The sequence below is a fragment of the Bombina bombina genome, chromosome 8 (assembly GCF_027579735.1).
Source record: "Bombina bombina isolate aBomBom1 chromosome 8, aBomBom1.pri, whole genome shotgun sequence".
NCBI classification, from domain to species: domain Eukaryota; kingdom Metazoa; phylum Chordata; class Amphibia; order Anura; family Bombinatoridae; genus Bombina; species Bombina bombina.
Window position 1 is genome coordinate 28,645,655 of NC_069506.1, and position 144,179 is coordinate 28,789,833.

The window sequence follows — 144,179 nt, forward strand, 5'->3', positions numbered from 1 at the left end:
AACCATGACAGAGAGTGCCAATCACAGAGATGAACCTCTCACTTTAACCGGTAGCGTTCCAGCCGTCCACAATCCTGACCCCAGTGTGTCTTCAGCATTACCACAATAAAAGTCTGGGTATGGGAAGCGATTCCTCTGCTGCTAACGTCAAAACACAACCCAATGAGAATCTCAAGCAACCGCGTCTGCTCAGCCCTTCTCTAGATTTAAAGGGATATTAAACACTAAATAAATCATTGCTTGAATGATGTATTCAGAGCAAAGATTAGGCTGAAAATAATTTGAACATGTATGTTTAAAAATTATATTAGCTGTTTAAATATTGAAAAAATAAGGGTAAAGTTAATCTCCATAAAGCAGTGGGTGCCGCCATATTATAACTTAGGTTACATTTTCTGCTTAGGCCAATTAGGAATGGTTATAAATGCCTTATACTAGAGTGTGCAACCAATGACTGTGTAGAATATAGATGTGTCTGTGCTTCCATGTTTAACTTGAATTGGAAAGTCCGCAATATTCAGAATTAAATAACAGAAAAGGAGAACAAAATAAATACTGTATATTACAAAGTTGTTTTACTAAATGTAATTAAATAATTTATATTAATATCTCAATGTTTGTAATGTCCCTTTAAAGATACAGCACTTAATTAAAATGTATAAAAATGTATTGGAAAAAAATAATAAAAACAGGCACAAAAAGGGGTGAAGAGGGGACACAGTTACTCTGTGCATCTTGTGTGACTCCCTGACACTTGTTCACTGCATAAAGAATCAAAGGTTCTATCTCAGAGATGAATAGTCTGCCAAGGGGATTAGCAGAATATTTGTGCATTTTAAGCAGATGATAAAAGACTGATATCCCAGGGCAGAGGTTCCAGTAAAAAATCCAGGATGGCCAAACATTTAGGTCTGTAATTTGATACAGTATTGTTTAGTAGGATCCGTATCTAGAATGACATTGATACTTTTATCATTAAGTAAGCAAAAAGATTCCTTGAGATAATCACCCCAATTCTGTACAACTACACCTCCCCCTTTATCAGCAGCCGTGATCACTATATCAGTTAATTAGATAGAGACTAAAGTGGTTCCCATTCCTCTCTGGATAAATTATCATTATATTTGTTGACATATTTCTCAAAGGGTCAATCTAATTCCTCACAAACAAGCTTGCATATTAACCGGAAAAAAGGAAGATTTCTTCTTGAAATTGGTATGATATATAAAGGGTTCCTCACCAGATGTAGTTAAATTGACATCTGGATCACTAGTTCCCTGTTCAAGATTTATAGGATCATCACATTCCAATTCCCTACGTTTCTATATCTTTGTTCTCTATAATCACACTATTGTATTGATTAAAGGGACGCTATACACCAATTTTCATATAACTGCAAGTAATAGACACTACAATAAAAAGAATATGCACAGATACTGATCTAAAAATCCAGTATAAACCTTTTAAAAACGTACTTAGAAGCTCCAAGTTTAGCACTATTGCTGAGGTTAGGCTGGGGCACCCATTGAAATGGGCTGAGAAAGCAGGAATAGCAGAACCTCCCCTGCATATGAAAAAAAACATTTCACAAACAGGAGAAAGCAGGAGTCTGTAGACTTGAGTCTACATCTGATACTTTGGGGCTTTGTTCAGAGTTTGAAAATCAGCAAAATGTTTTTAAAAAATGAGCAAAACTATACATTGTTATAAAAACACTCCCATATAGGTTATATAAATGGATGATTTTGAAAACATTTATGCAAAGAAAAATCTAGTGTACAATGTCCCTTTAACAGTAGGCTGATTTTTTAAAATAATGTATAGCTTAAAGGGACATTAGCTGAGTGCAGGGTTACAACTCATTATGGTATTGTTTTCTCTACTGTACCTGCAGCTGTCTTTAGAGCCGTTCTCTTATTTTTACTCATTAGTGAATCCAGCTGGTAAAGTTCTGCATTTTGTACTGGGCGCCACCATCTTGTAGCTTGCGTATTGCTACGTCATGTGACAGAAGCAGAGCACTGTCTTGTTACTGGCTTTTTTACAGCTGTACCTTGTACTTCAGTTTAGCTCACATAATAGAGAGCAGAGGAGTTACATTTTTGCTCAGTTTAAAAGTTACATAACAAATATAAGCTCCAAGATTTTAAAATAAGACAATAACTTTGAAGGGAACTGTAGTTGTATTCCGCAGTTTAATGTCCCTTTAAGGGTAAGTTTCCTCATATACATCTGTATGTCAACATAAACCTGAAATATTTTGGTAAATTATTTCGAAGCATAATTCAAACCTTTGCCTAATAGGCAAATGTCACTACTAGTAAGTGAGTGATCTGATAAATTGATTAAAGGGACAGAAAACCCCATTTTTATCTTTCATGATTCAGAAAGCGCATACAATTTTGAAAAACGTTCCAATTTACTTCTATTAGCTAGTTTGATTCATTCTCTTGAGATCCTTTGTTAAAAGGCATATCTAAATATGCTTATTAGCTGCTGATTGGTGGCTACACATAGATGCTTCATGTGATTATCTCACCCATTTGCATTGCTATTTCTATAACAAAGGATATCTAAAGAATGAATAAAATTAGATAATAGAAGTAAATTGGAATGTTTAAAATTGTATTCTTTATCTGAATCATGAAAGAAAAAATTTGGGTTTCATGTCCCTTTAAATTTAAATTAATTCTCCCTATTCCTCTGTGTTGCTGTTTGTATTCGATCCCTTCTCTCATTCCACTTCTAGTTCTAAAATTCTCTTCCTGTCCCTTGCTTCTCATCGCTCCTCTCTACATTCTCGTGTACCCTCTCTTATGATCTTGCTCTGGTTTGCACTAAAAAAACAAACTTCTGTCTGGGGGGGGAGGGGCTTTTGGTTTGGCCTTTGCCCCCTGTTTGATCCATAAATGTTCATCTAAATTCAGATCCACAGTTTGTAACACATAACTTCTGTTTGTATAAACGGATCATTCTTATTACTTGTCTCTTATTACTATCTCTTTTCTATATTTTTAGTTCCCTCATTATTATTCTTATGGTTGAAATGAGGAGTTTTCTTATATTTCAAAATGCCTTTTTGCTCATTAGCAGTAAATTGATGATTGTTATTATTGTTAAAGGGATACTACACCATTTTTTTTTTCTTTCATGATTCAGATAGAGCAGCAATTTTAAGTAACTTTCTAATTTACTCCTATTATCAATTTGTATTTGTTCTCTTTCTATCTTTATTTAAAAAGCAGGAATGTAAAGCTTAGAAGCCAGCCCATTTTAGGTTCAGAAACCTGGATAGCATTTGATTATTGGTGGCTACATTTAGCCACAAATAAGCAAGTGTAACCCATGATCTGAACCAAAAATTGTCTGGCTCCTAAGCTTTACATTCCTGCATTTTAAAGCATAACAAAGTACTCTAAGTAGGTTCCAAATGTTTTGGGTTATATATTAAAGGGACATAAAACCCAAAACATTTCTTCCATGAATCAGATAGAGCATGTCATTTCAAACAACTTTCCAATATACTTCTATCCTTCTTGAAAAGCATAAGTAGGTAGGCCCAGGAGCAGCAATGCATTACTGGGAGCTAGCTGCTGATTAGTGGCTGCACATATATGCCTCATGTCATAGGTTCACTTAATGTGTTCAGCTAGCTCACGGTAGTGCATTGCTGCTCCTTTAACCAAATATAATGAAGTCAATTTAAAAATAGAAGTAAATTGGAAAGTTCTTTAAAAATGCATGGTCTATTTCAATACTGAAAAAATAAAAAATGAGCTACATATCCCTTTACTGCTGAAGTCCTTAGTCTCACACCCTTCTACTGAAACCCTGCTAGACCTTTTTCTTTTTTTGTCTGGTAAATGTCTAGACTCTCTTTAAAGGGACACTTAACACATTTCATGCACCTCCCTCTAATCATGGGTGCTGCCATCTTGTAACCTAGGTTACACTGCATGTATCTGATAAAGAGTTTTACTGCACATGTGCAAACAGGTCAGCACTGGAATGTAGTGAAAGGTAGATGTCAACATGGCGGCAACCAAGACTAGAGGGAGGTGAGGCTAATACTATGCTGATAAATGTATTAAGTGTTTAATGGCCCTTTTATAAGTTCGGTGTTGTAAAATCTGGGCCCTTCTAGATCTGCCCCAGTCAGCTGTAAGTCTTATTATTGTGAAGTCAAAGCATTTAGTTTGGGTGGTCAGTGTCACAGCGGTAGACCACCCAAACTCATAGAGCGGGGGACCGGGGTGCCTTATGCTGAAGCATGTAAACATTGTCTGATGCATCAATCACTACAGAGTTCCAAACCGCCTCTTAACGCAACATCAGCACAAGAACGGTGTAGGGAGAGCTTACAGTCAAATCCAAAATTAACTTTCATGATTCAGATAGGGCATGTTATTTTAAACAATTTCCAATTTACTTTTATCACCAATTTTGCTTTGTTCTCTTGGTATTCTTAGTTGAAAGCTAAACCTAGGTAGGCTCATATGCTATTTTCTTAGACCTTGAAAGCCGCCTCTTATCTGAATGCATTTTGACAGTTTTCACCACTAGAGGGTGTTAGTTCATGTGTGTCATGTAGATAACATTGAGCTCCCGCACGTGAAGTTACCTAGGAGTCAGCACTGATTGGCTAAAATACAAGTCAGTCAAAAGAACTGAAATAATGGGGCAGTTTGCAGAGGCTTAGATACAAGGTAATTAGAGAGGTAAAAAGTATATTAATATAACCGTGCTGGTTATGCAAAACTGGGGAATGGGTAATAAAGGGATTATCTATTTTTTTAAACAACAAAAATTCTGGTGTTGACTGTCCCTTTAATGAAATGGATTTTCATGGCCAAGCAGCTGTACACAATTCTCACATAAACGCGCCCGGGGTTGGCTGAGGCGGTGTAAAACACATCGCCACTGGACTCTAGAGTAATAAAACATGTTCTCTGGACTGATAAATCACGCTTCACTACCTGCCAGTTAGATTGAAGAATGTGGGTGTGTTGGATTTCAGGAGAATGCTACCTACCAGAATGCATAGTTCCTACTGTATAGGAACACCCTTTTAAATGAGCTTGGCACTCTCTCTCTTCCACCATTGGGAGGTTGATTTCTAATGCTGCCTCTTGTTTACTCTACTGAGAATAATGCAGTATTAATTTCAGTGTAGGTGATAGTTTCAAAAGGCAACATTTGCTATTACAAATATAAAAAAGAGGTATAGGAGCTTTATGTAAACACTCTAGAGGATTAAAAGGGATTATTGGCAACATAAAGGGAAGTACATTTTACGTGCAATGTCCCTTTAAGCACTACATTACAATAGGTTTCATGTAAAAGCATTGTGTTAGCAACAATGGAACTGGGTATGTTTATCTTATCTGTTCTGCTGTGACCAATAAGGGCAGATATTAACGAGGACATGCATTGATCAAGTAATCACTTTTATTTTATTTTAGTTTTCACTTTAAAATCCCTTTCATAGTAAAATGTTCTAGGAAAACTTGCCTCCTGGTGTTAATCTTTGATGTTAAAGGGACATTACATTTTTTTTAGATTATAATATAACATGAACTGTGAAAGGGACACTAAGTCAAAATTAAACTTTCAAAATTCAGGTAGTGCATGTCATTTTAAACAACTTTTAAATTTAGTTCCTTTATCAAAATGTGCACAAGCTTATTATATGCACACTTTCTGAGGCACCAGCCCCTACTGAGCATGTGCAAAAATTCACAGTATATACACACATGCGTTTGTGATTGGTGGATTGCTGACACATGATAAAGAGGGAGGGGAAATATACATAACTGAAATTTGTAAAAAAATAAATAAATAAAAAAAATCCATTACTCATTTGAAGTTCAGGCTAAGTGATTTTGCATTGTCTTTTTATCATGCATTTGTTTATTATGCAAATCGTAAGCTCTGTTAAATAGTTACTTTAGCATTGCTAAATTCCAAACAGCCATTGTTTGCCTACTTTATCTGTCCCTGATTATTCTCTGGAAAAGAGATTAGCTAAGGGAAACTTAGGTTTCAACTATCATAGAAACAAAAATACTTTGTAGAGACTAAACCTTTAGACATATTCAATATTGAAACAACTAATATTTTAACTAAAATACATCTGTATAAATACATTTTGCATTGAATATGTAATTATATCTAACATTTATTTAAGGTTTAAGGTCCCTTTAAGATACGCAGAATTGAGGCAGGGGTTGACAAGTTAGATTATGAGAATTAGCAGAAATGATTTTAGAAGTAATAGCTCAGGAGGCTAAAGGAATGTTCTTTTGTGATTCAGACAGAGCATACCATTTTTAAAACTTCTATAATCAAATCTGCTTTGTTCCCATGATATCCTTTGTTGAAGAGATATCTAGGTAGCATCTGAAGCACTACATGGCAGGAAATAGTCCTGCCATCTAGTGCTCTTGCAAAAAGATAACATTCTTGCAAAACTGCTGCTATATAGTGCTCCAGACACATGCACGATCCTGAGCTACAACTCTGCTTTTCAACAAAAGATACCAAAGGAATATAGAAAATTGAAGTAAATTAGAAAGATGTTTAAAATGATATGCTCTATCTGAATCATGAAAGAAAAAAATAGGGTTTCATATCCCTTAAAGGGACAGTCAAATCAAAATTAAACTTTCATGATTCAGATAGGGCATGCAATTTTAAAAAACTTTCCAATTTACTTTTATCATCAAATTTGCTTTGTTCTCTATGTATTCTTTTTTGAAAGCTAAACCTAAGTAGTCTCAAACTGATTTCTAAACCATTGAAAACCGCCTCTTTTCTCAGTGCATTTTAACAGTTTTATTTCACAGTTATAAAGTGCTAGTTCATGTGAGTCATATAGATAACATTGTGCTCACTCCCGTGGAGTTATTTATGAGTCAGCACTAATTGGCTACAGTGCAAGTCTATCAAAACAACTGTGATAAGGGGCAGTCTGCAGAGAATTAGATACAGGGTAATCACAGAGGTAAAAAGTTTATTAATGCAAAAAAATTAGTTGCAAAACTGAGGAATGGGTAATAATGAAGGGATTATCTATCTTTTAAAACAATACCAGTTTTCAAGTAGACTGTCCCTTTAAGTATTGAGCTCATGGACAATTTTTAGTTTGGTTTCCTTTGCTTGTCTAGTAGAGGACATTTGTCATTGTCACTTGAGTTGTCAGTTTTACAAGTTGAAATAAAAGGATTGACGTCTGTGGATTGGTAATGTAAATGCTAAAGTGAGACATTACAACAAATAGTTACATAAAACAATGAGGTTCTCTATCTATCTTGGGTAACAGATTGAGACAATAAATAGGTTTTATTTTGTTACCAGGATCTAGTAATGCATTGCATGACACACACTGTTCATCTGCTCTACTGATATTGTCTGTAAATATCCTGCACACACAGTGGAGAATGGAGCTGACTGCACAGCTATGATGCAAATGTGTTTCAGGCAGGTAAAGCAGCTACTTCCTGGAGCAGCTAAGGAACTCCCTGCTAGGCATACACCTTTTATGGTAAGAGAGGGCTGAGGGGAAGGGTTGGGAAGGAGGGAGGCAGGGAAGGAAGGGGCTGTGTGATGTCACCAGGAGGCTCAGCCTCACTCCCTGACCCCTGCACAATGCTCAGCAGGGCTGGATCACAGACAGAAGCCTCAGACAGCTTAGCTATTGTTCTGTGAGAAGAGACACAAACAGACACTATTACAGGCACTTACACAGCCACACACACTATCACACCCACAGGCAGGATCACTGAGGGACGCACTGCCAGGATCACAGGCACCACTGGACCAGCCAGGTAAGGGGAACTTGCTCACTGTATTTACATCCTGCTCTCCTCTATATGAAATGGGCTTTCTGACCTCTGAAATGGGAATGCTGCAGCTGGGATGCAGTTATATCTCTATGGCAACTGTAGTAGACTGTAAGCTCTGTGGGTCAGTGGGCATGTGAGATTTTTTTTTCTGTAATAAGATGTAATATGAATGAATATTATTATAAATGATGCCTGTTGTAACTTTCCACTGGATTGAGCAAAGTCAAGAATCACGTGCAAAGTAAAAGTGTATATACTATGGTAAATGTGTAACCTTGGGTGGGGTAGTGCTGTTTTATCCTCTTACGTTAGTGAAAGCCAGGAATGTTCATTTATAACATACTGTGCCCATGTCATACAGTTATACTGTGCCCATGTCATACATTTATAACATACTGTGCCCATGTCATACAGTTATAACATACTGTGCCCATGTCATACATTTATAACATACTGTGCCCATGTCATACATTTATAACATACTGTGCCCATGTCATACAGTTATAACATACTGTGCCCATGTCATACAGTTATAACATACTGTGCCCATGTCATACATTTATAACATACTGTGCCCATGTCATACAGTTATAACATACTGTGCCCATGTCATACAGTTATACTGTGCCCATGTCATACATTTATAACATACTGTGCCCATGTCATACAGTTATAACATACTGTGCCCATGTCATACAGTTATAACATACTGTGCCCATGTCATACAGTTATAACATACTGTGCCCATGTCATACAGTTATACTGTGCCCATGTCATATATTTATAACATACTGTGCCCATGTCATACAGTTATCCTTTTTGTATATTGCTGAGTATCTTTTTTCTTTCCCATTTTATTGAGCCTGGGGGCCAGATACAGGGGTCTCAGTTCCATCTCATTATTCCTTCATGTAGAACTGCAGGGTCATGGGTTGTGACTATGCTATAGTATATGCAGGCACTAAAATATTTGTTAACTTATAATGCATCAATAAGAAAGCTGTTCTTTTTTTATAAGGAATCTTCATTTTCCCCCCACATTTTAGCCATTAAAGATTTCTAGCAATTCAAATGATTAGGCTTCTGAAGGGTCTCAGCTGCAGAGCAAGATTAAATCACAGCCCCCCAGCTTGCAGCTGTATTTTTACTGTTCACATCCATCAGCTCAGACAAAGCCCTGAGACTTATTAGATCCCTAGGCTACTAATGAATGGGACCTGGAGCCGACAACTGCACCTGAGTCCAGCAATAGTCAGAATTATAATGTGCACAGCACTCATATGGTTTTTGAATAAAATCATTATTGCAGTATACTTGTATTAGTAAATCTATTAAAGTACAAGCTAGCACTGTTTCAGTATCATACATACATATGCTGCTCATGCCCGAGGCAGTATATTGTGTCACAGATGGCTTCATTTGCATGCATTTAAAGGGACATGAAACCCAAATGTTTTCCTTCATGATTCAGATACACCATACAAATTAAAACAACTTTCAAATTTATTTCTATTATCTAATTAGTTTTTTTCTCTTGGCATCTTTTGTTGAAAATCATACCTAGGTAGACTCAGCAGCTGGGAGCTAGCTGCTAATTGTTGGCTGCCCATATTTGTCTCTTGTCATTGGCTTACCGATGTTTTCAGCTAGTTCCCAGTGGTGCGTTGCTGCTCTTTCAATAAAGGATACTAAGAGAATGAAGCAAAATTGATAACCCAAGTATATTGAAATGTGGTTATAAATGTATGTTCTGTCTGAATCATGGGAAAAAAATGTTAATTTTACATGTAACAGCTGACTCATTGAACAGGCGTTTTGTTTGAATGCTGGTGCACGGGGTACGCATGGCATATGTATATATGCCACTGAAAGAGTTATAAGAATTTTTGCTGATATCAATACATTGTAAAATGCTTCTATTAACATTAAAATGCACTTATGCACATTACACTTCTCACCCTGATGTCCCTTTAATGACATGACATATGTTTTTCATACAAGTGTCAGAATAGTGAGAAGGGAGATCTAGGGAAGAGGTGATCATTGGGTTATCCCTTTGTTTCATAGAGATGGTGATGCAGAGGTTGGTACGGGGCACTGTACCAACCACACTGTGCTCTGTTTCTGAGCTGCAGATTAAAGCCTGATACATATTGTCCCCTGCTCCCCCCATGAGGGATTCATTTCCTAAAATTGATTTCCATTGCTGTGTTATTTTAACCTCCTACGTAACAGGAGAAAAGCATTACGTTACATGTGGTTAGGATAATTACAGTAGATGTGGACAGGATAATTACAGCATCTGTAATTAACGTTCCTTCCTGTTATGGAGAGGATGGAATTCTGTCTAGAGCTTCATAGTATCAGTGTATGGGATGCACATGTATCATATTTGCTATAAATGAATGAGATAAAAGAGTGGTGCAATATTCATATAAAGGGTGCACAAGCAAAATCCAGCATATGACATATATTAGCAGCACTTAATACATTGCGTCAATGTATGGAATGCAAATATCACTGTACAGAATGAGTCACACAGTAAAAGAATATATGTGTATGTCAGGCTTGTATGCATAACCACTGGGTTGGTAGGTGGGGCAGTGACCCAGATCAGAACCCCTCTCAGCCATATTGCCACATCAGACCTAAGGTTACACCCCTGACCCTGCAGCCCCTCTCAGCCATATTGCCACATCAGACCTCAGCTCAAACCCCTGACCCTGCAGCCCCTCTCAGCCATATTGCCACATCAGACCTCAGCTCAAACCCCTGACCCTGCAGCCCCTCTCAGCCATATTGCCACATCAGACCTCAGCTCAAACCCCTGACCCTGTAGCCCCTCTCAGCCATATTTCCACATCAGACCTAAGGTTACACCCCTGACCCTGCAGCCCCTCTCAGCCATATTTCCACATTAGACCTCAGCTTAGACCCCTGACCCTGCAGCCCCTCTCAGCCATATTTCCACATCAGACCTAAGGTTACACCCCTGACCCTGCAGCCCCTCTCAGCCATATTTCCACATCAGACCTCAGCTCAGACCCCTGACCCTGCAGCCCTCCCAGCCATATTGCCACATTAGACGTCCTCTTAGTCCCATGGCCCTGCAGCCCCTCCCAGCCATATTGCAACATCAGACGTCCTCTTAGTCCCATGGCCCTGCAGCCCCTCCCAGCCATAGACCCCTGACCCTGCAGCCCTCTCAGCCATATTGCCACATCAGACCTCAGCTCAGACCCCTGACCCTGCAGCCCTCCCAGCCATATTGCCACATTAGACGTCCTCTTAGTCCCATGGCCCTGCAGCCCCTCCCAGCCATATTGCCACATCAGACGTCCTCTTATTCCCATGACCCTGCAGCCCCTCCCAGCCATATTGCCACATCCGATGACCTCTTAGGCCCATGGTCCTGCAGCCCATTTCCCCCATATTCCCACATCAGATGTCAGCTCAGACCCCTGACCCTGCAGCCTCTCTGAGCCATATTGCCACATCAGACCTAAGGTTACACCCCTGGCCCTGAAGCCCCTCTCAGCCTTATTGCCACAGACCTCAGCTTAGGCCCATGCCCCCCTTCCAGCCCCTCTCAGCTATATTGCCACACCAGACTTCAGCTCAGGCCCCTTCCCTGCAGCCCCTCTCAGCCATATTGCTGCATCAGACTCATAGCCCTGCCGCCCCTTTCAGCCATATTGCTGCATCAGACTCATAGCCCTGCCACTCTTCTCAACCATATTGCTGCATCAGACTCATGGCCCTGCCACTCTTCTTAACCATATTGCTGCATCAGACTCATGGCCCTGCCACCTTTCTCAACCATATTGCCACACCAGACTTCAACTCAGGCCCCTTCCCTGCAGCCCCTCTCAACCATATTGCTGCACCAGACCCATGGCCCTGCCGCCCCTTTCAGCCATATTGCTGCATCAGACTCATAGCCCTGCCGCCCCTTTCAGCCATATTGCTGCATCAGACTCATAGCCCTGCCGCCCCTTTTAGCCATATTGCTGCATCAGACTCATAGCCCTGCCGCCCCTTTCAGCCATATTGCTGCATCAGACTCATAGCCCTGCCGCCCCTTTCAGCCATATTGCTGCACCAGACCCATGGCCCTGCCGCCCCTTTCAGCCATATTGCTGCATCAGACCCATGGCCCTGCAGCTAGGGTTGCCACCTCGGCCATGTTTTCCTTGACACTTATGAGTTACACATGCTGAAGGGTGTATAGGGAGGAACATGAATAGTGCTGTCCAGGGTCACTATTTGTGTGCTGTCCAGAGGAGCAATACATGTTCCCCTCTGCACACCCTGCAACATGTGTAACTCATAAGTGTCCAGGAAAACAGGGCTGTGGTGGCAGCCCCTCTCAGCTATATTGTTGTTCCAGACCTCAGATTAAACCCATGGCACTGAAACAACTTACCTTGATCTCCTCAGTCTGGGGACTCTGTGTGGTGTCAGGTTCCCTCTGTGCCCTGGGCATTTCTCTGTATAAAATTGTTTCAAAGCACAGACATGAAACTGCACAATAAGCGTCACTGTATTCTAGGGGACCTTTGCATCTGCTACAGGCATCTAGAAGGACCATCTTTATGTATGGGCTAATTAAAACCAGGTCATGGATGCAAACCAATGGAGGAGCAGCAGATAATGTCCCTGGGCTTTTCATAAAGTATAAGTTAACCAATAGAAGCATCAGTAAGAGATAAAGAGTAGAAAAAGTGTGATGAACAAGGCATTAGATTGGGCTTAAAGGGACAGTTTACTTGAAAATGTTTATTGTTTAAAAAGATAGATAATCCCTTTATTACCCATCCCCCAGTTTTGCATAACCTACAGAGGCTTTGAAACAGGCAGAGATATAACAATGTTGGTTGTGCAAAGCTGGGGAATGAGTAGATCTATCTTTTTAACCCTTTAAGGACACAGCTTTCAGTTTGCTCAATTGTTTTATGACGGAAAAATTCCGTCATATGTCCTTAAGAGGTTAAACAACAACAACAACAAAATCAAGTAGACTGTTCCTTTAAGGGCTAAATGGCCATTAAAGGGTTAAACAACTTTCCAATTTACTTCTATTATCAAATTTGCTTCATTCTGTTGGTATACTTTGTTGAAGAAGCAGCACTGCACCACTGGGAGCTAGCTAAACACATCAGTAAGCCAATGATAAGAGGTATTTATGTGCTGCCACCAATCGGCAATTAGCACCCAGCACCTGCACCTACCTATATATGCTTTTAACAAAGGATACCATGATAACAAAGCAAATTAGATAATAGAAGAAAACTGAAAGTTGATTAAAACTTTATGATCTATCTGAATCACGAAAGAAAATGTTTGTGTTTCATGCCCCTTTAAGACAGCCATCTTTAGTGGTCACAGTAATATTCTAATATTTAAATGAGAAGAGATCTCTGCACTCTTGAAAGTTGATTCAATTAAACATCTTAATTTATACACTGGTACATTTAAGAAACATCAAAGGCATTTTTAATTTATGCATCAGAAAGTAATCACTGAATTATAAATATCTGCAAACAAAATAAATGTCTTAAATGCATTAAAAACTGTCAGTTTGTTGACAAACGTTGCATTGTTTTGCAGTCCAGGGACACACTTTTTGAAACGAAATGGTTTACCAAATAACATTTTACTATTACAATAGATAGTTTATTTAAAAGAACAGTAAACACTTTCAGATTGTAATACAAAATAATTATGCACAGTGAAACAACTTTACAATGTACTTTCATAATTTACTTTGCCCCCTTTTCCTGTAATTTGAAAATTTAGAAAAATTTTATTTGTGTGAAACTCCAGATCTTTGTCTTACTCTTTCACAAGAATAAATCCAAAGGCCAATTTGTTTATATAAACCAATGCACATGTCTACTTCAGACACTCCCGTCATATTCTCTAGATATGTTACACCTGCAGGACTCGCTGTTTTCTTTCTTGCAGAATGTAAGCTGACAGGTTTGTTTCAAAATATGCAATGCACTGATTGTACATATAGAAAATATGATATGTGATCCCAAGGTAAAGTACACTGAAAACAGTGTTATCTGATTTGTATGTGCTTAAAAAAAATATCATGAGCGCCAGGTGTGCCCTGTAACATTCCCTATTTTGTGAAATTCTAGAGAGCTTCATTACTTCATTCCAGGTATTCATGTGAAGGCAGCTTGCCACTCTCTGAGAATTCCAGGTTCATCCCCTTTTTTTAGATAATCATTTGCCCATGTGAGGGTTAGTGTGATATTTCTCTATAAACTGGCGAGTTATGGTGAGCATGGTGCCCCAAGGCTTTGTTTGTTCTGGTAACTCCAAACACACTTGTTCCAGATACCCATTGTGGGCAGGTATAGCTCCTTACATGAGTATTGCTGGGGGTCATTCTGCTTCAGTGATTGCCCAAGTGCTGTACTGTGTACCAGCCTGTAACACTGTCATGTTCCTACAGGCTCAAACGAGATGCAAAAGAATAAACAGTAACAAGTGCAAACATCTGCCCTATGCTGTACTCGTGCAGCAAGCACGTACACCCAGACACACCTGCAGTCTGCCAACACAAACTGCTTTTGTTAAAACGCATGTGGCATCTCCACCACAGATGATGCCAACATACATAAAACAGGGCATTTGTATTACAGACATTGCCATCCAACAGGGCACAGAAAATCTGTACCACAGGCAGTGCAAACCCACATAACATATGAGTTTTCTACTTATAGCAGGGCTATCCCACATAATGCAATCTGTATAAAAAGTTATGCCAACCTACAGAACATAGGCCATATGAATCAACATGCAAGTCCAAACCACAGAACATAGGTATTATTTACCAACAGACAGTACTGAACCACATAACATAGGTAATCTGTACCAACAGGCAGTACTGACCCACATAACATAGGTAATCTGTACCAACAGGGAGTACTGACCCACAGAACATATGTAATATGTACCAACAGACAGTACTGACCCACGGAACATAGGTAATCTGTACCAATAGGCAGTACTGACCCACAGAACAAATGTAATATGTACCAACAGGCAGTGGTGACCCACAGAACATATGTAATCTGTACCAAAAGACAGTACTGACCCACAGAACATATGTAATCTGTACCAACAGGCAGTACTGACCTACAGAGCATAGGTAATCTGTACCAACAGGCAGTACTGAACCACGGAACATAGGTAATCTGTACCAACAGGCAGTACTGACCTACAGAACATAGGTAATCTGTACCAACAGGCAGTACTGACCTACAGAACATAGGTAATCTGTACCAACAGGCAGTACTGACCCACGGAACATAGGTAATCTGTACCAACAGGCAGTACTGACCTACAGAACATAGGTAATCTGTACCAACAGGCAGTACTGACCTACAGAACATAGGTAATCTGTACCAACAGGCAGTACTGACCTACAGAACATAGGTAATCTGTACCAACAGGCAGTACTGACCCACGGAACATATGTAATCTGTACCAACAGGCAGTACTGGCCCACGGAACATATGTAATCTGTACCAACAGGCAGTACTGACCCACGGAACATAGGTAATCTGTACCAACAGGCAGTACTGACCCACAGAACATAGGTAATCTGTACCAACAGGCAGTACTGACCCACAGAACATAGGTAATCTGTACCAACAGGCAGTACTGACCCACGGAACATAGGTAATCTGTACCAACAGGCAGTACTGACCCACGGAACATAGGTAATCCATACCAAAAGGCAGTACTGACCCACAGAACATAGGTAGGGTCAACATACACACCATCTATATCATACATATCAGACATCAGTACAAAAGGCAGTTCTAACCAACATAAATAAGGGCACCACAGGCAATGCTAACCTGTCACAGAACATTGGAAACTCCTCCTGTGACAAAGTAGTTGTTATTGTTTAAAATGCATTTGTATTCTTCCTATATACTGTGTACAACATCCAACTGCAGCAGGTAGGAAGCTGTCTTATTATTAAATAGACATGATTGCTTTTTCTCCCTGGCAGGATATGTCTGGGAAGAGGATGGTATCTTCTGTGCAGATCACACTTTCTCCTCCCTGGAGAGCAGAAACGTCTCATAGGACCCAGCAGGCAGACCCTGTACTTAATACACAAGAACAGCGCACAGAGTCTCTGAAGAGACAGTCAAACCCTCTTCCACCAATGCCACCCCCACCATCTGACGACACCTGGCCAAAGAACCCTGAGTTTCTCAATGGAGGTAAATCTTGTTAATACAGCAAAATACATCAATATCTATGTACAATGTATAATGTATATTGCTCTGTATCCATCGATCCTCTCACTCTGCTTCTCTCTGTATAAGGTTTCCAACTGTCTTACACTCTTCCTTACTCTGTATAAGGTGCCTGTCTCTCTCTCTCTCTCTCTCTCTCTCTCTCTCTCCTTTTACTCTGCCCCTCTATATATATAAGATACACCACTATGTCTCACTATGCCCCTCTCTGTATAAGATACACAGCTAGCTTTTGATCTGCCCCTCTCTGTATATATGAAACACCACTATGTCTCACTATACACCTCTCTGTATATATGATAAAACACTATGTCTCGCTATGCCCCTCTCTGTATACAGCTACTGTACCTCTCATTATGCTGCTCTCTATATACCATGACGTGCAGCCTCTAATTGACTCTTCTCTGACTCAGCTACTTGCCCTCCCTATAGTGCATGCAGTATGTTGCCTTGCCCAGGCAGAGATGGGTTACACAGATTACAGGCACCTGTATAAAGACTTTACACCTGAGATAACGCAGCTGCACTAGGGTGTGACAAGCGCTCACTCTGCTCTGTGTCTGAATCATTGTTCAGTGTTTAATACACAGGAAGGAATAAGGAATGTGCTAGTCATGTTGCTTTGTGGGATTGTGCAGGAATTCCCCCCTCCCACCATCCCTGGCACAGGAATGCGCTCCCCTGTGATAGGAGACCAACTCTGGGCAAAGCATCTAGCTCAAATAAAAATGCTTCAAATTCTTCTTCTTTGTTCCTTATATGCAAATTGTGTTGTAATGTGCAGTTTGCTATAGGGGCCATAAAGAAACATTATTATTAGTTATTTGTAGAGCGCCAACAGATTCTACAGAAATAGTAAACTTAAGCTGTAATTGCCCATCAAATGTTTAATTACACATAGTAAAAAAAAGGAATATATTTATGTATTATATTATTTCCTTACCCAGTTGTAAATACTTCAGTAGAACTGGCATAAGCGTCTTGCATGCCTTCCCATTCTAAGAATCTCTTTTAACATTTCTAATGGACATTAACCGCTGCAGCAGTGTTAGAAATGGTAACCCTTTGTCTGCCAGACAGCAGTACTTTGCAGCCTTTTTACGCCTAGTATATATCAGCAATTAAAGAAACATGAAAGTCCAGTGTCGTCACTAGGGTTCTCTGAGATCGTGGTAAGGATTCTAGCAATTTCGCTCAACTTGTAATATGAGCGCAATTTAAACATAGCGCAAACGATTGCGAAAAAACCATAGTGAATTTGTTTGCGCTCCACTTGTAATATAGCTCTTTATTATTACAATATTTACCCCATTTAGCACATTACAGCATTTTGTTGTACATTTTTATTCCTCTTTGCATTTTTCACAAAAAGAGCAACAACAGAACAAGGGGTTATTTTAGCAATTTTCAGGGTAGAAGGTTCAGGAGTCATTTACAGAAGTGCTTCTTTACAGAAAGGGTAGTTAATTAATGTGAGAGGTTTCTAATAGAACTTAGTAAGCGCTGGAGAGTATTCGTTCTGTCGCTGGAGAGTATTCCTTCTGTCGCTGGAGAGTATTCGTTCTGTCGCTGGAGAGTATTCCTTCTGTCGCTGGAGAGTATTCCTTCTGTCTGTCTTTGGAGAATATTCCTTCTGTCACTAGAGAGTATTCCTTCTGTCGCTAGAGAGTGTTCTTTCTGTCAATAGAGAGTATTCCATCTGTCGCTGGAGAGTATTCCTTCTAACGCTGGAGAGTATTCCTTCTGTCGCTGGAGAGTATTACTTCTGTCTGTCACTAGAGAATATTCCTTCAGTCATTCGCTGGAGGGTATTCCTTCAGTCGTTTGCTGGAGAGTATTCTTTCAGTCGTTCTCTGGAGAGTATTCCTTCAGTCGTTCTCTGGAGAGTATTCCTTCAGTCCTTCGCTGGAGAGTATTCCTTCAGTCGTTTGATGGAGAGTATTTCTTCTGTCTGTCACAGGAGAGTATTCCTTCTGTCTGTTGCTGGAGAGTATTCCTTCACTCGTTTGCTGGAGAGTATTCCTTCAGTCGTTTGCTGGAAAATATTTCTTCTGTCTGTCACAGGAGAGTATTTCTTCTGTATGTTGCTGGAGAGTATTCCTTCTGTCTATCGCTGGAGAGTATTCCTTCAGTCATTCACTGGAGAGTATTTCTTCTGTCTGTCGTTGGAGATTATTCCTTCTGTCTGTCATTGGAGAGTATTGCTTCTGTTTGTCATTGGAGAGTATTCCTTCTGTCGCTAGAGAGTATCCCTTCTGTCTGTGACTAGAGAGTTTTCCTTCTGTGGCTGGAGAGTATTCCTTCTGTGGCTGGAGAGTATTCCTTCTGTCTGTCGCTGGAGAGCATTCCTTCTGTCTGTCATTGGAGAGTATTGCTTCTGTTTGTCATTGGAGAGTATTCCTTCTGTCGCTGGAGAGTATCCCTTCTGTCTGTCACTAGAGAGTATTCCTTCTGTTGCTGGAGAGTATTCCTTCTGTGGCTGGAGAGTATTTCTTCTGTCTGTCATTGAAGAGTATTCCATCTGTCATTGGAGAGTATTGCTTCTGTTTGTCATTGGCGAGTATTCCTTCTGTTGCTGGAGAGTATCCCTTCTGTCCTTCTGTGGCTGGAGAGTATTCCTTCTGTGGCTAGAGAGTATTCCTTCTGTCTGTCCCTGGAGAGTATTCTTTCTGTCTGTCACTGGAGAGTATTCCTTCTGTCTGTCACTGGCGAGTATTCCTTCTGTCTGTCACTGGAGAGTATTCCTTCTGTCTGTCGCTGGAGAGTATTCCTTCTGTCTGTCGCTGGAGACTATTCCTTCTGTCTGTCGCTGGAGACTATTCCTTCTGTCGTTGGAGAGTATTCATTCTGTCTGTCGCTGGAGAGTATTCCTTCTGTCTGTCGTTGGAGAGTATTCCTTCTGTCTGTCGCTGGAGAGAATCCCTTCTGTCTGTAGCTGGAGAGTATCCCTTCTGTCTGTCGCTGGAGATTATTCCTTCTGTCTGTCACTGGAGAGTATCCCTTCTGTCTGTCGCTGGAGAGTATTCCTTCTGTCTGTCACTGGAGAGTATCCCTTCTGTCTGTCCCTGGAGAGTATTCCTTCTGTCTGTCACTGGAGAGTATCCCTTCTGTCTGTCGCTGGAGAGTATTCCTTCTGTCTGTCACTGGAGAGTATCCCTTCTGTCTGTCCCTGGAGAGTATTCCTTCTGTCTGTTGCTGGAGAGTATTCCTTCTGTCTGTCGTTGGAGAGTATTCCTTCTGTCTGTCACTGGAGAGTATCCCTTCTGTCTGTAGCTGGAGAGTACTCCTGTCTGTCGCTGGAGATTATTCCTTCTGTCTGTCGTTGCAGAGTATTTCTTCTGTCGCTGGAGAGTATCCCTTCTGTCTGTCACTGGAGAGTATCCCTTCTGTCTGTCACTGGAGAGTATTTCTTCTGTCTGTATATGGAGAGTATTCCTTCTGTCTGTAGCTGGAGAGCATTCCTTCTGTCTGTTGCTGGAGAGCATTCCTTCTGTCTGTTTGCTGGAAAGTATTCCTTCTGTCGCTGGAGAGTATTCCTTCGGTCGCTGGAGAGTATTCCTTCTGTCTGTCGTTGGAGAGTATTCCTTCTGTCGCTGGAGAGTATCCCTTCTGTCTGTCACTAGACAGTATTCCTTCTGTCTGTAGCTGGACAGCATTCCTTCTATCTGTAGCTGGAGAGTTTTCCTTTTGTCTGTAGCTGTAGAGTATTCCTCCTGTCTGTTGCTGGAGAGTATTCGTTCTGTCGCTGGAGAGTATTCCTTCTGTAGCTGGAGAGTATTCCTTCTGTCTGTCTTTGGAGAATATTCCTTCTGTCACTAGAGAGTATTCCTTCTGTCGCTAGAGAGTGTTCTTTCTGTCAATAGAGAGTATTCCATCTGTCGCTGGAGAGTATTCCTTCTAACGCTGGAGAGTATTCCTTCTGTCGCTGGAGAGTATTACTTCTGTCTGTCACTAGAGAATATTCCTTCAGTCATTCGCTGGAGGGTATTCCTTCAGTCGTTTGCTGGAGAGTATTCCTTCAGTCGTTCTCTGGAGAGTATTCCTTCAGTCGTTCTCTGGAGAGTATTCCTTCAGTCGTTCGCTGGAGAGTATTCCTTCAGTCGTTTGATGGAGAGTATTTCTTCTGTCTGTCACAGGAGAGTATTCCTTCTGTCTGTTGCTGGAGAGTATTCCTTCACTCGTTTGCTGGAGAGTATTCCTTCAGTTGTTTGCTGGAAAATATTTCTTCTGTCTGTCACAGGAGAGTATTTCTTCTGTATGTTGCTGGAGAGTATTCCTTCTGTCTATCGCTGGAGAGTATTCCTTCAGTCATTCACTGGAGAGTATTTCTTCTATCTGTCGTTGGAGATTATTCCTTCTGTCTGTCATTGGAGAGTATTGCTTCTGTTTGTCATTGGAGAGTATTCCTTCTGTCGCTAGAGAGTATCCCTTCTGTCTGTCACTAGAGAGTTTTCCTTCTGTGGCTGGAGAGTATTCCTTCTGTGGCTGGAGAGTATTCCTTCTGTCTGTCGCTGGAGAGCATTCCTTCTGTCTGTCATTGGAGAGTATTGCTTCTGTTTGTCATTGGAGAGTATTCCTTCTGTCGCTGGAGAGTATCCCTTCTGTCTGTCACTAGAGAGTATTCCTTCTGTTGCTGGAGAGTATTCCTTCTGTGGCTGGAGAGTATTTCTTCTGTCTGTCATTGAAGAGTATTCCATCTGTCATTGGAGAGTATTGCTTCTGTTTGTCATTGGCGAGTATTCCTTCTGTTGCTGGAGAGTATCCCTTCTGTCCTTCTGTGGCTGGAGAGTATTCCTTCTGTGGCTAGAGAGTATTCCTTCTGTCTGTCCCTGGAGAGTATTCTTTCTGTCTGTCACTGGAGAGTATTCCTTCTGTCTGTCACTGGCGAGTATTCCTTCTGTCTGTCACTGGAGAGTATTCCTTCTGTCTGTCGTTGGAGAGTATTCCTTCTGTCTGTCGCTGGAGACTATTCCTTCTGTCTGTCGCTGGAGACTATTCCTTCTGTCGTTGGAGAGTATTCATTCTGTCTGTCGCTGGAGAGTATTCCTTCTGTCTGTCGTTGGAGAGTATTCCTTCTGTCTGTCGCTGGAGAGAATCCCTTCTGTCTGTAGCTGGAGAGTATCCCTTCTGTCTGTCGCTGGAGATTATTCCTTCTGTCTGTCACTGGAGAGTATCCCTTCTGTCTGTCGCTGGAGAGTATTCCTTCTGTCTGTCACTGGAGAGTATCCCTTCTGTCTGTCCCTGGAGAGTATTCCTTCTGTCTGTCACTGGAGAGTATCCCTTCTGTCTGTCGCTGGAGAGTATTCCTTCTGTCTGTCACTGGAGAGTATCCCTTCTGTCTGTCCCTGGAGAGTATTCCTTCTGTCTGTTGCTGGAGAGTATTCCTTCTGTCTGTCGTTGGAGAGTATTCCTTCTGTCTGTCACTGGAGAGTATCCCTTCTGTCTGTAGCTGGAGAGTACTCCTGTCTGTCGCTGGAGATTATTCCTTCTGTCTGTCGTTGCAGAGTATTTCTTCTGTCGCTGGAGAGTATCCCTTCTGTCTGTCACTGGAGAGTATCCCTTCTGTCTGTCACTGGAGAGTATTTCTTCTGTCTGTATATGGAGAGTATTCCTTCTGTCTGTAGCTGGAGAGCATTCCTTCTGTCTGTTGCTGGAGAGCATTCCTTCTGTCTGTTTGCTGGAAAGTATTCCTTCTGTCGCTGGAGAGTATTCCTTCGGTCGCTGGAGAGTATTCCTTCTGTCTGTCGTTGGAGAGTATTCCTTCTGTCGCTGGAGAGTATCCCTTCTGTCTGTCACTAGACAGTATTCCTTCTGTCTGTAGCTGGACAGCATTCCTTCTATCTGTAGCTGGAGAGTTTTCCTTTTGTCTGTAGCTGTAGAGTATTCCTCCTGTCTGTTGCTGGAGAGTATTCCTTCTGTCCCTGGAGAGTATTCATTCTGTCTGTTGTTGGAGAGTATTCCTTCTGTCTGTCGATGGAGAGTATTCCTTCTGTCTGTTGCTGGAGAGAATTCCTTCTGTCTGTTGCTGGAGAGTATTCCTTCTGTCTGTTGCTGGAGAGTATTCCTTCTGTCTGTCGTTGGAGAGTATTCCTTCTGTCGCTAGAGAGTATCCCTTCTGTCTGTCACTGGAGAGTATTCCTTCTGTCTGTCACTGGAGAGTATTCCTTCTGTCTGTTGCTGGAGAGTATTCCTTCTGTCTGTTGCTGGAGAGTATTCCTTCTGTCTGTCGTTGGAGAGTATTCCTTCTGTCTGTCGCTGGAGAGTATTTCTACTGTCTGTTGCTGGAGAGTATCCCTTCTGTCTGTCGCTGGAGTGTATTCCTTCTGTATGTCGCTGGAGAGTATTCCTTCTGTCTGTAGCTGGAGAGTATCCCTTCTGTCTGTCACTGGAGAGTATTCCTTCTGTCTGTCACTGGAGAGTATACCTTCTGTCTGTCGCTGGAGAGTATACCTTCTGTCTGTAGCTGGAGAGTATTCCTTATGTCGCTGGAGAGTATCCCTTCTGTCTGTCACTAGAGAGTATTCCTTCTGTGGCTGGAGAGTATTCCTTCTGTGGCTGGAGAGTATTTCTTCTGTCTGTCGTTGGAGAGTATTCCTTCTGTCTGTCATTGGAGAGTATTGCTTCTGTTTGTCATTGGTGAGTATTCCTTCTGTCGCTGGAGAGTATCCCTTCTGTCTGTCACTAGAGAGTATTCCATCTGTGGCTGGAGAGTATTCCTTCTGTCTGTCGCTGGAGAGTATTCCTTCTGTCTGTCACTGGAGAGTATTCCTTCTGTCTGTTGCTGGAGAGTATTCCTTCTGTCTGTAGCTGGAGAGTATTCCTTCTGTCTGTCGCTGGAGAGTATTCCTTCTGTCGTTGGAGAGTATTCATTCTGTCTGTCGCTGGAGATTATTCCTTCTGTCTGTCGTTGGAGAGTATTCCTTCTGTCTGTCGCTGGAGAGAATCCCACCTGTCTGTAGCTGGAGAGTATCCCTTCTGTCTGTCACTGGAGAGTATTCCTTCTGTCTGTCACTGGAGAGTATCCCTTCTGTCTGTCGCTGGAGAGTATTCCTTCTGTCTGTCATTGGAGAGTATTCCTTCTGTCTGTCACTGGAGAGTATCCCTTCTGTCTGTCGCTGGAGAGTACTCCTTCTGTCTGTCGCTGGAGAGTATTCCTTCTGTCTGTCGCTGGAGAGAATCCCTTCTGTCTGTCGCTGGAGAGTATTCCTTCTGTATGTCGCTGGAGAGTATTCCTTCTGTCTGTCGCTGGAGAGTATTCCTTCTGTCTGTCGTTGGAGAGTATTCCTTCTGTCTGTCACTGGAGAGTATCCCTTCTGTCTGTCACTGAAGAGTATTCCTTCTGTCTGTAGCTGGAGAGTACTCCTTCTGTCTGTCGCTGGAGATTATTCCTTCAGTCTGTCGTTGGAGAGTATTCCTTCTGTCTGTCGCTGGAGAGTATTCCTTCTGTCGCTGGAGAGTATCCCTTCTGTCTGTCACTGGAGAGTATCCCTTCTGTCTGTCACTGGAGAGTATTCCTTCTGTCTGTAGCTGGAGAGTATTCCTTCTGTCTGTAGCTGGAGAGTATTCCTTCTGTCTGTAGCTGGAGAGCATTCCTTCTGTCTGTTGCTGGAGAGTATTCCTTCTGTCGCTGGAGAGTATTCCTTTGGTCGCTGGAGAGTATTCCTTCTGTCTGTCGTTGGAGAGTATTCCTTCTGTCGCTGGAGAGTATCCCTTCTGTCTGTCACTAGAGAGTATCCTTTCTGTCTGTCACTGGAGAGTATTCCTTCTGTCTGTAGCTGGAGAGTATTCCTTCTGTCTGTAGCTGGAGAGTATTCCTTTTGTTTGTAGCTGGAGAGTATTCCTTCTGTCTGTTGCTGGAGAGTATTCCTTCTGTCTGTTGCTGGAGAGTATTCCTTCTGTCTGTAGCTGGAGAGTATCCCTTCTGTCTGTAGCTGGAGAGTATTCCTTTTGTTTGTAGCTGGAGAGTATTCCTTCTGTCTGTTGCTGGAGAGTATTCCTTCTGTCTGTTGCTGGAGAGTATTCCTTCTGTCTGTAGCTGGAGAGTATCCCTTCTGTCTGTCACTGGAGAGTATTCCTTCTGTCTGTTGCTGGAGAGTATACCTTCTGTCTGTAGCTGGAGAGTATTCCTTCTGTCGCTGAAGAGTATCCCTTCTGTCTGTCACTAGAGAGTATTCCTTCTGTGGCTGGAGAGTATTCCTTCTGTGGCTGGAGAGTATTTCTTCTGTCTGTCGTTGGAGAGTATTCCTTCTGTCTGTCATTGGAGAGTATTGCTTCTGTTTGTCATTGGTGAGTATTCCTTCTGTCGCTGGAGAGTATCCCTTCTGTCTGTCACTAGAGAGTATTCCTTCTGTGGCTGGAGAGTATTCCTTCTGTCTGTCGCTGGAGAGTATTCCTTCTGTCTGTCACTGGAGAGTATTACTTCTGTCTGTCACTGGAGAGTATTCCTTCTGTCTGTCGCTGGAGAGTATTCCTTCTGTCTGTCGCTGGACAGTATTCCTTCTTTCTGTTGTTGGAGAGTATTCCTTCTGTCTGTCGCTGGAGAGAATCCCACCTGTCTTTAGCTGGAGAGTATCCCTTCTGTCTGTCACTGGAGAGTATTCCTTCTGTCTGTCATTGGAGAGTATCCCTTCTGTCTGTTGCTGGAGAGTATTCCTTCTGTCTGTCGTTGGAGAGTATTCCTTCTGTCTGTCACTGGAGAGTATCCCTTCTGTCTGTAGCTGGAGAGTACTCCTTCTGTCTGTCGCTGGAGAGTATTCCTTCTGTCTGTCGCTGGAGAGAATCCCTTCTGTCTGTAGCTGGAGAGTATCCCTTCTGTCTGTCGCTGGAGAGTATTCCTTCTGTATGTCGCTGGAGAGTATTCCTTCTGTCTGTCGCTGGAGAGTATTCCTTCTGTCTGTCGTTGGAGAGTATTCCTTCTGTCTGTCACTGGAGAGTATCCCTTCTGTCTGTAGCTGGAGAGTACTCCTTCTGTCTGTCGCTGGAGATTATTCCTTCTGTCTGTCGTTGGAGAGTATGCCTTCTGTCTGTCACTGGAGAGTATTCCTTCTGTCGCTGGAGAGCATCCCTTCTGTCTGTCACTGGAGAGTATCCCTTCTGTCTGTCACTGGAGAGTATTCATTCTGTCTGTAGCTGGAGAGTATTCCTTCTGTCTGTAGCTGGAGAGTATTCCTTATGTCTGTAGCTGGAGAGCATTCCTTCTGCCTGTTGCTGGAGAGTATTCCTTCTGTCGCTGGAGAGTATTCCTTCAGTCGCTGGAGAGTATTCCTTCTGTCTGTCGTTGGAGAGTATTCCTTCTGTCGCTGGAGAGTATCCCTTCTGTCTGTCACTAGAGAGTATCCCTTCTGTCTGTCACTGGAGAGTATTCCTTCTGTCTGTAGCTGGAGAGTATTCCTTTTGTCTGTAGCTGGAGATTATTCCTTCTGTCTGTTGCTGGAGAGTATTCCTTCTGTCTGTTGCTGGAGAGTATTTCTTCTGTCTGTCGTTGGAGAGTATTCCTTCTGTCTGTTGCTGGAGAGAATTCCTTCTGTCTGTTGCTGGAGAGTATTCCTTCTGTCGCTGGAGAGTATTCCTTCTGTCTGTCGTTGGAGAGTATTCCTTCTGTCGCTAGAGAGTATCCCTTCTGTCTGTCACTGGAGAGTATTCCTTCTGTCTGTCACTGGAGAGTATTCCTTCTGTCTGTTGCTGGAGAGAATTCCTTCTGTCTGTTGCTGGAGAGTATTCCTTCTGTCACTGGAGAGTATTCCTTCTGTCTGTCGTTGGAGAGTATTCCTTCTGTCGCTAGAGAGTATCCCTTCTGTCTGTCACTGGAGAGTATTCCTTCTGTCTGTCACTGGAGAGTATTCCTTCTGTCTGTCACTGGAGAGTATTCCTTCTGTCTGTTGCTGGAGAGTATTCCTTCTGTCTGTCCCTGGAGAGTATTCCTTCTGTCTGTCGCTGGAGAGTATTTCTACTGTCTGTTGCTGGAGAGTATCCCTTCTGTCTGTCACTGGAGAGTATTCCTTCTGTCTGTTACTGGAGAGTATTCCTTCTGTCTGTAGCTGGAGAGTATCCCTTCTGTCTGTCACTGGAGAGTATTCCTTCTGTCTGTCACTGGAGAGTATTTCTAATGTCTGTTGCTGGAGTGTATCCCTTCTGTCTGTCGCTGGAGAGTATTCCTTTTGTCTGTCGCTGGAGAGTATTCCATCTGTCTGTAGCTGGAGAGTATTCCTTCTGTCTGTCACTGGAGATTATTCCTTCTGTCTGTAGCTGGAGAGTATTCCTTCTGTCTGTCACTGGAGAGTATTCCTTCTGTCTTTCACTGGAGAGTATTCCTTCTGTCTGTAGCTGGAGAGTATTCCTTCTGTCTGTCACTGGAGAGTATTCCTTCTGTCTGTAGCTGGAGAGTATTCCTTCTGTCTGTTGCTGGAGAGTATTCCTTCTGTCACTGGAGAGTATTACTTCTGTCTGTCACTGGAGAGTATTCCTTCTGTCTGTCGCTGGAGAGTATTCCTTCTGTCTGTCGCTGGAGAGTATTCCTTCTTTCTGTTGTTGGAGAGTATTCCTTCTGTCTGTCGCTGGAGAGAATCCCACCTGTCTTTAGCTGGAGAGTATCCCTTCTGTCTGTCACTGGAGAGTATTCCTTCTGTCTGTCACTGGAGAGTATCCCTTCTGTCTGTTGCTGGAGAGTATTCCTTCTGTCTGTCGTTGGAGAGTATTCCTTCTGTCTGTCACTGGAGAGTATCCCTTCTGTCTGTAGCTGGAGAGTACTCCTTCTGTCTGTCGCTGGAGAGTATTCCTTCTGTCTGTCGCTGGAGAGAATCCCTTCTGTCTGTAGCTGGAGAGTATCCCTTCTGTCTGTCGCTGGAGAGTATTCCTTCTGTATGTCGCTGGAGAGTATTCCTTCTGTCTGTCGCTGGAGAGTATTCCTTCTGTCTGTCGTTGGAGAGTATTCCTTCTGTCTGTCACTGGAGAGTATCCCTTCTGTCTGTAGCTGGAGAGTACTCCTTCTGTATGTCGCTGGAGATTATTCCTTCTGTCTGTCGTTGGAGAGTATGCCTTCTGTCTGTCGCTGGAGAGTATTCCTTCTGTCGCTGGAGAGCATCCCTTCTGTCTGTCACTGGAGAGTATCCCTTCTGTCTGTCACTGGAGAGTATTCCTTCTGTCTGTAGCTGGAGAGTATTCCTTCTGTCTGTAGCTGGAGAGTATTCCTTATGTCTGTAGCTGGAGAGCATTCCTTCTGCCTGTTGCTGGAGAGTATTCCTTCTGTCGCTGGAGAGTATTCCTTCAGTCGCTGGAGAGTATTCCTTCTGTCTGTCGTTGGAGAGTATTCCTTCTGTCACTGGAGAGTATCCCTTCTGTCTGTCACTAGAGAGTATCCCTTCTGTCTGTCACTGGAGAGTATTCCTTCTGTCTGTAGCTGGAGAGTATTCCTTCTGTCTGTAGCTGGAGAGTATTCCTTTTGTCTGTAGCTGGAGAGTATTCTTTCTGCCTGTTGCTGGAGAGTATTCCTTCTGTCGCTGGAGAGTATTTCTTCTGTCTGTCGTTGGAGAGTATTCCTTCTGTCTGTTGCTGGAGAGTATTCCTTCTGTCTGTCGTTGGAGAGTATTCCTTCTGTCGCTAGAGAGTATCCCTTCTGTCTGTCACTGGAGAGTATTCCTTCTGTCTGTTGCTGGAGAGAATTCCTTCTGTCTGTTGCTGGAGAGTATTCCTTCTGTCACTGGAGAGTATTCCTTCTGTCTGTCGTTGGAGAGTATTCCTTCTGTCGCTAGAGAGTATCCCTTCTGTCTGTCACTGGAGAGTATTCCTTCTGTCTGTCACTGGAGAGTATTCCTTCTGTCTGTCACTGGAGAGTATTCCTTCTGTCTGTTGCTGGAGAGTATTCCTTCTGTCTGTCGCTGGAGAGTATTCCTTCTGTCTGTCGCTGGAGAGTATTTCTACTGTCTGTTGCTGGAGAGTATCCCTTCTGTCTGTCACTGGAGAGTATTCCTTCTGTCTGTCACTGGAGAGTATTCCTTCTGTCTGTAGCTGGAGGGTATACCTTCTGTCTGTCACTGGAGAGTATTCCTTCTGTCTGTCACTGGAGAGTATTTCTACTGTCTGTTGCTGGAGTGTATCCCTTCTGTCTGTCGCTGGAGAGTATTCCTTTTGTCTGTCGCTGGAGAGTATTCCTTCTGTCTGTAGCTGGAGAGTATTCCTTCTGTCTGTCACTGGAGAGTATTCCTTCTGTCTTTCACTGGAGAGTATTCCTTCTGTCTGTAGATGGAGAGTATTCCTTCTGTCTGTCACTGGAGAGTATTCCTTCTGTCTGTAGCTGGAGAGTATTCCTTCTGTCTGTTGCTGGAGAGTATTCCTTCTGTCACTGGAGAGTATTCCTTCTGTCTGTCACTGGAGAGTATTCCTTCTGTCTGTAGCTGGAGAGTATTCCTTCTGTCTGTAGCTGGAGAGTAGTCTTTCTGTCTGTAGCTGGAGAGTATTCCTTCTGTCTGTTGCTGGAGAGTATTCCTTCTGTCTGTTGCTGGAGAGTATTCCTTCTGTCACTGGAGAGTATTCCTTCTGTCTGTCGCTGGAGAGTATTCCTTCTGTCTGTAGCTGGAGAGTATTCCTTCTGTCTGTCGCTGGAGAGTATTCCTTCTGTCTGTAGCTGGAGAGTATTCCTACTGTCTGTCGCTGGAGCGTATTCCTTCTGTCACTGGAGAGTATTCCTTCTGTCTGTAGCTGGAGAGTATTCCTTCTGTCTGTCGCTGGAGCGTATTCCTTCTGTCACTGGAGAGTATTCCTTCTGTCTGTTGCTGGAGAGTATTCCTTCTGTTTGTTGCTGGAGAGTATTCCTTCTGTCTGTTGCTGGAGAGAATTCCTTCTGTCGCTGGAGAGTATCCCTTCTGTCTGTCGCTGGAGAGTATTCCTTCTGTCTGTTGCTGGAGAGTATTCCTTCTGTCTGTCGCTGGAGAGTATTCCTTCTGTCTGTCACTGGAGAGTATTCCTTCTGTCTGTCGCTGGAGAGTATTCATTCTGTCTGTCGCTGGAGAGTATCCCTTCTGTCTGTTGCTGGAGAGTATTCCTTCTGTCTGTAGCTGGAGAGTATTCCTTCTGTCTGTCGCTGGAGAGTATTCCTTCTGTCTGTCGCTGGAGAGTATTCCTTCTGTCTGTCGCTGGAGAGTATTCCTTCTGTCTGTAGCTGGAGAGTATTCCTTCTGTCTGTTGCTGGAGAGTATTCCTTCTGTCTGTCGCTGGAGAGTATTTCTTCTGTCTGTCACTGGAGAGTATTCCTTCTGTTTGTTGCTGGAGAGTATTCCTTCTGTTTGTTGCTGGAGAGTATTCCTTCTGTCTGTTGCTGGAGAGTATTCCTTCTGTCTGTCACTGGAGAGTATTCCTTCTGTCTGTTGCTGGAGAGTATTCCTTCTGTCTGTTGCTGGAGAGTATTCCTTCTGTCGCTGGAGAGTATCCCTTCTGTCTGTCGCTGGAGAGTATTCCTTCTGTCGCTGGAGAGTTTCCTACTTTCCCAGTTTGCCTTCCCTGTATTTATTTATTGCATCCCCTATATAGCACTACAGAATCTGTTGACACATTACAACTTAAAGGAATATGAAACCCAATTTTTTTTCTTTCATGATTTAGATACAGCAGCAATTTTAAACAACTTTTTAATTTACTCCTACTATCAATTGTCTTTGTTCTCTTGATATATTTTGTTGAAAAGCATGGCGTATGCTTAGTAGCCGGCCCATTTCTGGAGCACTATATGGCATCAGTTTTGCAAGAATGTTATCCATTTGCAAGAGCACTAGATGGCAGCACTATTTCCTGCCATTTAGTGCTCCAAATGCTACCTAGGTATCTCTTCAACACAGAATATCATGCAAATAAAGCAAATTTGATAATAGAAGTAAATTGGAAACTTTTTTTAAATGGGTTGCTCTGTCTGAATCACAAAAGAACATTTTTGGGTTTCATATCCCTTTTATTTAAAGGGTCTTTGCAACAAAAGTGAAAGAGATGTAAACTAAAATATTTTTTGTTTAAGCTGTTTTAAATTTAAAATAAAAACTAATATTGCAATATCGGTTGTCTACTGCCGGCAAATTCTTATTGGCTGATAAGGACAACAATAACAACACTATTGGTGTAGAGGGACAAGCCTCTGTAATCCTGACAAGAAAAATATTGGTTTATTCTAGGCAGAAATTTATTGTTTTGCAAAACAGCAAAACAAAACCTGCAATACATTGGAAAACGCCCTCTTTCAGATAAAACAAAATCTTGACTACAAATATGGTTAGACCAGATGAACCTACTGGTTATTATCTTGTCAAAAGCTTTGTTGTTGTTACTCCGAATTACCGAATCCTGTGAATATTCCTGCACTCTGTTTTTATTATGGAAAACTGTTATCACACATAGCTGTATCTAGTAAATGTTGTTATGGGATAACCGTACCTACAGGGCGAGAATGACCCTATTATCAACATTCTATCTATTGTTCTCTCCCGAGTCTTCGTGTAGAGATAATCTCTTCTAATAGCCAGGTAACCACATACACAACAATCCCAGAGGAATTCCAGGAGTTCAGGTCACAGATCACAGATCTAATTGTATAGCTCCAGCCACAGCTGGATACAAATGACAATGAACAACATATGCTGGTCACAAACTAATCTAGTTTTAGTCACCACAGACTGTGACTACTTTTTTTCATATATAAAAAGTAGAAAACTTCAGAGCAGTTTTAGGGTTCACACTTGACATATCTGGAAATTGAACTCCAAGGAATATCAAACGATAACAGAGTTACAAAGAGAAGACGATAATAAATGAGTGATTTTTGCAGGGTAAGTGACGATTTTTAGAAAAATATGCAAATCTTGATTTTATTTATCTGCATTCAGAAACAACTTATTCCTAAGCGTGTAATACCAGAAATGCATAACTATCAAATAACAGAAACAAATTTAGGCTTAGGTCAAATTAAATGAGTACAAATTTAAAGTAATTTTACTTTATGAAATGTTTTAGCTGATTTGAATCCATCTCATAGCGCTGCGGAATCTGTTGGCGCTCTACAAATAACCGACAATAATAATAATCTCATATTGTTCATTCCCTGATTTTTCTTACACATCTGATTATTTTTCAGATACCAGGTCATTCACACACTCCTTCTTGGATGACATCCCTACCGAGGAGGATTTATTGAGCCCAGATATTCTTCCACCACCCCCACCGCCTCCAGTTTTGATGAAGACACCTAAACATACGCTGCCCCCTCCTCCCCCTGAGCCCCCTCTGGACTCACTCAGTTTAGAGCTGGAGAAACTGGACTTGGTCCATAATTCCATAAAACAGGTAATAGGCTCACAGATTTGTTAAAGGGACAGTGCACTGTAAACTTTTTCCCACAAATGATACAAAAAGAATTAAAGGGACACTGAACCCAATTTTTTTCTTTTGTGATTCAGATAGAGCATGCAATTTTAAGCAACTTTCTAATTTGCTCCTATTATCAATTTTTCTTCATTCTCTTGCTATCTTTATTTGAAAAATAAGGCATCTAAGCTTTTTTTGGTTTCAGTACTCTGAACAGCACTTTTTTATTGGTGGATGAATTTATCCACCATTCAGCAAGGACAACCCAGGTTGTTCACCAAAAGTGGGCCGGAACCTAAACTTACATTTGTGCATTTCAAATAAAGATACCAAGAGAATGAAGAAAATTTGATAATAGGAGTAAATTAGAAAGTTGCTTAAAATTTCATGCTCAATCTGAATCACGAAAGAAAAAATTTGGGTACAGTGTCCCTTTAAGCAAATTAGACAATAGAAGTATATGGAAACGTTTTCTTAAATTATATGTTATATCTAAATTACAAAAGAAAATTTTTGGGTTTTATTTCCCTTTAAACATATTAAAAATATTTCCTGCATGAGAGAGTTTGCTACCATGACAACTACACAGCATTTATACAGAGATGAGGATGTGTCCTATACTGTAGGTCTGCAAGTCTCCTGGAGTTGTTATATTGTGCATTTGTCTGGTCTCTTGTTACCTATTAGCTTCCTGCTCCAATGTCTGTTGTGGTTCAGTGAAATGGGCACGAGACTTCCTGGGACTGACATTCTAGACCACCAGGCTGCACATGTGTTAACAATATGGTGACAAAATGGAGGTTGTTCACATTCATAATCTAACCACCACCACTATGTATTTAACCCTTTTAAAGGGGTTAAACCTTTAGTTTAAGTCACAATAAAGGGACGTGAAACCCAATGTTTTTCTTTCATGATTCAGATAAAGCATGCCATTTTAAACAACATTCTAATTTATTTCTATTATCACATTTCCTGTTCTGTTGGTATCTTTTGTTGAAAAGCAGGACTGTAAGATCATGTGCTTGCATGTGTCTGGAGCACTATATTGCAGCAGTTTTGCAAGAATGTTATTCATATGTAAGAACACTAGAGGGCAGCACTATTTACTCCCATCTAGTGTTCCAGACCACTACCTAGGTATCTCTTCAACAAAGAACACCATGGGAACGGGGCAAATTTGATAATAGAAGAAAACTTGTAACTCTTTTTACAATTGCATGCGCTGTCTGAATCCATGAAGGATTTGTTTGGGTTTCATATCCCTTTAAGGAGCTGCAACACATTGCAGCAACTGAGCAAGACGTAGCCGGTGAGGCTGTTAGTAACAGCATATGCAAGTAGCGGCCAATCAACAGCTATTTCCTGCTCAAGAGCTCCCATGTATTTTTAAACTATATAAACTCCATAACCCTGTCCACCTGCTCTGAGCAGGTGGACAGACATCGCCGGAATTCAACCCGATCAAGTACGATCAGGTTGATTGACATCCCCCTGCTGACGGCCGATTGGCAATGCTGAATCCGGAGAGCGTATTGCTCTCCGCATTCAGCGATGTCTGTTGGACCTGATCCGCACTGTCGGATCAGGTCAGACAGACATTTGATAATTCGGCCTCAAAATCTGATTAAAAGCTCTACCTTGGCTGCGGGATGGATAGATGCTCAACTAGAATTATACAGACTATATCTCCCTGGCCAGATTATCTAATTGGAAGAAAGATTTTGTTCCTCTATGTAATAAATGTTCGGTAACCCAAGCGGATTTTATACCTTGTGTTTGGCTATGTCCAAAAATTAAAAAGTTCTGGGCCCAAATCTCGTATTTACTTTTCAAATTTGACTACAAATTTCCATTAAAAAATTGAAGACATTATTTTTTTTGCTAACATAAATGTACCTAAAGGAATTAGAAAAATCTAGTATTATATTGATTATAGCATTAGCCAGTAAGACTGGTTAAAACCTATACATAGTTCTCCAAGTATAAGGCAATTGAAGATTGAAATCTAGGGTCAAATAGTGAGAGAGGTTTAGGACACTAAAACAGATCCTAACAATAGATTAGAGAGACTTTTTAATTGCTGGGGGCCATATAAAAAAACATTACATATGGAGAGCCAAGGTTTTATTATTAAAAAAATAAAAACACTAAAGTACATAAAGGAAGAACAATCTGGAAGGAATTGGATGATTTATCAGTAAATGTTTTACTATTACTGGGGTTAAGATAAAGGGCTAGGTTTATCAAGCCCTTTTCTCCACTTTGACTGCAGGATCGCACAAGAGAACCTGCAGTCACGAATTATCAAGCAGCGGTCATTAGACTACTGCTTCCCTACCCTGTTTACCAACTCTCAGGTGGAGAATTTCAATCTCGCTGGTCTCTTCCGACCGAGGAGATTGACAGCTCCTGTACGCATTCAATTGGCTGTGTGCAGGCAGGGGGTGGGGTTGCACCCAAGCGCAAAATATCGCTTGTGTGCAATGTTAAATGTGGACAGGGGATTGCTGCCCACCAGAGGAGAGCTCGGGCAGACAGGGGTGACTATACGCCCCTGTCTGCCATGGATTGATTTATTTGAGCTTAAAGTGAAATGGTAGAAAAACGTTATGAATAGAAGGAGAAGAAAGTATGAGGAGTTTTTACTTTTTTTTCTCCTCTTTATGACGTTATGTCAGATTGAATTCTATGGGGCCGATTTTTCAAGGGCCAAATGGCCCCTGATGACCCTGTTTCTGTGTGAGCCTTTAGGCTAGCTGGAAACAGCAGTTATGAAGCAGCGCTGCTCCTTAACTGGTCAGCCTACTCTGAGGCTGCGGACATCAATCCGCCCGATCTCATACGATCGGGCTGATTGACACCCCCTGGTAGCAGCTGATTGGCTGCGAATCTGTAGGGGGTGGCATTGCACAAGCAGTTCACAAGAACTGCTTGTGCAATGATAAATGCCCACAGCGTATGCTGTCCGCATTCATCGATGTGCAGCAGACATGAAACGCTGAGCGGACCATGTCGGACAGACTGATGATAAATCGGCCCCTATATGTTCCATTTTTTGTTTTTTTAAAGAGTCAAATTGGACTCCGTAACTCACACTTTTTTACCCTACACCGGTACACGTCTTTTTCCCACTGTATCGAAAGTCTTATTTCCTTTAGTAATATAAAAATTGCTCTTTGTTGTCACTATTTATGTTTAGAGTTATAATATTTTGCCTTCTAAAATATCAAAGCTTTCTATGTATTGTTACTTGCAATGTGTATTTGATTGTTACAAACTGTAATGTGTTTGTTCTCAATAAATGTTTAACTTATTTTTGTGAAGGGGGTTTAAAGACATAATTACTCCAAGGGGCACTAATGTACACATTACATGAATGCAAGCATTTATTTTTTGTATTAGAATGCAACTTTAATAGAGAAGAGCAATGTCTGTGCACATCTCACTAGAGTAGATCATTGGCTGTTAATGATATCTCTGATAGATTACTATTGGTAAGCAGGATAACTCCTCCATAAGCGTTATAGTATTATAGTTTCATTTTAAGGCAAAACATAACATGTCACTTGCAGAGGCTTTTTGTGCCACTGATGTTTTAATAACAAACTATTTTTTTCTCTGTTTGTTTTAAGAAAACATAACCACCAATATTCTGTTCCTTTCTGACTGTTTCTGTTTTGTTTGTTTCCTTTATAGAAGACAAAATCTGTGCCACCAACAGCACCAAGTTCACTCAAAAACTCTACTAATCTCTCCAGCCAGCAGAGAAGGGAGGACCAAGTAGGCCCCAAACAGAGCCTGAATGGGATTAGCGGGAAGCACAGCCAATCAGGTATGAGAGTAAGCACAGCCAATCACGTATATTTAAACAAAGAATATGTCAGTCCAGAAGTTGACTTAGGAACAGAGAAGCAATTAGTATAGATTGACCAGAATCCCTGGGGATGTGACCCACTGGGTAGATTTGGAGAGAGGAGGCTTCATAGCAGATGGTAGAGCGTATCAGCAAGGTATCTAGAGCATTGTTTCTCAATAAAAATCATTAGGGCATACTAAAATGCCAGATATTCAATATATCTAAACTAGAGCACAGGTGAACTATTCAGCTGATCAGTAACCATGGTTATTAACCTGCTCTCAACTGAGGTACTCCTGAAAATCTGATCTGTTAGTGTGTCCTGATTACTGCAACTGAGAAATACTGACCTAGAGAGTATTTAGTTATAGGCCAAGGGTCATGACTCATATGCCTAGATCAGCCAACTGGAGAACAGGACAGTTAGACAGTTGCAAGGTCAGGTTCAGGCCAAGGGTCGGGTACCAAGAGAGATCAATACAATACAATGGGCATAAGACGACTCAAAACGAGCATTTTACAACAAAAGGGCCATTCAGGCAGATTTAGATTCCAGCTGGTAGGTCAAAAAACAAGCAAGGTCAGCCACATGCATGTGAATATATGAGTGAGCCCCCAGAAATACACTACAAGAAAGTCCTATACAAGGCCAAGTCCACTCAACTGCAAATACAGGAAAGATGTTTTTTATCTCCCTTGTTCACTGACATTTCTAAGTTTTTCTGGAGCTAGTGGAAATATATAAACGCATATAGGTCACAGAGGAAGACAAGAGACTCTCAGCATCTGGTTTTAATGAGAATTCCACAAGATGTGGGTAAAGAGTTGTAAATTAGGAATGTTTATAGAGGAATGGAGGAGAAGATGCAAACTGTTGACTAAAAGTGTAATTGACATATAATATATAATGAAGCTTGGTCACTTTGTTTGTGTCCTGTTCCAGATATATGTGCCTTTTGTCACAAAGCCATATTACCCAATGTCCCCACCATCGAAGCAATGAAGAAACAATATCATGCAGACTGCTTCACATGCAGAAAGTGTCACCGCCTGCTGGCCGGACAGCTGTACTACCAGAAGGACAATCAGCCTATCTGTGAGCATTGTTACAAGGTAAATATGCAGCAAGTAAAACCGACCATTCAATTATAGATGTGTGTGTTATTACTGTAGATTAGATTATACTTTAGATAATAGATGTGTGTGTTATTACTGTAGATTAGATTATACATTAGATAATAGATGTGTGTGTTATTACTGTAGATTAGATTATACATTAGATAATAGATGTGTGTGTTATTACTGTAGATTAGATTATACATTAGATAATAGATGTGTGTATTATTACTGTAGATTAGATTATACATTAGATTATAGATGTGTGTATTATTACTGTAGATTAGATTATACATTATATAATAGATTTGTGTATTATTACTGTAGATTAGATTATACATTAGATTATAGATGTGTGTATTATTACTGTAGATTAAATTATACATTAGATTATAGATGTGTGTATTATTACTGTAGATTAGATTATACATTAGATTATAGATGTGTGTATTATTACTGTAGATTAGATTATACATTAGATTATAGATGAGTGTATTATTACTGTAGATTAGATTATATATGTGTATAATTACTGTACATTAGATTATGCATTAGATTATAGATGTGTGTATTATTACTGTAGATTAGATTATACATTATATTATAGATGTGTGTATTATTACTGCAGACTAAATTATACATTAGATTATAGATGTGTGTATTATTACTGTAGATTGGATTATACATTAGATTATAGATGTGTGTATTATTATTGTAGATTAGATTATACATTAGATTATAGATGTGTGTTTTATTACTGTAGATTAGATTATAGATGTGTGTATAATTACTGTAGATTAGATTATACATTAGATTATAGATGTGTGATTGTGTGTATTATTACTGTAGATTAGATTATACATTAGATTATAGATGTGTGTATTATTACTGTAGATTAGATTATACTTTAGATTAGATGTGTGTTTTATTACTGTAGATTAGATTATAGATGTGTGTATAATTACTGTAGATTAGATTATATATTAGATTATAGATGTGTGATTGTGTGCATTATTACTGTAGATTAGATTACATTAGATTATAGATGTGTGTATTATTACTGTAGATTAGATTATATATTAGATAATAGATGTGTGCATTATTACTGCAGATTAGATTATAGATGTGCGTATTATTACTGCATATTAGATTATACATTAGATAATAGATGTGTGTATTATTACTGTAGATTAGATTATACATTAGATTATAGATGTGTGTATTATTACTGTAGATTAGATTACATTAGATTATAGATGTGTGTATTATTACTGTAGATTAGATTATATATTAGATTATAGATGTGTGTGTTATTACTGTAGATTAGATTATACATTGGATTATAGATGTGTGTATTATTACTGTAGATTAGATTATACATTAGATTATAGATGTGTGTATTATTACTGTAGATTAGATTATAGATGTATGTATTATTACTGTAGATTAGATTATATATTAGATTATAGATGTGTGTGTTATTACTGTAGATTAGATTATACATTAGATTATAGATGTGTGTATTATTACTGTAGATTAGATTATACATTAGATTATAGATGTGTGTATTATTACTGTAGATTGGATTATACATTAGATTATAGATGTGTGTATTATTATTGTAGATTAGATTATACATTAGATTATAGATGTGTGTTTTATTACTGTAGATTAGATTATAGATGTGTGTATAATTACTGTAGATTAGATTATACATTAGATTATAGATGTGTGATTGTGTGTATTATTACTGTAGATTAGATTAGATTATACATTAGATTATAGATGTGTGTATTATTACTGTAGATTAGATTATACTTTAGAATAGATGTGTGTTTTATTACTGTAGATTAGATTATAGATGTGTGTATAATTACTGTAGATTAGATTATATATTAGATTATAGATGTGTGATTGTGTCCATTATTACTGTAGATTAGATTACATTAGATTATAGATGTGTGTATTATTACTGTAGATTAGATTATATATTAGATTATAGATGTGTGTATTATTACTGCAGATTAGATTATAGATGTGTGTATTATTACTGCATATTAGATTATACATTAGATGATAGATGTGTGTATTATTACTGTAGATTAGATTATACATTAGATTATAGATGTGTGTATTATTACTGTAGATTAGATTACATTAGATTATAGATGTGTGTATTATTACTGTAGATTAGATTATATATGTGTGTATTGTTACTGTAGATTAGATTATACTTTAGAATAGATGTGTGTTTTATTACTGTAGATTAGATTATAGATGTGTGTATAATTACTGTAGATTAGATTATAGATGTGTGTATTATTACTGTAGATTAGATTATAGATGTGTGTATTATTACTGTAGATTAGATTATACTTTAGAATAGATGTGTGTTTTATTACTGTAGATTAGATTATAGATGTGTGTATAATTACTGTAGATTAGATTATATATTAGATTATAGATGTGTGATTGTGTGCATTATTACTGTAGATTAGATTACATTAGATTATAGATGTGTGTATTATTACTGTAGATTAGATTATATATTAGATTATAGATGTGTGTATTATTACTGCATATTAGATTATAGATGTGTGTATTATTACTGCATATTAGATTATACATTAGATAATAGATGTGTGTATTATTACTGTAGATTAGATTATACATTAGATTATAGATGTGTGTATTATTACTGTAGATTAGATTACATTAGATTATAGATGTGTGTATTATTACTGTAGATTAGATTATATATTAGATTATAGATGTGTGTGTTATTACTGTAGATTAGATTATACATTAGATTATAGATGTGTGTATTATTACTGTAGATTAGATTATACATTAGATTATAGATGTGTGTATTATTACTGTAGATTAGATTATAGATGTGTGTATTTTTACTGTAGATTAGATTATATATTAGATTATAGATGTGTGTGTTATTACTGTAGATTATATTATACATTATATTATAGATGTGTGTATTATTACTGTAGATTGGATTATACATTAGATTATAGATGTGTGTATTATTATTGTAGATTAGATTATACATTAGATTATAGATGTGTGTTTTATTACTGTAGATTAGATTATAGATGTGTGTATAATTACTGTAGATTAGATTATACATTAGATTATAGATGTGTGTATAATTACTGTAGATTAGATTATACATTAGATTATAGATTTGTGTATTATTACTGTAGATTAGATTATACATTAGATTATAGATGTGTGTATTATTACTGTAGATTGGATTATACATTAGATTATAGATGTGTGTATTATTATTGTAGATTAGATTATACATTAGATTATAGATGTGTGTTTTATTACTGTAGATTAGATTATAGATGTGTGTATAATTACTGTAGATTAGATTATACATTAGATTATAGATGTGTGTATAATTACTGTAGATTAGATTATACATTAGATTATAGATTTGTGTATTATTACTGTAGATTAGATTATACATTAGATTATAGATGTGTGTATTATTACTGTAGATTGGATTATACATTAGATTATAGATGTGTGTATTATTATTGTAGATTAGATTATACATTAGATTATAGATGTGTGTTTTATTACTGTAGATTAGATTATAGATGTGTGTATAATTACTGTAGATTAGATTATACATTAGATTATAGATGTGTGTATAATTACTGTAGATTAGATTATACATTAGATTATAGATGTGTGATTGTGTGTATTATTACTGTAGATTAGATTATACATTAGATTATAGATGTGTGTATTATTACTGTAGATTAGATTATACTTTAGAATAGATGTGTGTTTTATTACTGTAGATTAGATTATAGATGTGTGTATAATTACTGTAGATTATATTATATATTAGATTATAGATGTGTGATTGTGTGCATTATTACTGTAGATTAGATTACATTAGATTATAGATGTGTGTATTATTACTGTAGATTAGATTATATATTAGATTATAGATGTGTGTATTATTACTGCAGATTAGATTATAGATGTGTGTATTATTACTGTAGATTAGATTATATATTAGATTATAGATGTGTGTATTATTACTGCAGATTAGATTATAGATGTGTGTATTATTACTGCATATTAGATTATACATTAGATAATAGATGTGTGTATTATTACTGTACATTAGATTATACATTAGATTATAGATGTGTGTATTATTACTGTAGATTAGATTACATTAGATTATAGATGTTTGTATTCTTACTGTAGATTAGATTATACATTAGATAATAGATGTGTGTATTATTACTGTAGATTAGATTATATATTAGATTATAGGTGTGTGTATTATTACTGTAGATTAGATTATACATTAGATAATAGATGTGTGTATTATTACTGTAGATTAGATTATACATTAGATTATAGATGTGTGTATTATTACTGTAGATTAGATTATACATTAGATTATAGATGTGTGTATTATTACTGTAGATTAGATTATACATTAGATTATAGATGTGTGTATTATTACTGTAGATTAGATTATAGATGTGTGTATTATTACTGTAGATTAGATTATACATTAGATTATAGATGTGTGTATTATTACTGTAGATTAGATTACATTAGATTATAGATGTGTGTATTATTACTGTAGATTAGATTATACATTAGATTATAGATGTGTGTATTATTACTGTAGATTAGATTATATATTAGATTATAGATGTGTGATTGTGTGCATTATTACTGTAGATTAGATTACATTAGATTATAGATGTGTGTATTATTACTGTAGATTAGATTATATATTAGATTATAGATGTGTGTATTATTACTGTAGATTAGATTATAGATGTGTGTATTATTACTGTAGATTAGATTATATATTAGATTATAGATGTGTGTATTATTACTGTAGATTAGATTATACATTAGATTATAGATGTGTGTATTATTACTGTAGATTAGATTACATTAGATAATAGATGTGTGTATTATTACTGTAGATTAGATTATATATTAGATTATAGATGTGTGTATTATTACTGTAGATTAGATTATACATTAGATTATAGATGTGTGTATTATTACTGTAGATTAGATTATACATTAGATTATAGATGTGTGTATTATTACTGTAGATTAGATTATATATTAGATTATAGATGTGTGTATTATTACTGAAGATTAGATTATAGAAGTGATTATTACTGTAGGGGGTATTTCCCCTTCCACACATTTCTTTATGTAATAACCTTTGGGGTACATATTTTAAAAAGCGTTTTTTTGCATATCTTAAGGGGATACTAAACCAAATTGTTTTGTTTTATGATTCGGACACAGTATGCCATTTTAAGCAATATACTCCTATTATCAATTTTTCTTCATTCTCTTGCTATCTGTATTTGGAAAAGCAGGAATGTAAGTTTAGGAGCCGTCCCATTTTTGGTTTAGCACCTGGGTAGCGCTAAATGTAGCCACCAATCAGCAAGCGATACCCAGATTCTGAACCAAATATGGGCCAGTTCCAAACCTAACATTCCTGCTTTTTCAAATACAGATAGCAAGAGAACGAAGAAAAACTATAATAGGAGTAAATTAGAAAGTTACTTAAATTGCTGCTCTATCTGAATCATGAAAGAAAAAAAGTGAGTTTATTATCCCTATAAATTCAACATTTAAAGGAACAGTAAATACCTTGTAATTACAAGAATTTTCTGTTATGTTGTTATAGAATAAGATATTAGCCAAATCTTAATGTTTTAAAAACAAATTAACAAGCTTTTTACTTCACTTTGGCCTAGATTTAGAGTTCGGCGTTAGCCGTGAAAACCAGCGTTAGAGGCTCCTAACGCTGGTTTTAGGCTACCGCCGGTATTTGGAGTCAGTGATTAAAGGGTCTAACGCTCACTTTTCAGCCGCGACTTTTCCATACCGCAGATCCCCTTACGTCAATTGCGTATCCTATCTTTTCAATGGGATCTTCCTAACGCCAGTATTTAGAGTCGTTTCTGAAGTGAGCGTTAGAGCTCTAACGACAAAACTCCAGCCGCAGGAAAATAGCAGGAGTTAAGAGCTTTCTGGGCTAACGCCGGTTCATAAAGCTCTTAACTACTGTACCCTAAAGTACACTAACACCCATAAACTACCTATGTACCCCTAAACCGAGGTCCCCCCACATCGCCGCAACTCGATTACATTTTTTTAACCCCTAATCTGCCGACCGCCACCTACGTTATACTTATGTACCCCTAATCTGCTCCCCCTAACACCGCCGACCCCTGTATTATATTTATTAACCCCTAACCTGCCCCCCACAACGTCGCCGCCAGCTACTTACAATAATTAACCCCTAATCTGCCGACCGCAAAGCGCCGCCACCTACGTTATCCTTATGTACCCCTAATCTGCTGCCCCTAACACCGCCGACCCCTATATTATATTTATTAACCCCTAATCTGCCCCCCTCAACGTCGCCGACACCTAACTACACTTATTAACCCCTAATCTGCCGAGCGGACCTGAGCGCTACTATAATAAAGTTATTAACCCCTAATCCGCCTCACTAACCCTATCATAAATAGTATTAACCCCTAATCTGCCCTCCCTAACATCGCCGACACCTAACTTCAATTATTAACCCCTAATCTGCCGAACGAATCTCGCCGCTATTCTAATAAATGTATTAACCCCTAAAGCTAAGTCTAACCCTAACACTAACACCCCCCTAAGTTAAATATAATTTAAATCTAACGAAATTAATTAACTCTTATTAAATAAATGATTCCTATTTAAATCTAAATACTTACCTGTAAAATAAACCCTAATATAGCTACAATATAAATTATAATTATATTGTAGCTATTTTAGGATTAATATTTATTTTACAGGCAACTTGGTAATTATTTTAACCAGGTACAATAGCTATTAAATAGTTAAGAACTATTTAATAGTTACCTAGTTAAAATAATAACAAAATTACCTGTAAAATAAATCCTAACCTAAGTTATAATTAAACCTAACACTACCCTATCAATAAATTAATTAAATAAAATACCTACAATTACCTACAATAAAACCTAACACTACACTATCAATAAATAAATTAAATACAATTGCTACAAATAACTACAATTACATAAACTAACTAAAGTACAAAAAATAAAAAATAACTAAGTTACAAAAAATAAAAAAATATTTACAAACATAAGAAAAATATTACAACAATTTTAAACTAATTACACCTACTCTAAGCCCCCTAATAAAATAACAAAGACCCCCAAAATAAAAAAATGCCCTACCCTATTCTAAATTAATAGAGTTAAAAGCTCTTTTACCTTACCAGCCCTGAACAGGGCCCTTTGCGGGGCATGCCCCAAGAAAATCAGCTCTTTTGCCTGTAAAAAAAAACATACAATACCCCCCCCCCAACATTACAACCCACCACCCACATACCCCTAATCTAACCCAAACCCCCCTTAAATAAACCTAACACTAAGCCCCTGAAGATCTTCCTACCTTGTCTTCACCATCCAGGTATCACCGATCCGTCCTGACATCCGGTGCTGAAGAGGTCCAGAAGAGGCTCCAAAGTCTTCCTCCTATCCGGCAAGAAGAGGACATCCGGACCGGCAAACATCTTCTCCAAGCGGCATCTTCGATCTTCTTCCATCCGGTGCGGAGCGGGTCCATCTTGAATCAGCCGACGCGGATCCATCCTCTTCTTCCGGCGTCTCCCGACGAATGACGGTTCCTTTAAGGGACGTCATCCAAGATGGCGTCCCTCGAATTCCGATTGGCTGATAGGATTCTATCAGCCAATCGGAATTATGGTAGGAATATTCTGATTGGCTGATGAAATCAGCCAATCAGAATCAAGTTCAATCCGATTGGCTGATCCAATCAGCCAATCAGATTGAGCTTGCATTCTATTGGCTGTTCCGATCAGCCAATAGAATGCAAGCTCAATCTGATTGGCTGATTGGATCAGCCAATCGGATTGAACTTGATTCTGATTGGCTGATTCCATCAGCCAATCAGAATATTCCTACCTTAATTCCGATTGGCTGATAGAATCCTATCAGCCAATCGGAATTCGAGGGACGCCATCTTGGATGACGTCCCTTAAAGGAACCGTCATTCGTCGGGAGACGCCGGAAGAAGAGGATGGATCCGCGTCGGCTGATTCAAGATGGACCCGCTCCGCACCGGATGGAAGAAGATCGAAGATGCCGCTTGGAGAAGATGTTTGCCGGTCCGGATGTCCTCTTCTTGCCGGATAGGAGGAAGACTTTGGAGCCTCTTCTGGACCTCTTCAGCACCGGATGCCAGGACGGATCGGTGATACCTGGATGGTGAAGACAAGGTAGGAAGATCTTCAGGGGCTTAGTGTTAGGTTTATTTAAGGGGGGTTTGGGTTAGATTAGGGGTATGTGGGTGGTGGGTTGTAATGTTGGGGGGGGGTATTGTATGGTTTTTTTTACAGGCAAAAGAGCTGATTTTCTTGGGGCATGCCCCGCAAAGGGCCCTGTTCAGGGCTGGTAAGGTAAAAGAGCTTTTAACTCTATTAATTTAGAATAGGGTAGGGCATTTTTTTATTTTGGGGGTCTTTGTTATTTTATTAGGGGGCTTAGAGTAGGTGTAATTAGTTTAAAATTGTTGTAATATTTTTCTTATGTTTGTAAATATTTTTTTATTTTTTGTAACTTAGTTATTTTTTATTTTTTGTACTTTAGTTAGTTTATGTAATTGTAGTTATTTGTAGCAATTGTATTTAATTTATTTATTGATAGTGTAGTGTTAGGTTAATTGTAGGTAATTGTAGGTATTTTATTTAATTAATTTATTGATAGGGTAGTGTTAGGTTTAATTATAACTTAGGTTAGGACTTATTTTACAGGTAATTTTGTTATTATTTTAACTAGGTAACTATTAAATAGTTCTTAACTATTTAATAGCTATTGTACCTGGTTAAAATAATTACCAAGTTGCCTGTAAAATAAATATTAATCCTAAAATAGCTACAATATAATTATAATTTATATTGTAGCTATATAAGGATGTATTTTACAGGTAAGTATTTAGCTTTAATAGGAATAATTTATTTAATAAGAGTTAATTAATTTCGTTAGATTTAAATTATATTTAAGTTAGGGGGGTGTTAGTGTTAGGGTTAGACTTAGCTTTAGGGGTTAATCCATTTATTATAGTAGCGATGAGCTCCGGTCGTCAGATTAGGGGTTAATAATTGAAGTTAGGTGTCGGCGATGTTAGGGAGGGCAGATTAGGGGTTAATACTATTTATTATAGGGTTAGTGAGGCGGATTAGGGGTTAATAACTTTATTATAGTAGCGCTCAGGTCCGCTCGGCAGATTAGGGGTTAATAAGTGTAGTTAGGTGTCGGCGACGTTGAGGGGGCAGATTAGGGGTTAATAAATATAATATAGGGGTCGGCGGTGTTAGGGGCAGCAGATTAGGGGTACATAGGGATAACGTAGGTTGCGGCGGTGTACGGAGCGGCAGATTAGGGGTTAATAATAATATGCAGGGGTCAGCGATAGCAGGGGCGGCAGATTAGGGGTTAATAAGTGTAAGGTTAGGGGTGTTTAGACTCGGGTACATGTTAGAGTGTTAGGTGCAGACGTAGGAAGTGTTTCCCCATAGGAAACAATGGGGCTGCGTTAGGAGCTGAACGCTGCTTTTTTGCAGGTGTTAGGTTTTTTTTTCAGCTCAAACAGCCCCATTGTTTCCTATGGGAGAATCGTGCACGAGCACGTTTTTGAGGCTGGCCGCGTCCGTAAGCAACTCTGGTATCGAGAGTTGCATTTGCGGTAAAAATGCTCTACGCTCCTTTTTTGGAGCCTAACGCAGCATTTTTTTGAACTCTCGATACCAGAGTTAATTTTATGGTGCGGCCAGAAAAAAGCCCGCGTAGCGTTAACAGCCCATCTACCGCCAAACTCCAAATCTAGGCCTTTGTTTTCAATAGCCAATCTGGGCTTTAGTCCACAGACAGCAAGGCTAATCATGGTCATTAAGTTAATATAAAATGTATTGTTTTGCAGTTGTTATTTGATAAAGCCAATTAAGGACATATATGTAGCAGGGATAGCCTTGATTAGTCAGCAGGGTACAAGGTCTGAAAATTAAGAATTGCAAAATTTTCAGCGCTACATTACATGAAAGGGGGGAAATAAGTAATGAAAATGTATTGCAAAGTTGTTTCATTACAAATAACTAAGCATACTGTCCCTTTAAAGTGATAGTAAATCCTAGCGTTTGTGAAACGCTAGGATTTACCAGTGCAACAAAAAAAGGGACTTTCAGTCATGAAGTATAAAATACTTCATGCTAAAAGTTCCTTTATTTGTCTGCAGCGTTCGCCGCACTGAGCGCCTCAGGCATCCTACAGCAGAACACTATTTGCATGGCGCCAGCTGGCCCGCACGGCTATTGGCTAAGAGGTGGAAACGTCACCTCACAGCAAAATATCGTTCTGCCATGGGCTGCCAGAGGCGCTTAGTGCGGCGAATGCTTCATACAAATAAAGGAACTTTCAGTATGAAGTATTTTATACTGCATGACTGAAAGTCCCCTAGGATTTACTGTCTCTTTAATCTCTATGAAAAGGGGTTATAATTAAGGAAAATAAAACAACATTGCAATATACATTTATTATAGATTTTGAATGGTTTTGTTATAAAAAACTTCTGAAAAGTGTCTGCTTTTCAGGACATTAAAGGGACATTATACACTAGATTTTTTTGCATATATGTTTTGTAGATGATACATTTATATAGCCCATACACGTTAATTTTTTTTAAATGTATAGTTTTGCTTATTTTTAGATAACATTTTCAGATTCCTAACCAAGCCCCAAATTTTTAGAAGTAGACTGTTGTGTACCTACTCCAGCTTGCTCCTGTTTGTGTAAAGGGTCTTTTCATAATCAGAGGAAGGGAGAGGGTCTGCTTTTTTGCTATATAACCACTTTCAGTGGGTGTTCCAGCTATTCTTTTCAACAGCACTAAACTGGTAACGTCTAAGTAAGTTTTTAAATGGTTTTATACTGGATTTTTAGATCAGTATCCATGCATATTATTCTTTATAGTAGTAGTGTTTATTACATGCAGTTATAGGAGAATTGGTGTAAACTGTCCATTTAAGGACCCCTAAACAAAGTAGAATATCATAATTAATAAATGCATAACAAATATACAATGCAAAAGTAGTAGATTTTTTTTTCTGACAAATTTCAAAGTTGGTATTCGTTTCTTTTTCACTGCATCACAGCCATCAGCCAATCACAAAATGCATAAACGTATATTCTGTGACTCTTGCACATGCTCTGTAGGAGCAAGTGCCTCAGAAAGTATGAATATAAAAATAATGTGCATATTTATTAGATAATGGATGTGAATAGGAAAGCTGTTTAAAATTGTGTCCTCTATCTGAATCATGAATGTTTAATTTTGACTTGAGTGGTTCTTTAAGTATAAGGATATTTAGTGGAGCCTGCAACATTATACTCAGTGATTGGCTAACAGCTAGCTCAGATACCAAACACATTTGCATTGCTCCCTAATTATTGGTTACAGCAAAACAGGGGTCAAGTCGAGCAGGAACGCTTGGGAACAGAGTTCCTGCACTATTTTTGCTGGAGAAACTAAGGTTCCTCTGGACAGAGAACAGAAATGCTTCAGTAAACACTGCTGCTGCTGCTGGGAGTTGCTGGATCACAGTCTGGTTAGAGGGATAGTGAGATCCGCTAGTAATGGGCAGTAACACTTCCTATAATACACTAAATGCAAGACTGTCAGCACCCCGCACTGTGTGGAACACATGGTGCTTACATTTCTCTGGGGTTATTTAGCTCCCCTCAGCAGAAATAGGACTATTGCACCTGCACCTTAAGTGGGTGAGACTCTGTCTCAGGCCCAAAGGCAGCCATTCAACCCTTCATTGGATTTAATTTGCTTTCATTAACCAAATTGTATAGATTATATACATATAAATACAGTATGTGTATGTGTATGTGTATGTGTATGTGTATAAAACAATATTAATTGTGAGGGGGTGGAAGTCTTGGTGAGTCCCCACACATTTTTTTGTAGGACTTGACCCTTGCAGCAAAACATACCAAGAATGTGGATTCCAACAGGCTTTTCAAATGGAGCATAACTGGACTGCTCTTGATTTGCAAAACCTTGTAAATTAGGCTAAAAATTTACAATATTAACACATTTATTTTATAATTCACAGCGTAATTGCCTACATATGCTATAAGTTTAATGTTCCTTTAATACAATAGCTCCTGTACAAATCTTCTTGCCATGTGTGGTTCAGATGTTATAGATTAGCGCAGAGTGAAATTGTGGGACGAGTGGAAAACCACAAAGTAATTTGCAATATGTTAATACTGGTAGTGATATATTCTACCCCTTTACAGCTGGATATAATGTTTCTTCGTCCATAAGAATCTGGTATGAAATATAATAAAGAACATTCTGACTTTTCATCTGATTTACAATTTAAACCTAGGAATTATTTGTTATACATGTTCCTGCTAACTCGAACTATCATTAATCTGCATTATATTTATTTAGATGGACCAACCATAGCCTGTGTCACTCTGTGAGCATTCGGCTATATTTAAAGGGACATTATACTACAGTAGCAGGTTTACTAACTTACTTGTGTGCCTACAGCTCTCTTCAAAGCTATTCTCTTTTTTTAACCCTCCAAAAGTGCTGGTTAGTGAAGCTCTGCGTTTTCCCACTTAGCGCCATCATCCTTAAAGGGACATGAAACCCAAAATGTTTCTTTCAGGATTTAGGTAGAGCATGCAATTTTAAACAGCTTTCCAGTTTACTTCTATCAAATTTGTATCATTCTCTTGGTATCATTTGATGAAGCCAATGACAATAGTCCTTTATATGCAGCTACCAATCAGCAGTTAGCACGCAGGTGCCTTTCTGCTCCTTTGCTTACCTAGATAAACCCTTCAACAAAGGATAACAAGAGAAGGAAGCAAATTAAATAATAGATGTAAAATGGAAAATTGTTTTATATTGTATCCTCTGAATCATGAATGTCTAATTATGACTTTACTGTCCCTTTAAGTGTTCTGACACCCTGCTCATACACAGATCAGTGATATTGTTTTCTTGACAAGCCATATCATGCACTTCAGTTTAGTGTGCACAGAACAGAGCAGGAGTTGTACATTTTTGCAGAGGCTGCATTTCTCTATATTATTTATATTTGTTATGTGACCTTTAAACTGTGTAAAAAACTACAGACATGTAAATCTTGTGCTTTATATTGTACAAGCTGATACAAAGTGCAAGGTACAGCTGTCAAAAAGCCAGCAACATCACTGACCTGTGAAAGTGCACTGCTTCTGTCACATGATGCAGCAATACGTGTGTACCAAGATGGCGGCTCCCAGTATAATGATGCAGCGCTTTACCAACAGGCTTCTGTAATGGGTTAAAATATAAGATCAGCTTTAAAGAGCTGCATATGGTGAGTAGTAACCCTGCTACAGGTAGTTGTACTCAGCAGTTTAATGTCCCTTTAGAGGGACAGTCTACTCCAGAATTTGTATTGTTTAAAAAAATAGATAATAACTTTATTACCCATTCCTCAGTTTTGTATAATCAACACGGTTATATTAATATACTTTTTACCTTTGTGATTACCTTGTATCTAAGCCTCTGCAGACTGCCTCCTTATTTCTGTTCTTTTGACAGACTTGCATTTTAGCAAATCAGTGCTGACTCCTTAATAACTCCACGGGAGTGAGCACAATGTCGTCTAAATGGCACAAATGAACTAGCAGTGTCTAGCTGTAAAAAAAACCCTGTAAAAATGCACTGAGATAAGAGGCAGCCTTCAAGACCTTAGAAATGAGCTTCTAAGCTATTATACAGAGAAGCGTTCTGGATCTTCAAGCTTAAAACCAAAAGACCTCTTGGCTTTAATATTGATGGTGATGTCATCAACTTCTGGACCCATCAACGTTGATTATATGTTCATGTCTTATAGCTTTTGAGATTATTAGTTTACCATTATTAGTGCTTGTTTTATCAAACCTTATGAGGGTCAGGACAATATATTGTATATGTGCAGAATAACTAGCATTATTAAATAGATGTCAAGACACTTCCCCTTTAATTCAGTGCATATGTATATATTCCTAGCTTTATTGCAATGGTATGAGACTTGAATAGGATTAGGAGGTACATATTGTATGCGTGCTTGAGTAGCACAGCTTTTAAAAATGTTATGATATTTTTTCCTCCTCTAATGCCTAGAAGTGTATGCATACTTATACCTTCTACAGTTTTGCAATGGCTGGCCATTTGTATTGTTTTAAATAAATACCATGTTTTCGTTAGCTAATAGTTGACTTATTAATTACTAAATAATTTTTCTATAATTATTGGGCATCTAATGTTTAGTAACAAGGGGTTTTTGAATTTGGATACTTACTGTATCCTACCCCTAAAACTGATAAACTTAAGATTGGATTAGACATGACTCCATGAAACTGCAGAGTGAAATATTTGCTCATTCTATACCATAATAGCTATTTGCAACCGATATTAGAATGAAATTAGCATACTAGTGAATTTCGACTATCTCTTAGTTAGGATAACATGAGAGTATATATACATCCATACCCGCACTTTATATATATATATATATGGGATTTGTATGAGATTAATCCTTGTATTAAATACTCACACACATGCTAATGCACGAGTTAGATCTAACTATAATGGTACTTATGAACAATGCCTCCTAAGCTTAAGTTTGAATATACTTCTCCATCTAATGATCACTTTTTACATCATTTAAACTAATCTTTGCATTTAAGTTTTTAATTAATTAATCATTATGAAATATGTCTTTTATAACTTATCTGATTGTCATTACTCCTTGTTCTCTGTATATAAAAACTTGCAATGTAATATGTATTAACAGGGAAATATCCCTTTAAATTCTTGTTAAGTAATTCTCACACCTGGGGACACAGGTGTATATAAAGTGCTTTGACACCTTTATTGTCAGTCCATGAATAAGGCAGGGGGGCTGCCGAAACGCGTAGGACCTTTTCTTACTTGATAATGAGGGATTAGCTTTTATGCTTTTTAAACAACGTGTTTTCAACAATAAAGAACTTTACTTTACGCCTTGAGGCTTGCTGGTCATCTTTGTTGCTACCTTAGAAATGAGCCTACCTAGGTTTAGCTTTTAATAAAGAATGCCAAGAGAACAAAGTAAATTTGATGATAAAAATAAATTGGAAAGTTGTTTGAAATTGCATGTCCTATCTAAATCATGAAATTTAAATTTGCACTAGACTGTCCTTAAATCTGAAGAATATCAACTTTTTGTTTTGTTTTATGTTTGTGAAACACAACAACCAAAGCAATACATAATTGCCAACTGTCCCGAATTTCCCAAGACAGTCCCAGTTTTTGGCTCTTACATAACTACAATATGTAAAATAATAGAAACATAGAAACATAGATATTGACGGCAGATAAGAGCCATAGGCCCAGCAAGTCTGCCCCACCTTACCTAACAGTATAAACTTATCTAGTTCGTAGGATAGCCCTATGCTTGTCCCATGCATTTTTAAAGTCCCCCACAGTGTTTGTTGCTACTACCTCTTGAGGAAGTTTATTCCATAAATCAATCACTCTTTCTGTAAAGAAGTGCTTCCTCAAATTACTCCTGAATCTACTACCCTTTAGCTTGAGCTCATGACCCCTTGTTCTTGAATTTTCCATTTTATGTAAAATACCCACAGCCTCAGTTTTACTAAACCCTTTAATGTACTTGAAAGTTGCTATCATATCACCTCTTTCCCTTCTCTCCTCTAAGCTATACATATTTAGGTCATTGAGCCTATCCTGGTAAGTTTTATTTTTTAGACCATGTACCATTTTGGTAGCCCTCCTTTGCACAGATTCAAGTTTGTTAATATCCTTCTGAAGATATGGCCTCCAGAACTGCACACAATACTCAAGATGAGGCCTAACTAATGATCTATAAAGTGGCATAAGAACCTTACTATTTCTGCTGCAAATACCTCTACCAATACATCCAAGCATTCTGCTAGCCTTACTCGCTGCCTTACTACATTGTTTACTAAGTTTTAAATCATCTGAAATAATAATTCCCAAGTCCTCTTCCTCGTCTGTAACAGTCAGTAAAGTGTCATTGAGTCTGTAATTAACATTTGGATTTTTCTTCCCTAAATGCATTATTTTACACTTTGCTGTGTTAAACTTTAGATCCCAGTCGTTTGTCCAATCCTCCAATTGTTGTATATCACTTCTCATTTTGTCTACCCCCCCTGGAACATCCACTCTGTTGCAAATTTTTGTATCATCTGCAAATAGACATACTTTCCCCTGTAGCCCTTTGCTGATATCGCAGATAAATATGTTAAACAAAACAGGCCCCAGAACTGACCCCTGAGGAACACCACTAGTAACAGCCCCCTCTGCTGAATGAACTCCATAATGTGCGTATTGTGTGCATTTTACATAGGGTGTTTTTGGAATGTCAGCGCTATGGAAACCATCGGTAGGCGTGGTCTGTACTCGTTTGACTGCTGTGTTGCAAACTGGTGCTGGTATTTTTTATTTTTTTTTAAATGTTGTCAACCCTACAATTGAAATCAATATTTTTTTTTAGAAACATAAACTTTGCGACACACAGTTATACATAATATAATAATCATTTTTGGACATGACCCCAGGTCCTAAAATACCCACCTCTTGGTAAATATTGCTGGTTTTGTAAGTCTGAGCACCACTGAAACAATTCCTGATTCAGACGCTGATGTTACTACACAAAGCTGTAATTATTTTGTTTGGCAGCAGAACAGCAAACTTGAAGCCTTGTTTTGCCAACAATGCAGATTCCAGAGATCTGCACTTAAACATAATTTTATGTTCTCTTGGTTGATAAAAAGATATAAATAAATTCAAGTGCCTAAAAAAAAGCAATATCAAAATACATTTTCTATCCTCAAATTAACCATAGACAAATGTTCAAATATGGGGCGCGATCACATAAACGGCGCAGGTTTCGGCGCAAGCGTGAGAACCCGCGCTGCCCGTAATTTCACCTCGCACATCGGGGTATTACATATACTGCGCCGTTAGATGCTAAACTGGCGTAAGTAGGACAAACTGGCGATCTTCTGAAATGTGCGCAAATACACATTTTAGTCGTCGCAAGTAACTTACGCCAGTATTTTATCCACGGAAAGTGTCAATAAAGAGTAGTTTTATGCAAATTAGGCTAACACTCGTAAAAATGAACCGCAATTTCATATAAAAATGCAACACATAATTATGCTATTCAAAATTCATATATAAACTCATATATAAAGAGATGAAGGTAATACAATTATGATTTCCCATTGTTCTCTCCTCCAAGTATTGTTGATTGTTTTGAGAAGAAATTTAAAGTAAATAAGCAAGTATATGTCCACAATGTGATAAAGTACCTACAAGCTCAATCCATTTGATTATGTTGTGGCTTCAAACTATTTCAAATACACAAATAAACCTTAAAAAACTAATATCATAGTATACTGTCCCTTTAACCTTGAGATGCTGCTTAAATGTATGTGTTTGTTAAGGCTTCCAGGGAGTTACGTTGCTTTTTTAGTCAATGCAAGGGTTGCTGCGCGTGCAATATGTGGCGAGATGAGAATGGAGTAGATTTTCTGAATTCTGCGCGCGTAAGTCCTTACGCTGTATATTGGATACCAAATTGCGCTGCTGTTCTATGTTAGACTATGGGTAAACAAAATACGTCCGAAGGGTGAAATATACGCACGTAACATGTATGCTACGCCGTATATGTAATACCAAAATTGCGTAAAATCTGGCGGCGGAGGATTTTGCGGGCGACGCTGCATATGTAATGGAGGCCCAGTTATTTTGGTTTGTGCTTGTTTAATGTTGGGATTTACAGCAATACTGTACAGCATTATTTCCCAGTTGTACTCCATCGTTCTCTAACGTTTCTGTCTGTATTTGTGACAAAATTGCCCAAACAAATTTACTGGGAGCATATGGTAAATAAGTCTTGTAGATAAATTGATAGACCATTTTTGGGCTTGGATTTGTTCCTGACAGGAGCAGAGATATGGGAGTGCTAAGTACCCAATGCTATTATTGTAGTAACCCCAAACCTTAAAGGGGTGAGATGTACTGAATTTGCAAAGAAGTCCCTTTTTTACATCCAGAGTGCTCTACCCAGGACAAGGGGCTGTAATGCAGGTTTTAAGAAATAAATACAGGAACATTTCAAAGTGGATTAGGTCCACCACCAGTATTACTATGTACTCATGATATTTACCCTGAGAAGTCACACTCTAGTGACACATTGATAAGCTGGGCCATGGGTGGTGTATGTGTTTATGCTGAATAATAAAAGCTTAGGTCAATCTAAGTCTATGGAGTAATAGGCAGTTATTGTGTGTACTAATGAGCAATAGTAAATAGATGATATAATATTATAAGGATTGACCATCTGGATGTTATGTATGGTGCTAATGTGGGATTACTTCAATAGGGTTTCTTAGCAAGAAATCATTAGACTGGGTTATGCCACAATACTTGCAGGTAGGAGGATGTCTTTGAGCACGTAGGTGTAATTGTCTGTATATGTGGTTAGGAATATCCAGTCTCCCTACTCTAGGGCAATCAGTTACTGATGTTTATATAACTCTAATTACTGACTGTTTGATGTAACAATGGGTATAAAGTAAACAGTGCACAATAGACCAATCATGAGCTTAGGTATTTCCTGTATAACTGTGTGCAATAAATATGTTTCTTATGTTGTGCCAGGCTCAAAGGTCTGTAGTACGGCAATAAAGGGACACTGACAAGCTTTATCTAATATGTAACTGAAGATAAGAATAGCTATTGGTAACTAACATACAGTTTTGATATAAAGTCTCCATGTGTTTGCTACATGCCCTGTATTGGCAAAGTTTCCTGTCTCTGATATATGGGGCTAAATTTATCAAAGGCTAGGCGAACTCTGTATGTTCTTCGCCTGTAACTGCGCCCCAGCTCGCCTCCAGAGAGGCGCACATGTGCGCCTAAATTTATAAAAAAACCCAACGTTTTTCAGGTAACTATTTAGCTAATATTTATATTATATAATGTTTCTGTGCTGTTTGTGCCATATGTTCACACAAAAATAAATAGATCAATATATCGATATATATAGATAAAACTTTTGGTACCATATGCGCCTGTGGAAGCGCAAATTTCTGGCAATAACAGTATCTTCTTTGCGCTGAACTTTTGAAAAATTAGTTAATAGAGTAAAGTACTGCATCACAAGATGTAAAAGCAATTACAGCCAGAATTATCGGCGCAAAGCAATGATGAATAAGCAACTGGGCATATTTGTAGGTCGGGCTGTTAAATTACGCCTATTACTAATGTATATTGGTTCACTCGGGAGCGCACCTGTGCGCCTAGGCGAATACAAGTGGAGAGCGAAGAAGTTTCTTTCAGATTCGCGCAATTATAGGCGCAGAGTGCTTTGATAAATATGAGGATCAGTTTGTATGCGTTATTTTGGACGATATTATACGAGAATGGCTTTGATAAATCTAGCCCATAATGTTCACTGTGTAACAGTTGTTCCTTATAGGAAGCTGATTTTATTAACAGAAAAAAAGAGATACAATGTGTGCTCCATGTATAGAGATACAGTGTGTGCTCATGTATACAGATGCAGTGTGTGCTCCATGTATACAGATACAGTGTGTGCTCCATGTATACAGATACAGTGTGTGCTCCATGTATACAGATACAGTGTGTGCTCATGTATACAGATACAGTGTGTGCTCATGTATACAGATACAGTGTGTGCTCATGTATATAGATACAGTGTGTGCTCATGTATACAGATACAGTGTGTGCTCATGTATACAGATACAGTGTGTGCTCATGTATACAGATACAGTGTGTGCTCATGTATACAGATACAGTGTGTGCTCATGTATACAGATACAGTGTGTGCTCATGTATACAGATACAGTGTGTGCTCCATGTATACAGATACAGTGTGTGCTCATGTATACAGATACAGTGTGTGCTCATGTATACAGATACAGTGTGTGCTCATGTATACAGATACAGTGTGTGCTCATGTATACAGATACAGTGTGTGCTCATGTATAGAGATACAGTGTGTGCTCCATGTATACAGATACAGTGTGTGCTCCATGTATACAGATACAGTGTGTTCTCATGTATACAGATATAGTGTGTGCTCATGTATACAGATACAGTGTGTGCTCCATGTATACAGATACAGTGTGTGCTCCATGTATACAGATACAGTGTGTGCTCATGTATACAGATATAGTGTGTGCTCATGTATACAGATACAGTGTGTGCTCCATGTATACAGATACAGTGTGTGCTCATGTATACAGATACAGTGTGTGCTCATGTATACAGATACAGTGTGTGCTCATGTATACAGATACAGTGTGTGCTCATGTATACAGATACAGTGTGTGCTCATGTATAGAGATACAGTGTGTGCTCCATGTATACAGATACAGTGTGTGCTCCATGTATACAGATACAGTGTGTGCTCATGTATACAGATATAGTGTGTGCTCATGTATACAGATACAGTGTGTGCTCCATGTATACAGATACAGTGTGTGCTCCATGTATACAGATACAGTGTGTGCTCCATGTATAGAGATACAGTGTGTGCTCCATGTATACAGATACAGTGTGTGCTCATGTATACAGATACAGTGTGTGCTTCATGTATACAGATACAGTGTGTGCTCATGTATACAGATACAGTGTGTGCTCATGTATAACAGATACAGTGGTGCTCATGTATACAGATACAGTGTGTGCTCATGTATTCAGATACAGTGTGTGCTCCATGTATACAGATACAGTGTGTGCTCATGTGTATACAGATACAGTGTGTGCTCATGTATCACAGATACAGTGTGTGCTCATGTATACAAGATACAGTGTTGAGCCTCCATGTTATACAGATAAGGTGTAGTGTGCTCATGTATAGCAGATACAGTGTGTGCTCAATGTATACAGATACAGTGTGTGCTCCATAGTATACAGATACAGTGTGTGCATCATGTATACAGATACAGTGTGTGCCAATGTATACAGATACAGTGTTGCTCCACTATACAGATACTTGGTTTGCTCCATGATTATACAGATCCAGTGTGAGCCTCCATGTATACAGATACTGTGGGTGCTCATGTATACAGATTACTGTGGTCGTGCTCCAAGTAGAACAGATACCTGTGTGTGCTCATCGTATAACTGATACAGTGTGTGCTCATGTATACAGATGCAGTGTGTGCTCCATGTATAGAGATACAGTGTGTGCTCCATGTATACAGATACAGTGTGTGCTCATGTATACAGATACAGTGTGTGCTCATGTATACAGATACAGTGTGTGCTCATGTATACAGATACAGTGTGTGCTCATGTATACAGATACAGTGTGTGCTCATGTATACAGATACAGTGTGTGCTCATGTATACAGATACAGTGTGTGTTCCATGTATACAGATACAGTGTGTGCTCATGTATACAGATACAGTGTGTGTTCCATGTATACAGATACAGTGTGTGCTCATGTATACAGATACAGTGTGTGCTCATGTATACAGATACAGTGTGTGCTCATGTATACAGATACAGTGTGTGCTCCATGTATACAGATACAGTGTGTGCTCATGTATACAGATACAGTGTGTGCTCATGTATACAGATACAGTGTGTGCTCATGTATACAGATACAGTGTGTGCTCATGTATAGAGATACAGTGTGTGCTCCATGTATACAGATACAGTGTGTGCTCATGTATACAGATACAGTGTGTGCTCATGTATACAGATACAGTGTGTGCTCATGTATACAGATACAGTGTGTGCTCATGTATACAGATACAGTGTGTGCTCATGTATACAGATACAGTGTGTGCTCCATGTATACAGATACAGTGTGTGCTCATGTATACAGATACAGTGTGTGCTCATGTATACAGATACAGTGTGTGCTCATGTATACAGATGCAGTGTGTGCTCCATGTATAGAGATACAGTGTGTGCTCCATGTATACAGATACAGTGTGTGCTCATGTATACAGATACAGTGTGTGCTCATGTATACAGATACAGTGTGTGCTCATGTATACAGATACAGTGTGTGCTCATGTATACAGATACAGTGTGTGCTCATGTATACAGATACAGTGTGTGCTCATGTATACAGATACAGTGTGTGTTCCATGTATACAGATACAGTGTGTGCTCATGTATACAGATACAGTGTGTGCTCATGTATACAGATACAGTGTGTGCTCATGTATACAGATACAGTGTGTGCTCATGTATACAGATACAGTGTGTGCTCATGTATACAGATACAGTGTGTGCTCATGTATACAGATACAGTGTGTGCTCATGTATACAGATACAGTGTGTGCTCATGTATACAGATACAGTGTGTGCTCATGTATACAGATACAGTGTGTGCTCATGTATACAGATACAGTGTGTGCTCATGTATACAGATACAGTGTGTGCTCCATGTATACAGATACAGTGTGTGCTCATGTATACAGATACAGTGTGTGCTCCATGTATACAGATACAGTGTGTGCTCATGTATACAGATACAGTGTGTGCTCCATGTATACAGATACAGTGTGTGCTCATGTATACAGATACAGTGTGTGCTCATGTATACAGATACAGTGTGTGCTCCATGTATACAGATACAGTGTGTGCTCATGTATACAGATACAGTGTGTGCTCCATGTATACAGATACAGTGTGTGCTCATGTATACAGATACAGTGTGTGCTCATGTATACAGATACAGTGTGTGCTCATGTATACAGATACAGTGTGTGGTCATGTATACAGATACAGTGTGTGCTCATGTATACAGATACAGTGTGTGCTCATGTATACAGATACAGTGTGTGCTCATGTATACAGATACAGTGTGTGCTCATGTATACAGATACAGTGTGTGCTCATGTATACAGATACAGTGTGTGCTCATGTATACAGATACAGTGTGTGCTCATGTATACAGATACAGTGTGTGCTCATGTATACAGATACAGTGTGTGCTCATGTATACAGATACAGTGTGTGCTCATGTATACAGATACAGTGTGTGCTCATGTATACAGATACAGTGTGTGCTCATGTATACAGATACAGTGTGTGCTCATGTATACAGATACAGTGTGTGCTCATGTATACAGATACAGTGTGTGCTCATGTATACAGATACAGTGTGTGCTCCATGTATACAGATACAGTGTGTGCTCATGTATACAGATGCAGTGTGTGCTCATGTATACAGATACAGTGTGTGCTCATGTATACAGATACAGTGTGTGCTCATGTATACAGATACAGTGTGTGCTCATGTATACAGATACAGTGTGTGCTCATGTATACAGATACAGTGTGTGCTCCATGTATACAGATACAGTGTGTGCTCATGTATACAGATACAGTGTGTGCTCATGTATACAGATACAGTGTGTGCTCATGTATACAGATACAGTGTGTGCTCCATGTATACAGATACAGTGTGTGCTCATGTATACAGATACAGTGTGTGCTCATGTATACAGATACAGTGTGTGCTCATGTATACAGATACAGTGTGTGCTCATGTATACAGATACAGTGTGTGCTCATGTATACAGATACAGTGTGTGCTCATGTATACAGATACAGTGTGTGCTCATGTATACAGATACAGTGTGTGCTCATGTATACAGATACAGTGTGTGCTCATGTATACAGATACAGTGTGTGCTCATGTATACAGATACAGTGTGTGCTCATGTATACAGATACAGTGTGTGCTCATGTATACAGATACAGTGTGTGCTCATGTATACAGATACAGTGTGTGCTCATGTATACAGATACAGTGTGTGCTCATGTATACAGATACAGTGTGTGCTCATGTATACAGATACAGTGTGTGCTCATGTATACAGATACAGTGTGTGCTCATGTATACAGATACAGTGTGTGCTCATGTATACAGATACAGTGTGTGCTCATGTATACAGATACAGTGTGTGCTCATGTATACAGATACAGTGTGTGCTCATGTATACAGATACAGTGTGTGCTCATGTATACAGATGCAGTGTGTGCTCCATGTATACAGATACAGTGTGTGCTCATGTATACAGATACAGTGTGTGCTCATGTATACAGATACAGTGTGTGCTCATGTATACAGATACAGTGTGTGCTCATGTATACAGATACAGTGTGTGCTCATGTATACAGATACGTGTGCTCCATGTATACAGATACAGTGTGTGCTCATGTATACAGATACAGTGTGTGCTCATGTATACAGATACAGTGTGTGCTCCATGTATACAGATACAGTGTGTGCTCATGTATACAGATACAGTGTGTGCTCATGTATACAGATACAGTGTGTGCTCATGTATACAGATACAGTGTGTGCTCATGTATACAGATACAGTGTGTGCTCCATGTATACAGATACAGTGTGTGCTCATGTATACAGATACAGTGTGTGCTCATGTATACAGATACAGTGTGTGCTCATGTATACAGATACAGTGTGTGCTCCATGTATACAGATACAGTGTGTGCTCATGTATACAGATACAGTGTGTGCTCATGTATACAGATACAGTGTGTGCTCATGTATACAGATACAGTGTGTGCTCATGTATACAGATACAGTGTGTGCTCATGTATACAGATACAGTGTGTGCTCATGTATACAGATACAGTGTGTGCTCATGTATACAGATACAGTGTGTGCTCCAGTATAAGATACAGTGTGTGCTCATGTATACAGATACAGTGTGTGCTCATGTATACAGATACAGTGTGTGCTCATGTATACAGATACAGTGTGTGCTCATGTATACAGATACAGTGTGTGCTCCATGTATACAGATACAGTGTGTGCTCCATGTATACAGATACAGTGTGTGCTCATGTATACAGATACAGTGTGTGCTCATGTATACAGATACAGTGTGTGCTCCATGTATACAGATACAGTGTGTGCTCCATGTATAGAGATACAGTGTGTGCTCATGTATACAGATGCAGTGTGTGCTCATGTATACAGATACAGTGTGTGCTCCATGTATACAGATACAGTGTGTGCTCATGTATACAGATGCAGTGTGTGCTCATGTATACAGATGCAGTGTGTGCTCCATGTATAGAGATACAGTGTGTGCTCATGTATACAGATACAGTGTGTGCTCATGTATACAGATGCAGTGTGTGCTCATGTATACAGATACAGTGTGTGCTCATGTATACAGATACAGTGTGTGCTCATGTATACAGATACAGTGTGTGCTCATGTATACAGATACAGTGTGTGCTCATGTATACAGATACAGTGTGTGTTCCATGTTTACAGATACAGTGTGTGCTCATGTATACAGATACAGTGTGTGTTCCATGTATACAGATACAGTGTGTGCTCATGTATACAGATACAGTGTGTGCTTCATGTATACAGATACAGTGTGTGCTCATGTATACAGATACAGTGTGTGCTCCATGTATACTGATACAGTGTGTGCTCATGTATACAGATACAGTGTGTGCTCATGTATACAGATACAGTGTGTGCTCATGTATACAGATACAGTGTGTGCTCATGTATACAGATACAGTGTGTGTTCCATGTTTACAGATACAGTGTGTGCTCATGTATACAGATACAGTGTGTGCTTCATGTATACAGATACAGTGTGTGCTCATGTATACAGATACAGTGTGTGCTCCATGTATACAGATACAGTGTGTGCTCATGTATACAGATACAGTGTGTGCTTCATGTATAGAGATACAGTGTGTGCTCATGTATACAGATACAGTGTGTGCTCCATGTATACAGATACAGTGTGTGCTCCATGTATACAGATGCAGTGTGTGCTCCATGTATACAGATGCAGTGTGTGCTCATGTATACAGATACAGTGTGTGCTCATGTATACAGATACAGTGTGTGCTCCATGTATACAGATGCAGTGTGTGCTCATGTATACAAATGCAGTGTGTGCTCCATGTATACAGATACAGTGTGTGCTCATGTATACAGATACAGTGTGTGCTCATGTATACAGATGCAGTGTGTGCTCATGTATACAGATACAGTGTGTGCTCCACGTATACAGATACAGTGTGTGCTCATGTATACAGATACAGTGTGTGCTCATGTATACAGATACAGTGTGTGCTCATGTATACAGATACAGTGTGTGCTCATGTATACAGATACAGTGTGTGCTCCTGTATACAGATACAGTGTGTGCTCATGTATACAGATACAGTGTGTGCTCATGTATACAGATACAGTGTGTGCTCATGTATACAGATACAGTGTGTGCTCATGTATACAGATACAGTGTGTGCTCATGTATACAGATACAGTGTGTGCTACATGTATACAGATACAGTGTGTGCTCATGTATACAGATACAGTGTGTGCTCATGTATACAGATACAGTGTGTGCTCATGTATACAGATACAGTGTGTGCTCATGTATACAGATACAGTGTGTGCTCCATGTATACAGATACAGTGTGTGCTCATGTATACAGATACAGTGTGTGCTCATGTATACAGATACAGTGTGTGCTCATGTATACAGATACAGTGTGTGCTCATGTATACAGATACAGTGTGTGCTCATGTATACAGATACAGTGTGTGCTCATGTATACAGATACAGTGTGTGCTCATGTATACAGATACAGTGTGTGCTCATGTATACAGATACAGTGTGTGCTCCATGTATACAGATACAGTGTGTGCTCATGTATACAGATACAGTGTGTGCTCCATGTATACAGATACAGTGTGTGTTCCATGTATACAGATACAGTGTGTGTTCATGTATACAGATACAGTGTGTGCTCCATGTATACAGATACAGTGTGTGCTCCATGTATACAGATACAGTGTGTGTTCCATGTATACAGATACAGTGTGTGCTCATGTATACAGATACAGTGTGTGCTCATGTATACAGATACAGTGTGTGCTCATGTATACAGATGCAGTGTGTGCTCATGTATACAGATACAGTGTGTGCTCATGTATACAGATGCAATATATATATATATATAGTCAGATGCATAAATGCTCCCTAGTCAGACAAATATTTGCACTATTATAAACCAGGACTGGTTACAAGGAAAATGAACCTGGATTTTTATGTCCTGAATAAAAGAAAGTTGTGTTGTACCTTGCAGGTATTTTTATTTCCAGTAATACAGCTGAGCTTCTTGTCCCTATATGCTGGAGAGCAACTAATCCCTGTGGATCAGTTTTGTGCAAACATGTATTTTACAGTAATTTCAACATCAGTTTAAACAAATTTTATTTAAAGGGACAGTAAAGTCAAAAGTGAACATAAATAGACCGGATCAGGTGTAACATTTTAAGCAATTTTCCAGTTTACTGCTATTTTTAATATTGCTTTGCTCTCTTAGTATCCTTTGTTACAGAGTAATATACAAAAATGCTGCAGGTACTCAATGGCAGCAGAGTTTGCAACTAAGCATAACATTACTCCAAACTTTGTGGCTGACACTAATGACACCTGCACACTCCTGAGCTTGCCTATACTTAGTTTTCTTGGTATATTTTGTTAAAAAGTAAGTAAAATTGATAATAGACCATGAATAGATCATCCAAGTCTAAATAATTTTAAAGCAAATTAACATTGTGTTTCCTGCTATTGGTTTTCAATAGTAAACTCCACCCACTGCTTGTCTTATTTGGAGGAGCCAATCCCGGGTTGAGTCTGCAGATGACAAGGCTAGCCACTGTCATTATGTTATCATAAAGTGCATTGTTTTGCAGATGTTATATGCTGAAGCCAATTAAGGAATGATATGTAGCAGGGTTAGCCTTGAGAAGTCTGCAATGTGCCCTGAGAAGTAGAAAATTCCCTATTAGAGCTAAATTTATATGAAAAAGGAAGCAACATAAATAATGAAAGTATATTGCAAAGTTGTTTTTTTTAGCTTTAACAAAACATTTTTATAACAAAAAAATCTCAAGGTGCTTACTGCCCCTTTAAATGTGTGCTTACTGACCCATTAAATGTGTGCTTAATGCCCATTTAAATGTATCCTTTATAAATTAAAATTAACATTTTGTATGGATGGAACCATCAATTTTGGTAATTTTTGTTAGCTTATCACATATGTACATGACGGTGTGAGCCTAATTGGAGACTACTATATATATATATGTGTGTGTATTTATATATATATATTGGTGTTTTCAGCACAAGATCTTACAAATAGCACTAATTACATGCATGTACATTATCTGCTAATTTTCTTCTTTCAGGACACACTAGAAAAGTGTGCAAAGTGCCAGACGCTGATACTACAGCATATTGTGCGAGCTATGGGCAGCGTTTATCACCCGGAATGTTTTACGTGTGTAGTCTGTCACAGGCGGATAGCAGATGAGAGCTTTGCTGTTGATGAATATAATGAAGTGCACTGTGCGGACGATTACTATAGGTGAGTAGACTTCATTATGCTAAGCATGTTGATACACAGCACGACATAATGAGAAGCCATAATCACGGGGTGTTATGTCCTGGTGCTGGTGAAAGCGCAAACTAGGTCTCACTATAGTAATGAAAAAGGGAAACTCACACATGAGAGTGCATTATAATAATATCAGTGTTTATTATGAATGTATTGCAATAACATAGATCAATAAACAGCTTAGGAAGCAAAGTAGTGATTGAATTAATATAAACACATTACTTATCTTCGGGTTTTGAATAATTGCATTAATATTATTGTACAAAAGTGCACAGGCAGAGGAGTGCAGCTACATTCGGAATCATCATTCAATGGGACACACACAGAAGATTGCACTGGTGCTAATGTTTGAGGCTTCTCTCTAAGATGTTGCCTTAAAACTGTCCTCCTCCCTCTCATCAATTCTAATAATGAAACTATAGTTTAGCAGGCGTGTCTAAAGTTATGTCAATGACTTAGCGAGCATTTTGCGAAAAATAAGAGTGTTCTCATAACAATTGAATATTCTCATACTTGTGCGGCAGCACTGTCTCCTTTGGAATGTGACATCCCACTCATTCTAGATAAGAACACTGCTTGATAACAATCATTTTATACTATATCTGTATGCATACTGAGATATATATATATATATATATATATATAATTATATCAGCACCACTATATATATATATATATATATATATAAAGGCAGTGCCATTTGAAAGCAGTGTTTTAACATAAAAATCCACTGCAAACAGTGCAAGATAGTGGTAATATGATAGATATAAAATAGAAGAGAGAAAAAAGACCACTATTTGTCCAGGAACAGGTATTTTACTGCAATTAAATAACTTAAACAAGATCAATTCAGCAGAACATGATATAATAATCAGATACATAAAATGTCCAACAAAATCAGATTCACAGTTCATAGCAGTAAAGCTGATATAAACACTCCAATTGAAAAATGCTGTTTCCAATGTTAGTTCACACTTCGTTCCAATGTTTCACTTCAAACTGGCAACATTGTGTTTTATGATTGTAAGCCTGAATACGTGTACCATCCAGAGAGATTCAATCAGTCCCTTATTGTGCAAAAGGTAAGATGATATTGCCATTAACATTTGTAATCCAAATTCCCATAAACAACTATCCCATAGTTAGGCTTGAGTGCATACCTTCGTGAGTCACACGGTGCTGTAATTATTCCATTCAAAGGAAGGCACTTAGTGTATATAACACGTAAACGGAGGAGACGATCAGTCACTGCAGCATTGAGCTGTGAATTACTATCAGCTGATATCACAGCCAATAAACAAACACCTACGCGCGTTTCACCTTTGTGTAACAAGGCTTCTCTCGCTTGAATCAGCTCTTCTCTTTTATTTATATATATATATATATATATATATATATATATATGTTCTCTTAAATCAGACTTTAAATGTAAACTGCTAATACATTAACTGTTTTGTTAATTATTTGTACACAGAATCATGAAAAGTTTCCAATCCCTAGTGGGTCACTCTTAAAAAAAATAATCAAGCACACTGAACCTGCAGGTAACATGCGTAGGTCAATACAAATGTAGATGAATACAAATGTAAATTATTTGCTCAATTAAAATGTCTAAGTATTTGTTTTTCGTATTGCCTTCCCTAATAATAATATTTTGTTATAAAGGGACATAAAACCCCAAATTTTTCTTTCACTATTTCAGACAGAGGATGTCATTTAAAAAAAAAAAACTTTCCAATTTACTTTTATTATCAAATTTGCTTCATTTTCTTGGTATCCATTGTTAGAGAAGCAGCAATGCAATACTGGGAGGTAGCTGCTGATTGGTGGCTGCACATATATGCTTCCTGTCATTGGCTGACTTGATGTGTTCCGCTCTGGGTAGTGCAATGCTGTTCTATATGAATCATGAAAGAAACATTTTGGGTTTCATGTTCCTTGAATATCTCTTCAGGATACTGCTACAAACATAACAAAGTGACACTTCACATTAAAGGGATATTGTACTGTAAAATGTTCTCCCTTTTAATAATTAACTATTTCTCCTGTTGAGGGGTATTAAATTGTTTACAAAGATCTTTATTTTACCACTTGAAATAGCTGTTTTTACCGAACACAAGCTATACTGAAAATTTAAATACTGCAGTATTGGATATAGAAAATTATATAAAACTAATAATAAGCGCTTCCATGTTGAAACCAGGTCTCCTTTATGTTATCTCTTCTGCTGAGGACAAGTAGGAATAGATAATGTGTGTAAACAATGGCTGTGCGCGCAGTGTTAAAGTAACTTTCCATCCTCAAACTTGGCCCTCCAGAGGTTTTGGAACTAAATTTCCCATAGTGCTCAGCCAGTTGATATGCTGACTGAGCATCATGGGAAATGTAGTTCCAAAACCCTGGAGGGCCAAGTTTGAAGATGTCTGATGTAAACGATGACTGAATTGACATAAACACTGGTATGCAAGGCTGACCCTCCTCTCTAGCCTAAAGCTAACAATCTAATATTTATCTTTCGCAGGAAATATGCCCCGATTTGTAGTGTGTGTGACCAACCAATTATCCCTAGAGACGGGCAGGACTCGTACAAGATAGAATGTCTGGGACGTAATTTCCATGAGAATTGTTATCGTTGTGAGGTACGTATGATGGAAAGTGCAACATAGATCAAGTAGAGTCATGCCTGCCCTTATGATATTGTTGTGTTTGCAGATGGATCATTGTGTTATGTTTATTAGTGTGTGATGCTATAAGGTGCATGTATCTATAATCACCTCTTTGTACAGAACTATACACTGTGTGTAACGTATATGACACCCATATAGGTATACTTTATTGCTGGATTTGACTATTGCTGTTTCAGACATACTGTGGTATCCCCTAGGCAGACTGCAATGTTTGTGTTCTGTTCTTACGATATCCCCTAGGCCCACTGTGGATGCTTGTGTGTTGTTTTTTGTTGGTATTCCCTAGAAAGATTGGGGATGTTCGCATGCTGGTTTTGTTGGTATCCCCTTGGCAGTCTGTGATGTTTGTGTGCTGTTTCTCATTGGTATCCCCTTGGCAGTCTGTGATGTTTGTGTGCTGTTTCTCATTGGTACCCCACAGTCTGTGATGTTTGTGTGCTGTTTCTCATTGGTACCCCACAGTCTGTGATGTTTGGGTGCTGTTTCTCATTGGTATCCCCTTGGCAGTCTGTGATGTTTGTGTGCTGTTTCTCATTGGTACCCCACAGTCTGTGATGTTTGTGTGCTGTTTCTCATTGGTATCCCCTTGGCAGTCTGTGATGTTTGTGTGCTGTTTCTCATTGGTATCCCCTTGGCAGTCTGTGATGTTTGTGTGCTGTTTCTCATTGGTACCCCACAGTCTGTGATGTTTGGGTGCTGTTTCTCATTGGTACCCCACAGTCTGTGATGTTTGTGTGCTGTTTCTCATTGGTACCCCACAGTCTGTGATGTTTGGGTGCTGTTTCTCATTGGTACCCCCCAGTCTGTGATGTTTGCGTGCTGTTTCTCATTGGTATCCCACAGTCTGTGATGTTTGTGTGCTGTTTCTCATTGGTACCCCCCAGTCTGTGATGTTTGTGTGCTGTTTCTCATTGGTACCCCCCAGTCTGTGATGTTTGCGTGCTGTTTCTCATTGGTACCCCCCAGTCTGTGATGTTTGTGTGCTGTTTCTCATTGGTACCCCCCAGTCTGTGATGTTTGTGTGCTGTTTCTCATTGGTACCCCCCAGTCTGTGATGTTTGTGTGCTGTTTCTCATTGGTACCCCCCCAGTCTGTGATGTTTGTGTGCTGTTTCTCATTGGTATCCCACAGTCTGTGATGTTTGTGTGCTGTTTCTCATTGGTACCCCACAGTCTGTGATGTTTGTGTGCTGTTTCTCATTGGTACCCCCCAGTCTGTGATGTTTGTGTGCTGTTTCTCATTGGTACCCCCCAGTCTGTGATGTTTGTGTGCTGTTTCTCATTGGTACCCCCCAGTCTGTGATGTTTGTGTGCTGTTTCTCATTGGTATCCCCTTGGCAGTCTGTGATGTTTGTGTGCTGTTTCTCATTGGTACCCCACAGTCTGTGGATGTTTGTGTGCTGTTTCTCATTGGTACCCCCCAGTCTGTGGATGATTGTGTGCTGTTTCTCATCTCATTGGTATCCCACAGTCTGTGATGTTTGTGTGCTGTTTCTCATTGGTATCCCACAGTCTGTGATGTTTGTGTGCTGTTTCTCATTGGTACCCCACAGTCTGTGATGTTTGTGTGCTGTTTCTCATTGGTACCCCCCAGTCTGTGGATGATTGTGTGCTGTTTCTCATCTCATTGGTATCCCACAGTCTGTGATGTTTGTGTGCTGTTTCTCATTGGTATCCCACAGTCTGTGATGTTTGTGTGCTGATTCTCATTGGTACCCCCCAGTCTGTGGATGATTGTGTGCTGTTTCTCATTGGTACCCCCCAGTCTGTGGATGATTGTGTGCTGTTTCTCATCTCATTGGTATCCCACAGTCTGTGATGTTTGTGTGCTGTTTCTCATTGGTACCCCACAGTCTGTGATGTTTGTGTGCTGTTTCTCATTGGTACCCCACAGTCTCTGATGTTTGTGTGCTGTTTCTCATTGGTACCCCCCAGTCTGTGATGTTTGTGTGCTGTTTCTCATTGGTACCCCCCAGTCTGTGGATGTTTGTGTGCTGATTCTCATTGGTACCCCCCAGTCTGTGATGTTTGTGTGCTGTTTCTCATTGGTATCCCACAGTCTGTGATGTTTGTGTGCTGATTCTCATTGGTACCCCCCAGTCTCTGATGTTTGTGTGCTGATTCTCATTGGTACCCCACAGTCTCTGATGTTTGTGTGCTGATTCTCATTGGTACCCCCCAGTCTGTGATGTTTGTGTGCTGTTTCTCATTGGTACCCCACAGTCTGTGATGTTTGTGTGCTGTTTCTCATTGGTACCCCACAGTCTGTGATGTTTGTGTGCTGTTTCTCATTGGTACCCCACAGTCTGTGATGTTTGTGTGCTGTTTCTCATTGGTACCCCCCAGTCTGTGGATGTTTGTGTGCTGTTTCTCATTGGTACCCCCCAGTCTGTGATGTTTGTGTGCTGTTTCTCATTGGTACCCCACAGTCTGTGATGTTTGTGTGCTGTTTCTCATTGGTACCCCCCCAGTCTGTGATGTTTGTGTGCTGTTTCTCATTGGTACCCCACAGTCTGTGATGATTGTGTGCTGTTTCTCATTGGTACCCCCCAGTCTGTGATGTTTGTGTGCTGTTTCTCATTGGTACCCCACAGTCTGTGATGTTTGTGTGCTGTTTCTCATTGGTACCCCCCAGTCTGTGGATGTTTGTGTGCTGTTTCTCATTGGTACCCCACAGTCTGTGATGTTTGTGTGCTGTTTCTCATTGGTACCACACAGTCTGTGGATGTTTGTGTGCTGTTTCTCATTGGTACCCCACAGTCTGTGATGTTTGTGTGCTGTTTCTCATTGGTACCCCCCAGTCTGTGGATGTTTGTGTGCTGTTTCTCATTGGTACCCCACAGTCTGTGATGTTTGTGTGCTGTTTCTCATTGGTACCCCACAGTCTGTGATGTTTGTGTGCTGTTTCTCATTGGTACCCCACAGTCTGTGATGTTTGTGTGCTGTTTCTCATTGGTACCCCACAGTCTGTGATGTTTGTGTGCTGTTTCTCATTGGTACCCCACAGTCTGTGATGTTTGTGTGCTGTTTCTCATTGGTACCCCACAGTCTGTGATGTTTGTGTGCTGTTTCTCATTGTTACCCCACAGTCTGTGATGTTTGTGTGCTGTTTCTCATTGGTACCCCACAGTCTGTGATGTTTGTGTGCTGTTTCTCATTGGTACCACACAGTCTGTGATGTTTGTGTGCTGTTTCTCATTGGTACCCCACAGTCTGTGGATGTTTGTGTGCTGTTTCTCATTGGTATCCCACAGTCTGTGATGTTTGTGTGCTGTTTCTCATTGGTATCCCCTTGGCAGTCTGTGATGTTTGTGGGCTGTTTCTCATTGGTACCCCACAGTCTGTGGATGTTTGTGGGCTGTTTCTCATTGGTACCCCACAGTCTGTGGATGTTTGTGTGCTGTTTCTCATTGGTATCCCACAGTCTGTGATGTTTGTGTGCTGTTTCTCATTGGTATCCCACAGTCTGTGGATGTTTGTGGGCTGTTTCTCATTGGTACCCCACAGTCTGTGGATGTTTGTGTGCTGTTTCTCATTGGTACCCCCCAGTCTGTGGATGTTTGTGTGCTGTTTCTCATTGGTATCCCACAGTCTGTGATGTTTGTGTGCTGTTTCTCATTGGTATCCCACAGTCTGTGATGTTTGTGTGCTGTTTCTCATTGGTACCCCCCAGTCTGTGGATGTTTGTGTGCTGTTTCTCATTGGTACCCCCCAGTCTGTGGATGTTTGTGTGCTGTTTCTCATTGGTACCCCCCAGTCTGTGGATGTTTGTGTGCTGTTTCTCATTGGTACCCCCCAGTCTGTGGATGTTTGTGTGCTGTTTCTCATTGGTACCCCCCAGTCTGTGGATGTTTGTGTGCTGTTTCTCATTGGTACCCCCCAGTCTGTGATGTTTGTGTGCTGTTTCTCATTGGTACCCCACAGTCTGTGATGTTTGTGTGCTGTTTCTCATTGGTACCCCACAGTCTGTGATGTTTGTGTGCTGTTTCTCATTGGTACCCCACAGTCTGTGATGTTTGTGTGCTGTTTCTCATTGGTACCCCCCAGTCTGTGGATGTTTGTGTGCTGTTTCTCATTGGTACCCCACAGTCTGTGATGATTGTGTGCTGTTTCTCATTGGTACCCCACAGTCTGTGATGTTTGTGTGCTGTTTCTCATTGGTATCCCACAGTCTGTGATGTTTGTGTGCTGTTTCTCATTGGTACCCCACAGTCTGTGATGTTTGTGTGCTGTTTCTCATTGGTACCCCCCAGTCTGTGATGTTTGTGTGCTGTTTCTCATTGGTACCCCCCAGTCTGTGGATGTTTGTGTGCTGTTTCTCATTGGTACCCCCCAGTCTGTGATGTTTGTGTGCTGTTTCTCATTGGTACCCCCCAGTCTGTGGATGTTTGTGTGCTGTTTCTCATCTCATTGGTATCCCACAGTCTGTGATGTTTGTGTGCTGTTTCTCATTGGTACCCCACAGTCTGTGATGATTGTGTGCTGTTTCTCATTGGTACCCCACAGTCTGTGATGTTTGTGTGCTGTTTCTCATCTCATTGGTATCCCACAGTCTGTGATGTTTGTGTGCTGTTTCTCATTGGTACCCCCCAGTCTGTGGATGTTTGTGTGCTGTTTCTCATCTCATTGGTATCCCACAGTCTGTGATGTTTGTGTGCTGTTTCTCATTGGTACCCCACAGTCTGTGATGATTGTGTGCTGTTTCTCATTGGTACCCCCCAGTCTGTGGATGTTTGTGTGCTGTTTCTCATTGGTACCCCCCAGTCTGTGATGTTTGTGTGCTGTTTCTCATTGGTACCCCCCAGTCTGTGATGTTTGTGTGCTGTTTCTCATCTCATTGGTATCCCACAGTCTGTGATGTTTGTGTGCTGTTTCTCATTGGTACCCCCCAGTCTGTGATGTTTGTGTGCTGTTTCTCATTGGTACCCCCCAGTCTGTGATGTTTGTGTGCTGTTTCTCATTGGTACCCCCCAGTCTGTGATGTTTGTGTGCTGTTTCTCATTGGTACCCCCCAGTCTGTGATGTTTGTGTGCTGTTTCTCATCTCATTGGTACCCCCCAGTCTGTGATGTTTGTGTGCTGTTTCTCATCTCATTGGTACCCCCCAGTCTGTGATGTTTGTGTGCTGTTTCTCATCTCATTGGTACCCCCCAGTCTGTGATGTTTGTGTGCTGTTTCTCATCTCATTGGTATCCCACAGTCTGTGATGTTTGTGTGCTGTTTCTCATTGGTACCCCCCAGTCTGTGGATGTTTGTGTGCTGTTTCTCATTGGTACCCCACAGTCTGTGATGATTGTGTGCTGTTTCTCATCTCATTGGTATCCCACAGTCTGTGATGTTTGTGTGCTGTTTCTCATTGGTACCCCACAGTCTGTGATGATTGTGTGCTGTTTCTCATTGGTATCCCACAGTCTGTGATGTTTGTGTGCTGTTTCTCATTGGTACCCCACAGTCTGTGGATGTTTGTGTGCTGTTTCTCATTGGTACCCCACAGTCTGTGGATGTTTGTGTGCTGTTTCTCATTGGTACCCCACAGTCTGTGGATGTTTGTGTGCTGTTTCTCATTGGTACCCCACAGTCTGTGGATGTTTGTGTGCTGTTTCTCATTGGTACCACACAGTCTGTGATGATTGTGTGCTGTTTCTCATTGGTATCCCACAGTCTGTGATGTTTGTGTGCTGTTTCTCATTGGTATCCCACAGTCTGTGATGTTTGTGTGCTGTTTCTCATTGGTACCCCCCAGTCTGTGATGTTTGTGTGCTGTTTCTCATTGGTACCCCCCAGTCTGTGGATGTTTGTGTGCTGTTGTTCATTGGTACCCCACAGTCTGTGATGTTTGTGTGCTGTTTCTCATTGGTACCCCCCAGTCTGTGGATGTTTGTGTGCTGTTGTTCATTGGTACCCCACAGTCTGTGATGTTTGTGTGCTGTTTCTCATTGGTACCCCACAGTCTGTGATGTTTGTGTGCTGTTTCTCATTGGTACCCCCCCAGTCTGTGATGTTTGTGTGCTGTTTCTCATTGGTACCCCACAGTCTGTGATGTTTGTGTGCTGTTTCTCATTGGTACCCCCCAGTCTGTGGATGTTTGTGTGCTGTTTCTCATTGGTACCCCACAGTCTGTGATGTTTGTGTGCTGTTTCTCATTGGTACCCCCCAGTCTGTGATGTTTGTGTGCTGTTTCTCATTGGTACCCCACAGTCTGTGATATTTGTGTGCTGTTTCTCATTGGTACCCCCCAGTCTGTGATGTTTGTGTGCTGTTTCTCATTGGTACCACACAGTCTGTGGATGTTTGTGGGCTGTTTCTCATTGGTACCCCACAGTCTGTGGATGTTTGTGTGCTGTTTCTCATTGGTACCCCACAGTCTGTGATGTTTGTGTGCTGTTTCTCATTAGTACCCCCCAGTCTGTGATGTTTGTGTGCTGTTTCTCATTAGTACCCCACAGTCTGTGATGTTTGTGTGCTGTTTCTCATTGGTACCCCACAGTCTGTGATGTTTCTCATTGGTACCCCACAGTCTGTGGATATTTGTGTGGTGTTTTCCTGTTAGTACCCCACAGTCTGTGGATGTTTGTGTGCTGTTTCTCATTGGTACCCCACAGTCTGTGATGTTTCTCATTGGTACCCCACAGTCTGTGATGTTTCTCATTGGTACCCCACAGTCTGTGATGTTTGCGTGATGTTTCTCATTGGTACCCCACAGTCTGTGATGTTTGCGTGCTGTTTCTCATTGGTACCCCACAGTCTGTGGATGTTTGCGTAATGTTTCTCATTGGTACCCCACAGTCTGTGATGTTTGCGTGATGTCTCTCATTAGTACCCCACAGTCTGTGGATGTTTGCGTGATGTTTCTCATTGGTACCCCACAGTCTGTGATGTTTCTCATTGGTACCCCACAGTCTGTGGATGTTTGTGTGCTGTTTCTCATTGGTACCCCACAGTCTGTGGATGTTTGTGTGATGTTTCTCATTGGTACCCCACAGTCTGTGGATGTTTGTGTGATGTTTCTCATTGGTACCCCACAGTCTGTGGATGTTTGCATAGTGTTTCTCATTGGTACCCCACGGTCTGTGATGTTTGTGTGATGTTTCTCATTGGTACCCCACAGTCTGTGATGTTTGTGTGATGTTTCTCATTGGTACCCCACAGTCTGTGATCTTTGCGTGCTGTTTCATGCCTTACACAGACTATGGGTGTTTATTGGATTAGCACTTCTTATTGATAATACCTACATTTTGTGTCTCATTTTTGTTTTTGGTTACAGAAGTGTCACGTGACCCTGTCCCTGGAGCCCACAGAGAACGGATGTTATCCACTAAATGACTACATGCTATGCAAGTCCTGCCACCTCTCATGGAAGGATCAACTTTCTTAAGGAACTCAAGCAGCCATTCAGAGAAACTCACCACATCTGCTCATCAAGGCTTCACAATGCATAAATTATTGTCCTCAGCAAACTCATACCAAGGTCCATACACAGCATGGCGTGTGATGGTACCTGCTGGCTACAAAAGACATATTTCTGCCAATGACTATCACCCTAGTTACTGCATAGATCTAAACAGACTTCAACAGTTGGAATTAAGACCTTCTAGGACATTAATAACCATTTCTCTGCTGGATTAGTAGCTCCTGGCAGTGATGAGGGATAATATTGTGTCACAACTGGATTGCTATTTGTGCAAAAACTACTCACAACTTCACACAAAATAGAACTTGTATGAAACTGCTCCCTGTAAAGTGCTCTAGTCTAGGCATTATCTGAAAGCTACACTGATAAAACCGCATGCCACAGATTAACTTGCCTTGTGGCGCCCACTCAGTGTCTGGATATTTTATTGCTACAACATGCCAAGGTAAACAAGATATGGAGGTGGTTGTGACATTTACCCAACGCGGCCAGAGCTGCCTGCTGATTCACTGAATACCTTCTCCCAGATCACTCACCAGCTATTTTTACTGGGAAACTGGATGCAAACAACAAAAAATAATGGCAATATTGGAACTAATCTATGTTTTTATTGTATATTAATACTGTTTCAAGTATAAGCCACTCTGTATTAAAGGACTCCTGTGAATTCAGAACCCCCATGCAAACCTGAAAAGACAAACATATGGTGTTACAGCTCATTGTAGCAAACAGAGAATGTCAAAAGCTAATGAAAATGTGCAATTTATTTAATGTGATGGCAAAAAAATAATTTGATTGTCTTCACAATCCTTGTGCCAAAGAGCCCAAATGCTGGGCAAAAGGATGTTTAATGTATATAAAGCTGTGGATTACATATAAGCAATCAGTGAATGTTACAGGACACATTGTTCCTTGGGGGCGGGTCATATTAGTTGAGCAGTAGTGAGAATGCGTAGGTACTTTGTTTTTATTCGTTCAGTGCTCTCTTCAGGAACAGGATTATTGGCCAGTTTAAAGCTAAGTACTAGAAATCAAATTAGTCTCAAATATAAGAGAAATAATAATAAAATAGATCATATTATGCCAGTTTTGTATAAGACAGAAGGTGTAAAAAAAAATTATATCATATGTTATCAGTCTAAAAATAATCAAGATGGCGCACTATAGTATTTGAGCAATGTACTCTGAGCTGTGATATTGATCATTTATTATGGATGAAAGAAAGGGACGGTATGATTTTCTGAAGTTTATAAAACAGTTGATGAGTGTGATTATGCATAAAGGGGCAGAAATATGCATACTTGTCTGTCTTTGCAGATTTTTACCCTGTAGAAGAAAGAACAACACGCATGAGCATTACAACTGAGGTGATTACAGTTAATCTCTTTTTATTAGTGACAGTTTCAATAAACTTTATTATTTTATGACTTTGAACAATGCCCTCCGTTCTGTTCCCTTCTACATCAACTTAAAGAGATATGAAGGTCAAAATGAAATGTTCATGATTCAGATAGCACGTGCAATTTAAAAAAAATCTTTCCAATTTACTTTAATCTTAACTTTATTTTTACATTTAAAGTTTCTTGTTATCCTTTGCTGAAAATGATGTATGCACAGAAGTGTACATGTGTTTTAAAGGAACACGAATTTCAAATTTGTTTCTTTCATAGATTCAGCAAACAACTTTCAAATGTACTTTTATTATCATATTTGCTTGATTAACTTTGTATCCTTTGTCGGAGGGGCACTGGGGCAGCAATGCATTACTGGGAGCTAGCTGAACACATCAGGTGAGCCAATGACAAATAGCACATTGCTGCTCCTGAGCTCACCTAGGTATGCTTTTCAACAATGGATAATAAGAGAACATAGCAAATTAGACAAGAGAAGTAAAGAGGAATTAATTTTGACATTACTTGTCTTTACGCACAAGTGCAATGGTGCAATGCTGAATACGGAGAGCGTATTGCTCTCCGCATTCAGCGAGGTCTTGCGGACCTGATCCGCACTGTCGGATCAGGTCCGCAAGAACTTTGATAAATAGGCCTCTAAGCATGTAACATTGTTGCAAATACTACTGTCATACCTCAGTATACACTCATAGAAAGTTAGGTTAAGTTAGTTAGGTTTCAACCACATATACCAAGGGGGGGTTAAATTTAAAGGGACACAAAAAATATTTTTCCATGATTCAGATAGAGCATGTGATTTTAAAAAACTTTTCAACATAGTCTTATTATCTATTTTGTTTTGTTCTCTTGGTATCATTTGTTGAAAAGGATATCTAGGTGAGCTCTGGAGCTGCTGATTGATGGCTGCACATATATGCCTCATGATATTAGCTCACCTGATGTGCTTAGCTAGCTGCAAATAGAGAGTAGCAGCACCAAAGCGTAAGTTTCAATAGCCTTTAATTTTATATTAAGTGCTTAGCTAGCTCCCAGTAGTAAATTACTGCTTCTTCAAAAAAAGGATACCAAGAGAATGAAGCAAATTAGATAGAAGAAAATTGGAAAGTTGTTTCAAATTGTATGTTCTATCTGAATCATGAAAAAATTTAATTGTTTTTATGTCCCTTTAATAATAAATGTAAATAGTAAAGATTTTATTTCCCTCAAATCATACAATTTATTTAATCATATAGGTTGATTTTTTACTTTCATGTTCATGTAACAAGACAGCTTGGTATTTCAGCACCTTCAGGTTTTATACCATGAAATGGCCACATAGCTATTTCTCCTATTGGAAGCACCTTTAAAAACACAGATTTTGCTAACATGAAGCGCACCACTATATCATTTTCTTGTTGCAGTTCCCACTTACAGTATCATTGCAGGGTATAACCCACTGCACTTGTTCACATTTTAAAGTGGCTTCTTGCTTAGAGAATAGTTTGAATTATTTGAAACCAGATGATAGTGTTTAATATCAAGCTTAGGGGTTTATTGTGTTAGATCTGGAATTTTACTTTCTTTCATGTAATTAACAAGAGTCCATGAGCTAGTGACGTATGGGATATACATTCCTACCAGGAGGGGCAAAGTTTCCCAAACCTTAAAATGCCTATAAATACACCCCTCACCACACCCACAAATCAGTTTTACAAACTTTGCCTCCAAGGGAGGTGGTGAAGTAAGTTTGTGCTAGATTCTACGTTGATATGCGCTCCGCAGCAAGTTGGAGCCCGGTTTTCCTCTCAGCGTGCAGTGAATGTCAGAGGGATGTGAGGAGAGTATTGCCTATTGAATGCAGTGATCTCCTTCTACGGGGTCTATTTCATAAGGTTCTCTGTTATCGGTCGTAGAGATTCATCTCTTACCTCCCTTTTCAGATCGACGATATACTCTTATATTTACCATTACCTCTACTGATTCTCGTTTCAGTACTGGTTTGGCTTTCTACAAACATGTAGATGAGTGTCCTGGGGTAAGTAAGTCTTATTTTCTGTGACACTCTAAGCTATGGTTGGGCACTTTATTTATAAAGTTCTAAATATATGTATTCAAACATTTATTTGCCTTGACTCAGAATGTTCAACTTTCCTTATTTTCAGACAGTCAGTTTCATATTTGGGATTATGCATTGAATTATCATATTTTTCTTACCTCAAAAATTTGACTTTTTTCCCTGTGGGCTGTTAGGCTCGCGGGGGCTGAAAATGCTTCATTTTATTGCGTCATTCTTGGCGCGGACTTTTTTGGCGCAAAAATTCTTTTCCGTTTCCGGCGTCATACGTGTCGCCGGAAGTTGCGTCATTTTTTGACGTTATTTTGCGCCAAAAATGTCGGCGTTCCGGATGTGGCGTCATTTTTGGCGCCAAAAGCATTTAGGCGCCAAATAATGTGGGCGTCTTATTTGGCGCTAAAAAATATGGGCGTCGCTTTTGTCTCCACATTTGCTTCTGGTTGCTAGAAGCTTGATGTTTGGCATTCTTTCCCATTCCTGAAACTGTCTTATAAGGAATTTGATCTATTTTGCTTTATATGTTGTTTTTTCTCTTACATATTGCAAGATGTCTCACGTTGCATCTGAGCCAGAAGATACTACAGGAAAATCACTGCCTGCTGGATCTACCAAAGCTAAGTGTATCTGCTGTAAACTTTTGGTAGCTATTCCTCCAGCTGTTGTTTGTAATAATTGTCATGACAAACTTGTTAAAGCAGATAATATTTCCTTTAGTAATGTACCATTGCCTGTTGCAGTTCCCTCAACATCTAAGGTGCAGAATGTTCCTGATAACATAAGAGATTTTGTTTCTGAATCCATAAAGAAGGCTTTGTCTGTTATTTCTCCTTCTAGTAAACGTAAAAAGTCTTTTAAATCTTCTCTCTCTACAGATGAATTTTTAAATGAACACCATCATTCTGATTCTTTGGACTCTTCTGGTTCAGAGGATTCTATCTCAGAGATTGATGCTGATAAATCTTCATATTTATTTAAGATGGAATTTATTCGCTCTTTACTTAAAGAAGTACTAATTGCTTTAGAAATAGAGGATTCTAGTCCTCTTGATACTAATTCTATTCGTTTGGATAAGGTTTTTAAAGCTCCTGCGGTTATTCCAGAAGTTTTTCCTGTTCCTAATGCTATTTCTGCAGTAATTTCCAAAGAATGGGATAAATTGGGTAATTCATTTACTCCTTCTAAACGTTTTAAGCAATTGTATCCTGTTCCGCCTGACAGGTTAGAATTTTGGGACAAAATCCCTAAAGTTGATGGGGCTATTTCTACCCTTGCTAAACGTACTACCATTCCTACGTCAGATGGTACCTCGTTTAAGGATCCTTTAGATAGAAAAATTGAATCTTTTCTAAGAAAAGCTTATCTGTGTTCAGGTAATCTTCTTAGACCTGCTATATCATTGGCTGATGTTGCTGCAGCTTCAACTTTTTGGTTGGAAACTCTAGCGCAACAAGTAACAAATCGTGATTCTCATGATATTGTTATTCTTCTCCAGCATGCTAATAATTTTATCTGTGATGCCATTTTTGATATTATTAGAGTTGATGTTAGGTTTATGTCTCTAGCTATCTTAGCCAGAAGAGCTTTATGGCTTAAGACTTGGAATGCTGATATGGCTTCTAAATCAACTCTACTTTCCATTTCTTTCCAGGGAAACAAATTATTTGGTTCTCAGTTGGATTCTATTATTTCAACTGTTACTGGTGGGAAAGGAACTTTTTTACCACAGGATAAAAAATCTAAAGGTAAAAACAGGGCTAACAATCGTTTTCGTTCCTTTCGTTTCAACAAAGAACAAAAGCCTGATCCTTCGTCCTCAGGAGCAGTTTCAGTTTGGAAACCATCTCCAGTCTGGAATAAATCCAAGCCTGCTAGAAAGGCAAAGCCTGCTTCTAAGTTCACATGAAGGTACGGCCCTCATTCCAGTTCAGCTGGTAGGGGGCAGGTTACGTTTTTTCAAAGAAATTTGGATCAATTCTGTTCACAATCTTTGGATTCAGAACATTGTTTCAGAAGGGTACAGAATTGGTTTCAAGATGAGACCTCCTGCAAAGAGATTTTTTCTTTCCCGTGTCCCAGTAAATCCAGTGAAAGCTCAAGCATTTCTGAATTGTGTTTCAGATCTAGAGTTGGCTGGAGTAATTATGCCAGTTCCAGTTCCGGAACAGGGGATGGGGTTTTATTCAAATCTCTTCATTGTACCAAAGAAGGAGAATTCCTTCAGACCAGTTCTGGATCTAAAATTATTGAATCATTATGTAAGGATACCAACGTTCAAGATGGTAACTGTAAGGACTATATTGCCTTTTGTTCAGCAAGGGAATTATATGTCCACAATAGATTTACAGGATGCATATCTGCATATTCCGATTAATCCAGATCATTATCAGTTCCTGAGATTCTCTTTTCTAGACAAGCATTACCAATTTGTGGCTCTACCGTTTGGCCTTGCTACAGCTCCAAGAATTTTCACAAAGATTCTCGGTGCCCTTCTGTCTGTAATCAGAGAACAGGGTATTGTGGTATTTCCTTATTTGGACGATATCTTGGTACTTGCTCAGTCTTTTCATTTAGCAGAGTCTCATACGAATCGACTTGTGTTGTTTCTTCAAGATCATGGTTGGAGGATCAATTTACCAAAAAGTTCTTTGATTCCTCAAACAAGGGTAACTTTTCTGGGTTTCCAGATAGATTCAGTGTCCATGACTCTGTCTTTAACAGACAAGAGACGTCTAAAATTGATTACAGCTTGTCGAAACCTTCAGTCTCATTCATTCCCTTCGGTAGCCTTATGCATGGAAATTCTAGGTCTTATGACTGCTGCATCGGACGCGATCCCCTTTGCTCGTTTTCACATGCGACCTCTTCAGCTCTGTATGCTGAACCAATGGTGCAGGGATTACACGAAGATATATCAATTAATATCTTTAAAACCGATTGTTCGACACTCTCTAACGTGGTGGACAGATCACCATCGTTTAATTCAGGGGGCTTCTTTTGTTCTTCCGACCTGGACTGTAATTTCAACAGATGCAAGTCTCACAGGTTGGGGAGCTGTGTGGGGATCTCTGACGGCACAAGGAGTTTGGGAATCTCAGGAGGTGAGATTACCGATCAATATTTTGGAACTCCGTGCAATTTTCAGAGCTCTTCAGTTTTGGCCTCTTCTGAAGAGAGAATCGTTCATTTGTTTTCAGACAGACAATGTCACAACTGTGGCATACATCAATCATCAAGGAGGGACTCACAGTCCTCTGGCTATGAAAGAAGTATCTCGAATTTTGGTTTGGGCGGAATCCAGCTCCTGTCTAATCTCTGCGGTTCATATCCCAGGTGTAGACAATTGGGAAGCGGATTATCTCAGTCGCCAAACGTTGCATCCGGGCGAATGGTCTCTTCACCCAGAGGTATTTCTTCAGATTGTTCAAATGTGGGGGCTCCCAGAGATAGATCTGATGGCCTCTCATCTAAACAAGAAACTTCCCAGGTATCTGTCCAGATCCCGGGATCCTCAGGCAGAGGCAGTGGATGCATTATCACTTCCTTGGAAGTATCATCCTGCCTATATCTTTCCGCCTCTAGTTCTTCTTCCAAGAGTAATCTCCAAGATTATGAGGGAATGCTCGTTTGTTCTGCTAATAGCTCCGGCATGGCCTCACAGGTTTTGGTATGCGGATCTTGTCCGGATGGCATCTTGCCAACCATGGACTCTTCCGTTAAGACCAGACCTTCTGTCACAAGGTCCTTTTTTCCATCCGGATCTGAAATCCTTAAATTTAAAGGTATGGAGATTGAACGCTTGATTCTTGGTCAAAGAGGTTTCTCTGACTCCGTGATTAATACTATGTTACAGGCTCGTAAATCTGTATCTCGAGAGATATATTATAGAGTCTGGAAGACTTATATTTCTTGGTGTCTTTCTCATCATTTTTCTTGGCATTCTTTTAGAATACCGAGAATTTTACAGTTTCTTCAGGATGGTTTAGATAAGGGTTTGTCCGCAAGTTCTTTGAAAGGTCAAATCTCCGCTCTTTCTGTTCTTTTTCACAGAAAGATTGCTATTCTTCCTGATATTCATTGTTTTGTACAAGCTTTGGTTCGTATAAAACCTGTCATTAAGTCAATTTCTCCTCCTTGGAGTTTGAATTTGGTTCTGGGAGCTCTTCAAGCTCCTCCGTTTGAACCTATGCATTCATTGGACATTAAATTACTTTCTTGGAAAGTTTTGTTCCTTTTGGCCATCTCTTCTGCTAGAAGAGTTTCTGAATTATCTGCTCTTTCTTGTGAGTCTCCTTTTCTGATTTTTCATCAGGATAAGGCGGTGTTGCGAACTTCTTTTGAATTTTTACCTAAGGTTGTGAATTCCAACAACATTAGTAGGGAAATTGTGGTTCCTTCATTATGTCCTAATCCTAAGAATTCTAAGGAGAAATCGTTGCATTCTTTGGATGTTGTTAGAGCTTTGAAATATTATGTTGAAGCTACGAAATCTTTCCGTAAGACTTCTAGTCTATTTGTTATCTTTTCCGGTTCTAGGAAAGGCCAGAAAGCTTCTACCATTTCTTTGGCATCTTGGTTGAAATCTTTAATTCATCTTGCCTATGTTGAGTCGGGTAAAATTCCGCCTCAGAGAATTACAGCTCATTCTACTAGGTCAGTATCTACTTCCTGGGCGTTTAGGAATGAAGCTTCGGTTGACCAGATCTGCAAAGCAGCAACTTGGTCCTCTTTGCATACTTTTACTAAATTCTACCATTTTGATGTATTTTCTTCTTCTGAAGCAGTTTTTGGTAGAAAAGTTCTTCAGGCAGCGATTTCAGTTTGAATCTTCTGCTTATGTTTTTCGTTAAACTTTATTTTGGGTGTGGATTATTTTCAGCAGGAATTGGCTGTCTTTATTTTATCCCTCCCTCTCTAGTGACTCTTGTGTGGAAAGATCCACATCTTGGGTAGTCATTATCCCATACGTCACTAGCTCATGGACTCTTGTTAATTACATGAAAGAAAACATAATTTATGTAAGAACTTACCTGATAAATTCATTTCTTTCATATTAACAAGAGTCCATGAGGCCCACCCTTTTTTGTGGTGGTTATGATTTTTTGTATAAAGCACAATTATTCCAATTCCTTATTTTATATGCTTCGCACTTTTTTTCTTATCACCCCACTTCTTGGCTATTCGTTAAACTGATTTGTGGGTGTGGTGAGGGGTGTATTTATAGGCATTTTAAGGTTTGGGAAACTTTGCCCCTCCTGGTAGGAATGTATATCCCATACGTCACTAGCTCATGGACTCTTGTTAATATGAAAGAAATGAATTTATCAGGTAAGTTCTTACATAAATTATGTTTTTTAAAGCAACAGAATTAAACATTCTTGCACATTGAGCTATGGGGTATTGCTGGAAAATCAGTGTTTATGATGTGTGTGTGTGGGGAAAAAAAGTGTTTAACTTCTTCCCTGCCAAAGATTGCTGCACTGCATTTCTATAAAGTACCCTGCAGCTCTCTCTGATACTCGAGGGGTTAAATCCCTTGATAGTCAAAAATCATCAAACCAACTGAAGAATGTAATCTTACATGGACATATGAATCATGGGAAACTGATTATATGTTTATTGCAACAGTATTTAATTTTGTGTTTTTTATTATAATCTTACTGAGCCTTTTTGTCTGTGTTATTGTGTATTGTGTTGTGTAACAATCAAATAAATCATATTTTGTAATTGCAGTAAGAAGCCGTTTTTTTATTGCCCTTACTGAAGCTGATGTTCCAATGTCTCTTCTTTTTAAAATCTATCGCCTAGATTTAGAGTTCTGCGTTAGGGTTAAAAAGCAGCGTTAAGGGGTCCTTACGCTGCTTTTTAACGCCCGCTGGTATTACGAGTCAGCCAGGAAAGGGTCTGCCGCTCACTTTCTTTCCGCGACTCGAGGCTACCGCAGATCCCCTTACGTCAATTGCATATCCTATCTTTTCTATGGGATTTGCCTAACGTTGGTATTATGAGTCTTGGAAGAAGTGAGCGGTAGACCCTCTACCGACAAGACTCCAACCGTCAAGACTCCAAAGTCAGTAGTTAAAAGAGTTTTATGGGCTAACGCGGGAACATAAAGCTCTTAACTACTGTGATATAAAGTACACTAACACCCATAAACTACCTATGAACCCCTAAACCGAGGCCCCTCCACATCGCAAACCCTATAATAAAATTTTTTAACCCCTAATCTGCCGCTCCGGACACCGCCGCAACCTACATTATAGCTATGAACCCCTAATCTGCTGTCCCTAACATCAGCGACACCTATATTATATTTATTACCCCCTAATCTGCCCCCCCCCAACGTCGCCGCCACCTACCTACACTTATTAACCCCTAATCTGCCGACCGGAAATCGCCGCCACTATAATAAATTTACTAACCCCTAAACCGCCGCACTCCTGCCTCGCAAACACTATAATACATTTTATTAACCCCTAATCTGCCCTCCCTAACATCGCCGCCACCTACCTACAATTTTTAACCCCTAATCTCCCGCCCCCAACGTCGCCGCTACTATAATAAAGTTATTAACCCCTAAACCTAAGTCTAACCCTTAATTTAAATATAATTTAAATTAAACAAACTAAATTTACTATAATTAAATAAATTAATCCTATTTAAAACTAAATACTTACCTATAAAATAAACCCTAATATAGCTACAATATAACTAATAGTTACATTGTAGCTATTTTAGGATTTATATTTATTTTACAGGCAACTTTTTATTTATCTTAACTAGGTACAATAGCTATTAAATAGTTAATAACTATTTAATAGCTACCTAGTTAAAATAAGTACAAAATTATCTGTAAAATAAATCCTAACCTAAGTTACAAATACACCTAACACTACACTATCATTAAACTAATTAAATAAATTACCTACAATTATGTAAACTAAAATACAATTAAATAAACTAAACTATAATACAAAAAAATACAAAACACTAAATTACAGAAAATAAAAAAAATTACAATAAGTTTAAACTAATTACACCTAATCTAAGACCCCTAATAAAATAAAAAAGCCACCCAAAATAATAAAATGCCATACCCGATCCTAAATTACAAAGTAATCAGCTCTTTTACCAGCCCTTAAAAGGGCTTTTTGCGGGGCTCTTTTACCTGTAAATAAAAATACAATACCCCCCCCAACATTACAACCCACCACCCACATACCCCTACTCTAAAACCCACCTGATCCCCCCTTAAAAAAACTAACACTACCCCCCCTGAAGATCACCCTACCTGGAGGTCCTCCAAGCGGCAGATGTCTTCATCCAAGCGGCATCTTCAATCTTCAATCAACCGGAGCGGAGCCATCTTGAATCCATCCGACGCGGAGCCATCCTCTTCTTGCGATGTCCTAAGGCCGAATGAAGGTTCCTTTAAATGACGTCATCCAAGATGTTCCGATCAGCCAATAGAATGCAAGGTTAATCCGATTGGCTGATTGGATCAGCCAATCGGATTGAACTTCAATCTGATTGGCTGATTGCATCAGCCAATCAGATTTTTCCTACTTTAATTCCGATTGGCTGATAGAATCCTATCAGCCCATCGGAATTCGAGGGACGCCATCTTGGATGACGTCATTTAAAGGAACCTTCATTTGGCCTTAGGACATCGTAAGAAGAGGATGGCTCCGCGTCGGATGGATTCAAGATGGCTCCGCTTCGGTTGATTGAAGATTGAAGATGTCGCTTGGATGAAGACATCTGCCGCTTGTAGGACCTCTTCTGCCCCGATCGGATGAAGACTTCTGCCGCTCCGGATGTCCACTTCTGGCCCATCGGTGCCCGGCTGGTTGTAATGTTGGGGGGGTTATTGTATTTTTATTTACAGGTAAAAGAGCTGATTACTTTGGGGCAATGCCCCACAAAAAGCCCTTTTAAGGGCTGGTAAAAGAGCTGATTACTTTGTAATTTAGGATAGGGTAGGGCATTTTATTATTTTGGGGGACTTTTTTATTTTATTAGAGGGCTTAGATTAGGTGTAATTAGTTTAAACTTATTGTAATTTTTTTTATTTTCTGTAATTTAGTGTTTGTTTGTTTTTTGTATTATAGTTTAGTTTATTTAATTGTATTTTAGTTTACATAATTGTAGGTAATTTATTTAATTAGTTTAATGATAGCGTAGTGTTAGGTGTATTTAGGTGTATTTGTAACTTAGGTTAGGATTTATTTTACAGGTAATTTTGTACTTATTTTAACTTGGTAGCTATTAAATAGTTATTAACTATTTAATAGCTATCGTACCTAGTTAAAATAAATACAAAGTTGCCTGTAAAATAAATATAAATCCTAAAATAGCTACAATGTAACTATTAGTTATATTGTAGCTATATTAGGGTTTATTTTAAAGGTAAGTATTTAGTTTTAAATAGGATTAATTTATTTAATTATAGTAAATTTAGTTTGTTTCATTTAAATTATATTTAAAGTGAAGGTCAAGTCCGCCTCACTCAATCCCAGTATTATCATTAACATGTAAAATAAACATCATGTTCATTCATCAAAATCTTTATAAATAATTTTGTACTTGTATTTTTTATTTCTCAATTACCCTCCGTTTCACCGCAACTGTCTGCCCGACATCTTCCCCCATTTAATTGACTTTGTTTTCGTCTTTTTCTCCAATTCCTTCGCTTCCCCCGTGGCGTCCTGCCCCTTTCTACCCACGTCATCGGTAACAATACTGCATGCGTCAAATTACGGCTCTTTTCAAATACTTCATGCGCGTGCATGACATGCGCATGCGTATTACGCTGTATGCTTTCCGTTGTCATATTGTAACACGCATAAAGCAAAGAAATGTAGAGCATGTTTTTTATAAATAATGAACATATATTTGATCAAAACTAATAAATAATAATAAGAGTCTTAACATATTTTATGATGTTACTTACTTTTTAAATGGCAGATATAAAGCAAATCCAATAATCGATTATACGATCTATAACTTATTATTTAGTTCTCACAATTGCGTTCGCGAATAGCACTGAAACTGTTGTTTCCTGTGAATACAATGTAACAGTGCTACGTTCTTTGAAATTGCCACGCATGCGCGAATGCTCTTACAATATGAATGCGCAGTTTGAAACCAGTCTTGTGCACGAGCTTGGTAGTGATGCGGCGGGCTAGTTGAAACGATCTCTACGTCAACAGGGCCAAATAAGGAAGTGGATCGGGGGAGGAGTAAACAGATGAAACAAAGGTTTTTTTATATATAAAATTTAATAATAAATAATTGTTTTTTTTCAAATTTTATCTTAGCGACTGTAATAGTTAGAGCATACTGTTTACATAGGTGGTGAGCATTGGGTAAAAATTGACCTTCACTTTAAGCTAGGGGGGTGTTAGGGTTAGACTTAGGTTTAGTTAATAACTTTATTATAGTAGCGGCGACGTTGGGGGCGGGAGATTAGGGGTTAATAATTGTAGGTAGGTGGCGGCGATGTTAGGGAGGGCAGATTAGGGGTTAATAAGTGTAGGTAGGTGGCGGCGACGTTGGGGGTGCAGTTTAGGGGGTAATAAATATAATATAGGTGTCGCCGATGTTAGAGGCAGCAGATTAGGGGTTCATAGGTATAATGTAGGTGGCGGCGGTGTCCGGAGCGGCAGATTAAGTGTTAATAATATAATGTAGGTGTCAGCGATAGCGGGGGCGGCAGATTAGGGGTTAATAAGTGTAAGGTTAGGGGTGTTTAGACTCGGGGTTCATGTTAGGGTGTTAGATGTAGACTTAGAGAGTGTTTCCCCATAGGAAACAATGGGGCTGCGTTAGGAGCTGAACGCTGCTTTTTTGCAGCCAGCTCAGCCCCATTGTTTTCTATGGGGATATCGTGCACAAGCACGTTTTTCCAACTTACCGCTACCGTAGGCAACGCTGGTATTGAGGGTTGAAGTGGAGCTAAATTATGCTCAACGCTCCCTTTTCTGAGGCTAACGCAGCCATTCAGACAACTCGTAATACCAGCGTTGTCTTAAGGGTGCGCTGGAAAAAAAAGCCTCGTTAGCACCGCAGGTCTTTACCGACAAAACTCTAAATCTAGGCGTATATTAGAAATATAATTCCATTTATTTATTTTTACATCCCTGTTTTGCCAAAAAAAATTAATGACTTTGCGTATCTCCTCTTGTATCCTTTTCAGAAAAATGTGTATAGGATGATAGGATACGACTTTGCTATAACCTAGAAAGGAAAACAAATAAAATTAAATTGTTCTTTTTCTCAGTTTTCTTTCAATTCTTTAAAATGACCAATAAAACCAATCATGCTCCCTTTTTGGTAGAGGGGGCGATATTGATAACGTACTTCTCAAGAAGGAAACTGAATGGATGTACAAGTTACAGACCGTAATGCCTAAAGGACTTAATGAGAAATTTGAATTCGCTGCAAGTTCCTTATTTGACATCCCTTAATAACTATACCTAATAATTTCCATCCTTCTGATTCTGATTCTATATATACTCACTATCATGATCTTTAGATGTACTCAATCTTATGTAACAAATTTACTATTATTTTTAAAATTAAACAAAAATAAAAAATGAAATTATACAGAAGTATTTCAATGCACCCTAATGATGTTTCCTAATGAAAACAAAAAAGTAACACTTTTGTTCCCATATTAGATACACATGAACCAATCTTTAGACTATCTACATATACAGATTTTTTTCTGTTGATATTTAGTCTGAAGGCCTTGATTGATTAATGTTCGGTACATTGCGTAAATATTTCTTGTAAAGATACTAGATCATTAGATCTCAACACTGCTATTTTTTGTAAATATTGACTTATTTCAGTTTACTAACAAATTGATTCACTGTATATACATATCACTTTTTCCTCTACTTTAAACAAAAAAGAGGGCTGCGGCTCATTTAAGGATTCCTATTGGCTATTATTACTGTCCGTATCCACCTATGAGCCGAAAGAAGGCTGTTCTTAATACGGTTGCCTTTAGAATCGGCATCCGCTTTTGCCCTGAGGAAACCCCTATGACTACTGACAGTCACGTGGGGGGTGAAACGCGTGTCGGCAGTGACGTGAGGAGCGGAGGTGGACGTGTCTGTTGGACAGATCGCTGTTAGCGTCCACGCTGTCTAAAAACTTTGGATCACGGAGAATGAAGCAAGCTGATCCAGTTTACATTGAAACAACGCTGGGACATCTAACCACCTAAAGCAGAACATACGGTTGTATTACAAGTATAAAGTCTTAACTTTGACACATCAGTCCGCAACTCTTTACTATACCGGAAGGTTTTGGATGCACTGTGTATAAACACGGATTTACTTTGCAGGACAATTTGAATTTTGGAAACTGAAATTCTGTCTATGGGTGTCGAATATACACTGCTTTATTACTTTTGTTGTATCAACCCGTCTTATGTATTTGCTATCTTACTGTGACAGATAACACTAAAAGGCTTTGGGGGAGCGTTAACATAGATCCAGGGAAACTAACATTCATGACACCTGTTACCTTTTAATATTGGTGGTGCCCGCTGAATACTGGAGTTGTTAATCTTCTTCCCCATAGCCTCTCCTTGCTATTTGATAGCCTGATAAAACGCAACCACTGTTAACATACCATTAATTTTATGGAAAATCCAATCAGCCTGTAAAATTGGGTTATACGCACATAGATCCAGATTCACTATAACAAGACGCCTGATACCTTTAATTATATTGGTGGTGTCCGCTGTTACTGGAGTTGTGGTATTACCCTTTACAGTCAAAAAAGTCTTTATTCATTTATTTAGATTGGAATTAACCTGTTATTTACTGGTTGTTTAAGTATTGTGCACAATACTGGGAGATATTCCCACACATATGGATGTATTGCTAATGTGATTTTGTGTATGCTCTTGCAGGCTACTTTACTGACATAGATCCTCATGGTTCACTATGGTGGCAGATTTTACGCTTTGCTCGTAACCACCCACTAGTGGAGGTGTTGTCAGTTCAGCTAGCTCACAGTTGGACAATTCATTATGCTGCTTCATGTGATTTCCATCTAATAAAATTGTACAGCTAAATCTGAGCTTAGACATTTCCCAACCAACGCTTCTCTGCTTTATTGGTTCATGAGTTCTAATCATATATTACTTTGTTTATCAGAGATACTCTTGAGATGGCTTACAGGTGAATGGTAAATGAGGGCAGTATCCAATTACCGCTATTAAGCGGAGCTGGACATTTGTTTCAGCGGTTTATATAAAAAAGATGTGCTGAAATCCCTGTCTATATAAGTAGTAACCTTATTGCGGTTACTATGGAATCTCTCTTATAAAGCAAAAATATATAATTACTTTAAGGGTCTGCACATCATAATTTTTTCCTTCATAAAAGGTTTTCTCACCTGGGCGTTGCCTTTCAGCCTAAGGTAAAGATACAAACTTTAGGCCTTACTAGCCTCCCTATCCCATCTATATTTTAAATTATGCTCAACGCTCCCTTTTCTGAGGCTAACGCAGCCATTCAGACAACTCGTAATACCAGCGTTGTCTTAAGGGTGCGCTGGAAAAAAAAGCCTCGTTAGCACCGCAGGTCTTTACAGACAAAACTCTAAATCTAGGCGTATATTAGAAATATAATTCCATTTATTTATTTTTACATCCCTGTTTTGCCAAAAAAAAAATAATGACTTTGCGTATCTCCTCTTGTGTCCTTTTCAGAAAAATGTGTATAGGATGATAGGATACGACTTTGCTATAACCTAGAAAGGAAAACAAATAAAATTAAATTGTTCATTTTCTCAGTTTTCTTTCAATTTTTTTAAAATGACCAATAAAACACTGATACTGTTTAAATAGCATAAGTGAAAAGGCATATATGTACAATGTGCAAAAAAATCACTTTTTTATTATTAATAATTTGTACCCTACAAAGATATTCCGCAGTTCAATAACAATTATACATAATGTCATGGTAAAAAAAAAATATTAAAAAAAACTATTACAAAAATAATGAAGAGGTAGACGGTTCAGAGCATGAGTTGCCATCCTGATTGCGTTCTGTGACGGGGGGGGGGGCACAGTACACGTCGGTTGGATTTGCACAGATCTTTGGATATTGCACTTTCACCTAATATAGCCAAATGCTGCTGCTCGTGTCCCATATACATTATTAGTTTGTGAAACGAGTCAACAAATGCATATGCCTAACTTATATGCTAAAGGGAATGCATAGGAAACTGATAAGAAAAGGGTACTAGATAGAGAAAAAGAGTGACGGAAACGGAAGGTTTCAGTTTTGGAGATGTTGAGTTTAAGATAATTTAAAGAGATCAAGAATAAGATTATTGATAGACAGCTACCGACGCAAGTGAGCAAGGAGAATAAGAGGTGAGATAGATCTGAGTGTCAACAGCATGATACTGAAACACCTACTTAGGTTAAGGACATCTTGCAGAGGACCATTGCTAGGTAACTTGATGAACGAGCTGTGGAAGCAAAGTATGGTAGAACAAATAGATACACCAATGGTCAACAACTGAGTTTTGAAGCACAGAAGGAGGTAAAGGGGCTGTAGATGCACCAGAGGGGACCCTTGGAAGTTACAGTAAAAGGAACACAAAACCCAAAATAATTTATTTCATGATTCAGATAGAGCATTGCCATTTTAAGAAACTTTCTAATTTACTCCTATGATAATTTTTTCTTCGTTCTATTCCTATCTTTATTTGAGAAAGCAGGAATGTAAGCATAGGAGCTGGATGTTTTTGGTTCAGCAGGTGTTACCCAGGTTCTGAACCAAAAATGGGCCGGCTCCTAAGCTTACATTACTGCTTTTTCAAATAAAGATAGCAAGAGAACGAATGAACATTTATTAATAGGAGTAAATTAGAAAGTTGCTTAAAATTGCTGTTCTATCTGAATCATGAAAGAAACAATTTGGGTTTTGTGTCCCTTTGAGGAGATGTGAAGAAAACCACCAGAGGACTGTGTCTCAAAAGGATCTGAGTGTATGGAGATGGATAGAGGGGTCAACAATGTCAAAGGGGTAGATTTACCAAGCAGCGGATTCTGCTATCTACCTCTGTACTTTCCGGCTTGCCGGAAATGTAAGTTAAGAAGCAGCGGTCTTAAGACCGCTGCTCCTTAACTCGTCCGCCACCTCTGAGGTGGCGGACAGCAATCAGCCCAATCGGATATGATTGGGTTGATTGACACCCCCTGCCAGCAGCCGATTGGCCGCAAATGTGCAGGGGGCAGCATTGCACAAGCATTTCACTAGAAATGAGTGTAGAAAGGGATGGGACTAGCGCCTACTCAATGGGCGCCATGTACTAAGGCGTCAATTTTTTCGCACAGACCGTATCGAAATAACCAGCCGGCATTCGCACCATGCGGATGGCACTTCGTTACATGAATGTATTAAAAACCAAGCCGTAAAATTTTGCGTCTATTGTGTGTCGAAGACAATCGGATTATTGATAACTTTGAAGCTTCGTTCGGCGCGAAAGAGCAAAGTTAAGAAGCAGTCTGCGACCTGATTGGTTTAGTTCTTTACCCACGTGACGATCTAAGTGTCATAATCGTCAGACAAGCGGCAACGTCTGGCTGCTGACATGTATAAGAATGTGCATTTTCCCAGAAATCTTAGAATATTTGTTTATTTACTTTTCGGTATTCACTTTGACAAGATGGCTTGCTCCGGAGATTCTGCTACTTCTAAGAAGACTCGCAACCCTAACTTCTCGCATCAACAGAATGTTGTACTTGTTGATCTGGTACTCGAATATTATGACAATATTTATGGTAGTCGAGTCAAGCAAACCATTCTTCATTCAGTGATCCAAAAACCAATAATGCTACAATAGTAGTCTAGTCCTTTCACTTAAGTACTTCTACCTGGCGTCAGGTTGATACCCCCTATAGTTTTCTATTGTATTCGCTACCTAAATGGTGGCGAAGCAAATCACGCAAAGTTACAGTGAAAGTTGGAGCGGACGGATTAGTTGTAACATTCATAATTTCCGATTACAGCGAATTTACGTGCGATTGAACATGTAGTAAGTGGAAAAAGGCTTCGGAAGGATGAGTTGAGTAAAATTACGATCGCTGATGAAAATAGTGGTTTTTCGACCAGATCGCAGATTGGTACATACGAGAAGCAGATCGTGAGCGAATTTTGACGCGGAAATACAGACGGACGGTCACTTCGAAGCTTAGTACATGGCGCCCAATATCCTTAGCTTGGGGGAGGGGTGTAACCTAGTAACCACCAATAAGAGTCAAATAGCGAATAACGGGGGGACCCCCAAGCACCTACCAAGCTGGAGGCAGAGGAAATAGCACTACAAGTAATTAATAATATATTTAATAACAAAGTTAATCATGGATCCATGAAAAGCAGTAAAACAATGAACAATTAAAAACAATATAAAGCAATATGTAGATCAAGCTATGTAAAAAGGTCGACAGTAGATAATCAGCAGTGGATAAACAACAAACAACCACAGGTGTTAAACTGGGTGATAGGAATAAAATCAAAGTGTCCAAAAATATGAATGTGTTAATATATTAAAAAATCATCGTGAAAAATGTCTCAAAGGAAAAAGGGATAAAAAAGTCTTAGTGTAACATTCAATGCTGTGAATTGCAATTCAGTGATCAAAAATTGAGAAAAATTGAAAAATAAAGAAAAAATTGAAAAATAAAATGAAAGTAGTCACCCAAACTTGAATGGATAATCCTTGTAGTAATCCCACAGTGTAGATAAATCCTTGGAGATGTGAGGAGAAAAGGTGCTGGGTACACAGGAGAGTGAAATAGTGATCGAGGTCTGAACTAGATATAGCCCAAAAACGATATCCACCTAAAAGTATAAAGAAAAATATGGTGCAGATAACTTCACACAATAGTACATAAATGGGAATAGGCTTACCAATACTCAGTCAACGCGTTTCGGCCCTAATAAGACAAGTCTTGATTAAGGCCTTATTAGGGCCGAAACGCGTCAACTGAGTATTGGTAAGCCTATTCCCAATTTATGTACTATTGTGTGAAGTTATCTGCACCATATTTTTCTTTATACTTTTAGGTGGATATCGTTTTTGGGCTATATCTAGTTCAGATCTTGATCACTATTTCACTCTCCTGTGTACCCAGCACCTTTTCTCCTCACATCTCCAAGGATTTATCTACACTGTGGGATTACTACAAGGATTATCCATTCAAGTTTGGGTGACTACTTTCATTTTATTTTTCAATTTTTTCTTTATTTTTCAATTTTTCTCAATTTTTGATCACTGAATTGCAATTCACAGCATTGAATGTTACACTAAGACTTTTTTATCCCTTTTTCCTTTGAGACATTTTTCACGATGATTTTTTAATATATTAACACATTCATATTTTTGGACACTTTGATTTTATTCCTATCACCCAGTTTAACACCTGTGGTTGTTTGTTGTTTATCCACTGCTGATTATCTACTGTCGACCTTTTTACATAGCTTGATCTACATATTGGTTTATATTGTTTTTAACTGTTCATTGTTTTACTGCTTTTCATGGATCCATGATTAACTTTGTTATTAAATATATTATTAATTACTTGTAGTGCTATTTCCTCTGCCTCCAGCTTGGTAGGCGCTTGGGGGTCCCCCCGCTATTCGCTATTTCACTAGAAATGGTTGTGCAAAGATAATTGCCGACCATGTATGCTGTCGGCATTTATCGATGTCCACCCAAACGAAATTGCCTTTAGAGGTTATTCAGGGAGATATTTAAAATTTGTATGAGGATTGGTGGAGGAGTAGATGGAAGAGAGATCAGCAGATGCAAAGTAATAGGATTAAGAAGACAGGACGTAAGATGACAGGATGGTAAGAGGGCAGACACCTCACCCTCTGTAACAGATGGAAAGGAGCTGAGTTTTGGGTAGGTAGGTTTAGGCCGTTTGTGTTAGTGAACCATGGGCGGCACTTTAGTAAGGGCTGTGATCACTGTAGGGTTTTAAACAGTATAATAAGCTGGTTACGTAAGCAGTGAAAGCAAGAGAGACAGGAAGTCAGCTTCTGCCCATGCTCAGAAGAGACAGAATGCAACTTAAGTTTCCAGCATGTCTGCTTCCTTATTTAGCTGTAGACAGGGGCTACACAGAGGATTTCTAAGTTCTCATGCAATAAAACAAGTAAGTTGTTTGCTTTTTTTGTAACACAATGTTTCTTTTTATGTTCAAATTGATTTAGCATACATTTATTTTCCTAAAGGAGCACTGTTTCATATCCCTGTGATTGTGAAAGAAAAGGCAGGAGGTGTATGTAGTATTACAAGGTGCAACGAGAAACAAGTAGAATTCCAAAACTATGTCTATTACAAGGCTAGGAGTGTGGCTGAACTGAAGGCTGCCATATAATAGTGCAGCAGGAGAGACATTGCCTGAGGTATAAACAGCTTCCTGTGAGATAAAGGAGATTGAGCAAGAGGCAAAAGTGAGATTATGAGACGGCAAGAGTTCCACAGTGCTCAAGAGTAGCTTGTTTGTATATTAAGTAGGTGTAAGTTTTCCTGTGTTACTATATTTAATCAAGGGTTTTATAAGACACGTGGATGGATGAGAGTCGGGATGTGACATGCCAAAGATTAGGAAGCTAATAATAACGAGAGTGAGAGACGAGGAGAAACAGATTTTTAGTGTTGTTGTGATGTGGGCTATGGGTATTGTAGGTGCAGAGGGGTGAGTGAGTCATTTAGTTTGTTATAGAGCCATGAGCTAGATAAAAGTAATATGAAAAGAGCAAACTTATCCAAATCATGTTTAGTCCATGTATAATTATGAATAATTTAATTATTACAAAAGCTGACTCAAAGAAGGCACAAAACCTTGGTTAATGTGTACACAGGTAAAAATCCTTCTTGCACAAGGATAACATACAAAAAAAACCTTGATAAAAAAATTGTCTCCTGTAGTAGATTGTACCATGTTTTTTGAGTTTTTAGAATTTCCTGTGTTTATTGTTCTTCGGGGAGACATTTTCTGTGCTCCTTTGTACTGCTATAACCAGTGCCTATTATCATTGGTTAATCTACAATAGTTTCTGTGCTCAATATATTTCGGCACAGAGATTAATGGACCTTGTGGGCAGTGACTCCCCAGTACTTTGTGGGAGGAGTTGTGGTCGGAGTGGGTGTGGTGACAGATGTGCTGTAGGTGGAGTTTGGACATTTTATGTGTTTAAAAATACTTCATTCTGAGGCCAAATTTATTTTTGACTCAAAGATCAACATTGCTGCCACGTTTGACTACGTTGCTCTCTCTACCATCCTACATACTGTATCTGCATTGTATGGACTGGATTAATCCTCCATGCCATTTCTGTAGATCCTTCCCACCTTGGGCACATAAGTTCCTTGGCCTGGTTGTTTCTCTGAACCTCCCTTTGTCTGTCTGCTCTCACTTACTTTGGCTATGTATGTTTCCTTCCCTGCATACCTCTCCCATTCTGGTATTGCTTACCTTCATATTGTTTTAGTTAACCTGTCCTAGCATTTATCCTTTTTGTGCCTGGCTGTTTCCCTCTGTAATCATAACATCCAGTTTATACATAAGTGTGTGCAGAATGTTGACAATTCTAATGCAGGGAAGCCTTTTATTGGTGCAGGTTGTAGGTCTGTCTATCTATCCTCAAAATAATTATTCAGAGCAGAATGTATATTAATACTTTTGCTTTCTACTGAGTTACCTTTGGGGGGCCTCAAAAAAATCTTGCACCAGGGTCCTTTGTTGAGTAGGTCCGCTACTGAAAGACAATATATTTAGTCATGCAGATATCTGTTCACTAGTACATTTGTTTGTGAGAATGCTCAGATCATAATTTATTGGGATCAAAGAGTATTATTGTAACCATCCTTAACCCTTTCACTGCTAAGCTTTTTTTACACCCCAGTGCTGAGCCAATTGTGAGCTTTTTTAGGGGTCGCTAGAGATACCTAATTTTTGTATTGTGCAAATAATCGACATGTGGGTTTTTAACTTTATTTTTTTTAAATCTGGTGTGTGGTACTGCTCCAAAACTGACAATTCTCTTTCAAATGAGGGGTCTTGGGGGTCTCTAGCTTCTAAGGGTACGGAGAACAAGGGGTTTGAAAATCCTCCTCCAATCCAGTTCTCTTGCAGCTACCGGTATGTAGCCTTGTTCAGTCCCCTTTGTGACATCACTGCTTAAGTACATGGTGATGTCACCGGTACTCACATGAAGCCTGGGAGTGCCGCCCACTAGGCCACCAACAATCCCCAGCCTGTAGTGAGGGGGATCGTTGAAAACTGTGTTTGATCGGTGAGAAAGGCTAGCCATGCGCCTTTAGGTAGTGATGTGCATGATGAGAACACCTCGTCATGAGCATTAAAGGGCCGTAAAGTAAAAATATATTAAACATTCATGATTCAGGCAGAGTACGCAATTGTAAACAACTTTTCAACTTCCTTCTATTATCTCATTTGCTTCATTCTATTGGTATCCTTTGCTGAGGAGAAAAGCTACCTAGGCTGATAGGAACTGCGGAGTTTGCACACATATTTAGCATTCTATGGCAGCAGTGTTGGCAACTATGTATAACATTGTTGCAACAACTGCTGTCAGACGGCTAAAGACACGTGCACATTCCTGAGCTCACCTGGTATTGCTTGTTAACAAAGGATATCAAGAGAACTTAGCAAAATTGATAATAGAAGTAAATTGGAAAACTGCTTAAAATATCATGCTTCATCCAACACATTCAATCTAATTATGACTTTACTATCCCTTTAAATTATGACATTTCTTTTTTTTTCTTCTCTGATATTTACAACGCCGTATCAGAAATGTCTAAAAGAATCAAACTAATGGGACCACTGACTTTTAATATCTGCACCTGGTTCAACAAGGGGGGGTAATTAGGCCTTTGCACTACAGTGAATCTTATGATCCAAAGATTGCAAAGACAGTGACAGAAAACAGGTCTTAGGTCAATCAGAGGTGACATCCTGGTATATCTTATGACATATTTTATCACACTTATGTGATTAGGTGACCAAATATGATAGACATGTCACCCTCCTGTGATTGGGTGACCAAATATTATAGACATGACATCCTCCTGACGTCAAAGGGAGATTGCATATATATGTATATGTACTGAATATACATAACAAAAGTTATACGTTTTTCTATAACCCCAGCCAAGGATTCCAAGTTTTTATGACAGGCCATAAAAAGGGGTGGTGGTTACTTCTGAAGTTCACTCTAAAAGGGGCCTGTCAGAAATCTGACCTCAGAAACAACTGTATTTAACAGTGATTTCAACATAATAATTCTACATGGAAATCTGTTCATAACAGCGTGTCTGGCTATTTCTCTACAGCGCAGGCTATATTCTTTTAGGGTAAAGTTATAGGTTCTGCTATTTCTGCTATTTGTTTTAAAACTGCTTGACATCTGTAATTTTATTTTATATAAATGCACTGTGACTCTTTTTTTTGGCTCATTATAAATGTCCCTTTATTAAGTTTTGTGTTTGTTTAATATTTTAACCACGTTACTGAGAGAGACTAGTGATAATGGTACTGTGTTTTTTTAGATTAATTTTTGCTAAAGTGTATTTTGGGATTTTTAATCTGTTGGTCTGGGTTTTTCTTTAAAGGGACAGTCAAGTCAAATTAAACTTCCATTATTTAAATGTGCACAATTTTTTTATATGCTCACTTTCTGAGGCACTAGTACCTACTGTGCATGTGCAAGATTCACAGGATATATGTATATGCATTTTGTGATTGGCTGATGGCTTTCACATGATGCATTAAGAAGGAAAATGTAACTCATTTTACTATTTTTACTATTCATTTGAAATTAAAACTAAGTGCTTTTGCATTTTCTCTTTATTATGCATTTATTGATTATGATATTCTACTGTGTTTAGTGGTCCTTTAAGATTTCCCATCTCATGTAATAATCTTAGGTGGTGGCAGCAGAGATAGTGGGTGGCATAAAAATGCTGGAGTTTGGGCATTTTTCTAAGGTCTAGTAAAGACTAGAGAGTATTTGTTAACCCTCGCACCCACTGGATTAAGTCACAAGCTTGTCTGGAGTGGCTAGACTGGGGAAAACTGGTTAAGGTGGGAAGGGTCTGTTAATTCATACTGGAACCTCAACTCCCACTAATCTCTCAGTTAAATTCAGCAGATTGTCAAACTATTTGGATTTTTAAGTTGGATCTCTTTTCGGTCTGTTTGTATGGGTTAATCAATGACTAAAGTGGGCATTGTCCCTGAATTTATCATTACATTGGTCTATGCAGACATGACCTCTGGTTGGTAGAAACAAACAAAATAATAACATAAATAATAACAAATGTTCCAATCTTGTACATTGTTACCATGCTGGATACCAGATTTGCCAACTTACTGGGCACAAAAGATTTTTGATATGAAATTACTTACTTTGTGTGTATCCTTCTAATGAGCTTTTCTTCTTCTTGCTTTTCTGCTGGACTCACCTTTTGCTATTTCAGACAAGCAGATGTGTATCTTGATCCATGATTGGCCAGCAACAGATTAAGATGCCATCACCTTGATATTGACCAAGAGGGGTTTATAAATAAACATTAAACTTTCATGATTCAACTAGAGCCTTAAAAAAATCAGTCATTTTAGATGCACACTTTCCGAGGCACTAGCTCCTGCAAGAATTCAAAGTATATCTATATATGAGTCTGTGGTTTGCTGATAGCTGTCCCATGATACAAGAAGCAGGAAATAGAAGAACAAAATATACAGCTCAGTTGAAATTCAGACCAAACGCTATTCCATTGTCTTTTTTTTATTACGCATTTATTGATGATGCAATTCTACTGTATTTAATGGTTATTTAATTACCAAACTTACACAATCAGAAAAGCCTCTTATATAAATAATGTCCCTTTAAAAATAGATTCAATACACATCTGTTTACACAAGTGTTTGGGTAACACTATCTCATCTATCAAATGCATGGATGTCCCTTTACTACCTCGTACCTCCCAACATTTGTGGCTAAGAATGAAGGACACAGGAGGTTGATAGGAGCCTGTCACCATTTTGTGGGTGGGGCCATGTTTGTAGGGGAGGGATCATAGGTAGTTAGTGAGTGGAATCGTAGGTGTTTCTGGGTGGTCTGTGGGTGTGTCAGGGCAGTTTGTGGGTGTTTCTGGGTGGTCTGTGGGTGTGTCAGAGCAGTTTTTGGGTGTTTGTGGATGGTCTGTGGATGTGTCAGGGCAGTTTGTGGGTGTTTGTGGGTGGTCTGTGGTTGTGTCAGGGCAGTTTGTGGGTGTTTGTAGGTGGTCTGTGGTTGTGTCAGGGCAGTTTCTGGGTGTTTCTGGGTGTTCCATGAGTGGAGCTAAGGGAAATTCTGTAAAGAGTGATATATGACTCAGAGGGACAGAGCTCAGAATCAGGGACTGTCCCTCTCAAATAGGGACAGTTGAGAGATCTGCTACCTTTAGATTCATACTAAACAAAAATCCCATATCATTTTATTTTTATTATTATTTAACCCCTTTGTGACATTGCTATAGTGTTTACATCGGAGTGTAACTGGATATTGCTAAAGTTCTCCTACTTTATACTTTAGTCTCCCAGAATGTAACCGTTCTGTATTAGTAAGATATTTAGTTAAAAAGATTTGAATAATATATTCTTAGTCAATTTAGGCCGTTACTTAAATAATTTAAACAAATTTTTAAAAGCAGTTTAAATGTAACTTGATACTGCACAGTTGCATTAGATGTATATTTCCGCCCGAGGCTCATTAGCTTTTGGGTACAAAATGGTACACCCAAAAGTGTTTTAGCGGGAATTACCTTTCAGCCAATGAACATTTGCAGGAAGTGCCTATGAACTAGGTGCTAGCGACAAATTGAAACCATTATCCGATTGGTTGTGCATCCGGTGACCTCACGGAGACAGGGACGAATCAGATCATGCATTAACGGCCGAGGGAAGATATGTTCCAGAGAGTTCTGTTCTAATCAGAGCCTTGGGTGCCACAACCGCCTCTGGGAACCTAACCATGCCCCCCCCCCTGACGTGCTTTTAAAGGTTGACAGAATGCATGCGTGACAGATAATATTCTGACAGACAAATGTCTTTCGGATAACATTCTGCTCTATCCGTGAACCTTTAAAAGCACGTTGTGGAGGGTGGGACCCATGGTTAGGTTCTTAGAGGCGGTTGCGGCGCCAGAGGTTCTGATTATAACAGAACTCTATGGAGTGTGTCTGCTCTCGGCTGATAATGCATGATCTGATTGGTCCGTGTCTCCTTAAGGACAACCAATCGGATAATGGTTTCAATTTGTCACTAGCACCTATGAACACTAGCAGGTAGTACACTCAACTAATGATCATTAGCAGGAAGTACTATCATCTAATGATCATTAACAGGAAGTAATATCAACTAATGATCATTAGCAGTAAGTACTATCATCTAATGATCATTAGCAGGAAGTACTGTCATTTAAGGTCATTAGCAGGAAGTACTATCATCTAATGATCATTAGCAGGACGTACTACTATCAACTAATGATCATTAGAAGGACGTACTACCAACTAATGATCATTAGCAGGAAGTACTGTCATTTAAGGTCATTAGCAGGAAGTACTATCATCTAATGATCATTAGCAGAAAGTACTATCAACTAATGATCACTAGCAGGAAGTACTATCATCTAATGATAATTAGCAGGAAGTACTGTCATTTAAGGTCATTAGCAGGAAGTACTATCATCTAATGATCATTATCAGGAAGTACTGTCATTTAAGGTTATTAGCAGGAAGTACTATCATCTAATGATCATTAGCAGGAAGTACTGTCATTTAAGGTAATTAGCAGGAAGTACTATCATCTAATAATAATTAGCAGGAAGTACTATCATCTAATAATCATTAGCAGGCAGTACTATCATCTAATAGTCATTAGCAGGAAGTACTGTCATTTAAGATCATTAGCAGGAAGTAATATCATCTAATGATCATTAGCAGGAAGTACTATCATCTAATGATCATTAGCAGTAAGTAATATCATCTAATGATCATTAGCAGGCAGTACTATCATCTAATGATCATTAGCAGGAAGTATTATCAGCCAATAATCATTAGAAGGAAGTATCATCAGCCAATGAGCACTAGCAGGAAGTACTATAAACTAATGATCAATAGCAGGAAGTACTATCAGTCAATAAGCACTAGCAAGAATTTAAGTACAATCAGCCAATAAGCTTTATCTGGATTTACCTTGAATGCCAAGATTTAAATGCTGCTCTTCAGGATGAATGATAAAAAAAGCAGACAAGAGCTGAATGCCACAGCCTACAGCCATATTCAGGAATTTGTTTCTAAATCAAATGCCAAATATGGAGAAAAAAAATGCACATGCCTACATAGTGTTCCCTAATTTAGCTGAGAATAACTGCAAAATAATTAATTTTATACTAACATTTTGACCATGGCTAGCCTTGTTGTCTGCAGACTAAAGCCCAGATGACTGGCTCCTCCAAATAAGGTGAATGGTGAGTGGAGTTTTGCTATTGAGAAACACAGTAAAAAGGATGCTCATTTATTTTAAATTTTTTTTAACTTGACTGATATGTTATTCTATAGCACCATAACAGAAATATCCTGTAATTACGTGTTTACTGTCCCTTTAAGAATATCTAGTTATAAATATTCCATATATCTTAGAGGGGAATTGATCTGCAGTGTAATTTTATTTTACAGCCACTTGGTGGCACCAAACGTACAACTTACAGCACATATTTTGGCTAACCACCAGGAGGTACAAGCTAAAGCGATTCACGTGACTCCTTATATAATGAACGTATTCAGCTAGTTAATGTTATTTATTTACACATTTATTTTACTAAAAGTGTCTTTATAGCAGAAAGTGACACTATTTCTGTTGGACATAAATATAAAAGTGTGTGCAAATAATTAGCTGTTTTACTTATGGGAGACAATTAAATATCCTTAATTGTACAGCAAGTTGTGGTGTCATCCCTTAAGGTATCAGAACTGTGCTCCAGGGGAATAGCAGAGAAGAAATCACTCTGCTTGTGTTCTGGGGGCACTAAGGTTATTGCCACATAGTAACAAACCAGTTTCAGATCTGCACACTTAAAGGGACAGTAAATTAAACTTTTTTATGATTCAGATAGATAATACAATTTTAAAAAACTTTCCAATTTACTTGGATCTAATTTGCTTTGTTCTCTTGGTATCCATTGTTTTAAATCATACATTGGTAGGCTCAGAAGCAGAAATGCACTACTAGGAGTTAGTTGTTAATTGGTAACTGCACATATATCTCTCATTAGCTCACCAGATGCATTCAGCTAGCTCCCAGTGGTGATATCTGTTTTGAAGCACAGGTGACATAATCAGCTGAGTAAACATGGTTTATCAAGGTAATCCTGAAAACCTGGCCTGTTTGGGATGCCTTAGGACAGGTTTGAAAAACAGCGCTCTATATGGATCATGAAATAAAAACAATGTGCGTTGAATTTTCTGTTTACTCACAAATTACATTTTGCCATAAAGATTTTTCTATAATAATGTGTATCAAATACTGTAAGAAAAGCTATATGGGATACAAGCTGTGTTTCATGAGTATGTATTTATAATATAATTGGTTAGTGTCACTTTAAATAGAAACAAACTACATAAAATAGATTTACAATTGTGTTTATGTGATATCTTTTTTTTTACTTTTAATTTTATTGTTTAAACAATTGCAGAATAAAACATAACACAAAAACAGGGGAAAAAATCCCATTACTCAGGATAATGAATGATCGTTAATATTGTCTCAGCCTTATTATATACTTAATAACGTTATGATATAATATGTTACAATTAGAATAGTTTATAACTAAAATAATTCTCTGAAGCAGCGTGAGGGAAATCAAATATACAGTATAGTTAACTAGAGATATTATTAGGCTGACCATATTGCCGCTTTAAGAAGGAACACATATGAAAAATACATATGTGAGGGTTCTTATACAAAACCATTTCTTTAAACAGCCCTGAAAACAGCCCTTACATATGTATTTTTCATATGTGTCCCTTTTTAAAGCGGCAATATGGTCAGCCTAGATATTATAGCATTTGAACTTTGAACTTTAAAGGGACAGTTTCTCCCATTTAATTTGTTCCCAGTGATCCACTTTACCTGCAGGAATGTATTTAATTGTTTACAAGTATTTAGATTACCCTTATATTGGCATTTGAAATAATTTATTTAGCTGGTGGTATCCCCACCCATCCTGAAAGTTTTTGGCCTTAAGGCCAAGCTGTGTTAACACAGCCAGTAGAAGAAATTACACTCCCAGTGGGGTATAGAAGATAAGGATAAGGTAATAAAATGTTAATTTCCCATTGTTCTCTCCAAGTATTGGTGATTAATTTATGGACAGATATAAGATAAAGAAGCATTTATATGTACACAATGTGATAAAGTAATGAGATCTGATTATACCTACAGATATAAGATAAAGAAGCATTTATATGTACACAATGTGATAGTAATGAGATCTGAGTATACCTACAAGTTCAACCCATTTTATTAAGTTGTGGCTTCAAAACACAAAATCAGCTATTTCATATACACAAATAAGCCTTAAAAAGCAAATCTCATACATTGCAGCTGGTAAAAAAAAGTAATTGGAAACACATTAAGAAAAACAATTTTATAGTATTCTGTCCCTTTAACTGAATTATTGTGGCAACGTAAAAAAGAGGCCTTTAAGGGACATTAAACACTAAGTTAAAGCTAAATATATTAGCCTGATAATAATATGCAGATCTATTCTAGAGTGTGCAATCAATGACTGTGTGGAATATACCACTGTTAAAAGGGATAGTTTAGTCAACTGTCATGATTCAGATAGAGTGCACAGTTTTAAGCAACTTTCTAATTTACTCCTATTATCAATTTTTCCTTGTTCTCTTGGTATCTTTATTTTAATGTAAGCTTAGGAGCTGGCCCATTTTTAGTTCAGCAGCTGGGTAGCTCTTGCTGATTGGTATCTACATTTAGACACCAAGCAGCAAGCGCTACCTAGGTTCTGAACCAAAAATAGGCTGGCTCCTATGCTTATATTCCTGCTTTTTAAAATAAAGATACCAAGAGAACAAAGAAAATTTTATAATAGGAGTAAATTAGAAAGTTGCATAAAATTGCTGCTCTATCTGAATTCTGAAAGTTTAATTTTGACTAAATTATCCCTTTAAGTATGGAATCTGTACTTCCACTTGTAGCAGAAAGAACATTTTATATTTTATGCAATGTGCATGAATTTGTAAATATTTTATTAAAAACAAAGTTTAATTACAAAAGGCTTTGATTGCATATAGACCATTTATTTGGTGTTTTGATAAACGTAAGTAGACTACATAAGTGAATCTGATTCCATAGCTGTCACCACATGATACACAATGTGACACCCCAATTTTGTTTTGCAGAAATGTAGTGGGTGTATACCTGCAATTTATGGATTTTGACTGAACTAGTTATCATTAGATAACATTTGTTTATGTACTGAAGCACAAACTGACATGTGTCTTCACCTATTTTGGTCGATTCTGAATTTCTAAGATGGCGGTCGCAAACCGCGTTCGGCAATTTTCGGAGCCCGATTTATTCTTGTGAAAGCAAATGCAGATCTTAGTGTGTTGCAGTTTCACAAGAATACTGAAGCTGGAGCTTCCTCTGGCTACCACATTACATTTATGCACATATATATGCTCCATTGTCTCATATACTACACCTACACAGGTGGCCAAAATGGGGGCAGGGGACAATTTGTAGCATAAGCACCAACTTTAGTAGCTCATCTGATGCTAATAAGTCACTTTTTTTAATGAAGTCATTTGTATAACAAGCAGCTATCTACTGCTGCATACCGTAGTATTTTGTTTGAGTAGTTTTTTTAATTTGCCTTTGGAACAATTTCTGCAGATGCTCATTTATGCACATGTGGATTTTCTTCTGAGCAGAGGTAGAATGTGGGATACTGTCAGGGCTTGGTTAAAAAAAGGGATATCCCACAAAACAACTATTTGAGAATGTAAAAGGGATAGGGGACACATCTCTCTAAGTGCCCGGTGACCTAAAGCTCTCTGGGCTGGTGAGATTATTAAGGAAGGCTCTCCAGTACTCCTATTCCCCTGCTGGAATGATCTAAAGCCACTTTTTACCCTGAAAACAGGGTGCCTCGATCATAAGAGGCGTATACTTCATTTTCGTATGTTATGCGCAATAAAATTTGTATTTTTTAGGGGGGCGGAGCCTGTAGCTGTCGCGGCAGGACGTGTTAGTGGAGAGCTCTTGGATTATATTGGATTCCAAAAGGTTTTTTACTACATAAAACACAGTATTTTCTACTGATTGCAAGGTGTACAGACTGCAGAAACTTTAGAGAACTCTGAGGGTCCATCACACGGAACCGGACCTGCCTATGCTCTTCAGCTTAACTACACGGAGGCAGGCCACGAGGCTTATACCGAGTGCTTGTTTCTTTGTGCTGTTGGGGCTCCCCGCATTATTGACCCCCCCCCGAGTCTCTGATTCTGGGTTAATGAGCCAGATATTTAACGCTGGTCACGCTACTGCCTAGTGCAGTGCTTTCCAAACTGTGTGTCGGGACACACTAGTGTGTCGGCAGCAGTGTGTAGGTGTGTCCCTGCTTCAGCACACATTTTTTAAATTTAATTTAAAAAAAAAAAAAATATGTTTGGGTTTCTGACTTTCCGCCTGCCTGCTACACATATCACATGGTTGACACGTGATTGATACCTAGGGGGTCACAGATCATCTTAACCTATTAGTGCAGCTCAGTGGGAACTGAAACTATTCCCATTGGCGGCACATTGGCTCCTGACTGCACGTGTTGTCTCCTTAATTGGCTCGTGACTGCATGTGTAGTCAGTGAGTGGGACAGCAGTGTGTTTGCAGAATGGGCAGTAGTCAATCGGACTCACCGAGCTCTGAAGGCGGCAGCTTAAACGCTGAGCTGAAGTCAGAAGTCAGTGGGGTTTTTTTTTGCAGATAACTCCCGGTAGTGCATTGCTGCTCTAGCTCTTGATATATGGATAGGAAGTGGAAGATTAAAAATGCTTGATGATGAAATGTGAGTGTATTTATCTAATATTACACCAAATATTCATAAATTGCGTTCATCCCATCAACCTCATACATCCCATTAAAATAGTGAGTAGTTATTGGTGTAGTTATTATAAACTTTTTTTAATTATTGCACATACTTACAAACTGTTACTTGTAAATATATTTAGTTATTATATAATTTCTGTATGTGTCCGTATCTCTTAAAACAAGTTAGTTTAACCTCTTTGCTAGTACAACTGATTTACTGTGTCACAAAATGATGTAGGTCTAAAAAGTGTGTCACCAAGATGAAAAGTTTGGAAAGCTCTGGCCTAGTGGGACAATGGAGGACTTCCTGGCTGCCCTACAACAGACTCTAGCAAACTTTGAACAAAAGTTCTGTGCCACACTAAAGGAGGCCTTTCAACCCCAGCGCACCCCTGCAGCTAGTGATGATGAGAGTGCCGATCTCATACCTATAGTGGAGGACACCGAAATCTGCCCTGACTTAAACCAGGATCAGAGAATCTTTGATCTAGTGCGCCGGCCGCACCTGGTTTCCTTTGAGCCTGACACTGATGGGGAGAGTCGACAGGCTTCCCTCGGCACATAAGGTGTCTGACCGCCCCGACGGTGTCCGTCTTCTTAAGAGAGCCCAACAGCTGGGAAAGCCGGCTTACCTGATGCGGATACTAGCAACAACATGGAGGCTTGATCCCCAACAGGGCCTGATGCCCATCCTGCGTGCGGACAGCTTCGCTACAGCTACACCATCGGCAGAACATGGGAAGCCAACCAGCCAGCCGCAGACGAAACAGGGGAAGCCACCCAGTTTACGTTCCGTATGCCACACTTCCATCTGCAGCGTCATAAAGTTAGGGGCTCTGAATAATCAGCAGCGGTCCTTGATGCCGAGTGGGTGGCTGCCCCTGGGACACAGTGAGTACACCCGTACTGGCGTGGGTTAGGCCAAGAGTACCAAACCTTGCTGTGGACTAGCGAGAGACCATTCTTTTACACAGCTGTAAACCCTATCGGGACCAGACTTAACTTTCCTCTACAAGAAATCTTACAGGACTAATGTTTACTGTTGGGCATTATCTCCACAAAAAGTTACACCCCACTCTATTTCATTGTCTATATTGGGGAAAGACTATGTTACTACACAGCCCGGACTTAACTTTCTCCTGTAGTGATTTTCAAAGTTTGCTACCAGGTTTTCTGGTCCCTGCTCAAATTACTATATAATTTACTTAAGTGTACCTCTCCTGCTGTATAAGTTGCAGATTTGTACTTCCCAATATCACAGCAGGCTAAACTGATATAGGAGCTTCCCTTACTCTTATCTAGACCCCTTGTTAGGATCACCTGTATAATTTATGGTACATCTCTTACATATATCGTGCTTATGCTTATATTAGGATTATAGTAAGGCTACCCTTGTCCTCCTAAGAATAGGTATCTTCATGATAGAGCTAAAGGCCACCCTGTTTGCTCAATCTGAGATTCATCTCATGCCCACAGCTTATTATAATATAGTACTTTGCCTGTTAGATATAAACAGTTTTGTTCATAATGTTTGCTCAGAGTGTTTAAATATAAAAAAAAAAAAAAAAAAAAAAAAAAAGAGGTTTGTCATTTGAGACCCAAAAGTGGTCTCCTTTAAGGTGAATAACCCCTTATAATTTGAAACAGCAGTGATGAGGTCCAAGAGTGATCTCCTTGTCCCCACGGAGGTTAATTAAATATCAGGCATTTACATTGTATTCCATGTCCCTGGATCCTAACTACAGGAATTTATAGTGTACATTTTAAAATCTTTATGTCCTCAGATATTTGTACTGCACTGATATTATGTTTTAATGTCCTATATTCTCTGTATGCCTTCTTACAAACCTCAATAAAAAAAAAAAATTGTATTTTTTAAATCTTACAAAACAAATAATTGAACCATTCACAGAAAAATATGCAGGAAAAAATATATTGTTAAGCTGCATCAAAAATCGTAACAAATGTATTCACCAAAATGTAAATTACTTAGGAATAAATTGTCTTAAATATGCACAGCATAAATCATATTAAGTACACAGGATGTGCAAAACTCACTTAGAAATTCATACCTTAAAGGGACAGTGTACATCAATTGTCATAAAACTGCATGTAATAGACACTACTATAAAAAGGAATATGCACAGATACTGATCTAAAAATCCAGTTAAAAACCTAATTAGAAGCGCCCAGTTTAGCAATGTTGGTGAGGTTAGGCTGGGACATCCATTGAAAGGGGCTGAGAAAGCAGGAAGAGCAGACACTCCGCCCCTTCCCTGCACATAAAAGACAAATTACACAACCAGGAATAGCAGCAGGGATCTGAAGACTTGGTTCAACATCTGATACTTTGGAGCTTGGTTAGGAGTCTGAAAATCAGTACAATGTTATTAAAAATAAGCAAAACTATAAATTGTTACAAAAACACTCCCAGATGGGGCTAAATAAATGGATCCTCTACAAAACATTTATGCAAAGAAAAATGTAGTGTACAATGTCCCTTTAAGTACAAAATACAAAGCGTAATTGTTCTTTTTTGGTAACAAGGGCTGAACATGGGGGCTCCATGGGTTTATATCAGTGGCATATTTAGGTTTTGTGCTGCCCTAGGCACTCTAAATTCTGCTGCCCTTACCAGCGAGCTCCATTAATTTTAATAGAAGACATCTTGCTATTTGCAGGGACTGACCCTTTTTTTTAAAAAAAAAATTCCACCAGGACAGCCCCTGCGAGGGTCGGCGAGAAAAACCACGCCTGAAATAGCGAGGTTTAGATCATAAGGCCCTAAAAGAGAAAGGGAGCGGTTGCTTTCACTCACAAACATATTTGTGCTGAGTTAAACAAGTTACTAAGAACATATCTTTATGTAACATATCTTTATGTAACAAATCTTTATGTAACATATCTTTATGTGCTGCTTTTCACATATCGATCTACGGACGGTCAAAACAGAATGCCATGGTTTACTATAATTTAAATGCAGTAAACATTTATATATATATATATACACCGGTATATAATATATATATATATATATATATATATATATATATATATATATATGTCTTGTACATTGGTGACTGGCTAAGCAGAATATGGCCATATTGTGTGACTAAAATCTCCATTTTAATATAAAAGCATTGGTGATTCCTGCAGGCAATTTTTGCAGCATTTAAAAATGTTATGCTTCATTTCAAGTAGATGAGTGCCAATACCCTCGGTTTTGTGTAACTATTTGGTCTATTTGGCTGCACTCCCAAAGAGGTTTTAAACTTGTGTACGGTGTCCTAAAACAAACTTTGTGGATTTGTAGTAAAAAAAAAAAGAGAAACTGGTCATCTTGCATTGTTTAAATCAGTTTCTCAACTGCAATTCCTCAAGTACCCCCCAACAGGCCAGTTTTTCATTAAAGCTGAGCTAGAGCACAGGTGAAATAATCAGCTGATCAGTAACCATGGTTACTAACCTGCTCTCACCCATAGCTGATTATTTCTCCTCTAGTTCAGCTATAATGAAAACCTGGCCTGTTGGGGGTACTCGAGGACCACAGTTGAGAAACACTGGGTTAAAGCACCCCACCCAAACTCAGGTGTACTCATGACAGTGTATTGGAATTGTTTATAAAGCCAGGGAGTCTCATTATATTATACGGAGAAAAAGCAGGAGTGATTCAGCCCTTAAAGGCAAAGGATTGTAGTGTTAGGCCCAGGCAACATTGGGACACATTGTAAGTTGGTGACTGGTTAAGCAGACCTATTGTCTGACTTAGATCCCAATTTTATAATTAGCCGAAGGATGAAATACAACATCCTAACCGCTTGGCTTTCCTGAAGCCACTGGCACTTCCCTGATGGGATCGTGGTCTGGAGGGCGCGCCTAGCATCACAGGGACGCCCCCCTGACGCGATCCCATCAATGAAATCTCGTGATCACGTGCACGATCGCGAGATTTCAATTTGTTTACATCAGTTGTTCAGATGTAGACAAGTTAACCCCGGCACAAAAGGGTTAAAATTTTATCAGCATTTAAAAAATGTTTTGTTTATTTGCAAGTGGATGTGTGCCAATACCCCTTGTTTTGTGTGTATGTGTATATATATATATATATACACACACACACATATATGCAAAATTGATGATAAAAGTAAATTGAAAAGTTGTTTAAAATGGCATGCCCTATCTGAATCATGACATCTTATTTTTGACTGGAGTGGACTGCCCCTTTAAATTCATGCTTTCACTTTTTCTAAAAATAAAATCCAGTGTTCCAGTGTAGAATGTTCACAGGTCCCTTTACTGATAAATAAGAATATGCAATAAAGTTTGTTGCTATATTTAAACACATTTATCTTTTTTTTTTTTTAAATGTTCTCCTAATTACTTCTAAACCCACATTTAGTTTCTGCGTTTTCTGTCTCTGTTCTATCATGAGAATTAAAATGTCGCTTGTGCATTAATGAGAATCCATTGCAACACAGGCAGGGAAAAAAACATCAGGCATCATAATGAGAGATGCTTCCAGAAACAGCTAGGGGCGGTGCACCATGGGAAATAAATCTTTCTACATAATGTATCTGCAGAATTTCACATATGTGACCCCCTGAGGGTGAAGGGGGGCTAAATTGTATGATGTATCATTTGATCAGCTGCTAAGAAAAATCCCTTGTGTGTAATTAGAGAGAATGCATATGGTTTAGATCAGCCAGGGTTTGAATTTTACATGAAAATACTCTTTGTAGATTGTTGATCAGCATATATTATATCTGATTCCTACTATATTAGTGCAAAACAGTTTTAAGATAAAAAGCGAACAATGAAAAACCAAAGCAGAGGTTAAATAAGGTTTTGGGGAAAAAATAAACATGCCTATATGATTCCATTAAAGGGAACATTACCAGACAATGCTGAGTATGTTGGTGGCACTGTGAAAATCTCAGTGTAATCGGTTGGGTATAAAGGGAGAAAAAAACACGACTGTAGCAGTGTGTAGGGTATGAACTGCAAGATGACAGCTTGATCATCACTGTCAAAGCCTTTTCTTGTGATTAAAAGGACAAAAAAGTCCAAAAGAAAAAAGGCTCTAATGTGTTGGAGTAATTTATGATTTCAGTGGTGTTTTCTCATGCAAGTCAATTGATAATAAATAAAATGTCATGTGATCAGGGGGCAGTCAGAAGATGCTTAGATACAAGGTAATCCCAGAGGTAAAAAGTATATTAATATAACAATGTTGGTTGTGCAAAACTGGGGAATGAGTAATAAAGGGATTATCTATCTTTTAAAACAATAAAAATTCTGGTGTAGACTGTCATTTAAACTGTCTGTTTAGCCTCTGAAAAGGGATTAACACATAGATAAATTAGAAATGCGCTACGGGGATCTAGCATTGGTGAGACAATGACAAGAGAGAGACATATGTGTGTAGCCACCAATCAGCAGCTAGCACCCAGTAGTGCATTACTCATGAGTCTACCTAGGTATGCTTTTTAATATAAGATACCAAAAGAGCAAAGTAAATTAGATATTAGAAGTAAATTGAAAAGTCTTATAAAATGACATGCGCTATCTGAATACTGAAAGTTTATTTTTGCCTTTTAAACATAGGGAATACAATGATTATCACACATGAATTGTCTGTTGGATCTAAGCATGATATAGTTAAAATTAAAACTGTTTACTGCAATTAAAGGTTTATAGAAGTCAAAATTATTTTTTATCTTCAGATAGAACATAAGACTATAAAAAATTGATTATAAAGTCTATTAGTTCGGTCTCTGTATCCTTTCCATGACAGCATACCAAGGTAGGCTTAAAGGGACACTGAACCCAAATTTTTTCTTTTGTGATTCAGATAGAGCATGCATTTTTAAGCAACTTTCTAATTTACTCCTATTATCAAATTGTCTTCATTCTCTTAAGGGGTATCTTTATTTGAAAAGCAAGAATGTAAGTTTAGATGCCGGCCCATTTTTGGTGAACAACCTCGGTTGTTCTTGCTGATTGGTGGGTAAATTCACCCACCAATAAACAAGTGCTGTCCATGGTACTGAACCAAAAATTGGCTGGCTCCTTAGCTTAGATGCCTTCTTTTTCAAATAAAGATAGCAAGAGAACGAAGAAAATTTGATAATAGGAGTAAATTAGAAAGTTGCTTAAAATTGCATGCTCTATCTGAATCACGAAAGAAAAAAAATTGGGTTCAGTGTCCCTTTAAAGGGCCATAATACCCAAATGTTTAAACACTTGAAAGTGATGCAGCATAGCTGTAAAAAGCTGATTAGAAAATATCACCTGAACATCTCTATGTAAAAAAGAAAGATATTTTACCTCAAAAGTTCCTCAGTAGCCACCTCCCATTGTAAAGGATTTCTAAGCAGCATTTTAGTGTGTTTGTCCTGGGACATCTGAAGGGACTAGCATCGTGCACTCTCATATTATTTCACCAATCAGGTAAAGGAAGCTTGCTATGAAATCTCATGAGAGTTAAGTCAAATCTCATGAGATCACAGTAAGAGTTCATGACCTCAGCACTGCTGATGCTGATTGGCTGCTGTTCATTTCTTCATTTTTTTTAAAAATTTTACCTGCAGCTGGGAGCAGCTGAGTATAACTTTTTACACCGAACTTACTCTGCTGAGCTGAGGAAATTGTGAGGTAAAATATCTTCCTTTTTTACATAGAGATGCTCAGGTGATATTTTCCTGTCAGCTTTTTACAGTTATACTGCATCAGTTTCAAGTGATTTAGCATATGAGTATTATGTCCCTTTAAGGGTGTTGAAAATAATAAGCAATATCTGTCTCCGTTTTTTGCAGTGCCTTGTGAGGTCTGAATGTGTTAATTTGTATGCGGGCATTATTAGTCAGGAGAGGCCAGTCTTGTTTAATGGGGCTATAAAATGTAGCTAGTTCTGAGTGTATGTCTGTTTATTTTTCTAAATCTAATCTTTTTCTATCCTTGTTTAAAGGGACACTGAACCCAATTTTTTTCTTTTGTGATTCAGATAGAGCATGAAATTTTAAGCAACTTTCTAATTTACTCCTATTATAAAATGTTCTTTATTCTCTTGGTATCTTTATTTGAAATGCAAGAATGTAAGTTTACATACCGGCCCATTTTTTGTGAACAACCTAGGTTGTCCTTGCTGATTGGTGGATAAATTCATCCACCAATCAAAAACTTCTGTCCAGAGTGCTGAACCAAGAAACAAATCTTAGATGCCTTCTTTTTCATATAAAGATAGCAAGATAACAAATAAAAATTGATAATAGGAGTAAAGTAGAAAGTTGCTTAAAATTGCATGCTCTATCTGAATCACAAAAGAAAATTTTTGGGTTCAGTGTCCCTTTAAATTCTTGCATTCCAGCTAGTATCAGTAAACACTTAAGTTCCTGGTTATCTTGATAGGCCAAATATATGTGTATATGAATGTATGTAAACCATAAATTAGTAAGCTTGTAGAATGATATGCTCTCTTTGTAAACATAAGGAATGTCTCATAAAAAGTAGACACTAGTTTATCCCTTTTTCTTGATATATATAGTCAAACACAGTAAAACCTACAATTCTGATGTGTAGAACTGTTATTTACTTATGTTATAACCATATTTGTTAAAACCCTTGCACTTGTTTAGCTAGCCAATCATAAACTGTAATAGCCTAGATGTGGAATGTATAAATACCTGGGAAGAGGACTGACCCCCTCAGAGAAAACTTTGTATTGTTTCTCTCCATACTGCAGTGTGTAATCAATAAACAAACTCTTTTTAACCTGTCTTGGTCTGAAGAAGTTATTCAGTCCAGGGTGAGTATATCACCAACAAGGGTGTGAACATGTCCTGAGCACACTGTATGGCAGCATTGACAAAAGTGTTTGTGATAGTGTTATCCATATAGTACTTAACACACATGCACGCTCTTGAGTATACCTCAGTATGCTTTTACTGGAAAGGAGCTAACGAATAAAATGAAAAACAGGTAAATGTGATAATAGAAGGGAACTGTAAAGTTTTATTGTTTACTTTCATGTGCTTTAAAAGCTGCAGAGAAACCTAATCATTATGATTTTCACAGTAGAACATGTCTAATGGATATATACAAATAAGGAATTCAGGACCTCCGTGGGGTGGAACTGGAAGGTGAATAAAAACAGTCTTTATTCCAAAATGTTAAAATCGGACACAGGATACAGGTAATGACTGGTCTAATGGATCTAAGCTGAGGTAGATCATAGTGATCCCAGTGGAACCAATCAGATAGGTCTGTGTTAAAGGGATAGTAAACACCAAAAATGTTATTGTTTAAAAAGATAGATAATCCCTTTATTTACCATTCCCCAGTTTTGCATAACTAACACTGTTATATTAACCCCTTAAGGACTGGGCACTTCAGACAAAAACTTCCCCAAAAGACCAGAGCATTCAAGCCTTTTTTTATTTTACTTTTTAACCTATCAAAACTATATTTGTTTTTAGTAGACAACCCAAAGTATTGATTCAGACCCATTTCGGTATATTTCATGCCACCATTTCACTGCCAAATGCAATCAAATAAAAAAAATAGTTAACTTTTTCACATTTTTAGGGCTCACTGAAATGATTTACAAACAGTTTGTGCAATCATGGCACAAATGGTTGTAAATGCTTCTCTGGGATCCCCTTTGTTCATAAATAGCAGACATATATGGCTTTGGCATTGCTTTTAGGTAATTAGACGGCCGCCAAATGCTGCTGCGCACCTAGGGTTGCCACCTCAACCATCTTTTCCTGGACACTTATGAGTTACACATGCTGCAGGGTGTGCAGGGAGGAACATGTATTGTGTTTCTGGACAGCACTATTCATATTGCTCCCTGCACACCCTGCAGCATGTGTAACTTATAAGTGTTCTGTATTTTAAGGGACGGGTGGCAACCCTATGCGCACCACACTTGTATTATGCCCAGCAGTGAAGGGGTTAATTAGGAGCTTGTAGGGTTAATTTTAGCTTTACTGTAGAGATCAGCCTCCCACCTGACACATCCCACCCCCTGATCCCTCCCTGACCCCTCTCAAACAGCTCTCTTCCCTCCCCCACCCCCCTAAAGGTCACCCCCATCTTAAGTATTGGCAGAAAGTCTGCCAGTATAAAAATAAAAGGGGTTGATGTTTTTTTTACTTTTTTTTTTTTAATTATATATTTTCTGCAGGGTAGTATCCCCCCTTATCTCCCAACCTCCCTGACCCCCCCAAACAGCTCTCTAACCCCCCTCCTCTACCTATTTGCGGCCATCTTAGGTACTGGCAGCTGTCTGCCAGTACCCAGTTTGCTGCAAAATAGGCATTTAAAAAATACATAAATATATATATATATAATACCCATTTTTCTGTAGTGTAGCTGCCCCCCTCAATACTCAAACCTCCCTCCCAGATACCTTTTCCTTAAATTATCCCACTTATGATCCCCTTCATTGCCCTCCTCCCTCCTTCCCCCTCAATCACGCAGCTAGATTTTTATTTTTTCCCCTTGTAGTGTGGAGTAGCCCACTCCCGCCCTCCTTACGCTCCCACCCACCAATGATCGGTCCCACCGCTGTCCGATGGTCCTCTCTGCAACTCTATTTCTGCAGTGCCCTACTCGTGGGGCATGCAGAAATAGCGCAATCTCACAATTTTGAGCAAGATCGTGGCAGAGAGGAGCCCAGGATTAATATACTTTCTACCTCTGTAATTACCTTGTATCTAAACTGCTGCAGACTGCCTCATTATCTCAGATCCTTTGACAGACTTGCATTTCAGGCAATTAGTGCTGAGTCTTAAATAACTCTACATGCATGAGCACAATGATATTTATATGAAATACTTGAACTAACGCCATCTAGCTGCAAAAAACTTTAAAATGCATTCAGATAAGAGATGGCCTTCAAGGGCTTAGAAATTAGCATATGAGCCTACCTAGGTTTAGCTTTCAACTAAAAAGAGAGACCAAAAGAACAAAGCAAAATTGGTGATAAAAGTAAATTGGAAAGTTGGTGAAAATTACAAGCCCTATCTGAATGATGAAAGTTTAACCCCTTAGTGACCAGAGCACTTTTCAATTTTCTGACCTTTGGGACTAGGGCTATTTTTACATTTCTGCTGTGTTTGTGTTTAGCTGTAATTTTCCTCTTACTCATTTTACTGTACCCACACATATTATATACCGATTTTCTTGCAATTAAATGGACTTTGTAAAGATACCATTATTTTCCATTATTTTTATAAAATATGATGAAAAAATGGAAAAAAACACACTTTTTCTAACTTTGCCCCCCAAAATCTATTACACATCTACAACCACTAAAAAACACCCATGCAAAATAGCACTTTGCTATTTCCAAGCCATTTTTTTTTTCTTTCAAAATTAGCCATAGTTACATTGGAACACTGATATCTGTCAGGAATCCCTGAATAACCCTTCACGTGTTTTTTTTTTAGTAGACAACCCAAAGTATTGATCTAGGCCCGTTTTGGTATAGTGCATGCCACCATTTCACTGCCAAATGCAATTAAATAAAAAAATGTGTTCACTTTTTCACTAACTTTAGGTTTCTCACTGAAATTATTTACAAACAGCTTGTGCAATTATGGCACAAATGGTTGTAAATGCTTCTCTGGGATCCCCTTTGTTCAGAAATAGCAGACTTATATGGCTTTGCCATTGCTTTTTGGTAATTAGAAGGCCGCTAAATGCAGTGAAGGGGTTAATTAGGGAGCTTGTAGGGTTAATTTTAGCTTTAGTGCAGTGTAGTAGACAACCCAAAGTATTGATCTAGGCCCATTTTGGTATATTTCATGCCACCATTTCACCGCCAAATGCAGTCAAATAAAATAAATTGTTCACTTTCTCACTAACTTTAGGTTTCTCACTGAAATTATATACAAACAGCTTGTGCAATTATCTCTGGGTTCCCCTTTGTTCATAAATAGCAGACATATATGGCTTTGGCATTGCTTTTTGGTAATTAGAAGGCCGCTAAATGCCGCTGTGCACCACACTTGTATTATGCCCTGCAGTTAAAGGGACATGAAACCCAAACATTTTCTTTCATGATTTAGGTAGAACAATCAATTTTAAAAAACTTTCCAGTTTACTTCTATTATCAAATTTGCTTAATTCTGTTGGTTTCATTTGTTGAAGGGGCAGCAATGCACTACTGGTTTCTAACTGAACACATGGGTGAGCCAATGACATTCGGTATTTATATGCAGCCACCAATCAGCAGCTAGAACCTAGGTTCTTTGCTGCTCCTGAGCTTACCTAGATAAACCTTTCAGCAAAGGATAATAAGACAAGGAAGCTAATTAAATAATATAACTAAATGGGCATTTTTTTAAAATGTTATGCTCTATCTGAATCATGAAATACATTTTTTGGGTTTAATATCCCTTTAAGGGGTTAATTAGGTAGCTTGTAGGGTTAATTTTAGCTTTAGTGTAGAGATCAACCTTCCACCTGACACATCCCACCCTCTGATCCCTCCCTGACCCCCCTCAAACAGCTCTCTTCCCTCCCCCACCTCACAATTGTCACCGCCATCTTAAGTACCAGCAGAAAGTCTGCCAGTATAAAAATAAAGGTCTTTTTTTTTTTCTTTTTAAGATTTTTTCTTTTTTATATATTTTATATAGTGTAGGATCCCCCATTACCCACCAACCACCCTGATCCCCCCCAAACAGCTCTCTAAGCCTCCCCCCTCGACCTATTGGCCGCCATCTTAGATACTGGTAGCTGTCTGACAGTACCCAGTTTACTAACAAATGTGCCCTTTTTTTAATAAAAAAATATAAACAGCCCATTTTCTGTAGTGTAGCTTCCCTCCCGGATCCCTTTCCAAACCATTCCCCCCCCTCCCTCTCACTATCCCTCTCTCTCCTATCATTTTACATTTTTGTTTGCGCAAGCACACTTCCGAGCCCCACCTCCTTGCGCGCTCATAACAATCGGGTTCCAGGATCCGGAAAGGCCTCCAGCGATGGGCCGCCCACCCGCCTCCCTGCAATGGCTCCCACCCACCAACGATCGGCTCCCACCCACCAACGATCGGCACCATCGCTGGCCGATGCAGAGTGGCTCTCTGCATCGGATGCTTAAAAAAGGTATTACAGTGATGCCTCAATATCGAGGCATCACTGCAATATCCTGGAAACGATCATGATTGCTTCCAGAGCTTCAAACCCAAGAGGACGTGCCAGGGCACGTCCTTGATCACTAACTGTATTTTTTTGTAGGACATGCCTGACACATCCTTGGTCATTAAGGGGTTAATTTGGACTTTACTATCCCTTTAAGGGGGATCCCCACCAGAAGAACCTAATTTGGGGCTCTAAGCTGGAACACCTTGATCATCACGGTGGAACATACCTGTTGGGTAAGCCATTGATTTTCAAACCTGTACTCAGGCCTCCCGAACAGGTCAGAGTTTAAGGAATACCTTAAATGAGAGGAGGTAAAATAACCATGTTTACTAATGATTATTTCATGTTGTGCTCTAGTTCAGATATCCTCTAAATCTGGCCTGTTAGGGAGGTCTGAGGACAAGTTTGAAAAACAGAATTTATGCTTACCTGATAAATTACTTTCTCCAACGGTGTGTCCGGTCCACGGCGTCATCCTTACTTGTGGGATATTCTCTTCCCCAACAGGAAATGGCAAAGAGCCCAGCAAAGCTGGTCACATGATCCCTCCTAGGCTCCGCCTTCCCCAGTCATTCGACCGACGTAAAGGAGGAATATTTGCATAGGAGAAATCATATGATACCGTGGTGACTGTAGTTAGAGAAATTAAATCATCAGACCTGATTAAAAACCAGGGCGGGCCGTGGACCGGACACACCGTTGGAGAAAGTAATTTATCAGGTAAGCATAAATTCTGTTTTCTCCAACATAGGTGTATCCGGTCCACGGCGTCATCCTTACTTGTGGGAACCAATACCAAAGCTTTAGGACACGGATGATGGGAGGGAGCAAATCAGGTCACCTAGATGGAAGGCACCACGGTTTGCAAAACCTTTCTCCCAAAAATAGCCTCAGAAGAAGCAAAAGTATCAAATTTGTAAAATTTGGTAAAAGTGTGCAGTGAAGGCCAAGTCGCTGCCTTACATATCTGATCAACAGAAGCCTCGTTCTTGAAGGCCCATGTGGAAGCCACAGCCCTAGTGGAATGAGCTGTGATTCTTTCAGGAGGCTGCCGTCCGGCAGTCTCATAAGCCAATCTGATGATGCTTTTAAGCCAAAAAGAGAGAGAGGTAGAAGTTGCTTTTTGACCTCTCCTTTTACCAGAATAAACAACAAACAAGGAAGATGTTTGTCTGAAATCCTTTGTAGCCTCTAAATAGAATTTTAGAGCACGAACTACATCCAAATTGTGCAACAAACGTTCCTTCTTTGAAACTGGATTCGGACACAAAGAAGGCACAACTATCTCCTGGTTAATATTTTTGTTAGAAACAACTTTCGGAAGAAAACCAGGTTTAGTACGCAAAACCACCTTATCTGCATGGAACACCAGATAAGGAGGAGAACACTGCAGAGCAGATAACTCTGAAACTCTTCTAGCAGAAGAAATTGCAACCAAAAACAAAACTTTCCAAGATAATAACTTAATATCTACGGAATGTAAGGGTTCAAACGGAACCCCTTGAAGAACTGAAAGAACTAAATTGAGACTCCAAGGAGGAGTCAAAGGTTTGTAAACAGGCTTGATTCTAACCAGAGCCTGAACAAAAGCCTGAACATCTGGCACAGCCGCCAGCTTCTTGTGAAGTAAAACAGATAAAGCAGAAATCTGTCCCTTCAAAGAACTTGCAGATAATCCTTTCTCCAAACCCTCTTGTAGAAAGGATAGAATCTTAGGAATTTTTACCCTGTTCCATGGGAATCCTTTCGATTCGCACCAACAGATATATTTCTTCCATACTTTATGGTAAATTTTCCTAGTTACAGGCTTTCTAGCCTGAATAAGAGTATCAATGACAGAATCTGAGAACCCACGCTTTGATAAAATCAAGCGTTCAATCACCAAGCAGTCAGTTGGAGTGATGCCAGATTCGGATGTTCAAACGGACCTTGAACAAGAAGGTTCCGTCTCAAAGGTAGCTTCCATGGTGGAGCCGATGACATATTCACCAGGTCTGCATACCAAGTTCTGCGTGGCCACGCAGGAGCTATCAAGATCACCGAAGCCCTCTCTTGATTGATCCTGGCTACCAGCCTGGGAATGAGAGGAAACGGTGGGAACACATAAGCTAGGTTGAAGGTCCAGGGCGCTACTAGTGCATCTACTAGAGTCGCCTTGGGATCCCTGGATCTGGACCCGTAGCAAGGAACCTTGAAGTTCTGACGAGACGCCATCAGATCCATGTCTAGAGTGCCCCATAATTGAGTTATTTGGGCAAAGATTTCCGGATGGAGTTCCCACTCCCCCGGATGAAATGTCTGACGACTCAGAAAATCCGCTTCCCAATTTTCCACTCCTGGGATGTGGATTGCAGACAAGTGGCAGGAGTGAAGCTCCGCCCATTGAATTACTTTGGTCACTTCTTCCATCGCCAGGGAACTCCTTGTTCCCCCCTGATGGTTGATATATGCAACAGTCGTCATGTTGTCTGATTGAAACCTTATGAATTTGGCCTTTGCTAGTTGAGGCCAAGCCTTGAGAGCATTGAATATCGCTCTCAGTTCCAGAATGTTTATCGGGAGAAGAGATTCTTCCCGAGAACATAGACCCTGAGCCTTCAGGTGTTTCCAGACCGCGCCCCAGCCCACCAGGCTGGCGTCGGTCGTTACAATGACCCACTCTGGTCTTCTGAAGCTCATCCCTTGGGACAGGTTGTCCAGGGTCAGCCACCAACGGAGTGAATCTCTGGTCCTCTGATCTACTTGGATCGTCGGGGACAAATCTGTATAATCCCCATTCCACTGTCTGAGCATGCACAGTTGTAATGGTCTTAGATGAATTCGCGCAAAAGGAACTATGTCCATTGCCGCAACCATCAAACCTATTACTTCCATGCACTGCGCTATGGAAGGAAGAAGAACTGAATGAAGTGCTTGACAAGAGCTTAGAAGTTTTGATTTTCTGGCTTCTGTCAGAAAAATCTTCATTTCCAAGGAGTCTATTATTGTTCCCAAGAAGGGAACTCTTGTTGACGGGAATAGAGAACGTTTCTACGTTCACTTTCCACCCGTGAGATCTGAGAAAGGCTAGGACAATGTCCGTATGAGCCTTTGCTTGTGGTAGAGACGACGCTTGAATCAGTATGTCGTCCAAGTAGGGTACTACTGCAATGCCCCTTGGCCTTAGCACCGCTAGAAGGGACCCTAGTACCTTTGTGAAAATTCTTGGAGCAGTGGCTAGTCCGAATGGAAGTGCCACAAACTGGTAATGCTTGTCCAGAAAGGCGAATCTTAGGAACCGATGATGTTCCTTGTGGATAGGAATATGTAGATACGCATCCTTTAAATCCACCGTGGTCATGAATTGACCTTCCTGGATGGTAGGAAGAATTGTCCGAATGGTTTCCATCTTGAACGATGGGACCTTGAGAAATTTGTTTAGGATCTTGAGATCCAAAATTGGCCTGAATGTTCCCTCTTTTTTGGGAACTATGAACAGATTGGAGTAAAACCCCATCCCTTGTTCTCCTAATGGAACAGGATGAATCACTCCCATTTTTAACAGGTCTTCTACACAATGTAAGAATGCCTGTCTTTTTATTTGGTCTGAAGACAATTGAGACCTGTGGAACCTTCCCCTTGGGGGTAGTTCCTTGAATTCCAGGAGATAACCTTGAGAAACTATTTCTAGCGCCCAAGGATCCTGAACATCTCTTGCCCAAGCCTGAGCGAAGAGAGAGAGTCTGCCCCCCACCAGATCCGGTCCCGGATCGGGGGCCAGCATCTCATGCTGTCTTGGTAGCGGTAGCGGGCTTCTTGGCCTGCTTACCTTTGTTCCAGCCTTGCATCGGTCTCCAGGCTGGCTTGGTTTGAGAAGAATTACCCTCTTGCTTAGAGGATGTAGAATTTGAGGCTGGTCCGTTTCTGCGAAAGGGACGAAAATTTGTTTTATTTTTAGCCTTAAAAGACCTATCCTGAGGAAGGGCGTGGCCCTTTCCCCCAGTGATGTCTGAAATAATCTCTTTCAAGTCAGGGCCAAACAGCGTTTTCCCCTTGAAAGGGATGTTAAGCAATCTGTTCTTGGAGGACACATCCGCTGACCAAGACTTCAGCCAAAGCGCTCTGCGCGCCACAATAGCAAAACCTGAATTTTTCGCCGCTAATCTAGCTAATTGCAAAGTGGCGTCTAAGGTAAAAGAGTTAGCCAACTTAAGTGCTTGAACTCTGTCCATAACCTCCTCATAAGAGGATGCTTGATTGAGCGACTTTTCTAGTTCCTCGAACCAGAAACACGCTGCTGTAGTGACAGGAACAATGCATGAAATTGGTTGTAGAAGGTAACCTTGCTGAACAAACATCTTTTTAAGCAAACCCTCTAATTTTTTATCCATAGGATCTTTGAAAGCACAACTATCTTCTATAGGGATAGTGGTGCGTTTGTTTAGAGTAGAAACCGCCCCCTCGACCTTGGGGACTGTCTGCCATAAGTCCTTCCTGGGGTCGACCATAGGAAATAATTTCTTAAATATAGGGGGAGGGACAAAAGGTATGCCGGGCCTTTCCCATTCTTTATTTACAATGTCCGCCACCCGCTTGGGTATAGGAAAAGCTTCGGGGGGCACCGGGACCTCTAGGAACCTGTCCATCTTACATAATTTCTCTGGAATGACCAAATTGTCACAATCATCCAGAGTAGATAACACCTCCTTAAGCAGAGCGCGGAGATGTTCCAATTTAAATTTAAATGTAATAACGTCAGGTTCAGCTTGTTGAGAAATTTTTCCTGAATCTGAAATTTCTCCCTCAGACAAAACCTCCCTAGCCCCTTCAGACTGGTGTAAGGGCATGTCAGAACCATTATCATCAGCGTCCTCATGCTCTTCAGTATCTAAAACAGAGCAGTCGCGCTTTCGCTGATAAGTGGGCATTTTGGCTAAAATGTTTTTAATAGAATTATCCATTACAGCCGTTAATTGTTGCATAGTAAGGAGGATTGGCGCACTAGATTCACTAGGGACCTCCTGAGTGGGCAAGACTGGTGTAGACATAGAAGGAGATGATGCAGTACCATGCTTACTCCCCTCACTTAAGGAATCATTTTGGGCAACATTATTATCAGTGGCATCATTGTCCCTACTTTGTTTGTCACATTCAACACATATATTTAAATGGAGAGGAACCTTGGCTTCCGAACATACAGAACATCTTCTATCTGATAGTTCAGACATGTTAATAGGCATAAACTTGATAACAAAGCACAAAAAACGTTTTAAAATAAAACCGTTACTGTCTCTTTAAATTTTAAACTGAACACACTTTTTAACTGAATATACGCAAAAGTATGAAGGAAATGTTCAAAATTCACCAAAATTTCACCACAGTGTCATAAAGCCTTAAAAGTATTGCACACCAAATTTGAAAGCTTTAACTCTTAAAATAACGGAACCGGAGCCGTTTTTACATTTAACCCCTATACAGTCCCTGGTATCTGCTTTGCTGAGACCCAACCAAGCCCAGAGGGGAATACGATACCAAATGACGCCTTCAATAAGCTTTTTCAGTGGATCTGAGCTCCTCACACATGCATCTGCATGCCTTGCTTCTCAAAAACAACTGCGCATTAGTGGCGCGAAAATGAGGCTCTGCCTATGACTAGAAAAGGCCCCCAGTGAAAAAGGTGTCCAATACAGTGCCTGCCGGTTTTTTTTTATAAAATTCCCAAGATTAAAATAACTCTCCAAAGTTATAAACCATTAAATATGCTTATAAAGTAATCGTTTTGGCCCAGAAAAATGTCTACCAGTCTTTAAAGCCCTTGTGAAGCCCTTTTATTCTTATATTGAAAATTAAGAAAATGGCTTACCGGATCCCATAGGGAAAATGACAGCTTCCAGCATTACCAAGTCTTGTTAGAAATGTGTCATACCTCAAGCAGCCAAAGTCTGCTCACTGTTTCCCCCAACTGAAGTTAATTCCTCTCAACAGTCCTGTGTGGAAACAGCCATCGATTTTAGTAACGGTTGCTAAAATCATTTTCCTCTTACAAACAGAAATCTTCATCTCTTTTCTGTTTCAGAGTAAATAGTACATACCAGCACTATTTTAAAATAACAAACTCTTGATAGAAGAATAAAAACTACATTTAAACACCAAAAAACTCTGAGCCATCTCCGTGGAGATGTTGCCTGTGCAACGGCAAAGAGAATGACTGGGGAAGGCGGAGCCTAGGAGGGATCATGTGACCAGCTTTGCTGGGCTCTTTGCCATTTCCTGTTGGGGAAGAGAATATCCCACAAGTAAGGATGACGCCGTGGACCGGACACACCTATGTTGGAGAAACCAGTGGCCTAACCTAAGTGGGAACATGCTGATCATCCCAGAGGACATATCTGCTTTGCATTAAATGTGCCCTTATTTTTGTGTGGTTGTGTATAGACAATAAAAGCTATTTGTGTAAGTTTAAATCCTAGATTTCTTCAGATATTTGCAGTAGCCAAAGGTTGAGTAAAATGTCATCCCAAAAGCCATATGAAATGATAAAACAACACACAGTAAGCAGTCAAATAGATATTTGTTACAATAACTTATTTTAGTCTATTAACTGGACAGTTGGTTTTTGAAGTTGCATCAACCTAGATCAATGGAGTGATATTTTCGTAAGCTCCCACACTTAAAGGGATATTGTACACTAGATTTCCCTTTTCATAAATGTTTTGTAGATGATCCATTTATATAGTCCATCTAGGGGTGTTTTTGTAACAATGTATAGGTTTGCTTATTTCTTAAGAACAAGATGATTTTCAGACTGCTAACAAAGCTCCACAGTGTCAGATGTATACATGTGTTTACAGACCCCTGATGGCTCCTGTTTATGTTACGTCTTTTCATATGCAGGGAAGGGGGGGAGGGTCTGTGCTTCCTGTTTTCCCAGACCCTTTCACTGGGTGTCCCAGTCAACCTCATCAACAGTGCTAAATTGGGAGCTTCTAAGTGATTTTTTTTTATTTTCAATGTTATTGAAAAATAAAAAAGAACAAAGTGAACAATTGGTACATTGTATCAGAAGTTCATGGTAAAAAGATACATTTTCAGAGCAGTTACAGCTTCTACAGTTTACATCTAAGTTTTTAAAAGGTTTCATACTGGATATTTATAACAGTATCAGCATCTTCTTCTTTATAGTATTGTCTATTACATGCAGTTATATGAAAAGTGGTGTATACTGTCCCTTTAATAAAATAAGCTGCATACTGGGAAATCCACGGCTGAAAGAAACCACTTTTAAATTTAAGAAAGTTGAGAGCAAGAACTATTTTTGGAAATTATGGAACAGCCCTTCGACTGACAGAAGCAAGTTCAAAACTCCTTGAGAAACGTTAAGCCTGAAAACCACATACAATATGAAACAGAGTCTGAGATATGATAACTGGTTAAACAATGTGACAGGACAGATATTTTCTATATAAACATAACATATAACAGCTGCCAAGTACAATCTATATGAAAATGAACGGTTACAAATTATCTGACACTTTATCAGCAAATTTTAAAAGTTTTGGAATCCAAGATTTCTGCTTAGGGATTCACCTCTTGAAATGTCCGGTGGAATTCATGTTCCTTGCTGTGGCCAGTTAGGGACAGTAAAGTTTAAAGTAAAAAAAATGAATTGGATAGAGCATAACATTTTAAACACATTTTCAATGTATTTATATAATAAATTGTACTTAGTTTTCTTGATATTCTTTGTTAAAGTGCAATCCTAGGAGTAGCATACATGAGTCTTTGGCCATCTGTCAGTAGTGTTTGTAACAATGTTTACAGCAATGTTATACATACAACAACTGCTGCTATAGAATGGTACAAAAATACTCTAGGACAGCTGAGTTTGCAACTATTTATTTATAACATTTCTATAAACATTGTTGCAAACACTGCTGCCAGGTGGCTCACACATGGACACTCCTGAGCTTACCTAGAATTACTCATTAATTAAAGATACCAAGAGAATTAAGCAAAACTGATCATAAAAGCAAATTGGAAAGTTGTTTTAAAATTGCATCTGAATTGTTAACATGTAATTTTGGCTTTATGTCCCTTTAAGCTATAAATGTGTATAATGTTGCAGTGTTACCATACTTAGGTATGATAGGGGCACTTCAGTAAAAGCAGGCAAAATAAATAATAATGTATACTGCCACAGTATTTAATTTCCTTATTTAAACTTTATGAGGATTTAAAGGGTCGCTAAAGTGATTTAGATAAAGCATGCAGTTTAAAGGAACACTCAAGTCAAAATTAAAGGGACAGTATACTATAAAATAGTTTTTCCCTTAAAGGAACAGTTTTTCCATAGAATTGTTATTGTTTTAAAAGATAGATAATCCCTTTATTACCCATTCCCCAGTTTTGCATAATGAACAGTTATATTAATATACTTTTTACCTCTGTGATTACCTTGTATCTAGGAACCTTCTTCCAGCCCCCTGATCACTTGACTGTGACTGTTTATTATCTATTGTCTTAAATGTAACATTGTTTTGTGCTAAATCTTAAATAACCCCCTGTGCCTGAACACAGTGTTATCTATATGGCCCACGTGTACTTTCTGTCTCTTTGTGTTGAAAAGATATTTAAAAAGAATGTGATAAGAGGCAGCACTCAAAGGTTTAGAAATTAGCAGATGAGCCTTCCTATGTTTAGTTTAAACTAAGAATACCAAGAGAAAAAAGCAAATTTGATGATCAAAGTAAATTGGAAAGTTGATTAAAATTAAAAGTCCTATCTGAATAATGAAAGTTTAATTTATACTAGACTGTCCCTTTAATGTGTTTCCAATTACTTTTTTTTACCAGCTGCAGAGTATAAAATGTATGAGATTTGCTTCTTTAGGTTTATTTGTGTATATGAATTAGCTGATTTTGTGTTTTGAAGCCACAACCTAATAAAATGGGTTGAGCTTGTAGGTATAATCAGATCTCATTACTTTATCACATTGTTTACATATACATGTGTCTATCTTATATCTGTAGGTATAATAAGATCTCATTACTTTATCACATTGTGTACATATACCTGCTTCTTTATCTTATATCTGTAGGTATAATCAGATCTAATTACTGTATCACATTGTGTACATATACCTGCTTCTTTATCTTATATCTGTAGGTATAATCAGATCTCATTACATTATCACATTGTGTACATATACATGTGTCTTTATCTTATATATGTAGGTATAATCAGATCTCATTACTTTATCACATTGTGTACATATACATGTGTCTTTATCTTATATCTGTAGGTATAATCAGATCTCATTACTGTATCATATTGTGTACATATACATGTGTCTGTATCTTATATCTGTAGGTATAATCAGATCTCATTACTGTATCACATTGTGTACATATACCTGCTTCTTTATCTTATATCTGTAGGTATAATCAGATCTCATTACTTTATCACATTGTGTACATATACCTGCTTCTTTATCTTATATCTGTAGGTATAATCAGATCTCATTACTTTATCACATTGTGTACATATACATGTGTCTTTATCTTATATCTGTAGGTATAATCAGATCTCATTACTTTATCACATTGTGTACATATACATGTGTCTATATCTTATATCTGTAGGTATAATCAGATCTCATTACTGTATTACATTGTGTACATATACATGTGTCTTTATCTTATATCTGTAGGTATAATTAGATATCATTACTGTATCACATTGTGTACATATACATGTGTCTATCTTATATCTGTAGGTATAATCAGATCTCATTACTGTATCACATTGTGTACATATACATGTGTCTTTATCTTATATCTGTAGGTATAATCAGATCTCATTACTTTATCACATTGTGTACATATACATGTGTCTTTATCTTATATCTGTAGGTATAATCAGATCTCATTACTTTATCACATTGTGTACGTATACATGTGTCTTTATCTTATATCTGTCCATAAACCAATCACCAATACTTGGAGAGAACAATGGAAAATTAACATTTTATTACCTTATCTCTTCTACAACCCACTGGGAGTGTAATTTCTTCTGCTGGCTGTTTTAACACAGCTTGGCCTTGAGGCCAAAAACGTTCAGGATGGGTGGGGATACCACAGGCTAAATAAACAAATTAAAATGCCAATATAAGGGCAATGGAAATACTTGTAGACAATTTAATACACTCCAGCAGGTAAAGTTCATCATTGGGAAGAAATTAAAGGGGAGAACATTGTTGAGTAAACTGTCCCTTTAACACTGAAATTGAGAGAGAGAGAGAGAGAGAGAGAGAGTGTATGTGTACACGGATACCCAGCAATAACAGGATTCTTTAAAAGTGATATGACATAAAAACATTGTCCTTTAATAGATGCATGTATATTACTTGAACATTAAGAATCACATTTATTATAGGAGATGACACACACAAAGGATAAAATGCAATACTAATATAAAGTAAAGCTAACATAAAAATAATATTAATATGATCATCAACACATTAAGATATAGCACATTGATTATGACAAGCACAGTTCTAAAAGTGTTTTTTGCACACAAAGGCAACTGTAAAATTGCAGGACTAGTGGAAAGTTCCTGATAAATAAATATATATATATATTATACCACACACAGTGAACAGCCCAGTAGCTAATACAAATGTTACCTACATTGTTTACCAAAAAGTTATGCACCTTAGGCAAATATGTAGTATGTATATATGTTTTAGCAAGTTCCAGGTGATACAACATACACATTTGAAACATGAATATTTAAAAGAAAAAAAAACAACTTAGTTTTGTGTGTGTGTTCCTTTAACGTGGGATATTTTGCAGAAATTTTGTTTGAAAAACAAATATTGATCATTGTATATGGAAATAAAAAAGATGCATGTGAAACAAATTAAACAATGCTTCTTTTGGAAATAAATCTATTTTAAAAAAGCATGTAGTTGAGTTTTTGTTGGAATATAAAGTGAATATTTATTGTGGAAATGTGTTCTACGTTGTACAACCTTAAACAGACATTGTAGTCACTATTTGTTTTGTTTCCATCAACAATTTAAACATATATTTAATGCAAGTTCCTGTCCTAAATAAACCAATGGTTCCTTGTCAGGTTTGCAAAGGCGTGTCCCTCTCCACCAATAGCAGTGTGGGAGTTGTTCTTATGACATAACTTTAGTACACAGCTGATACTACATTATTACTTTCCATTTCATTTAATCACATTTTACTTAAAGGGACATAATACTCATATGCTAAATCACTTGAAACTGATGCAGTATAACTGTAAAAAGCTGACAGGAAAATATCACCTGAGCATCTCTATGTAAAAAAGGAAGATATTTTACCTCACAATTTCTCAGCTCAGCAGAGTAAGTTCTGTGTAAAAAGTTATAAATCAGCTGTTGCCCAGCTGCAGGTAAAAAAAAATAATGAAATGAACAGCAGCCAGTCAGCAGTGCTGAGGTCATGAACTCTTTTACTGTAATCTCATGAGATTTTACTTAAAGGGACAGTCTACACCAGAATTTGTATTGTTTTAAAAGATAGATAATCCCTTTATTACCCATTCCCCAGTTTTGCATAACCAACACAGTTATAATAATATACTTTTAACCTCTGTGATTATCTTGTATCTAAGCCTCTGTAAACTGCCCCTTTTTCAGTTCTTTTGACAGACTTGCAGTCTAGCCAATCAGTGCTTGCTCCCAGATAACTTCCCGTGCACAGTGTTATCTATATGAAATATGTGAACTAACACCCTCTAGTGGTGAAAAACTGTTAAAATGCAATCTGAAAAGAGGTGGGCTTCAAGGTCTAAGAAATTAGCATATGAACCTCCTAGGTTAGGCTTTCAACTAAGAATACCAAAAGAACAAAGCAAAATTGGTGATAAAAGTAAATTGGAAAATTGTTTAAAATTACATGCTCTATCTGAATCATGAAAGTTTATTTTGGCCTAGACTGTCCCTTTAACTGTCATGAGATTTCATAGTAAACTTCCTTAAACTGAATAGGGAAATGAGTGTGCACGCAAGCTCACTCCCTTAGCTGTCCCGTACAGACATACTGATTTGCTGCTTAGAAGTCCTTTACAATGGGATGTGGCTACTGAGGAATTTTTGAGGTAAAATATCTTTCTTTTTTACATAGAGATGTTCAGGTGATATTTTGTAGTCAGCTTTTTACAGCTATGCTGCATCACTTTCAAGTGTTTCAACATTTGGGTATCATGGTCTTTTAAAGGGACATTAAAGTAAAAAAACAGACCCTGCAATTTTAAGAGACTTTTTAATATATAACTATTATCAAATATACTTTGTTCACTTGGTATCGTTTGTTGAAAAGCCTATATTGGTAGGCACAGGAAAAGCAGTGCACTACTTGAAGATAGCTGGCAATTGGTGGCTATACACATTTATTTCTTGTTGGCTCGCTAGATGTATTCTGCTAGTTCCCAGTAGTGCATTGATGCTCTGGAGCTGGCTTTAACTATGTGTTTAATCTAGTTTTTAATCTAGTTTTCCAGGACATACTTGAAAACCCAGGACATACTTGAAAACGAGAGAAATCTCAATGTATCCTTCCTGGTAAAATATTTTATAAATAAATAAATAAATAAATATGTCAGGCATTAAAAGGGACACTGAACCCAAATTTTCTCTTTAATGATTCAGATAGATTGCTATACAAGTCCTCCTACTGGAAACTTGGAACAGGGCACGCTCGGATTATGGTAAACAAAAAAAAACCAGAACACTCAGGTCAATGTTCACATAGAACTATATATAAAGTTTAAGTCCCAAATGGGAGAAATCACTCAGATTGATAGCTGGTCAAAGGAAGTGAAAACAGTCTTTGCAATCTCTGTTGGTAGGCTGCTCCTCTGTTTCCCGGTGTGTGGGATATCTAGGTAATCAAAGATGAGAGGAGAGGGCGCCTCATAGTGTAAAACAGTCTTGATAGAATAGTATACTCAAAATTAGAAGGCTTACCGGATGACAATGCACCGTACTAGTGACCGGTGCCAGCAGACAGACTAGCTCTCAACAACGGCTAGTGCACCGATTCAGCTCGTTGGTTCCCCTGTGTCTGTACCGGAATGGTCTCGGCTGTACTCCAGGGAAGCTTTATCCCATGCAATGGACTTGGTGGAGCAAAAAGCTGGTGCTGCGGTCAAACAGCAATGACAACTCCCGATAGATAAAAAAGTAACAGGCTTTTATTCAAACACTGCAACGCGTTTCTCAACCATAAACCAGTCGTTTCCTCAGGCAAATACAATTTGAATAAAAACAATAAAATTTAACATCATTAAATACTTTTTTTAAATTAAAAACGGAAGAGTTCTGGTGGACCAATAGTAACGTTGTTTGTGTTAATGCTTAATGATTCAGATAGAGCATGCAATTTTAAGCAACTTTCTAATTTACTCCTATTATCAATTTTTCTTCATTCCCTTGTTATCTTTATTTGAAAAAGAAAGTATCTAAGCTAAGGAGCCAGCCAATTTTGGTTCGGCCACTGGACAGCACTTGTGTTTATTGGTGGGTGAATTTATCCACCAATCAGCAAGAACCCAGGTTGTTCACCAAAAATGGGCCGGAATCTAAACTTACATTCTTGCTTTTCAAATAAAGATACCAAGAGAATGAAGAAAATTTGATAATAGAAGTAAATTAGAAAGTTGCTTAAAATTGTCTGCTCTATCGAAATCACGAAGAAGAAAAAAAATTGGGTTCAGTGCCCCTTTAAACACAGTTATATGGAAGCAATAATAAAATGCTCTGACATATTAGAACATTTTCTTTTTGCCCTTTTATATCCCTTTAGTTAGTGAAGAAACAGGTGAGCAACCTGACATAAAATTACTGGGACACCCTCTCTTAATCATGGCAATAAGAAACACAATGTACTTCAGAAAGAGGTATGAAGCTCTCTGTGAAATGCAGTTGAAATTAACATAGTTTATGGTCAGAAGAGCGAGCTGACATTAAATCTCTTGTGCAGCCTCTTTGGAAGAACATCAAAGCCTTCCCTTATATCCATATTTAGACAAGCACACATGTAATAGGATCTGTGAGATGCCAGAAATGGAATAGGTCGCTGGACTTTGTGTTTACTTTCCAAGTGAAAAACAGATTTTTTTTTTTAAACTGTGCTATGGATTGAACTGTGGCCTAAAATCAAAAGTCCTCTGAGCCTGCAGCAGTCTGACAAAGCAGATTTCTAATCCTTCTCAGAGCAGCTGCCCATCCCCCAGACTGCCACGCGGAGCTTTTCACAAGGTGGTTGCACAACAAGTCTATGTTGCTTGTAGCAAAAGGGTTGAGAAAATAAACAGTTGTTATTTCTGTAGTCCCTGCGTGGCATTCCAGAAAGCATCTAAAGGTCCTGGTTGGTGCAGCTATGCCAAAGTACATGCCAGCAGTGACATAATTGCTGTCATTTTAATAATTACAGTTTTATATGATTATCACATCAAATGACAATGAGCTGTTTTAAAAACAAAAGGTTATATGACAACTCTTATATTGTTAGAAACATCAACTGATTCTTCAGGCTCACTGCACCTGTCCCTGTTGTATTTTACACCCTCATTTAGTGCAGAGGAATCAATAATTAACAGTTCCAAGAGCTGTAATAAAAAAAAGGAATATTAAAGGCATTTCTATTTGCTGCATCTAAAAAAAGGCATTTTTTTTTGTAAAACACATGATCCTGTAATGAGGAAGAATCCTTTCCATCCATGCTTATCAGGTGTGTCACTGTCCACCAATAAAGCAGTTGATATTCTACTTATTACCCAGTGAACAATCAGTCCTTAAAGGGACGATAAACTGCTGGGCACAACTGCAAAAGAATAGTAACTAGTACTATGTTATTGTATTTCATCCTTTTATAATTGCCTCTCTCCTGTTTCAGATACTGAAGCTCCGCCTCTTTGTACTAGGGGCCGCCATCTTGGAGCTCAGGTATTCTCACAGCCTGTGACAGAAGCTTTGCACACTCACAGATCAGTAATATTATCCACTTTCTTACAGCTGTATAATGTGCTTCAGGTTAGGATGCATGATACAAAGCAGGAGCTGTACATTTTTGCCGTTGCTGCGTTGCTCCATATTATAGCTGAGTGCTTTTTAAATATATTTTGTGTAACTATAAAACTGTGTAAAAAATGTAAAGCTCACATCACGTATCATGCACACTTACTCCAAGCAAATGATACAGCTGTACAAATGTGGCCAACATCACTGATCTGTGAGTGTGCACTGCTTCTGTCACAGGCTCTGAAAACAAATAACCTCCAAGATGACGGCGGCCAGTACAAAGAGGCGGAGCTTAAAACAAGAGAACTGATTTGTAAAGAGCTGCAAGAACAGGATCAATGCAATAACTTAGTGAGTAGTTGCTATTCGTTTGTAGGTGTGCACAGTAGTTAACCTTTTAACGCCAATAGGACGTTTCATGCCGTCCTAACTGTGCTGTAACATTGTTAGGATGGCATGGAACATCCTAGCCGTTTGGCTGTCTTGAAGCCAACAGCGCTTCCAGAATAAATTTGGGTCATGGTGGACGTGCCTAGCGTCATAGGGACGCCTCTCTGACCCAATTCCATCATTGTTCCGATGTAGACAAATTAACCCCGTCATCAAAGGGTTAAGAACCAGACATGCTCAAGATCAAAATAAACAGCTGTAACTTAACCTCACATTGGAACAAAGTTTTGTTTAAACACCTGCTATAAAAATGTGATCCCGTGATTTCAAGGGTGAGATCAGATCGTAGGAGACTGCCTATGATGCTAGGTACAACCCCAGTCCGAGTTCCCATTCTCAGAGCGCAGGACGCCAGATCGGTTAGGATGTTCTATGTCGTCCTAACAGCGTTAAAGCCGAGCACTGATAGGACGGCATGGAACTTCCTAACGGCATTAAAGGGATATGAAAAACAATTTTTTTCTTTCATGAGTCAGATAGAGCAGGCAATTTTAAGCAACTTTCTAATTTACTCACTCCTATTAATTGTTCTTTTGGTATCTTTATTTGAAAAGCAGGAATGTAAAGCTTAGAAGCCGGCCCATTTTTTTAGCTCAGCACCTGGGTAGCGCTGGATGATTGGTGACTTAATGTATTGCTACAGATTTGTGTATATGAAGAAGTCTCAGTAATTATGACACACTTTTAAAAAATATATACTAATTTTTAATTGAGTAATAACTACAGAATGTTAATTAGGTGGACAATATTTGTGCATGCAATAAAACACTAAACAAAGGGGAGGTACCTCAGGAAATATCGGACATCACTAAACACAACATCCAATAGAGAAAGTCATTCATCAACTAATATTAGTACATTTGTTTAGGTGACTTAGGACTGTTTGTAACAACCAACTAATATATAAAAATGTGAACACTCATATAAAATAGAATAAATACACTCATGGTCTCCAGCAATTATATTATTCTACCACTAATTGTGTTTGGTTGGAGTGGAAGTAAAAAATAATCTATAAAATATGAATAATTACAAATCTTATAGAATGTAGGTAAAACTCCAGGAGAGGAATTCAGAGCAGGACAATGCAGGTTAATGTGGTTACAATGACTAAATAAGATAGAAAACTGAGGGGGAAGGAAAACATTATGAGCACAAACCCTTTGTGGGCCTCCTTTACTACATAGAGGTCATAAATCGGACACACACTATTTTAAGACTCAATGTAACATGAAAGAAAGAGGAATCATAAAAAAACAACTAAATATTATTTGTATATATATATAATATTTAGTAGGATTTTTTTTAATATACGTATATATATATATATATATATATATATATATATATATATATATCTGTGTGTAAGTTAAAGAGCATTAATGTATTAAAACACTATCCAACAATTCCCATTGTTTTATGCTATGGCAAACACGTGCAGTACTATATTTGCCTTTATTACTGCCTACACCTAATATATGACTTCAGACAGAAATTAATTTGTTACTTTTCAGTTTGTTTGAAATAAAATGACTTGTCAGATAAAACCGTTCAGAGCCCAGCCCTCGGTAACACGTTGTACAGGTTCAGTTCAAATAAACTGGTCTAACAATGACTATAATAGGATAGTATTGTTGGAACTTTTCACTGCTGGCGATGTATTTGGGTAGGGCTTTTGAGGTTAAATTTGTGCAAGGTCAAAAAGTTTATTTTATTAAAAAGGCCAAATAAGGAGAGACGATTATTTTTACTCAGAACATGATCCAGCCCTTGGTAAAAATAGAGTAAAAGGCTTTCCCTTTATTTTTCTGGCTACACTTTATAACCCAAAATGCTAATTTAAATAAAGAACTTAAACTATCACACACAGCAAAAAAAAAAAGTGAAAAAAAAATATATCAGATCACCCTAACTGGCCTCCTCAGCATACAACTTTCCCCAATACAAACATAAACACTAGAGATATTCTTTTTATTAAATGAAATGTCTGTTTGCACAAACAGGAACATTACTCCCTTAACCGGTTTGGGTGGGGCTGGTGTAACATATCTCTTACTCATAGATCTAATTTGAACAATGTTTATATTGCAACATACAGAATATTCAGTCTCAATAGGGTTTACCTAATAAATGTGGTTAAAAAAAACCTCCCTGGTGGAATAAACGCCTTAGGGGTGGATAATTACCATGATTACATATAGTGAAAATATTGTAGGATCCTGAGACTGTGAAGTCAGTCAGTGGGTATTTATCCATTGTTCAGTGCAATAGCTGACTATTTTATTGAGGTCCGAAAAAAATACTGAAATGTTGTTCAAGATATTTTATTCATAGCATGAAGATGTGTAAAAAAAATGTAAAAAAAAATATTTTTATTAGCATCTTCTAAATGTGTTCCAGCGACACCTCAAAATGCAAGTACAGTAATAAAATATCAATAATTGTCTGCATTTTCACAAGTCTGAGAAAAACCTCCATTTCAGATTAAAAAGGATTCTTAAGTGTAAACCAAAATAAGAGAATATAAAAATAATAATAAAAAAAGGTCTACAACTGACCTTTATAATCAACCAATTATATTCCCAGGACTCCCTGGGGTGAGCATGAGAATATTTGAAACCCACAGTCTCAGATAAACTTAATTGGTTTATCACATGAGCATGTGCCTGTGAGCTGTATGTACCCTATAATAAGATATTATATAAATAGATATACACATGTAAGAAATGTCACTATGGTTTACCAGATGGGGGAAAAGGTTAATAGAAAAAAAAGAGATAAAGATTAAAAAATAGAGAGATATTACCAGGAAAGACCAAATTTCTTACTTGTTTGTTGAATCATATATAGTTTACCGTGAAGAAAAAAAATAAAATATATATATATATATAAAAAATGTTATACAAATTTCTTACTTGTTTGTTGAATCATATATAGTTTACCGTGAAGAAAAAAAAATAATATATATATATATAAAAAATGTTATACAAATTTCTTACTTGTTTGTTGAATCATATATAGTTTACCGTGAAGAAAAAAAAATAATATATATATATATAAAAAATGTTATACAAATTTCTTACTTGTTTGTTGAATCATATATAGTTTACCGTGAAGAAAAAAAATAATATATATATATAAAAAATGTTATACAAATTTCTTACTTGTTTGTTGAATCATATATAGTTTACCGTGAAGAAAAAAAATAAAAAAAAATAAAAATATATATATATATAAAAAAGTTATACAAATTTCATAGCATTTTGAAATTAATGTTTCTTACATTGTTTGCAAATCCCTGCAAAAAATAGAGAGCAAATATAAAGCAGGCATACATGCATATGCTCCAATCACCAGGCATCATCTAGAGCAGAACAGGGAATTTCTTAACTATGCGTTTTATCCTTTTGCATTAGTTAACATGTATAAGCAAAAGAGTATTATTATTATTATTAAAAAAAATAATGTTCTGTAATAAAATAGAGCAATTTATTTTACACTACAATGTACCCTAAAACACTATGAAAGCCTTTGAGCAATGAAAATCTTGTCTACCCATCGTATAATCAGCCTATTTTTCATCACACAATTCTACATGAGAATCTGTTTCTGCTTATGTTGAGAAGACATTCAACCCACTTTTCCATACATTGTTAACACTGTAATAGGTTTTGATTATAACCATGCAGATTATTTTGTCCATTTTGTACCTTTAATATTGAAACCTCAGATTTCTGTTTTTACCATATTAAAATACAAGTTTTTACATATTCTAAATATATTTCGAATTCAAGTACCAGCTGTACAAATACCTGCACAGGCCAAATATGTTCCCAGAACAGAGCTACTTATTGAAAGCTGGGACACGGTGTAAACGTCATTAGTTATTCCATATAAAACATGGAATGTGTTAGTGCTCTTAACCAGTAAAATAATATATATTTTTAAGAAAAATGTAAAGACAAACTCATTTTTAAGATAAATGATCCAGAGTCATGTACCGTAATGTACAGGATTATTCTTTATAATATAAAAACAAATTTGCTCTTCCATGTATGTGTAGGTTTGTACATTTCAAATGCAATAGTGATACTTTTGGGAGAGATGTGTGGTTAGTAAAAAGTAGTAAAATGAAGCTACATAACTTGGCAAAGAAATGTCTAGTTTGTAGGATTCCACTGACAAAAATACTCCTCCTATACCAGAGCCTGCAAATGCTGGGAGCAAAATATTGTATTAAATAGATACTTTTACTGTAGAACTATCGTTAAAAAAAAATATATATATGGCTTTCGAAGACAGTCTTATGGGTATATTTTTAATTTTAAAGAAAGATCATAGTCTTTGTTATGTTTCTATATTTTTGTGTGTGAAATAAAAAAAAATATCTTCTGGAACATGTATACACGTACACAAATAAATGTGTTTATATCTGTGAAAATGAGAACTTTACACATAAGATTATGATACACTGAAAAGAACTGTGTAGATATGAGCACATAAATTATTAAAGAATAAAATGATCAGACAATATATGTTCACAACTAGTAATGTTACTTATAATAGAGGTGTGAGAAAAAATGTATCAGATTGTGGCTTTGTAGCGTTATTTTATAGTTGTTGATCGCAGCGGTGGAAGAGATCCTGGGAACCATGACTGTTGAAATGAATCTTCTATTGTCAGATATATTTTTAAAAAGCACATTTATGTTCATTACTACATTCAATTTCCTGTTCCTATTTTTTTATTATATATCAGTGTTCTCCACAGAAAATGTTGCCAGCCGGGTGGCATTATGAAGTAGCCGGGTGAGGGCAGTGTAATATTTTCTATTATATCATTTTCTGCTATGCAAAGCACAAACTAATTGCATAATTTAACAAATGTATTTAATGATAATTTGAGCAATAAAAACATTTTTAATATTAGCTCGTTTTTAATATTGAGTGTAATTAGAGCTGGGTGGTCACTAAAATCAGCTGGGTGATGCAGCTGCTAAAAAGGTCCTGGGGAGAACACTGTTATATACATATGTGTGTGTGTGTGTGTTTTTTGAATTGACAGCTGGTAACTAGCTAAATATGGAAATCTCTAGAGAAAACTAAAGTGCTGCTCTGAAAATGTATCTGGGCGTATGATCTTATACAAAGGTTAATTCCATTTTTTATGTATACATTTATTTTTAACTAGTATGTTACGTAGCTCTGCTGAAGGTCAGCAAAACACAAGATTTGAGACTTTATTAAAATACCTTTAGACTAATTAAAAAAATAAAAATGTATAAAGTTAAGATGTTTCCTTTGTTTTTAATTATTGCCCCATGGCATGATATATCAGCGAAGAAGTTCTGTTTATATATTTCATAAGCAAATGTGTAACAAGAAGCAATGACTGCCAGCTCAGCTTTTTTTTCAGTAGAATCCATATCATCTTGTGATGCAGGTAACATACTTTTGCAGAACAGATATGGGCAGTCACAGACTAATCACAACACATATAGTAAATGTTTCCTTCCTGCCTGATACATTGTTTAATGACAAGTTTAATGCTAATAATAAAGGGACTGGTAGCCACAATTTGAGAGACATTTGCCAACTGATTTTATTTAAAATAAAGCTTAATTACCATTTGTATGAATGTAAATAATTTCATAATGATGAAAAGCGATCCATGTTTATAGGTCCAAAACGGATAAATCCCACTATACACCTGTATGAATTCACTTTGGGAATCAATTTTGGTTATATATTTTACCCACTGGACATCAGGAAACCACCAGTGGGGCATTTGTTAGACTCCTCAGTATTGCACTCCCTATTATGCTTAAAAACTAGCCAAACCATCTTTTTACAAGATGTAATGAAAATGCATGTTATACCCAGCAATCATCCAAACTGGGGGGGGTCTCTCTCTCCAACTTTCTTCATAAAATGGCCTTTAAACTATACTTGGTGCTGGTGAATTAGAATAACCCAATATTTTAATGTGGATGTCCTTTTCTTGGTAAATACGGTGGAAAAATACAAACCCAGTTCCAGTAGGACCCTATATTCTACAAATAACCGATACTAATAATAAAATACTAGGGGTGAGGTCTAGCTAGTGTGGTGGAGGAGGCACAAGACCCATATACAGTGTAGTTCCTGACACAGATAACATGTAGGTGAGGGTGATGAAGACTTCTGGTTGGGGGTTACTGTGATGTTGGTCTGACCTTTTATCATTGCAGAAAAGCTCAGATGTTTAGGAGACCCGAGGGAGTGTAATTTTAGCTACAGGTCAGGCGATCTGGGGGATTCAAGCTGTGACATCTAAAGTGCTTCTCACTACAGATTTAACCGTTTCAATACACCCAAGTCTCTAATAACAAATATAAAATCATGCATGTTACACCTAACGAGAAAAAGTACTGTATAAGGGCGAGAAACCTCGGCCAGCCTTATTGATAGAAGTCTGTGTTGGCTGTTGGACACGTTATATAACTAACGCATTGATTCAGACCCCAGCTGTTACATAACTAATGCAGCTACAAATCCACGGTTGTTAATTCAACTTTAATTAAAAATGGAATTACAAACCAGCGCAGTAGGTGCGTTTTTGTATTAAGGTCTGGTGCCCAACTCCTGTTCATAACAAGCGCGTGCCACCTGCCCTCCACTTGCGCGTGCATGTGCCGCCTTATAATATCCACAAAATGGCGGATGGGGAATATACGGGAAGGGTCATAAAATGGCGCCCGCGAATAAACTTACCACACAGGAACAGACCTTGGTAACGGCTATAAAGCTCAAATAAGGTGTTTTTAAGAGGGGAAATGCTCGGAATCAAACATTTATTTTGTGTACACAACATCCCTGATAATATTATATCCAAGCGATTAGGGATTTATGGTTTTTATTGCCTCACGTTCCAGTGCCTCATTTTGTGCAGTCAGTCAGTCCTACACCTCACGTGGAGACCGACCCGTGAGCCAAAGCCATTTATTTATAACATCCTGTGAAAACCAACATGTTAGCTGTGAAACCCAAACCACGGTCGTGTAACCATAACATTCCACACGGAGGACCAGGAAGGCACGCATCACTCTCCACCATTAGCCTGTGTGCTTTGTAACAAACAAAAACACAAGTAACTCCACATCATCGTGAGTTTATTAACACCGTAATCCGTGACTGTGAGCTTTCCGCCTCGGCTTTGCTCTCTGACGCTGCCTCCACTTTTCCAGAAGCTTCCACCGCCTCCCCCCTCTTTGCGCACAACAACCGCAAAGGCCCGACTGCCGCAGAGCCGCGCATGCGCGCATTGAAACGGAACCGGGGGCGCGCCTCGCGGGTACGCTGTTGCTAGGTGGATAAGCTAAGACATTAGTGCACCTCAGGCATTATCGGTGGAATACTCGAGGGTTATTGCCTTGTTGTTATAAAATTATACCACAAATGCTGCACCTAACCCAAACTGATAGAGATCATTATTGACCCTTTAATATTTTGCAACTGTTTCTAGATTATGATACACTTTGTCTATGTCCAGCTACATTATTCATTTACCACCTACTCTCCCCTAAGCTGTAGGACAATTGCAACTGTTAATATCCCATCTCTACTACTCTAGTGTACTAAAGTCTACTTTAGCTCATTTGTTGCATTTAAAAGAGGCCATTTTAGTGTTTATTATTTTAACAGCTGTCCCTGTGCTAAACAAATAAACATTTTGCTTGTGGGGTGTGTTACCAGCCACCAATAGTTGTTGTAGGAGGATTCCTTATTAGCCAATGGACTCCTATTTTAGGATAAGTTGAGCAGTCCCTGTTTTACATTAAAATAAACAGGTTTAACCATTCTCACACAAAGCTCTTATACATGAATAATTTCAGTTTGGCAAGTCAAAATGTCAAAAGGAACATAAAACAAGAACAATACATTTTCCAGTTGGTGTGCATGCACAAAGAAATTGTGACATCATCAATCCCTCTGCGTATGCGCCATGATTACAAAACCAAAGCCCTCCGTATCCAAGATGAATTATGGTTTATTATTTTTCATTGTCTCTCTCTCCATTCGTACATGACATTTGTGCGCTATTTCACATTTATAATGCCACCACGTTTAGCCTTCAACTTTAAGGCTATACATTCAATATCCCTAGAAGTGTATGTTTAACCACATCCTTATAATGAATTTATGACAACCACAAAAATACAGTACTAAAGAAAAAACTAATTTCATAAGAGGTTATTTTCTGTTTGTAAAATGTGAATTCTCTGCTTGAAGCCGTCTACGTAAACAAAGATTTTGTCTAGACTTTTTTGCTATCATCGTTAGTTATTACCTCTGAATCCATCTATTCTTACAAGACTTATTGTCTCACATTAGTAATATTCACTACCATGTACCTGTTAAATTTTAGAAAAAATGTTTAATCAAAAACCATTATTCATAGAAGCTTACATACAAACTTATTATTATCATTGTCTTTACTTGTAATGCACAATACATTCCCATACCTTACAATAGTTACTGGGGCTTTCTGGTACATATCTATCTATTGGGTACTTAAAAAGCGCAAAATAATCACCCGTGAGGGTCTCAAGGCGCTAAGGG

The 144,179-nt window shown here is 38.6% G+C and overlaps 1 protein-coding gene across 1 annotated transcript; it reads left to right on the plus strand.

The window, feature by feature from the left end:
- The first annotated feature begins 7,589 nt into the window (after nt 1-7,589).
- Nucleotides 7,590-76,669, plus strand: FBLIM1 (filamin binding LIM protein 1). The gene is made up of 8 exons (XM_053690246.1): nt 7,590-7,826; nt 15,886-16,102; nt 31,248-31,456; nt 35,177-35,312; nt 36,280-36,449; nt 64,928-65,106; nt 67,658-67,775; nt 75,086-76,669. Exons 2-8 carry the CDS (start codon nt 15,889-15,891, stop codon nt 75,194-75,196), a joined length of 1,137 nt encoding a protein of 378 aa, XP_053546221.1. The 5' UTR covers nt 7,590-7,826; nt 15,886-15,888; the 3' UTR covers nt 75,197-76,669.
- The last annotated feature ends 67,510 nt before the right edge of the window (nt 76,670-144,179 follow it).

What these genes read in the sequence shown, in the direction of transcription:
- FBLIM1 (XM_053690246.1), top strand. Translation starts at nt 15,889, where the DNA reads ATGTCTGGGAAGAGGATGGTATCTTCTGTGCAGATCACACTTTCTCCT. An exon ending in CCCTGAGTTTCTCAATGGAG is followed by an intron (nt 16,103 to 31,247) that starts GTAAATCTTGTT and finishes ATTATTTTTCAG; the next exon opens with ATACCAGGTCATTCACACAC. An exon ending in TGTGCGGACGATTACTATAG is followed by an intron (nt 65,107 to 67,657) that starts GTGAGTAGACTT and finishes TATCTTTCGCAG; the next exon opens with GAAATATGCCCCGATTTGTA.